Source organism: Netta rufina (assembly GCF_964035555.1).
Source record: "Netta rufina genome assembly, chromosome: 2".
NCBI classification, from domain to species: Eukaryota; Metazoa; Chordata; class Aves; order Anseriformes; family Anatidae; genus Netta; species Netta rufina.
The window spans coordinates 51,650,004-51,754,555 of NC_140124.1; the positions used below are offsets into that span (position 1 = coordinate 51,650,004).

Here is a 104,552-nt window from a genome sequence, read left to right on the forward strand (position 1 = left end):
CAATTTTACTGCATCAGGCGAATTTAAGGAAAAGGCAGGAAGCCCATGGCACCTTAATTCAGCTTACTGGCACCTCTGTGATACAGCTTTATTTAACAGCACGGACTATTTTCCCCTTGAAATAAGCACAAATTTTATCAGTCTATTTGACATTCCATCACCCAGGTACCTGTTCAGCAACAGATGAAGTGCAGCAAGGAAAACCTCCCTGCTCAGCCCCTGCGCCCAGCACCACAGCACTTCCACAGCAGAAGGACAATCAGCTCCAGGAGGAGAGTGGTGCTGCAGGGAGGATGAAGGAAGTCACTCAAGCTGCTGTGGGGAAAATGGTAGGGTGGGAGGTGCAGAGGTAGAGCAGGGAAGCAGCAAGTAGCAGCATCTGGTTGGTACTCTCTCCTTGCTGGCACAATAAAACTGAACCAGGCTTCACTGCAATAGCATCCACCAGTCAAGAGAAACAACTGCAAATAGAGGTTAATCATCTTTTCAGATTTATGATTAGTCCTGCTCATATCTAGGGGAGCTGTTCTTCTGAATTAAGAAAACCTGATTAGCCTATTAAAATGCGGATAAATTCTGGAAAGATCCAGTTTCCTCCTGCATCTCTCTCTGCATGGATACAGGACAATCACTTCCTGATGCTGGGTGGGCAGCTGGCTGTTCCCCTGCTCCCACCTTCAGTCCTGTGCCTGCCCCTGCCTCGGTGCCTACCCAGGACTGCTGCAGCAACGCGGAGCTGAAGGCGACGTGGCACTGTGCCAGGGCGACAAGGACTTGGGATGATCAATACCGATGATTCTTTCCCTCGCCAAAGGTCCTGAGCTGGACTGTTATGAGCTCTGCCATCAAAATGATTTCTCCTCCAGCTGCACCTCGAGCCCAGGTACCTGAGAGTTTTATAGAAGCACATTTTCTTGGCAAGCTAATTTTGTGAAGTGTTATGAGTCATGCTGAAATTGCTACCCAGCTGAAATCCCTGAATCTCTTAACCCAGATTGATTGATTTCCTTCCCGAGCCAACAAATAAATAAAAAACACAAGTAGGGAATGTCACACAGTGCCAGTCACAGCAGAAACCGAGCCCTCCCCATTCACTGTCTTCTTCAATGGCAGTAACACAAAGCACAAACCAGAGAGGGTCTGCCTAAATTTTTGGCTGTTACAACTGACACTTTTCCAGCTCAGGGCTGGGGCAATCTGTGAGCCCCTGAGGTGGTACATGCCAAAGCACAGCATCACAGGGCATTTTCAGCTGAGTTAACAGCCAGAGTAAGAGTAAAGGTTGGCATAGTTAATTGGTAACATTGCTGTGTCATCCCAGCAGCTACTTGAAATACTTACAAAATGACTAAGCCGCCCTGGCATTAACTAAAATTACTAATTAATTTATGAGGTAGTTGGGTAAAAAAGTGATAGCATGACCCCTGAAATGCTCTCTCCTACCCCACAAACAGAATGCCATTAACAGCAAATGTAAACACCAAGTTAGCGTAAAACTCAGTTTCATAGTATTTCTAGGTAAGGAACCAGAATTAGCCTATCTGGAAAAAAAAAAAATCATCACTACCCTGATTCAGTTTTTCAACTAATTAAAAAGAAATATCCTGAAAAATAACTGCTAGCCATAGGTGTAAAATAAAAACAGGTTTTGTAACAAACTTCCTAAAACCAGAGCGTAACTCTCAGTAAAATGTCCTTATTCATTTCACTTATTGTGCATGCAGATTATCCATTCTCCTATGCACAAAAATGTATTTTTATATGCAAGAGAAACAGTTTCACAAGAAGAATAGATACTGATGTGTAACATAAACAATGCTGAAAAAAAAAAAAAAAAGAAGAAGAAAGTTTTTTTACACAATGGGTATAAATATATTATCTGAAGTTGACAAGCATGACACCCCTCAGCTCATGGGCTATGGATAGTTTTCTTCAAGGGGAACTACTTCAAAGGAAGATTCCACCCTCAAAAGTCATTTGTGCTAGCTTCATGAAGTTACTACTTGAAAAAAAGCATCTCTATTCAACGTATATAGATTTATCACATAAGCAATGCCAGAAATTAGATGTCAGTGCAAAAACACAGAGCTGTGTAATATTTTGCGTGCAGACCAGCTTTTCTCAGAACAGCTGCAAGAAAGTCAGGATCCCATCTTTTTCTGTTTAAATAACCCTTTTGTTCTACAACTCAGGCTCGGTATGCAAGTCACTCTCTGACAAGCCAGGCTTGAAATCTTCATTATTCCCTTCGGCTAAAAGATACTAAAACTTTATTATAAGGTGTTTTGCGGTGGAGTGAAATAAATCGAGTTCAATCGTTTTGAAAGAATAGTGGGTATAAACCTAAAGAGCTTTTTATTTTACAGCAAAAAAGTGAGTGGGACGGTGCGCTCTCTGCTGAACGTTCACAATGATGACCTCAAAGCACGTGGATTTGTCTCAGACAGACACAGAGAAAAGCGGTAAGCTGACTGACAGTCATCCTGCTCTATGAATAAAACAAAATGCAAGTCATTACAACATGCTGGCACAGCCGACCCTCTCCAAAGAAAACACAACCACATGTCTTCCACAAATATCCCTATTTCTTCTCCACTGATACTTTCTCCTGTGTCTGTAATTTGAAATACTTCCTGGGATGCTGGAAATGAGCTGCAAGCATTTGTCCCACACAGAACAGTGCTGTATGAAAGAAGCCCAGCCTCGCCAGAGGACAGTGAGAAGACAGCCTGCTACCCCAGCCAAACAGCTGTGCTTGGGGTGCTCAGAAATCCTGCTTTATGGGGCAGGGCTGATGGCTTTGACAGTACGTTACTGGAGTGCCAGGTCCCAACTTGTCTTCTTGGGACCTGCAAGTATTAAGGGTATGTGTATTTTCCCCCACAAAAGATCCTGCTGATAGCGTAGGTCAGTTGGTGATGTTGGCTTTTTTCCCCAGCAGCAGCTCTGCGTGCGTTTTTAACTTCTACCAAGTCCTGCCTGTTCACTAGGTGCGTGAAGAGCCAGCCTGTAAAAAGAAAATCGGACGAGTCTGCCACAACTAAAACGCTGATGAATTTTTACTGAATGGCAAATATCCAGCCCAGGAACAGCCAGCGCAACACCCTCAGCCTAGGGCTCATCCTCAGCCCCCTCTCCATACTCAGACACGAGGAAGAGACAGGCTACTGTCACCCTTCCCCCTGGGACAAGCGACATGCAATAAGCACAGCCCCAAACCCTCCGGATGGGAAGCAGAGCTGGCACCTCGGTGACGTGATGACACTGCTTCACATGGCAGCAGAGGACGCAGGACACCTTGTGGGCTCGGAGGTGACCCTGAGCAAACAGGGTGGCACACGTAGCTTCCCACACACCAGCACCACCTCATGAGTTGCTGGAAAAAAAAAAAAATCAAACTAAACAGCTTGCCTTGCTCTCGAGCTCAGGGATAACACATGCAGATATGGAGTTGCTCTGTTCCTCTGAGGGCCAGGAAACAGGTGAGAATTTATAGCTGCAAAAAGAGTAATTTATAAGGCCGTACTGAGAGGACCACATTGCATGCACACAAAGAGGAGACAGTGAAGTTGTCCTCCTGCTCTTCCTTAAAGTAAGCAGGCATTTTCGACAAGAGATTGTACGGGGAAAAGTCAAGGCTTGGTTAAACGAATTTATTTTCTACCAGCTGTGCTCACAGATAGCTTCAGAGCATGGCACAGAATAAATTATGCAGTCGGTTTTGTTTTATTTTTTTTCCTTTTGACTGCGTGCCCAAAGTGACACAATTTGTTGACTTCTGACCAAGTGTTTTGGTAATGTACCTGGAATTGCAGCCATTCCAGACACTGGAATCACAATCACTTTAAAAACGGAGAGGGCAAAACCATACCGGCAGCCAGCACAGGAAGCTTCCTCTGCATCAGAGGGGGTCACCAACCTGTCCTTGTCATGAGAAAAAAATGTGCACGCTGTTTTCTCGGTTTCTACTGCTTCTCCTGTCCTGCCTCAAGTTGTTAGCTGCCCTTTTTTGGAAATGCTAAAAGGCAGATTTATTCCTTTCAACCCAAAACCAGTGGAGCGCCTGGTGTGGCTCTGTCTCCAGGCTTAAAAGACAACTGGGATTGGAGGGAGTGGGGGGAAGCTTAATAATACATCTCAGCCCAGACCTTCCTGTTTTACCCATACCTTTGGAGCCAGGGGCAGGCAGGTCTGAGGTGAGATATGATTGAGGCACCTCATTTTATGGCCGTCACAGCCCTGTTACCAACTTGAGAGGGGTTACTCCAGTGGACTGAATATGCAGGGAAATGCTCAGCTGAAACACTCCCATACAGGAAAATCAAGAACTTGTCCCTCTTGCCCAGTCTCCCTCCTCTTACCCAGCTTCCAGGGAGGGCTGCCCACCCCATTTCCCTCCCTCATCACCCCTCCGAGCAAGTGGTTAAATTCAGCAAGCATAGTGGGAACTCAAAAACAAGCAAACTGCTTACTTGCAGCAAATGACATGAGGATTTTTTTCAGGTGCCCTGAAATAATTTTGTAGCTTTTAGCTCTATGTTGTTTATTTTTGCGTCTGTTCCCTTCAAGTGCCAGATAAACTTATTAAAAATACGTGGTTTTGACCTCGAAATATTTAAAAATCTCTTATAAAACCAGGCACATCCTTTTGGGCAGAGAGATTCTCTAGGATCAGAAAGGCAAGCTTTAAGAGACAGCCGGGGCTGAAGGGCAGGAGGCATACCAAAACCTTTGCTTTTCTAAACACTGCTGAAACCCAAGCAAATAGTGCTTTCTGCTTCACTACTATCTGCAGGCACTGAAGAGCCGGCAAGGAACTCATCTTTTTGTTAAGCATGACCGCTGTGAAAATAGACTGGCTCTGCTCACCTCCCCTGCACTTCTCAGGCAGAAAGTTAAACAGAATTTAGGTATATTCTCTAATTTTTATGTTACACATACGTAGATGTTTCCTGTGACATAACAAGACAAACTGGTCAGGGGCAAAATGTGTTCCCACAGAGAATCCCTTTGCACTGTACGCTGTAAGCAAAGCTTTGAAGTGTGAGCTCTGAGTCTGCTCCCAGTTCTGTCTTTCTGCAGCCAGGGCATACGAATGTAAGGTGGGGAAAACGTGCTCGGTGAACTCTGTCTGCTAGTCAATAACTAACTTGTTCTCCTTACATTATCCTTAGGACAACTGTCTCCACGCCTGTATTTGCAGATCCGGAGAAAAGGCAATTTGCCGAGTTATAGGGCAGTCACGGGAGCAGAGACACTGCCTTCTGGAGTAAGAAAAGGAGGACAAGAGTAGAGACAAGTGGCCTACTTACAGGGACGAAGTCCTGACAATTCTCTGGCTTCCCATTAGTTAGGTCAGCTCCCTCTGTGGGAGGCTGACAGTAAGAAACCTCCAGGATCTTGAAGTCTGCCAAGGAGATCTGAGAGAACATGAAATTTAGGGAGAAACGGGGGCCAAAGGGAAACCATTTGACTCCCTGAATATGAGATTAACATCATGAAAAGGCTGAGGAGAACTTTCTCCTGTCCCTCCTTGCTTTTGTCTCACACATAGAGTACATTTGCTATATGGAAAAAAAGCATGTGAAAGGGAGGAAAAATTTTACACTCTCAGGATAATTTTAACAATGCATTAAAAATATACAGAAACGGAAAATGTTATTTTGATGTAATATATTTTGCTCTTTTTTTTACTCTTTCTAAGACCAGCTCTTCCAGCTCTTAAATAATCTTTCACGTTATTGTCTAAAGTCATAGTTTTTTGAGCAATGTAACTTAAAAGCTGATAAACAGCATTTCCCAGCAGCCTTGCAGTGGCAGACTCCAGCCCTGTAGCATCTCCAGCATCCTCCCTGGCGATCACAAAAATCTCAACAGTTTCTGGGTATCCCAGGGCACAAGCTGCCACAGGTTTCAGCTGTGAACGCGGCAGGAGCACCTCACTGGGCTGCCAAGAACTAGAACAAACATGCTCCTTCCTACCGAGCAAACCTCAAAGAAATTATCCAGCACAGCTTAGGAAGAACTGGGAGGCTCCATCTGAGATGCTTCTGAAATCTGGTCATTATCAGAATATGCCACACAAACAGTGTTTATAGTAATGGATTCTTGTCTTTGGGATAAAAAAGTATGAAATCTTGATGTCATGTAGCACAAACTTTGTACGTGAAAAGAGAATTTGGAGAGCAGAGGATAGGAAATTGATTTTCACTGTGGTTTTAACCTTGATCATATTTGTTTAAAGAACTGAAGAGCTCTCAGCAGTTTGACTGTTTTGAAGAGTTTCCAGCAGTTTTACTGGGTTTCGGTTTTGTTTTTCCTTTTTCTTTTTTTTGAGGAATAGTCATTTCTCTTTCCCCAAGCAAAATGACAGGAAGCATGAATCAAGACTGTTTAAAAAGTCGCATAACAACTTCCTTTGTCCTTATTGATAACGTTTTTGTTTTTGTGACCTGAGTGGATATTTCTGTGTGTGTGTTCACTGGGGGAAATCTTTTTCCAGTGACTAATCATTTTGATGCAATATTTTACATAAAGCCAACAGTTCATCTTCTGTGTCATTCCTTCTGGTGTCAATAGGCTTATGAGAGAAGGAAACTGAAACACACGTAGGAAGAATAAATTAAATTAATGTTTTACAGGAAATTAAATGGATGTTCTGATGCAGGCAATTTCCACAAAACACAACAGAGTATGGAGTGAATGTAGATAGAGATGGCCAAGGAAAAATTCCAAGGATCAGCTTTAGTCCTTTGACTCTCTTTCCAGGAAACACCAACATCCTTTCAGCCTGCTTCAGCCAGCAACAGGTCCCCAAGAAATCTGTTGTCATTTAGTAAAAATCAGAATGCAAACACCCCACCAAGTTTTATGTTTGGATACCACCTGAGCCTACATCACTCTGTTGTGATCCAGACCACCTGAAGCTTGTCACTGTCATTGCATCAAGGTTTAAGATTCCTTCATGTCAGAGGGTCCCCATACTAATGACCAAAGAGATCTCTGCTGTTTCTGTACCATCAGTTGCCCCCAAAAATATCTTTTCAACTGAAAGTTCTATTACAAAAGGATTAAAAAATGCTGTTGAAGTTAAAATAATGAAGGATTTGATTGTTGAACAACTGTTTCCAAGCATGCTGCTGAGAAAAAAACAACGAGAAAAGGACTTCATTTATTCAGAAGGTATTATAAACCATGGATTTCCTCAGGAATAAAGATGTATTAAATAGGCAGATTTTATGCTCCCAACTTGTATGTGAAAAAATCACTTGGTGAGCAGCAAAGCTAATGAAGCGCGGTTTCTAAAGATTTGCATGCCTTAAACACGACTGAACTTTACCACTAAAACAGTAACCCTCGTCTTCCTGACATCACTTACAACGTGCCCCTGGACCAAGGGGATGCAAATTATGATTTACATCAAGCCACATGCGTGATGATTTGTGAGGCCTGTACGTGATAACTGTTTTTCTGACTGGATGCTACCAGAAAATGGAGCGCTGCCTTGAAAAGTTGTCAGAGGTACTGGCAGAGAACTAGTGGGATCCTCGCAGGCTCTATTTCCTAGCACAACACTTAACTCGTTTTCAAAGCTCCAAGGACTAGACTGATGATTTTACAGAAATGTGGCAGAAGTCATTGTATTCAACAAATCTGAGGAGTACCCTAAGCACAAAGCTTATGTTTTGAGGTTACCTTTGCGTTTCATTGCACACAGTGAGAAGCGAAGAGGGAAAGCCTTCATTTGACAATCTGGTTTTGGCTGAGGAAAGCCAATTTCAGGACCTCTGCAACAGGTTTTCCACCTCCTTAACAAAACAAACAAACCTGCAGCAGAGATACACGATTTATATTTTATTCTGGGCCTTGCCAGAAACATCCTCTGACCTTGGAAGGGTAACTGAACCTCAACATGCGCTAATTTTAATATTTGTAACTCCCCAAACTTACTTGCTTGTGCCCCAGGTGTCTTGCATATCCTGTTACTGACTGCACAGTGTACTGCGTTTCCAGGCTAGTTGGGTTCAAGCACAAAGCAGAGGAACATAAATATTCAACAGGAAAGTCAGACATGAGTGAAAAGAATGAAAAGTCAGTCGTGACAGAAAAAGCTTTTTTTTTTTTTTTTTTGTGAGCATCAGTGATCTGATGAAACGGATGGTATTTGCTTGGAAGGTAATGCAAATGATCGTTCACACAATACAAAGTGTGTGTAGCCTATTTCAGTCAATCTTGCCTAGCTAAGAAAGATGGGTAGAAGAGATAAATGCCTCACACACCGTAACTGCTTGAACGCTAAATGCTAATATGAAGCGAACGCTAAATGCCTGCAGAGAAGCCATGGGGCCACAGGGGGCCACTCTACATCTCATTGCTGAATCATGCCCTGATTTCTTCCTCCTGACTTCACACCTTCTGCCATTTGACTCTTCAGGGTATGGGGTGCATGTCTTGTTATCTCAGCCACACAAAGACTTGGGTGGGCAGGCAATTCCTAAAACCTCCTGGCTGGCTGACCCTGCGCTACCTGTGTTAAACCTGCGTAAATCTACTTGAAGTCCAAATCTTCTCACCTTTTCATTAGAATACGTATTTTACCCAGTCAGCAAAAGCTCAGCTATCTGACTGTGAATACGGCAGTAATTCATGATTTTTTTTTGTATCTATACAAGTATGTTTGATGTTGTTTCTGCCTTAAAGGCTTTCTCTGTGAAATGTGTTGAACCAACAGTTTTTCTGTTAGTATATACATCTTGGTTCCTGTTTTACTGGAAATGTAGTATGCGTGACCTCATGGTTTTGTTTGCCATTAACATGTGCAGAGGTTTATCAGAAGGTAACTTCTTCAGGCAACACCAGTTTGACAGTTTCTAACCTACTATTAAAATGCAAGGAATGCTAAAAAGCTGTATTTTGTGAGTTTGGTAACTAGGTAGCCTGGTATAATTACATTTCATGGTATAGATTTGCTGTATCCCACCCCAAACGGGTCCCCTTGCAAGGCAACGGGCAGGAAGCTGCAGCATCACAAAGAGCTCATAGCCTGAGCTGCAATCAGAGGCAACAAGGAAGAGCTGTAAAACAATACGAAAAGAAAAGCAAGGGGGAGAAGTGTGACTGAAACAAAGATACAAGCTACCTTTGCATCTAAAGAAGTTATTTGGGATGTTTGACATTTCTTCGTCAGCCTCCTCTCCTCCTCCTCAAGGAAATAAATAACCAAACACACAAATTCTTGCCCGATACGAGTCCCCACTGTTCGCTGAGCACAGAAGACAAGGGGGAAGCTGGGAGCTGTGGAGGAGCTGGAAAGCAGAGGGCAGCCAGAGGGCTCTAGGAGAGAGGGCACGGGGCCACCGGGCAGCCAAAGGGCCACACGCACACAGCTGAGCAGCTGCGGCCACCGGGTGCTGGGTGGTGACACCCAGCACCTGAGAAATGCTAACTCAGAGCACACGTTTCCTTTCGCTATTTCCAGAATCGCTCATCTTGTCCCTTAACAAAAGAAAAAAGAAATCACAATTGCCCTTACAAGCAGATTTTATGGACTGAGGCAGCACACTCCTCCAGACCTGAGCACCACAAGAAACACCGCAGCATCGGATGCTCTCAAACACCTCTCAGTCACCTGATTTCATTCCAAAATTATTCATTACTTTCATTACAAATCTGAAAGCTCCTGCATGGGGGTAACTAGAGCATAATTACTGGATGATTATTATTTTTTTCCCTTTTCACCTTTTTTCAGTTCAGTCACCAGCCACTTCCTCGCTGGTCCTCTCCCCCTGGAAACTCCTCGCTGTTTCCAATGGGTTAATGAAGAACCTGTTTTGGTAATCAGTGGGCGCTCTGCTTGCTTAATCATGGCACAGATACTGTCAGCACCTCACTGCGGAGGTGTTTCTGGCAGGCTTCATGTTTGGCTTTGTAGCCTTCCTCCACAATGCGAGCCATCTCTTAATAAAGAAGCTGGTTTATTGACACTAACAACTGAGAGGGACTTTCCCTGGTATCTGTAATTAGAGCTTTGGTAAATGATTCTCCTGAAAAATGATAGGAAGAAGCTATTCTAGAAAGGATTAGCTCTCCTTTAGTGCTGGTAAGAAGCTAGAAACAAAGCCAGGTGTTGCAACACCACCAGATCAAGCTGTGCCCCACCAATCATTCTGAAAACCAGCTCTGTGCAGATCAGTTTCCTGAAACAGAGACGAGGAGGATGCTGAGAGCAGGCTCTGGAAAGCTGTCTGTCTGTCTGTCTGCTGGGGGGGCTTGGCAGCAGCTACCAACAGCAGGACTCAGGCCTGGGGCAGGCACACAAAGCTCCCCCTTTCCTCAGTCCCAAATCCCACTAACACAATCAGCGAGGGGACAACTGCCCTTGGCTTTGGGTACACGTTTCTACTTTTCAAAGCACACATCAGCCGTTCAAGTAGCAGATTCTCAACACCACCAGGCAGAACAACTGCTGCCCAAGGTGCACAGGGGATACTCTGCTCCCTGTGTCCTCACACCCTGAGCATTGCCTTCCATGTTTTTTGGCTCTGGGAAAACCTTTTACCTTTGAGAAGTGTCACAGCCTCCAGAGCTCCTCCTCCATTCCTGACTCTTCTTTCCAAGCAAGAACGATTTAGCTTTTTCCCAGCCATCCCCATTTGAATCAGCTTTATTTTATTTTATTTTATTTTATTTTATTTTATTTTATTTTATTTTATTTTATTTTATTTTATTTTATTTTTCATCCCCTCCCCACCATGCTGACACCTGCCTCAAGAACACAGGACAAGCCCATTCGTGCTCCCCATGGCTCTTCAGCCTCTACTGGACTGTGGTACATTTGTAGGCTTCCCCACAGGAAAACTGCCCCATCTAGGGTAAAACTACAGTAAGGCAGCAACAGTTGACAGCAGGGTCCAGCCTGAAAGTTTAAAGGATGTTGCCAACATTTGGGGTGCTAACCAGCCTTTAGTCAAGCATATCTGCCATGTTCCATGATTGTACAGTTGCATTATTTGTTTTAATACCATGCCTCCAAACAAATCTGACTGCTGGTAATGAACTTTTCAACCTCTGTTAACACAAAAAGCACTCATGTTCCTAATGCTGTCTGGGTAGTTACAAGGAAATTTGGAAGTAGGCTTTCCAAGGGAAAAAAGAAAAAAAAGAAAAAAAAAAAAAAAAAAAAAGCTGTACCCCATCTCTTTTAGAAGGCTGCTGAGCAAAGTGCTAAACTAACATGGTAAGGTCACCTGAAAACCACCTCTTAGCAGATATCAAATGGCTCTTAAAGAACAAAATAAATACTGAACGCTTTCAAGCACTGTTTATATTTCATATTTACTCTAACATAAAAGAGGAATAGTCAATAAGATATGAGAATACCTAGTCTGCACTCCCACAGAAAAGAACCAGAAAATATTAAAGAAAAAAGGAAAATTAAAAGCCATCGTGATACCTGGATAGTGTCTGGCATCGTAAGATTGAAGAAAAACACACAGCCGTGTAAAGGGGGCCTAACACCTGAAAACGATGTGTAACTAGGACCAACCATCAGGGGGATTCACACATTAGATCTTCAGTCTCCACCAAACTGATTCATGAGGACCCTTAACTGGAAGCAGAGACACAGCTGGAAGAGGAAGTTGCTGGTGTTCCCGACTACTCTCTTGTGGAGTAAATGCCTCTGAGAGGCTGAGCACCAACAATGCACCAAAACACGGTTTGCCTTTTCGTTGTAGCTTGCTCACAGAGTCTCATTCATCCATCCTGCTGCCTTCCTTTTATTTACTTCTCTTCCTCTGTAGTACAAGGTGCATCATGATGTTATTAAACCTTTCTGAATGGAAGAAAAAATACCTTTTCTAATTCGTTCTAGAAGAACAGCAGAGGAGTTGCATACACGGACCAAAGACGATTCTCTCCATCCACTCTGAAGCTGTGGCTCTTCACAAGCACATGACAGGCTTGATTTTGAAACTCCCTTTTGATGCAGCTCCACACCAGCCTCAACTTTGAAGTTCCCTTTCAGTAAAACTACTGCCTAAGTTTCCTCTTTAACTACTGTGAAGAAATATGAACATGTAAAGCCATCCTTTTATTCCAATACCATGGATGCACATAAAAGGGAATCTAGCTCTGCCTGCATGATTTATACTACCAATAGAAGCCTTTAACTAAGTTACAGTAACATTATTCAGTTGAATTTAGCTTGTTGTATAACAAATATACGTGAGCTATAAATTTCAAGAAACAAAAGATCTGTTGAGCTGCAGGCACTTTTACACCACCAGTGGGCTTAGGTGTGCTTTCAGCATTTTGCCTATTCCATGGCAATGTCAGTGGATCAGGCAGACTCGATGTGCCTACCGGTGCAGCTCCCTGATAAATGATGGGCTTTCCATCCACATCTCCACCCCTGTGGAGATGAAAATGTTCCTTTGGAACAACACAAAGCACTCCACTATTGAGCTGCTGACTGGAAGTTTTGTTAGTGAAGAGCACAGCCCTAGCTAGAGGCATGCCTGCCCTTCTCCAAGCCACTGTGGGCACAGCAGGACGAATGGTGCCCACTTTCCTCTGGAACGATGGCCTGCATTTAGCACCCACAGCCTGACTGTGGCTATGCTGGATCTAGAGAGCATGCCTGTAGGTTTTGTACTGGAGCAAAGGCTGTTTTTTACCTCAGCCCACATAATGCTTCCCACCTCCAGCTGAACCACACAGCAGAAAACTTGTAGCAATCACCTTTAGATACTGGGAAGAGAGACTCCTACCTGTATGTAGATCCATCACAGTATTCAGTAGTAGTTATAGTAGTACAGGAGTAGTTATAATGTCAAAGTGTTCAGCTGCAGCTCTAGTGGCCAACACCCACTTTCTCAGATGATCAACAAACTACATTTCCGTGAAAATGGGTTAGCACTGATGCTTGTATGGCTTTGTAGGTATCAGTGGGCTTGATAAACTTAATCAAAACCGCAGAGGCACAGACCTCAGCAGCGCTTCCACCCCTACTGGCATGGCACAGTAACAGGAATTGGGGTTAGATCATTACCACCAGTTTTTACTGACAGGCGTCGGGCCTAACACGAACATCCTGCCTGCGCAGCATTTTCTTCCCTTCATTTTTTCCCCCTCTCTCTACAACCCAGGAATACACTACCTCTTCCTCTATAAAAAGTCATGCCTTTGAAGGACAACATTAATATGACTTAATATGAGGTGTTAAGGCAAATAAGGCCATACATGAGAAAGGATTCCCCACATCTGTAAGACTCCCCCTTGGATTTCCTCCATCATAAAGAAAGAGCTCCGAATGTGCTTTTAATTCCTGGTTTCTAGTTGATGATTAAGCCTGGCACAATCTTTTTATTGTTTACTAAATGTCAAAGGGATACATTTACTTTCTCAGGATGTTCTGAACAGAAAAGCAGTCGGATATTCCTTGTCTGGACCCAGTTTCTGTTTCAAGATTTCTGTAACGCAGAATGCAAACACCCTCCTTCTGAGGGTCCTGCATCTCAATGCTCAGGAGTTATAGTCATGTGTACTGTATGCTCAAATTCACACTTCAGAGTTATTTGACTCTCTTACACATAAGCCTTTATCTTCTCATAATTTGAAATGCCTTGATCTTTCCTGACTCGGCATAATTTAGCTTTGTCCTGAAATGTTGCGATTCTCAGCATTATTTGAATCTTGCTCTGAGACCTAGAATTGCAAAAGCTAAAACCATTAAAATCCGCTATTTCAAGTCAGAAGCACAGACATTAATTCACACTAGCAGGAATGGAGTAGAGTTAATGTGAGCTCAAGCCTTCCAAAATCACTACATTTTGTATTTCATTTTGTAGTCAAACAAAGCCTAGCCAAATACAACTAACCACAATGCAAAAGCCTGAAATCGTTTTTAAATCTATTATGTTCTTTGCACTGAGCATCCAAGTCTGTTCAGCTTAGTGCCAACAGCAGCTCTCCTTAAATCCTAGGCTGCATTCACGGGATGAGCTGACAGTGACACCAAAGGAACCTCCTCCTTGCTGAAGTGTTTGATACCTGGCTGGTATTTTCACTAGCCAGGTCTGTTTTGCCAGCTTTACGAACTGTGCTGTAGCCCATGCTATTTTGGTTCTGTGATAGCTACAGGCAGCAGCTGAAGCAGATCCAAGCCTGTCATTTTCTAATCTCAGTCACCACATGCATCATGCTTCATCAGTGATGAAAAATAGAAATGTAACAGCCACCCATATCTTAGGATGGACACTGTCTTTGGCCATACAGTGTCCAGAAGACATTTTAATAAAGTCTTGTGTCTGTAGCTGTAATTCATTTCGTGTGCTGCAAACCAAGCTACGCACATACACTCAAGGCAGACCATGGAATTATCCTCAAAGACACCTGAAAGCACTTTGATTCTGGTAATAGATGGGTATAACATCAACAGTGTTTAGGGAAAGAGAGCTGTGCCCCATGGCATCGCTTCAGTGCTTCTCAGCAAGACAGACAAAACTGAATCCTCCTGCCCTGAGGATGAGAAGAAACAAGCAATTTTGTCCTCATACCTGGGGTAGAAACATATAACTTAGTAATGACAGCAGAGCGGAGAGAAAGGTGAGATGGAGGTGCTAGGAGGAGCGTTACAGGGGCTGGTGAAATTACTGGAATCCATGGGGGGTAAGCATCAAGGCTTGGAAGAAGTCTGAAGGGACTCCCAAATATCCCTAAGGAGCGGGTACTGCAACCACCAGTACTATTTAACACACTAAAAAAAATTCCTCTGTTTTTTAGGATGTCAGTCCCACAAAACAAGTATCTCTCAAACTATCTTTCAAGTCTCATTTGCTTCTTCGATGATTGAATCGCCACAGGGAAAAAATGCCCTTCATTTTTCTAAACGAGAAACCTACACGTCGTTCTCCACAAACTCCTCTTGAAAATGAGTATGTGCACTTGTATGTATATTTCAAAGCACAGTTGTATTAATTTGGGGGCACAATTTTGGTCTTCTTTCTGCCAATATGAAATTGTGCCGCCCAGAGTGATGTAAATTGGGTACCCCAATAACAAATTCGATTTGTATTGTCTCTCCCTTTCTCTAACATCAATTATCTTCTACAACACCACGGTGTCATTTGAAAAACACTAGAACAAATTATGCACAAGAACCAGTTTACAAGGAAAAAAATCAAGAGGATGTATGAAATATATATATATCTGATTACAAGGACTGTGTAAACTGGGACAAGGAAATCACTGTTCTCCTACAGCTTATAGAGCAGTGCTATTTGATGTTTCTTCCTCATCAACATACAGCAGGTTTTTCAGCTTTTTATTTTATTTATTTATTTACTTCTCCCCAAATGGTATCAGCTAACACTGGAATAAACCCGCTGGGTGTGAGTTTCAGTCAGTGTAAGATGACAAAGCCTTTCCAGGCTGCACTAGAAATTCACACCAGCTAAGAATCACTCCTGACATCCACAAAATGTGTGATGTTTGGCCCTTTTCTGAAAGGCATGCATAAAGCAATTGAAAAACACTTCCAAACAAGCCCAGCTACGTTTTACACTCATTTCTTCCTACAGTGATCATGTATAGTAAAATGCCATGCAGCCTTGGGCTTCACAATACAAGGGCTTCTATCAATTAATGCCCAGGGAAGGAGAGAAATTTGAAGGTAGGGAGAACAGACAAGCAGAAAAAATATAGACCAGGTAGTTAGTTTAAAATAAAGCACTTGGAAAGGGAATGTGATACACAAAAAAATGCTAATCAGAAAAATGTATTGAAAATTAAACCAATCAGACTGCAACATCCAACACAGTCCCACCTCTCAAAATCTCAAAAACATGCTACATAACAGGCTGTATTTCTCTTCTTTCAAAGACACCAATTTCATTTTTTATTGAAAAGAAAAGCTTTATTCTAATGAAAATAATAACTTTCATTATTTAATTCAAGATACAAACTGACTCGGACTTGTCTTCAATTCTAAGGACAACGCTATTATTTTGCATTAGTCTAAAAGAGCCCTCTAGTGCTCACCCAGTGAAGGCATAAAAAACTTTTAAATGACTGAAGAGCCTCCTTGCAAATTTCTACCTACCAGCTCCACCCAACTGCTGCAGCTAGCAGAAAGAAAGTAAATTTTGGACGCTGGGTGATACATCTGCATGAAGAAAGTTATTTTGGTTAATGGGGTTAAGCAGCATTTCAGCCAATCGTTTATACAAATAAATATGTATTAATGAGTATTAATATTGAGAGCCTTCAGCCTTCAAAATGGACTAATTCTCTCATTCAGTCACCACTGCTGATAGTCTGCAACGAGCGGGTAATGCTGCTAGCATCTCCAGAGTCATTTTTTCACTGGGGTCCCGTTCAGTTCACTTCATGAAGGGCCATCCCATTCCAGTTTGAAAAGGTAAAATCAGCTTAAGATTTGTTACTTATCCACATGTCCCACTCCCTCCGCTGGGCCAACAAATCTTCTGCCTGTGAAGATAAGCTATGGGGCACGGTGTGTCCCAGGACTATCAAGAGACTGCAGGTGTTACTGGTCATTCAGACACCCCAAAATACATCCAGCCTCCCACATGAGCTATGTCTCTCTCTTGTGGATCTCCTGTCTGAGTTACCAAGCATCTGAATCCCTCTGTTCTCACCTGCTGCTGCAGCCCCTGTCCATGGGCCAGCAAGATTTAGGAACTTTCCAGCTGAAAACCAACCACCTGTTAGATCAGGCCCGTAGTTTCTCTTATCACACAGCCACACGAGGACCAGTGCTTGCACAACGCAGAGGCCAGCATCCATGAGGAAGGAAAAAGGGCATAACCACCTCATTTGGTGGCACGCAGTCCCACAGGCTCCACCACCGCTGTCCTGACCTGCAATCACTTCTGTAGGACATTTGCTCTCAGCAAGAGAGGTAATTCTTCTTCTAAACCAAAGAGGGGGTGTGTTGTTTGTTTTTTCCTTTATGGAAGTAATGCAGTTAATACCAGTAAAAGTATCTTGACATTTTATTCCTGCTTCTTTCATAATTGATAATGGCTTCTTATACACATTGCAGTTACAATTGAAAAAGAACTGTATCGACACAATGAAATAAAACACATTCAATCCATCTGTAAAGACCAGTGTTACTTCTGTAACTACCTTTTGATTTTTTGAAAGCATGTGTAGAAGTTTCAAGAACAAAGTTTGATGGCAAAGACATCCCTTCTGCCAAGACTGATATGCTCGAGATGTGTCGGACTGCCACTCCAGCGTCCCTCAGACCCACAGCCTAGCGATACGCTGTGTACAAACAGAAATACTGCTAAAATAATGGGACTGGGAAGCATAACATCAGCCTTCGCCTCTTCAGACTCAGTCTTAGCTCTCACACATTTATTTGAAGGTTTCTTACTTCAGGGATTTGAGCAGATATTTTTGTGTTGCAGTTACTTTAAGTTCAAAAAGTGAGATATTTTTTTTTAATGGGGACTGAAAATGTCCATTCCCTGACCTCAGTTACCTGTACGTAAGGTTTACAAGAGCTGCTTTTAGCTTGCTAGCAGTAGCACAAGTTTCTTATCTAAATGTAAATGAAATTTATGTTTCCCATCAGTATCAATAAAATTATCAAGGGATAACAAGCAAAAGGAAAATACATAAACCCTGCAGTGATTTAAGTGTATGATATGACTCTGTTGAGGTCATTAACTGCAAGGTCAAAGCATATACAATTTTATGAGGAACAGCAGTACCAAAGAAGAAAACCTCGTTTTCCCAGAGGAAATTCAGTGCTTCTTTACTATTATTATATTTTCCCATCTAAATGAGTTCCATTCTCTGTGTCCTGTTATGATTTCTCTCTTCCTGTAACCTTTGATAGAAAATGAGAAAGCAGCATGAAAGAAAGCAGACTGACACGATAACAAATTAATTATGATGCTCCGACACAGGGGTTTCGATTTTTTTCTTATATTAATGATAATACAGATTCATTTCAAAGAACCCTACCAGCCCCACTTCACAGAGATTACAGAGGTGAGAAGAACAGTTTGTTAAAACAAGCAACGATTTCCAAGGTCAGCAAAGAACTGTGTATATGATTATTTGACAGATATATTTTCAAATATTTTTCATGACTCAAAATGATGTTTGACAGCTTCAAGTCCATTGTTACAAAACCAAGTCCATTGTTACAAAACCAAGGTTTTGTTTTCACCCTGACATAGCCAAATTCATTATCTTCATTAGTCTATCCCCTGAGAAAGGCATGATATTATGTATCCGATTTATTTGATATTCTCCACCCACTGCCCACCACCCCAAAAAAAGTCAAGCTAAGGATAAATACATGCCCAGCAGATCTCTGTTCAGAGGTGACAGCAGAGGGCAGCTCAAGTAAGCAAGCACATTTCCCTCGTCTGGAAAGGGAAGAAGTTCTGCAAACACGTTAAGGAGAACCGCAGTTCTGTAGTTACAATGGTTACAATACTCCTGCCCTTCTCTGTTAAAAGTACATTGAACAGAGATCATGGGTGAGATATAAATGCAGTATTTCAGACCAGGCAGTAATAGCAAACCAGCAGAAATCTGGCACCCAAGGACTTGGGCCTCCAGAGACAGATGGGGTGGACACCGCTAAGCAGTGGCTGCCCGCCTGGTCCAGCTGCCCGTACTCCTGCACAAACTGCCAGCAAATGGGGTTCTAATTCCTGACGTTATCATTGTCCTTTTACAAAAATACAAACCTTTGTGTCCATGGCTCCAAAGCACACATTTACCAACACTTGCATAATCAAAAAGAAAAAAAAAAGTGCTAAAATTCAAAATAATACATTAAAAAGCAAAAAGGTTTGTCTTATTAAAAAAAAAGAAAAAAAAAAAAGGAGGGGGGAGAGCAATAGGATTATAGGATTTGGGAACTTTTAATAGTATTCTCAATGTAAGTATTTGCTCAAAATTTAATAATAAATAGGGAAGGAAAAAAAATGTTCTGGAAAGTTGTCTAGTTCCACACTACTTCACTACGTACTTTAATATCTCTGGATATTTCTGGACTTATAATGATATATTGTACAAGCAGCAGGCTTAAACCTCCAAAAATAATGCAAGCGAACAAGCAGCTCGCTATTTCCTCAGGAGTTTCCCTAGCCGTTATGCTCTCAGGCTATCTGAGTTGAGCTGGAAGTAACAGCCTCACATCCCAAGCTCCTCTGTCAGAGGACCAAGGTGGAGAAGAAAGGACGGTGAAATGGCAGCAATGAGTCCATGCTCAGCTGGGCACCGAGAGGCAATAGCTCAGTGAATCCATAGACAGCAGTGAGCAGGATGAGGGCATTGCTTAGGGCCCCAAATCCCTGCAGCCAACCCAAGCTCACCGTCACACAGCTGCTCTCGGTCACGCTGTACCAGCCCAGCTTCTCCCTTCAACAAATGCTTGAATTGACTCCTGCACACCCTCCTGTACCAGTGGGATCTCGTGTGCTGACGGAAGGCAACCCTCAGAGCTCCGCTGATGCCCAGGCTGCAGCTCAGAGCAAAGCCGTACACACGTGTGTCTTCTGAGGACAAGGAGCCGGGAGATAAACCGAATGAGGGGACTGGGAGCTAATGAGCATGCAATCAGTGCTGAAGGGCACGCTGAGCAGTCTGTGGCTTTTTTTTTAATGCCTGCATTTTAGAGCATTTGCAAATTAACACACTCGGCAGGCTGGTGGGAATCTGAGTCATCTAAGGCGTAAAAATAAATGTATTCAGATGGCAAAACAACCAAGTCTAAGTTCCAGTTTTTAAGAGCCAAATTTCTAATGACAAAATAAAAGAAATCCCAATTCTAATATGTCCATTTTGACTCTGTCAAAAATGTAATGTTTTATTCAACAAATGAAACGTAGAGTTATTATTCAAACTACTTTACATTTGGTTTTAAACCCTCTAACTCAGCTAATCTTTGTGGATATTTCAAAGTCCTATCATTAAGACTGACTTTATATATAATGAAAAAGTGACATTTAATACCAGCTAAAAACAAGTTAGCAAAGGAATGAAAAGATTCAGTTTTGTTTTGTTCCTGACAAAAAACTTCTGATTTTTACTGCATTTTCCTTTGATGAGAAAGAAAACTCATTGATTCAAAAGTAATTACAACTGTGAGGAAAGAAAAAAATCACCACTGAACTGAAACTTAACTCACGCTGTGATTTATGATTTTAAATGTTTAGATGTGGTGCAATATCCCTCTAGGATCTTCCACTATGGTGCAACTGTGGGTTTCCCCGGGAAGAAGAGCCCCAGTTTGCCTCCGTCATCCCTCTGCTGCCTGTCCACCACATCTACTGACCTAACCTTACCTTGTCCCCAAAAGGGATGGTACCAACTTCTCACTTGTGCCATAATAGCGGCAGCAGATGGGCTGCAAGGTCTGGGAGATGCTCAGAGCTTAAACCACTCCAGCTGGACCACGTCTCTTATCCAGCTATTGCCCCTCATGCTAAACTCGAGCAGTAGCAAAGGGCAGGGGAGGCCAGGGAGCCAGGGACACCCCTTCTGGCAGCAGCACGGCCTCCGGCTGGCTTCAGTACCAAGGGGCACAGCCGAGGACAGCGATTCCCCTGGCTGCCCGGAGCTGAGGCAAGCAAGGAGAGGAGCTCCATCTAGCGAGAGCAGCAGGCACAGACCTGCTTGCTCGCTGGGAACCTCACCGAGTGTCCCAGTGCACTGGATGGACAAGCAGGCAGCTGTGAAACCCTCCTGGCTTGGGCTGGAGGTGATGGTTTCGGCATCCTTCGCTCTGAGGGGACCGCTCCGTGCTGCTCTTGTCCTTCCAGCTGCCTACGGGATCAACGTGCAGAACGGTCCCGCCAGGGCAGCAAAATTGCACGGAGAAACACGAGTTCTCTTCCCAGGTCCAGCACTACCTACTAACCAAAAGCAGTCACTGCATTCCTCTGCTTTCCTCCTCCCAGCCTCACCATACTGTACGCTGAAAGCATCTGGAAGCGTGTCGCTATTTGAAGGTACAACTTCATGTGGCACATTTGTCCCTTCACTCCTCTCCTCGTAAGCTACAACCGAGCATCAGTTGTTAAAATAACCTCTAAAACATCCCGAAACACTTGAGTTTTGCTGGACTTCTTCAAATGCATACGAAAATGTCAATAGACATAAACAGATAGACGCTTACATATTATAAACTATTTGCTAGAATAAAATGCAACATGCAAAGGAAACATGGGACGGTTCTCAGCTTTGCAAGGACAGAGCAAACAGAAAACAAGCATCAAGAAAAAAACACATTCAAAAAAAAAAAATATTTAGAAGTCCTAGTATATTGTGAGGATGAAACATTTCACATTCTGCCTTTTGGAAATAGGTGATTAAAGGTCTATGAACATACTCACATCAGCCCTGACACAAGAACGCGAGGCACAGGACCAGGTATCCCCCGAAGGGAGCAGAAACCAGTATCTAGCAGCACTTCCCAAAAAGCTGTTTCCAGCTGCTCTGAACTGTTTGAATTCATTTTCAAGACTGTTTTTCTGAGGTCAGGAGCAGAACCCACGCCAAAGAATGTGTTCTGTTTGGTTACTCAAAAGGGAGTATTTAGTTTGGGAAGCATCAGGAATGTTTAAGGGGACATATTTTCTAGCTTTTTGCAAGTTATTGCCTGGACAAATTCCAGGTTATTGGGCCTAAATTAGAGGAGAATGAAGTGATGTGTAACTATATAAAGGTTATAAAGATGTTTAATATTCATTATTGCACACCGGCTTTGAAAAGCAGTGTTCCTAGCCAGAACCACGTAGACTAGAGAGATTCCATATGTCCATCCAACTCGACCTATGCAGAAATTAATCGTAATTCCAGAGAAGGAAGAGACTGCCTCCTCCCTCCACCAACTGCATTCAAAATCTCCTCTTGCACAGCTTTTGCAGGATGGCCTTACTGTACGAGGCATCAGGGATGTCCACATGAGGAAGAGACTCTTGTGCTTCTTAGTGAATGTGGGAAGCTAGCCAAGGACACACATACCTGGGTGAACGACAAAGGTCTCTCACAGTTTACCGACACAGAAAAACATACCGTCAGCTACTGCAGAGAAGAATTTACAACACAAAATTCCGCTGCTCAATAGCTCCTGCCATGTGCAAGAAATTGAACAATCCGGGACAGCAAACTACTTCACATTCAACAAGAAAATTGAGGAATACCCAAAGCAGAAGCCAGAGCGGCACGCCAGGCATTCTGCACATCCTACCTTATTCCATGGGACCTTCTGTGGGAAGATACACCTTCAGTATCACGAAAATAACAACTTCAAAAAATATATATCTAACCAATTGAACTTAACGTCTTCGCTCTCCACGGATTTCCAGGAAAAAAGCACGTTTCCACTCCACCGTTTGCAGAAAGAACGCTTGTTTATGCAGAGGCACTCGTGCTACTGACGCAAGGCTTGCCAGATCCTGCAGCTGAAGATGCCGTCGCCTCTTCTTGCTGCCTGCCCCACGTACCACCACCACCGACGGCCACTGCTGCAGCACAGCAAGCAACCTGCTCCTGCCTTACGACGCCGCAGTTCATGGTTTGCTTCCTCTGAATGTAAATCTGTGCTGGATGCCACTCGCGAGCTACCCTGGCTGCCCAGCAGCCGTACGTGCTGCCCTGAGCATCTTTGTCCGGCAGCGTAAGGAGAGGGGAGCAGAGAGCTGGGCGTCACAGCCTCATCAATCACCCTACCAAAACTTCGCAGGGTTTGTTGGCCAGAGCCCTCAGGAAGATTAATTTGAATCGGCTTTTATGAAGCAATAATTAAACCATCAATAGAATTTAAAAGTGACCGTAAGGCGCTTTTGTTTAATTTCTTTCGAAGTTAGCTAAATAAACAAAAGCCACTGCCAAAGAAGAGGATCCATAACAGATTTGAATGAGATTTAACTAGCACGCCTTAGAAGTTAGCTCATATTAACATTTCAGACTGTCCATGCAGTTAGCTTGGAATATTTCTTCTGAATGTTCCTATGTATACAAGCCCAGAAACTGCTACTCATTTTTCCTGAGACACCAAAATGCAGAGAAGACAGAGGGCTGTGTTTAGCCCTGGGCAGGAAGGTGGCTGTGAAGAAGTGTGAAGTGTGAGCATGCCAAGCAAGTATTTTTGAAAGTTACTCACAAAAATGACAAAAATGGCTCTGTTGCTTAGCTCATTTTTCAACTGAATTACTTAACCAGATGGAAAGCCAAGATATGTGACCTTCTGTGCCAAGTAAGGTCACCCTCCTTTTTTTTTTTTCTTTTTTTTTTTTTCCTTTAATAGACTTTAAAAGTAGAAACTACTCTGAAAAGACAAGCAAAACTTTTGGTGAAAACTCAAGGTGAACACATTTTCTAAAGCGTGATTGCAAAGGCAATTAGACTCACAAAACAAAATTATTCTAACGGTGCTCAGATTTCTGGGGGAAAAACACATAGATGTATTTATACCACCCTGATACTATTGATCATTCTGATGCTGGAAGTACATGTCGCAGGCCAAATTCTTCTCTGGTAAGTCACCTCTTCAGCACACCAGAAAAAAAAAAATATATATATATATATATATATATATATATATGGCTACAGATTTTAAGGGAAAAAGAAATGACAGAGCTCAAGTCCTGCTCTAATGAGAACCATGGCATTTGTTTTTAAGATCTCATTTCTGCATTTCTGTAGTTTAACTCTGCTGTACTTTTCAGTGTCTGTACTCCCTCCCAGCAAGGCAGCTACACAGGCTCCAGCTGACAAACTGAACTGACATTTCCATCTCAGCAGTGATGCAGAAACTCTGCACAACTAAATCACTCAAGCTCCATCCTTCCCTTGCTGACTTTAATAGCAGGATATACCAGCTCCCAGGTTACTGTGGGCAAAAAAACCTTTCTCTGAGTACCTTCATTCAGAACTCATTTAAACCACTGGAAAGACCTCAGCAGGCTTTAGGACACAACAGATGTTATACACCATTTTAACTGAATTTAAGCAAATTTTTAATGTTAAGTATGTTTACTTTTTGAGACCAAAATAGGGAGTTTTACAAACAAGCAGATTTAATAAAACTGTAATTTTCTATAAAGTTTTAAAACCTGTTACAGAGATATCAGCTGTGTTACATTATTAGCTAAGCCTCCTGCACACATCTGTACAAACCTTGGGCTATGTGAATAGTCTGTCTTTATTCCAGTAGGCAAATTAGGCAACTACTCTCAGAGGTATTTATAGCATTGGGATTTGAGGACCTATTTCTGAGAGGTGACAGGCAACCGCTTCTTCCAGCGTAGCAGAACGCTCAGGTTACAGGGCTCATGTGTGATCAAGGATCTTGTAACCAACGCTGCAACCCACCTCCAAAAAGTCCAGTTCTCATCAATAATGAAAGCTGCTTTACACGGTGGCTGTAACTATCTCCTTAAAGCCTAACTGAGCATCCGAGAAGCCTTATCCCATTAAAGGTAGCAGCAAATGTAGAAAGTGTTTACTCGTGCTGACTTACAGCAGTTTAAATGCAGCAATGCACAAAGCCTCACCACTAGCAACCAGGGCACAGGTCTTTCACGAAACAAATGGTATAAATCAACTAAGAATAAATTAGAAAAAGGCAACAGATATATCTGTTTTTTAAGTATTTGTTCATTGTTTTATCTCCAAAGTGATTAAACTCTCAGAGAGAAATAGCCAGGATAATAATATCAAATTATATATTTTTGTTTGTTTGTTTGCTTGTTTTATATATATACATGTATATGATAGCAACCTCCTTCATTTGCTACATTTTAAATAGGAAAATAACTGTTTTCTTTTTTTTAATCAAAAGCAGGCAAAGGATTTTCCCATCAGCTTACCAGGAAAGTTAACCTCTGGACTAAAACCAAATAGAAAAATTCCATCAGGAAAGGGGAATAATTCATTAAGCTGCAAAGCCCACATTCAGCCGCAAGACCATGGTGAAATTCTTACGTAGCTTTCAATTTCGCAGAGCACTACGGACTAGCAGCTAGTATATAACAAAAACGTACCAACATATTTCAGAGAAACCCAACTGAATTCAAAGCACAGGCGTTATGCAAAGTATCATACTTTGCTCTCAACCTTCATCTGATTTTCATGTATTAATCTTCAATATCCAGAACAAATGCTTAAAAATAGTAAGAATGTGGTCTGTCCCACAAAGACGTCCATGCAGTTATGCACGACTTGCTCCAAAAAGCAGCAGAAAATTTCCCTGAATCACAGGATTTGCTGGAAGTTTGACAGTTACATTTTTTGTCAAAATTAAGCAGTTTCAATTTATTTCTAAAATAACTACGTGAGGAAGCTATGATGTTTATTTTGTATTTTCATACGCTGTAACACCTTCTTGAAAGCCGAAGCACTGTAGCAAATACCTGTAACAACAAAGATTCTGTATCCAGAAAAATGATGAAGTGTCATGTGAAACTATTTTTATAAAAGCCGGGAAGAGCAGTATCTGAAACCCTCCAAAAGCTTTTGAAAGATACGAACAAAACCAAGACCCATTTTATGAATTCTGAAATCCTTTAAAATTACTGGGAGCCACACATCTCTGTGCATACTGGACCATTCATAAGATTTACGAGAGACGGTTGCTCAGCATATGCCTAAAAAAAATCATCACCTTAACCAACACATGGAACAAACACCAGTTTTAAGGTTCTTTTGGCATTTCAAAGTCTTCCTTAAAATCTGCCTGCGATGTACCTAGAAGCACGGAGGGAGGACGCAGGAGACATCAGACCTGTGGACCATTTTACTCACTACCACCTCTTCGCCCTGACAACAGGGTACCAACAGCAGCAGTTGGTTGACTGCTGGCTTGTTGCTGAAATCCTGAAAAGCACAGACGACGCACATTCTGAAGTCACTTGCATAATAACATGCATAGACATGCACAAACATAGATGGGAATATTAGGAATTAGAAGTAGGTCACCTTACATAGAATACACGTATATACAACATCGGCTTGGTTTCCTGTCCAACAACTGTCACAGGTCACAACCTCTAACATCACGGAAGACAAAACTGGTGGTGTTTCACCTTCATGCATCAAGCACAGTGAGGCTGCTGCTCCATGGACAGCAAAACCACTCAGGGAGCTGGAAAAGGCATCATAAGCGTTTCTCTAGATAAACGTCCCTGTTAGTCCCGTGGGGCTGTAGACTTTGCTAAGTTTACTTTGCTCTTTATAGGAAAGATGTATATTTCCATTTTTCTTCCACTGTCTAGGCAGTGTGAACGGGAATTAATCAGCATTAATCAGCAGACCTGCAGCCTATCCCCAGTTCTGCTATTAAATGACAGTAAAATAATAAGCAATTACTAAGCAAAAGCAATAATATAGTCTCAATGAGACTCAAAGTGGGGAAAAAATAAGACTACCTGAGTACCTGAGCAGATATCCCAAATTTGGGGTCTTCAAGGTTGTTTTACTTAAGACTGACAAATAGGTGGAGAAATCCAGTATTCCATTAACAGCAATTTCTTTATTTACAGCAAATGTACATGGGGCAGAAGAGGACAGGATATTGGAAAAGGTGAGACAAAAATAAATAAATAAATAAATCAACTGTTCTTCCAAAAGAATTATGATCTTTTTGGTTAATCAGTCTACACAGTTTATATATATATAATCAAGAGATGAATATTAACTAGCTAGCCTGTGAAGTTTCTGAGAAACTTTGACCAACTACCCACAGATGTGTGTGGGTAGTGATGTGACGTTATTCCTGGAAGGTCTATTTGTAATGTCCACATTCTAGAAGTGGTATCACACATCCTCAGGCAATCAAGCTCTGCCTTCTCTGGCATCCTTGCAACAGTTTTGACTTGTACAGGGATTACAGGAACCAGAGTGTTTTGCAGAACAGTCTAATTTGGGGAATTACATTGAGTAATAGAGTGGTCTGATACTGCCTTAAAAATAAGCAAAATAACTAAAGTACTGATTTGCCTTTAAGTAACTGCATACTTTTGTGTTTGGATATTTTCACCAAGGACAAAGTCCAACTTTGTAGGAATTACTTAAAATGCATGTGTATACACAATTCCACTGAACATTTGAAGATCCTATAGCTTCCATTCACTAGGCATCATGTAGTGTTGCATTTTTCGAGTATGCTTCAGAATATTCCTGTTAAGTATTTTCTCCACAGTATACCTGCAAAACCCAGGCAGGGAGACCTTCACAAACTTGTCTTTGATGACACAGAAAGTGACTCTTGGATTCACACACACACAAGACTGAAAACTTGTCTTCTAGCTCCATACTCCAAAAGCCTTTCTACTATTCTTTTTCAAATATGAGAATTTAAGCAATAAGCAATACTTTGGTATAAAACAACTTAAATCTTGACCAAGTGTTTTCGAAAAGTCTTCAACGCAAGCAAACATACTGTTTCCAGTAGAAAGACTTCAGAATCTATTTCTGTTATGGCCATGAAATAAAGACTGAAATATGAAAAAGTCTTTCTCTTTAAAGAAGCAATAACATTTGCAAAGACTACAAGCTTCTCTTCTGCACAGAAAGCTAAAAAAGGCAGAGCAGCTGCTCAAGATCAGTGAGTTTAAATCAGTGTCTTCCTCCATGAAGAACAGATGAAGTCCTTGTAACAAAATTAGGGGGAACTTGAATTCTGCATGACTGTGGCCTTCCCAGTAAATATCCAGTCACCATCCCCTTAGCATCACAGTATTTCTAATCACTCCTACACCAGCGTCTTTGTTCCTTTATACCGTATTAAGGTACTGAATGCCCTTGAATTTCATTCAGGCATGTTGTGAGGGAAATCTTCCTTGTGTCAAAACATCAGGTGGACTCTTCACTTACCCACCTTAATTCCCGTAATCCAGATTGCTTTATCTGGTAATTACCAGGGTGCAGTCTTTATTTTAACTTCAGTGAAGGAAGACATTTTTATCAGTATGTCCACAGCTGCTAGGCAGGCATGATTAGTTTCACAGCTTTCAAACCTTTCCACATCATTTAAATGCACTATACAATGGCACTTTTCAAAATGATGGGCCTCAGCCAGCTAAATCCATTGGAGGAAGCAGGCGCAATTCAGTCCTCTCAGCCTAAATGTACTCCTCCTTTTACACTCCTTCTTAATCATCCCTGTGTATGGACGCCTCTTGGAACCATGTAATGAATGCATGTCAAAGCAAATCTACCATGCTCCAAACTTTAAATGAGAGGAATCAACTGAGATTTAGCTGGAAAAAAAAATATAAATGAAAAAGAAACATGGTGAAGAAGCATAGCCACAGAAGTCACAATGAAAGACTTTTTACCTTTGTACAACATTTAGCTTAGGGCTGCAGCTCAGCAGAGACTTCAGGATATTTACCTTAACTTTCCCCTTCAGATGACAAGTAGTTCTTTCAGCCTCACACTCCCAGTTAAGCCTTAAACCATCTTTCCTCTTCAAAACAAGAATACCGCTATCAAAAGTGGTACTTCAAATAAGCATTATCAATTTTTTTTTCCACTTAAAGCAGTATGGCAATGTTTAAGTAAGCTTTTGCCAAGCTATTTCTAATAACCAACATCTAAATGTCACATTTCTGTTATATAATATGTTGGCACATTTTTCCCTTCACAGCCTTCAGTAAGTTAAAATGTCTGTCTAGGTTCTTACACTGCAGATAGACTTTACCTAAATACCCCCTAAGATGCATTTACACAGAACAAGGTCAAACCAGGAACCTGCTTTACAAAGCTGTAAATCTCATGGCCCCTGCAGCTCTATACCAGCCTCCTCTAACTTTCCTTGGGGTCCTAGACCACGGTGGAGCCCACCTCACTTTAAGGGGATGCTAGACGCAGAAATCTGCAACGCCTTTGAGGTCCAGCCACCAGAGCGGAAAATATGAGCTTCCTATATTTAAGTTGTCTCTATTTCAGAATGTCATTACTGGAATTCTTTAAGACTTTTTTTTTTTAAAACTTTAAAAGTCCTTCTCATCTTGGCATTGCTATTTATGTGTGCGCATAAAATAGTTTCCTCAAAGCTTTTAGTTCTGTCATACCAGCATTTCCACGAAGAAGGCCATCAGTACCGAATGCTTACGGCTTTTAGCCACACAAAACACCATTGTGGTTTCTTGCCTCTACTAAAATCACGTGTTATATCTTTACTTCCAATTCTGCAAGTCCTGTTAAAGGGAATTATCAGTTAAAGTGTGTATCGTCCAATTTATAAATAAATCCTGTGCTAGAAGCCTGGCTTAAGCTGACAAAATCCACAAAATATGACACAAAAATTCACAAAATATTGAACAAATTCAGTATCCAGTGGCAGCCCTGCAAAGCCAGAATAACAGCACTGAACCAAACGGAGCCACCATGGCGTAAAGTCAGGGCTGGGAGCAGAACTTGGCCACCTGGTGTTTACTCACTTCACTAAACCTAAAGCCCTGGTCAAACAATGAATAACTATATAATCTAGGAGGAGAAATGCCTGGAAACCCCGGGCGCGGAGGTGAAATGAGGATAAATGTTTCGCTCCCGTGCTGGACTTTCTGGATTTTGTTAAGTCTAAGCCAGACCATCGATGCTACTTAGACATTTTACCGTGAATATTCTCGGTGTGAAATTCCGCTTATTTTAAAATAAGGCACGATTCCTAGAGAGGAATCTCCACAGAGGAGGAATTTTGAAGCCGCTGGGCTGTCACATGCAGATGCACACACGTTTATAGGAGGCAGGATTTCCTTCTCTAGACGGTCAATAGAGTTGTTACAGCTCCGGACTGTAAATCCTTAGAACTTTAAATATTTATCGATGAGCCCAGTTCACCTATTCGGCGATAAATCCGCCGAACAGCGGGGAGGTTTCTCCCAGCAGCAGCCTCCCCCTGCCCTGGCAGCTTGCGCACCTCAGGTGTGGCGAAGCACGCCCCACGCCCGGGGATGTGCCACGGGCTCTTCGCACCCCGGCAAAACCGCGACAACCCCGCGTTTAAACACAAGCTCCCGGGGCCGGGACGGGACCGTCCCTGAGGAGAAGCGACCCTGAGGGGACCGTGCCGGGGCCCTACCTTCACCGGGGGACTGGGGGGTGCGAGCCCGGCGGCGGCTCCGTCCTGCTCGGCGCCTCCCCTCGCCTCGCTTCGCCCTGCGCGCCCTCCCCGCGGGCGGGGAGCGGCGGGACCGGGGCGGGGGGAGCCCCCAGGGCCGGGCCGGGCCGGGCTGGGCCGTTCGGGGCGGCTGTGACAGCAGCGGCCGCCCGGAGCCCCCCGCTGCGGCCGCCCCGGGGCTGCGGGTCCCGTGTAATGAGGGGAGCGTGTGGGGATGGCGCGCTGCCTACTGCGTGCCTGGGGCTTCTGTAATTACGTGTTATCAGTAAATATCTATTTTGTTTTATTGTATTTTATTTTATTTTGTTTTGTTTTACTGAAGCGCCACCAGCTTTGACTGCACACCCTTAAAAACTTTTGAGCGTGGGAAGCGCTCTTCTGTCCTCGCAATGGTGGTGGGGGGGGTGTCCAGGCTTGCTCCCCACCCAGCCCCGGTTTTTTTGGGGGGCGAAGCGCACGACCGGCAGCGCTCCCTCCCGTGGGTTTTAATTACCGAGCCCACGCCGATCGCCGCAAGGCAAACAGCTGTAACGAGCTCATTTATTTATTTAATTATTTTATTTGTTTGTTTGTTTGTTTGTTTGTTTGTTTTTATTAACCCCCTTCCTCCCCACAAGCCGCTGCCTCCCTCTCTCCCCCTCCAACGGCCGCTTTCACCCCTTAACCGCCGCCCTAAGGCGATTAACACCCTCCCCTCCCCTCCCCTCCCTTCCCCTCCCTCCCTCCCCGTCCCGTCCCCTCAGCCGCCCGCCCGCCGCGCGCGCCCTGCCCTGACGTCACCGTCGGCGGCGCGGGCGCTGATTGGCCGCCGCCTTCCCGCTTCCTCCTGGCCGGCCGAGAGCCCGCCATTTTGAAAAGCTCGCCGCCGCCGCCGCCGCCTCCCCGCCGGCCCCCGGCACCGGCACCGGCCCCGGGGCTGCAGCCGGAGCTGAGGTGGGTCCGCGCCGCCGCCCCCGCCGGGGGAGGCCCCTCCGGTGCTGAGGGAGCGGCACCGAGGCTCCCGTCCCGCTGCGGGGCCGCCCCGCCGCCGGGCCGCCCGCCGCAGGGCTCCTGAGGCGCTCCCTGTGCCGCCGCCGCCGCGCCTCACGCTGAGGGGGGCACGAAGCGTTCGGCTTCCCTCAGCGCCCCCTGCCTGCCTGGGGAGGGGAGGGGAGGGCAGCCGGTGCCGGGTGTTGGCAGAGCACCGCCCCGAGTACCCCCAAATTGAGCTCTCGCCCCCAGGGAGATGCCTTTTCTCCGGGTGGGTTAACGCAGAGGGCTAGGCTTGCGTTGTTCTCTCGCTAATAAAGCTCGTGGTCTCGCTGCCACCTGCGAGCCTCCACCCGTCTGCCTGTTTTAGTTGTTGTTCCTTGAGTTTGACCTCTTGCAGGATACTGGCTTTAATTTTGAAAAAAAAAAAAAAAAAAAAAAAAAAAAAAAAAAGGTTATATTTTTCCTCAGGACCTCAAACGAGTGATGTATGATGTTCCAGAAGCGTGAACAGTGAATGAATTTGAAAGTTAGAGTCTTATAAACAGAAGAGGTGGGGTGTTGTCCTTTGTTAGGTAGGCGTTCTCTGTCACGAGGGAAATGGCACTCACTAGACTGAGGTATTTAACTTAAAACTTAAGCCACTTGAAGTGCTAGAAAAAGACTCCTGAATATGTTAAATGTGACACGTTAATTAGTTTCTGTTGTGGACTTGCATGTTAAAGCCAAAAAGCATCTCTGAGCCCAAAGTTGTCTCATAGCTATTTGAATTCTGAAAGCAGCATTTACTTTGCCAAATTGCTCGTAACTTTTTTTCTTTCACTTTTCCAATTTCTCATATAAATACCCAGCTTGCTGAATTTATCAGGGGAGTTGTATGCGTAGTTAACTATGACCAGAAATAACTGATAACATGGTGCACTAAAGTTGTGACGTCTTAAAATTTTACTGTTCTTTCTAGTACAGCGCCACTTGCTTTGAGTGGGTGTTTCTGAAAATTTCACCAAGCACGTTTGCAGACACGTGTGTGGAAAGAGCTGATAAACTTTTAAACTTCTTAACCAGGCTAGTTGCAGGATGGATGACAACTTCAGAAACTTATTCCATTGTGTATCTGCAGAATGGTCTAGTTTGTGTCTTAAAGTATGTAACCAGTCTCCGTAGAAGCACTGTGACATTAATTGTACTATACTTAAAAAAAAAAAAAAAAAGTGCTTTTTTTTTGTGTTTTTCATGTTTGTTTGTTTTTTTTACAGAAACATACACCATGTCTTCTGTTGCTTCATCCAAAGAAGATACAATGTCGTCTGAGAAAGCAGACGAGAAACAACCTGAAGCTGAAAACAAAGCTGAGGAAAGTGATGAAGATGAAGAGGAGGAAGAAGAGGAGGAAGAAGAAAAGGGTACTTGTTTTTTCCACTGAATAATTTGTGTTTTAAAAATGTTGAGCTTATTGAATGCAGTTGTGTGTGTTCTCAGCTAATGTTACTAGAAATATTAAAAGATTCTACAGTGCATCTTTCTCTCAGATCATAAATAATTTCCCAGTAGACTAAAACAGACAAACCTGGAAGCAACAACGCTGATATTCCTCAAGCAAGAATGAAGGAATTGCTGGCATCTTGGATTCACACACTAGTGTGTTGTTTTTTTTGTGGCTGGAAAAACTTTTAGGTGATTGTAAGGTGCAGCATCCTGTATCAAATTATTCACGAAAAAAAAAAATATCCAAGAAAGAATCCTTTTTCTGCCAGTAACACTTTTGGAATAATACAGATATTTTGCCTAACTGCTGTGAATTATTTTATTTGGTACCAAAGCTTATTTATAGTGGTGGGAGAATTCCGTGCAACTAATTTTACCAGTAAAAATTGTGGTATCGGAGTGACAAGGTGGGATTTGTGTTGCAGCATGTAATTGCGGAGGGTAGTCAAGGAATGCCAGCTGTGATGGAGGAACTACCATGCAATAACATTGGTGTGAAATCCCTAGGCAACTATTTTGCAAATGAAAGCATCCGTGTAAGCAGAGCTGCAGCACTGCATAGTGAAAAGCAAGTCACTGGTGGCCTTAGGTTCCTAAGGGAGCAGAGCTTCGTCTTCTGGAGAGGTAGCAGAAAAATTGTGCTGTTTGGGTGTACTGGGTCTGGCTGGAATGTTAACCTTCCCGGCAGCAGCCCATTCAGTGCCGTACTCTGTACTTGTAGCTGGAACAGCAGTGTTATCACACCAGTGTTGTGTCTACTGCTGAGCAGCAGTGGCACAGCATTGGGCCTTTCTCTAACCCTCCTAGGGGGTGGGCAAAAAGTGAGGAGAGAAACATCACTAGGGCAGCTGACCTAAACCAATCAAAGGGATATTCCATACCATGTGGTGTCACACTCAGCAATAAAAGGTGGAAACAGGAAGAAGAGGGGAGGGGTGGGCTCTCGTTGAGAAGACGTCGGTCCTCCTCTCGAACACCGGCTGCGTGCGTTGAGGCCTTGCTTCAAGGACGTGGTCAATCATCGCTCATTTGTGGGAAGTAGAGAGTAATTTCTTTCCTCTGCACTTCCATATAGCTTTCATTTATTTTGTTTGTTTGTTTTCCTCCCTTTTTCCCCTTTCCCTTTTATTTCCCCTTAGTTAAATTGTTTAGTTCATGGTAGTCTTTATTTAATTATTATAATTATTTCCCTTTAATTAAATTATCCTTATCTCAACCCGTGAGTTGTTCTTTGCTTTACTTCTCCCCCTCCTTATCTAAAGGAGGGGGAGTGAGAGAGCGGTTGTGGGGTTTAGCTGCCCAGCACGGTAAAACCACCACATTGGGGAACAACAGAGTAATTAAATTTTTACAAACAGCTCTTTCTTGTATATGCAAAAGTATGCTCTGCTATGTTGTCAGCAGGTAACTGTCCAGTTTTGATTATGTACATACACGTTATGAAGCTGCTTCTTGTTATGAAGGCTAGAACAGCACTATCTGCTAAAAATAGTGTGACAGGTGCTTTGAGGTCAAGTGTTTTAATATGAAATGTTTAGGTTTGTGAAGCCTTGGGGCTTTTGTCCTTGTTTGGTACTGCTAAAGTAGTGATATGCAATGTATAGATAAAACAATCTAAACATATTCATAGAATCATAGAACAGTTTGGGTTGAAAAGGACCTTAAAGATCATCTAGTTCTAACACCCCTCCAGTAGGAAGGGACACTTTCCAATAGAAGGATTGATCAGTACCAGAATCATTGTGAATAATATCCTTGTAGTAGTGGTGACACTAGTTTTGTGCTCTGCACAGTGTTAGCGCAGCACAGCTGTGTGGGGATTAGTACAGTCCCAATGTCCTTGTGGGAGGGCTGTTTTTGCTGCTGATATGATACTACTTTGTAGGTCCCTGTGCAGCAAGTGGGAAAAGGCTGCAGGCAAGATGGATTCCCCTTTTGCCTATCTGGTAGCATTGTTCTCCCACAAAGAGTGCAACTGTGCCTGTGGGGGCCAGGGGTGGTGCAAGGGGACTGGAGAGAGAGGGGAAAAAAAAAAAAAAAAAAAAAAAAAAAACAGCTTTATACCTAAGAAAGGTGATGAAAGGACAGAAGGCTAGGATTCTGAAAATGAATGGTGTTGTCATCTCCATCATGAGGTGCAGTTCTCTTTAGGAAATGTCTTCTCAGTGAGGTTAGGTTGGATGTAGGGTTGTAGTTAAGAACTAGAGACTGATATATGGATCTACAAAACCCCCTTGACCTTTTAGCCAAAGGTTTTAAAGTGTAATAGTACTTGGTTATATCATTATCTTTTTTTTGAGGGTTTGCCATTGCAATGATTCAGAGTTTTATTGCCTATCACTACAGTGGAATCTGGTCATGTCATGAAAAACACTGTGTTTAAGGAAACCGTATTTTGCAGAAAAGAGCCTTATTGTTGAAGGAAAAAGGGAGAAGAAGAAGGTAGACCGGTTGACCATGCAAGTGTCCTCATTACAAAAAGAACCTTTTACAATTACACCAGGTAAGTTTGACCTCTCACATAAGAATTGTGAGTATTGGGAATTATGACGGAACCTCTCAAATGATAAAACTGTTAATTTGTTGTAGATGAGACCTAACAATCATGATATGTTTTAAAATAGTAAGGCCATTATAGTTACATGAAAGCTACCTTTTATTCTCTAATATCCTCTTAAACCATGGGAGTTGCGTAATATTTAAACTTAACCTTGAATAGGTTCTTCAGTATCTAGCCACCACTAAAAACTACAGGAGCATCTAGAATAAAAAGAAATGCCAAGTCTGTGAACCGTGGTATAGGTAGTATCAAATAGGAAAGAGAAAAAATATCACTATTGTGGTGCCTATTTGATAGGAAAAGCCCTCTCTAATGTTTGACCTATTATGTCTGATGCTGTACTGAAATAACTTCATTTTTTAAAAAAAAAAATATAGCTGTTTGAAGTTGTAAATACATAAATAAGTATAAATGTGATGAATCACAACTGATTTTTAACTGTTTCAGGAAAAGGACAAAAACTTTGCGAAATTGAAAGGATACAATTCTTTTTGAGTAAAAAGAAGACAGATGAACTTCGGAACCTGCACAAACTCCTCTACAACAGGCCAGGCACTGTAAGAACTTGATATCAATCTTGTATATTTATTAGTTCTCATGCATTGTGAAAAGGTTTGTAGTAAAGTTTTTTTGTGTTTGCACACGTGGATTTGCTTCTTAAGTGTCATTTCTTACAAACTACTTAGAAAACAAATGTTACAGGAATAGTTAATCAAGCCCACAATTTCTCTAACTTCTGTGAACTACTCTCTAAAAATCCCGTGAAAAGATATACTGAATTATAAGCCTGTTTGAACGGAGATTTATTTTTTTTCCCCCTCTTTGGGTGCAGGGGAGTGGTTCCTTTACTAGGATGAGTTGGAAATAATTTGAGTCACATAGTAAAACTGCTGATGTGCAAATCATAGTCAAAGTATTCCATGTCTAGTTACTTTGTTCAACATAGCTTTCTCTTAGTACTACAGTTTCTTTTGTTTGATACCTGTTAGTGCTTTCCACTACATTGTTACCTACCTCATCATTTTCTCCTTTAACATGCACAAAGCAAGAGAAAGTAAAACCACATTAATATGTAAAGACTTTATAGTCATTTTTTCATTTATCTAAAATAAGATTCAACAAAATATTAGTTAAAAATTGATATGCTTGCATATATGTCTTAAAATTGAGACCTAAAAAAATCATAACAGCAAATCTTTCTTGGAGCCTTTTAAGTACCATTGATCTTGCCTTAAATTTCGGAGTAAGTATGACCCATTTTCTTTCCTAAAAGGAATGAAATGGACATAGGGAAATTAAGGCAATTAAACTTTACCATTTCAATACACTTACTGTATTTAGAGGAATTTATTTTTAAGCTGCTCTTATCTTTTGGAAACTTAAATAGCTAGCACAGAAATAAAGAACTGAGTAGTACAAGTGCATGCTAGTTATAGTGTCTTGGACCACTGCTGCAAATGCAATGCTTGTTTAAATGGCAAAGCAAAGATCCGTTATCTGAAGTATTCAGAAAAAAGAACAATATATATTCATTAAAAGCTATTTCTGTGGATTATGGTATTTATTCAGTGTGGCAATAAACAAAACAAGAGAACTTCTAGCTCAGTGCATGCAGAGGTTTGCAAATATTTGGATTGTTCTGCAGTGGAATTTAATTTTGGTTTGAAAGGTGGAATGACAGAACCAGGTAACTTTCTGATTTAACTAGCTTTATAGTGGAAGGTTTGAAACTGCATCCATTTATCCTTCTTGATACCATTAACACTTTTATACCTTCTTCCAGTGGTGGTACTGGGATACCATTACCTCAGAGTCCCTCTCTCCCACTTTAACTCGCAGGTCTGAGGCATGACTCATTGAAGGGACTATAAAGTTTATTGTTTTGCAACGAGCTACTAAGAAACTAACAACTCCATTATACTGTTTTATTGGTTACTAAATCAATTATTAATGTATAATGTAATCAACTGACAGACACATGACTATTAGCAGTTTCACAGTTATGTGCAAAATGATATAAATTGCTATTTAACACACTTAAATCTTATTAGCTAGACACAACTGCAATTGAAATACAGCTCTCACTGTTCCCTCCCAAACTGCATTTGGATGCAATTCCACCCCACCTTGCTCTGCCCTCTCACGTACAGTCTTATGGGCATTAGTGCTGGAGAACCCAACCAGTTGCTTAAAGAGGATTGCTCTAGAGTCCCTGTGGTCTCAGTCTTTAGGGCACCCTCGCTACATTCAGTAGGTGTCCACGTTCCTGCTACCCAAAGCGTGGGGTTTCTGATGCAGTCACCTGAGCAATTTCTGCCTTGTACACTACTGATATGGTTCCCTAGGTACAAGTGGCCCTGCAAAGTTCTGCTCTCCAGCAGGTCACCTAAACACCCCTTCAGTTGTCTGGTTCATTCTGATTACGCGTGGCTTATGTGTAACAAACCTATTTAAGGTAAACTGGTTTGCTTAACCTCAGTTGCTCTATCTACTTCATGCCACTGAAGTACAAGTACTTTTCTTAGCTTATACACAGTCCATATAGCATGAAAAATCCTGTTTTGTTGTTTTTGAGCTTACACAGCATCCTGCTGCCTTAGTTGCTTGGTTACAAATCATTGCCCTTGATGTATTCTTAGAACAATCTTCTGATTTCCTGCGAAGTTTTGATACACCTGCAGGATGTTTTGTTTGTGGATATCCAGTAGCATTGTCTGTTGAAGTGACTGAGATAGAACTCTGTCATGTCACAGTGTATATCTTCCACCTATTAATCATCACCTGTTTATCATGGAAAGTTTCTCTCTTAAATAACTGTATCTGTTCTGTTTCTCATTTTTCAGTAATGCTTGTTTTCTAACATAAAACGTGATAGGTTGCAACCTTGTGTTGAAAGCTTATGTTGTAACACAAAGTATGCCCCATCGCTCATTGACAAGAGTCAGTATTTTACGGACTATTTAATACTGTTTTTATTGCCTTCAATTATAGTTATAAGAATATTCCTAGTCCTAGAAAAATTCTCAAATGTTTTACTGTATTTCCATTAATTTTTGTGAAAGCAATGCCTCTGACCTAGAAGATGAGAATATATTTAGTTGCTTCAAAATATATTCCATTCGAATATATATCAGCACAGTTTCATCCAAAGCTATAATCAGAACAGTAGGAAGCTCAGAAAGATCTTTAAGGTCATGAAGATCAGGTGTTGTTTTGTATGCAAAATCTGTATGTGCTCTGGAAAGTAATTAACGCTTGCAATAAAACATACCGGTATCATCCCTTTGTTTTCTTAAGGTGCTGGGTAAAGATTATTTTCTTGGGAAAAGGAGCTTAGCTTTGGTAAAATTGTAAACTAATGGAGTAACACCAGAAACAAAACTTATAATCCAGTTGAAAGTGATTTCAAGTTATTCTTGATAATGTTAAAAAATCTCAGAAGAATAAGATCTGGGGATTCTTTTAAATTGCTTTTCTGTTTAGAGAAGATGGAGAAAAATCAAAGCACGTAATATAGTTTAGGATCTAAGTGGGAGTCATTTCCAACTGTAAGGGCTATTGCGATGAAGGTTCAGTCTTGTTCAGACTGAAGGTTTAATGGTCAACCTAGTAAATTGGGTGGTATGTAAATGTGAAAATTGGTCATGCTAGGGAAGAGGTTCAAATATATGATCACAATCCTATGATCACAATCCTATGTAAGACTAAAAAAGCAAATAAAGCAAATCTCTAGTAGGTCATATAGTAAAAGCCAAGCTCACTATTCTATGGCAAAATACATGGTATAAATCATGTGACAGGCCTCTAGTGATCATAGTTGTGCAAACGTAAATAATAATGCAGTGCATTCTAAACAAGCTCAAAATGGCAGGTGATTTTACCAGGTAAGTTATTAAAATGAATCAAGGCCTCTGGAACTTAACTGTTGTAGTTATCAGTCATAGGCTGTCATGAGGTAAACGAAAGCATAAACTGTATAAATAAATTTTTTTGAAAGCAGATATAAGCTTTCATCAACAGAAAGCTAAATGCTAGAACAGGTTTTTCTTGTATGAAAAGTTAACAAACATAATCGGATGACATCTTTTAAGGTACCCCTAAAGGAAAGTAATCTGTGTGTTCTGTTCTAGGTTGCTTCCCTAAAGAAGAATGTGGGTCAGTTCAGTGGGTTTCCATTTGAAAAAGGAAGTGACCAATACAAAAAAAAGGAGGAAATGTTAAAAAAGTAATGATCTCTATTGCTACTTAATATAGTCTGACTCATACTCTACATTCTTTCTATTTTCAAAATTTTGCTTCACAAAGTTTATGTTGCACTCCATTCATGGTGCAAACTTTCATCCCTTTCACCCCTCTGTGTCTCACAACCTGTCTTCTTCAAACTCTAAACCATTTCTGCTCGTTGTATATTAAAAGTATGGTATTATTCCTAGAACTGTTGTCAAATAAATGTAGTGATTTGTAGCAACTAACATAACAAATAGGTGGTTTTTTGTTTTGTTTATTTGTTTTTAAGTGTTTCCACTGCAAAAACACCTATTTCAAAAATACAACTTTTTCCTCACATAAGCACCTTCTCTATCAACAGAAGTGGCTGCAGCTTGGTTGTTACGGACTGAAAGGGTTTAAAAATGTAAGCCAGTATAGCCAGTCATAACAAATGGAAGAATTTCAGGTTGCAGACATAAGCCAGGCAGCAGCTTCCAGCAGTCAAATGTTGATCTATCATTTATGAAGTGATACTGAATCCTTTTTTTTCCCCTCTTACTCCTACCTCCAGATTTAGAAATGCGATGTTGAAAAGTATCTGTGAAGTTCTTGATTTGGAAAGATCAGGAGTTAACAGTGAACTGGTAACCAGGATCTTAAACTTCTTGATGCACCCAAAATCTTCAGGCAAGGTGAGATACAGATTGCTACACTTGTTTTTATAGCTCTATTCTAGTGAAAAATGCAGCTGTCTCCATTCTTGAAAGTGCGTAGTACTACTACTGCAGACATCCTAAATGTACCTGCTCAAGCTTGCTAAGGATCTTAAGGGTGAGAACTTTGATAGAAGATGCTTACATGTAGGAGCACTTGTCATACACTGTTAGCACTCAAAAGCATGTGTGAAGCTAATTAGGAACATCCATACCTAAAGCCCATAAGTGGCTTCTGCCTTGTGGGTGGATGGGACAGAATGGACATAATACATAATCAGGAAAGAAAAAAAAAAAAGTGTCAGAGCAAAGAAATAAAATGTGAAAACACAGGAAAATAAACAGATGTACCTGGGCACACCACATGTTGACAAGTGTGTGTAATCACACTCAAAATGGAATTTATTGCGGGGCTGGGAATATTTGCTTTATCTAGTATATTCTAATGCACTGCATTCAGCTGCCAAGACTACTAAACTATCAGTAATCTTCTTCAACCCTCAGTTTTCAGTCTAAAATCAATACTTAACTAGTCAGACTATTGCTCAGGAAATTAAATTTATTCCCAGCATACAGTGGTAACTAATAGGAACAAGTCAGCATATTGCCTTAGGCACGCTGGTACCGAGTGACGACAAAATGCGATTTTGTATGACCTGGAAAGTTGTCATCTAACTTGTTGCTAGAAGAAAAAGTTTGCCTTTGGGGGTAATGTAAAAGATTCCTTCTAAATTGTTCTTTCTTGTTTCCCTTCCCTAGTCCTTGACAGTGGAAGATTTGTTCCATTATGGGAGTAAAAGGGATGCTTAGTTTATAAGTGAACTTAAGTTTCATTTTACTCTGATTTACCCCTGTACTATGAATTTCTGCTTATGGTATAAAAGTAGCATGTACAACTGGTCTGTTTTTTTTTTTATGACAACGTAAAGACCTCTGTACTTAGCATTCTTTCACATGATTTGGAGGTATTTATACATTTCAAAACTCACTTTTGTATTCCTACTTGAATAACACATCCCTGTCTCTCAGCCATTGCCAAAGTCCAAAAAAACACCAAGTAAAGGTGGCAAAAAGGAGCGCAGTAGCACCGGAACAACAAGAAAAGCAAAACGCACCAAGTGTCCAGAGATCTTGTCAGATGAATCTAGCAGTGAGGAAGATGAAAAGAAGGAAAAGGATGAGTCTTCAGAGGAAAAAGAAAGTGAAGAGGAGGTAATGAGGATTTTTGTTGTTGTTTTTCAACATAGGGCTAAAAATACTTGTCTGCAATTTGTCACTGTGGTTGTTATCAATTGGTAATTCTTGGAACACCCAAGGTTGGGAGGTAAGTGATGTTTTACTGAATGAATGGCTTGAAAGTGAAACATTGAAAAGGGAACACATCTTCAGTTTTTGAGGGATTGTCATGATTTCTTTGTGCATTAAAATTGGAGAATCAATAAGGCAAAGGTTCTGATTTTTGTATATATATATATACACACTGTACAAACCATTTGCTCTATGTCGTTTAGGAGCAGTCAGGGTTTCAAGTGCAATTGAAACTTATTCTTAATTGTTAACTTAATTCTTACATCATTTTGTGAAGATTTTATTAATATGATTTTCATTTAAAAGAGAAAAAATTCTAGGATTTTTTGAGTGTGTGTCTATGTGTGTAGGGTTTGATTGGTTATCTAGGAGTTAACTTTGAACTTAGTAGATGTCCCTAAGCTACTCAGCTGCATTGTTTCCAGATCTGGGTTCCACATTTCCTCTGGATTGTGTCATAATTTCTCTTTTAAGAGTTCTGTGTCTTGGATCACAAAGGTAAAGGGAGCAACATAGTAAGCAGCCTTACAGAGATCCCTGCAGTCTCCAGAGTGTTCTCACCTCACTATTTGTAGTTCTTCTGTATTTTCTTTGAAATTTATTTTGGTTTTCCATAGAAGGAGAGAAATTAAATGAACTTTATATTTAAATTCAAGCTATCTTTCTATGTGCATTCCCTTTCAGTCCAGTACTTACAGAATAGGCACACGGAGAGCCAGTGTAAGTGTACAGATGCCACTGATTTGTCCTTGTGCCTGAAGCATGGTAAAAAGAAATGAGAAGGAACTACAGTCTCCATCTTATGCTATATTTTGATTTAGACAGTACTGCCTTTTTAGCTGTAATCAAAGCCCTGAAACAAACAGCAATTAGTCAACTAGTGTCAAAGAAAATTCTTTATGTAAGCTACAGAGCCTTTGGCTGTAAAGTGTGACCATTATTTACTTGGGTTGCATTCCCTCTACTGCAGTGCAAGTGTAACCCTAAGTAAATAGTCTGAGTTGTAGAAAATAGTAACAAAAGTCTTTTGTTAGAAAGCTGATGTATGTAACTTCAACTGTTGATGCAAACACTGTCATTTTGACAGGTGCTCATTTTAACTTTAAAGTTTGTTCAAGGAAATTCCTCACATCTCCGTAAAACAAACTTAATTTCTAAATTTCTTCCCCCAGAAATAGTAAGTCAAAGGAGGGCTGAAATGCTAAAAGTTAATTTTATATTTGTTCATCTCTTCAGCAGTACAGTCTTCCTGCTGTGAGGAAAGGAACGTGGCTTTCAGAGCCAGGAGTCTGCTTTTAGAAACTTTTTCAAGAACTCGAGTATTTAAGGAAAAAAAAGTAAACCCTATTGATCTAACTGGGTCTTCTTTGTCTTCTTTCAAAAGGTAGGAGTTAGATGTCTGCCAGGCAATAGCTGAGTGCACTGTAGTCTTTGGAAAATGAAGCTGATTTGCATGAAACAAAAGCTTAATTACTACAAAAAGACTGTTGTGTCAGATCAGTTTGGATATAGGAAATGGTGAAGTAGTAAATGTGTACCTTTGTACAACTTTGAGATGACAGCATTTTAAAAATGCTAGGTTTATGATATTCCTTCACATACTACAGGTTGAAGGATGCAGGTAAGATATCTGCTTTGTAACCCCATTTCTGTTGGAATCTGGGGCATGGAGTGGCTGGAATAGAGTTAAGAGCCTCTCTTGATTGCAGTTTGTTTTGTTTTTGTTTTTTTTTAAATCTTACCTGGAAGTAGAAAATGTCTGAAATACTTTTGTGTGCTGAGGGAGCATAATTTTGTAAAAGCTTAAATGTGAGTGCTGGTTTTAACCTTTGACTTTGTAGCTAGTGATAGAACTTCAACAGAAACTCAAAGTTAATGGGGTGATTACTGATTGTATTTCCTGAATTTCAACAACGAAGGTCTGAATTCTTTACTTAATCACTGTTGTGTAGTTATATAGTTGCAAGTGTGATTATAAGCAAGCAAGCTGATATAAATAGACATATTCTGGTTTATTGAATACTAGTTTCATGGGTTGTATCAGGTACTAATGGGAAAAGTGGTTGAAAGTTGTATGAAATAATCATAATTTTTTTAGGTGTGATAGTTTGCTCAGTTGACTACACTGCCATTTAAAATGTTAATTACTTATGAATTTAGTAACTTTAGTTGATTGGTTTTGTTTCATGATGTTCCTTCTCTTTACTCCTGCTCAAAGTCTTTTATTTGTTTCTGTGAGGAAAGTTTTCAGCCTTGTCAGAAATACTACGTAAAGATTTTTGTGTGTTAAGCACGCAGTTTTGTGCCAAAAATGCAATGCACTGATAATGTCTATATGTATAAAAACATCAGTATGTATTAATGTTCCCAATTTCCCCTGCTGGTAGTAACTTAATGCAGTAACTTTTTGAGTTTACTAATCACAATCACTGGTCAAATTAAGTATTAGCACATGTAGTTCTTCTCAACTAGTGCAAAAAGAATTAGTTGCATGTGGTCCTAGGGAGTGATAGGATCTAGAAATTAATTGAACACAATGTGCTGGTCTTTGTGTGTAAGAAGTTTTATAAGCTAGTTACAGCTAACTATGACTTTGAGCAACCTGATCTAGAGGAAGGTGTCCCCGCCTCTGTCAGAGGGGTTGGAGCTAGATGTTTGTTTTTTTTAAAGTTCTTTCCAACCCAAACCATTCTGTGCTAGTGAATTGCAAATGGTATGTTGTAGCACAACTAAATTACTGATATCATCAAAAAGTTCTAGCTGTTTGAGTCTGTGTAGAGGAATAACGTGAAGTTTAAAAAAATTTGAACATATTCCCTCTATGGTGTAGGGGTAGAAATTGCTAGTAAAATGTAGTAACTCAATCTGTTGATTTAGTTTGTATCAACAATGGAAATCATCCCTTCTGTTGAAAAGGGGAATGGATTGTTCAGTTAGAAACCACGATTTTAATCTTCCGTTTTCCTTCTTTATAGGCCCCTAGAAAAGCATCCAAAAGAGAGAAGTCTAAAAAGATGACTTCCAAACCCAAGAAAGCTGTGAAGGGTGCTAATGTCAAGAAGGCAGACAGCAGCACTACTAAAAAGAATCAGAACAGTTCTAGAAAAGGTAAATGCTTTAAATCTTTCCTGGTGTGTTGTCTTATAGCTTAACGGAGATGTTTATTAGAAGGCAGGTTTCTTTACCTGGTTATGAAGGAAAACGTAATCTGGTAAATAATGGACTTGCTGCTCGATGTGTCTTTCCTTGAAATGGTAATATTTTAAAAATGTTCTGGTTTGGCTATACCTTTATATAACTTATCTATGTGCATACATATTTTACTTGCCTAATCATTGAAAGTATCAACCTAGTTCTGTCTTCTGCTGGAAGAATATTAGTGAAATTCTGTTAGTGCCTCTATAGGGACTTTAATTTAATCTTATAATTGATGCTTTAGTATATATCCCGCTGCGTGTGCCTCTTACTCAGCAGCCCAATGTGGTTTTGGTAACATAGGTAGGGGTTGTATGTGCATCCTGTTGCTCTTAGTTTTCTCATCTCTGACAATGTACATAGAAGGTACACATGCAGTATACCATGTAGAGGATCCAGCAGTGTTATCAGGGACAGATGGGTTTCTTTCAAAGCAACTTGGCAGAAAAGGATCCTACAGGCACTGAGCTGAACCCTAGTGAGCAGTGTGCCCCTGTGACAAGGAAAGCCAACGACACTCTGGGCTGGTTCAGCAAATGTGTAGCCAGCAGGCTGAGGGAATTAGTGCAATTAATTATTGCCCTGTGTTGAGCACTTGTCAGCCTGCCCTGGGAGTGCTGTGCCCAGCTCTAGGCTCCCCTGTACAAGGCGGGTGCGGACAGCCTGGAGTGGAGGGAGGGCCAGCAAGGTGACAGGGCTGGAGCACACGCTGCAGAGGGATGCTGAGCAAGCTGGGCTCCTCCAGCCTTCAGAAGAGCTGGGTAAATGGGGACCGTGCTGCAGCCTGCGGCTGCTGAGTGGGAGAGGAAAGGCAAGGCAGGGCCAGGCTCTGATTGGAGGTGTGCAGTGAGAGGATGGGAGGCACAGGCATGAGCTGCCATCAGGGACGTTGCAGTTGTATGTTAGGAGAAGCAAAGCCTCACCATGAGGGTGTTCCCCCAGAAGAGGAGCCTGGAGCAGTTGTAGCATTGCCCTTTGCTGGAGGTGTTCTTGCAGGAAGCCAAGCAAGCCACTCCACTGCCCCCATTCCCAGAGGCAGCTTAAACCAGATCATCTCCAGAGGTTCCTCCCCAGCCTTAAATGCTCTGACCTCCTATGAGTAAGCAGCCGTGCCTCTGTCCCAGTCGTTCTGTGTTACTAATCCAGTACGTATCCGGATGCTGCTGACAGTTCACTTAATGCCAGCACCAGCGCACGTATGGTACAGAACACGCAGCAATTCAGACTGACTGCCCTGTTTGTCAGTGTGTTGACAGTCACAATTCCCAGTCATAGAGCTATGCTGAACTTCTTTCATAGCCTAATTTCTCAGCAGTTACCTAGCCTGTGCTGAACTCAGTTTTTGTTTGTCTGCCGGCAGTAATAATGTGATTCTGTGTCTGTGTACATTTCATTTTGCCATCACAAATATATGTAAAGCACATCTATAACATATAGCTGTTCATTACATAAAGTAAGCATCATTTCTTCTTTATTCCTACTCTGTTTCTGTTTTGAGTGTATGTTCACCCTACAAAAACTAAAATGTTAAGTACATCTTTCTGAATGCTCATTCAGTAGAAGTGTTGGCATCTGCTCTGATGATCTGTGCCTCCTCTGGGAGTAGAGGAACTGAGTGGAAGTTAGAGTCACTCAATCTCATTTTTTTTGTTTCTGGAAAGGATTGTAGGAGTCTTATCTGTACTTCCTCTTGGCATAGTTTTTCTGATGGCATGTTTATTTTTACAACATTACAAAATTACAAGACCTTAATGGGCAGCACTGCTGGGGAAAAATAAATCAAAACTCCTTTTTGAAGCAGATAAGTACTGTTAGGTACATAATGCCTCGTTATTATAAACTTCTTTCTAGTTTGATAGATGAGTGTAATTGGTCCCATACTTTCTAGACTTCTAGACTTCTAGAGTACATATTGATTTGTAAACTAGTAGTTCATGGACAGTGATGCAGAGTCCTAAATAAAGGTAATACTGACAGCACTAGCTTTGATTTTAAAGCAATGGTCTGGCAAGATAAGCATTTTGAGGAGATCATCTGCATCAGTTGTTTGGGAAAAGTTCTGGTGACTTCTGTTTTGGGAGAAGAAGGCAGGCAAATTTAAAATCTTGTATTACAACTCAAATTATTCTTCATATTTAGAAAGTGAGTCCGAGGATAGTTCAGATGATGAACCTTTAATTAAAAAGCTGAAGAAACCACCCACAGATGAAGAACTAAAGGAAACTGTCAAGAAATTGCTGGCCAATGCAAACTTGGAGGAGGTCACAATGAAACAAATTTGCAAGGAGGTAAGCAAATGATTTTGCAATCTTTTTTTTCTTTTAGATAGTGAGTTGTCTATAAACGAACTTTTATGATCTTTTTTAATCAATTGTGGCTTGTGCTCTGCATAATTTTTTTCTGAAACAGTGTGTTTGCATTGATTTATTTACTTACCAACAGCTACAGCAAGGTGATCCGTAATTTTAAGTTATGCAGCACTGATGCTCCACACAAGAATGGAAATCTCTAAATCAAAATGAGCTATGTGGAAAGTAGCAGTATTACCTCCAAAACTGCTGTGTACAAAACTGCAAGTGTTAGAGCTGTTGACATAGTGCAGCAGTTTTCTACTGTCAAAGGGGGAGGGCTGTGTCCTGCTCTGTGCACACTTTTCCTGCTCACCTTGCTCTTCCTCTATTCTCTTTGAGTCCATTCAGTGCTAACCTGCCACCAAAAGATGAATAGTTGTCAGCTGAGTTAGTGAATTCAATGGGTTCAGCAAAGGAGTCATTAAGCGTCAGAACAGGAGCCAGGAAGGAACGTGGATGGAAAAGGGAAGCGACCACCACGCAGACAATACCGTTAGTTTGGCACTTCTACAGTCATTTAACTCACATGTTTGTTTTCTTGGTACTTCCACAAAGTTATCTTAAGAAAACTAAACCAGCAGTTCATCTTAGGAGAAAGCTGTACATTTGTATCCTGTACAAACGTCTGTTCATGTCTACAGTCATTCCAGAATGTCTGAAACTTGTAGTGGAATAAAGTATTCTGCATTGATTGTCAGTATTGGCATCTAGTTGTTGTTTCTGTGGTATCTCTCCACACCCTAATCCTGGTGGTTAGCCAAAGAGTAGTTGTAATGTAGCACTTAAATATGTTGACTCTTATGTTAGTGACTTTGAGGATCACAATTTCACTTTTTTACCAAAAACAAATAAAACCTTTGGGTTTTGTTTTTTCCTATTATTATTTTTAGCTTCCAACCCTAATGCAGGAGGCATCTGTCTACTTAGACAGCATGTAAGACAAAACCTGGAAAATTCTTAATTTTCCTGACGTGGCAAGATAGGCATTCCCATTCGTTTATCTGTTGTGATAATAGAACCAATTTATTTGGTGACCAAACATAAAAAAAAAAAAAAAAATACATGCATTTAATTTTTGTGATGAAAATTAGAGCAGGAAAATCACTTACTATAATTAACAGAGGGAATTTTGACAGTTGTACTACTGTCAATTAAAACACCAATTTTTGCCCTAATTTCATTTAAGCTTCTTCTATTCATACAACACATTGAATTCAAGTAACTTGAGGTTGTATTTTTTTTATTCTTTTATTTTTAGGTGTACGAGAACTATCCTAGTTATGATTTATCTGACAGAAAAGACTTCATTAAAAAAACAGTCAAAGAGGTAAAGACCCTTATTGTTTAGAAAAGTTTCTATAGTTTTTTGCAGTCTGTTAAAAATTGGCATGGCATCCTTTTACACTGGTTTTAATAGCCTCCTGTATAGTATTGGAGGTACCCCAAACTTCAGTTTCTGATAAATGTGAATAGTTCCGGGGGGGGGGGCAGAGTGTTTTCCTGTATTCCTCTTCCTAAAATAACTGGTCCAGACCTTTTTTTTTTTTTTTTTTTGATAGCATTTCAGTACTACTTCATGAGTTTCTTTCATAAGCAGAACTAAAACTATAGTTACAGTATTTTTGATGACTTCTGACTGTCTGAAAGCTATGCATTTTCTTTTAATTGCAGCCTTGGCTGCAGGTTGCCGCACAAGTCATGCACTGACCATGTACGTTCATAGATAACTCAGGAGGTTGTATAAAGTCTGCAGATGAGAAAGCTCTGGCAATAAGAGAAAGCAAAAAGGATAAAGATAAATAGGTTTTCTTTGCATGTGCCTGTCTTCACATGCTTCTGAGAGCACAGTATGATGCTGCCTTTGAGTTTTTCTTTTTTCATGTGGCTTTATTTGCAGATGTTGAAATAATTCATGGCTGTCTAGAACATAGCTGTACCTGTGTGCTGTGCATACATATGTACGTCATTACCACCAAAAGGCATAAATAAGAGCAATCTGTCTGATGCAGGGATGTTCTTGTTTGGTTTTTGTGTTGTTTTTTTTTTTTTTTTGTGATAGCAAAAGTAGAGTATTTTCTTCATAGTCTGATGCTAAAGGAGAGGCTATATGTAATTGGTTTTAGAGAAAGGAGAAAACTAATACACTTCTCATTTCAGTTGATTTCATGATCTGGTTTGACTGTGGGAAATGGAAGATTCCTGATTTTATGTTCCCATGGATTTGAAGATCTGATAGGCACCAGCAAAAGGAAAGTGTCTTACCCTTGTGGTATTTAGTCAGAGCTGATTCTGCTGATCTAATACAAAGAGTGTTGATGTAAATCATGTTGTGTATCTTTTTTTTTTTTAAACTAAACATGCATTTGATGCAGTTTTTAGTTGAACATACTTAAGTTTTGTGCATGGCAATAAGCGTTCCCTTTTTATAGTTTTTGTACATTTTGAATTGCTTTGTATAATTAGATTCATTAGACATCATAGTTTAGTCTGCCTTACTAGCTTGCAGAAGATTTTAAGATGAAGATGAGAGCTGTTTATCTGTGGATATACATGCAGAGACTGGAATATCGCAGTATTGGTTATTAAAAACTATTTTGAATACATATCCATTCTGAAAATACCAAGAGTTAATCACATGTTAATGTCTTTTATATTCTGATACATTCTACAGATGCAGAGTTATTCTAAATCTGGATTACTGTCTTGCATGTGTAGGCACTGAGACAACTGTTAGAGCATGGTAACTAATTCGCATATAGATGTTATTTTTGTACTTTTAAAAGGCTTTCTGTTGTGTATATAAAGTTATTTCAGATTTCTTTTTGTGCAAATCAGTTTTTTAATCTTGTAATCTTGGAGGATTTATGACATGAAATGTCACTGTTCAGCAGTGAGGCTGTGATGAAAAGTGGGATACAGAAGTTTTGTGAAACTACAAATGAGTTGAGGTTTTACAGTGTTTTTCCCATCTTACCTTGTACAGAAATGAAACTGTAGTTTTATACTTAAGCTTTTCAGCATTTAACTTTGTACAAAGACTACAGGTACATTTGTTTCAATGGCTTGACATACTAAATAAAATCCCTCTAAAGTCTACAGGGAAATTTTCAAATTTCACTTTGTACAAAATCTTTTATTTTAGTGTCTTGATTTAATGGCCTAACGTCTCAGAAGTGGGTGTCCAGGACGTGCAGCTGGGAGGCTTGAGAGCTTTGGAAGCCCACAGTGGGGCTTCTGCACCAGGCATCGCTAAGTGTGTGGTTAAGCTCTGTTCCGTGTGCGAAAGCTCTTCTGAACCTGAGCCCTGGTGCCTCAACACGTGCAATGGTACTTTTAAGTCTGCAGTCTTGAACTTTGGCCCACAGCTTTTTGGATCAAGGTGAACTCTTTGCATAAGTTTCTGTTCTTTAGGTTTCTTTTCTCCATACACCATGTTGTTAATATGGAAAGTCCTACACTTAAAATTATGAACTACCAACAGACGCCAAAGTGTGGGCTGCCATTAACGCCACGAGCAAAGAATCCCTCTGACTACAGTATTGCTGGAAAGACAAAGCATATTTTTGAATTTTATTATTGTACAGTTGGGAAATAAAGGTTCATAAGTGATCTAAATTCTGAAAATGTTCAGCCAGTTAGATTGTTAATTATCATACACTTTGAATTTCTTTGCATATAATCATTTATAAGAAGGCTGAATGCAATGGGGGTTTTTTGTATTCAATAAATGTCTTTCACAAAAATGTAAATCAATTTTGATGATACAACATTTGCTTAAATGTATAGTAAAAAATTACACAAAGTTGTTGTCTCTATCTCATTTGGTAGAAATACTCAAGCCTGATTCAGCAGGCTTCTCTAAAGATATTTTTCCTGAAGTACGTGTCCTTGCAGCAAGTTATGATTTTATATCTTCTGTGATTTATTTTTTTCCTCTGAAATATTTCAGCATAAAGAAAACTTTGTAAATTTTAATTAAAAATGCCAGAAGTTTCTACTTCTACTAGAAGTCCTGCCTAAAAGTGGTAAGTTACTTTTGTCAAGTTGGATTTTCTACAAATAATTTACCTTCCTTGTGATTGTTATGTAAATACACCAGTCAGTTTTAATTATGTGGGTCAGGAAGTGTTTTTAAGGTGAATAACTTCCAAGTATAAACATTTCTTACAGTGTAAATTATAACAAAAACTTACAAAGGGATAGTGTACTTCTATTTATTGTATATGTGCATTACTTGCCATCCTGGAGTTGTGATGAAGGACTGGAAATTAACTTAGCAACCTTCAAAGGCTGTGTTTATATCTCTTAATTACAGCTAAGTGTAGCTCTCAGCTGAGAAGAAATGTCTGAGCTGTTTCTCTGCTAATTCGTTCCAGTCTGGCTGCAGCTGATAAAAGATTCCAGTTCTTTCTACAACAGCATGGAAGGCTGCAAGACAGTACTAAAAGGTACATAAAATGTCCTGGTTATCCTGATGCTGTTGGATTAAAAACACAGATGATCAGGGCTCTAGATGGTCTACAGAGATGCTGATTTTAAAAAACAGTTACTGGCTAATTGCATAAAATTTAACAGAGTACAGTGTTCAGGCATGTACCTTGCAGAAGTATAAGATCATATCCTGACCATGTGTGAGCTTGGCACTTCAAGTTCATGGGACCTGCAGAAGAAGGGGGATGGAGGCAATGAGGTGAGGAAAGGGAGGAGTAGAAATTTGCAGGGTGAGGGGAGAGAGATAGGGGTGTTGCATGTCTTCAGACAAACAGCTGAGTTGGAGTTATGGGGTGACCAACCCATGGGATACTGCTCAGTCATGTCTAACCAAGACTAACTTGGGAAGACAGCTGTAAGTGCTGTCCTATTTTCTCCAGATGCTGTAGACTAACAGCCTTCTTGGACATGAACAGGCTGTTCATGGTATCTGTGTTCTTTCTGCATTTTCCTGTTAACAAGATACATGACAAAACAAGATGTATGAATGCCTGTGTTTAGATTAGGCACTGCTAAGCAGGGCTTAAATAAGCTTTTTGGAGCCCAGTGCTTAATCTGGCCAAGTAATGCAGTCAGTGCAGGGATTGCAGGAAGGTTTATTAGATCTGTTGCTGTTTTGGAGAGAGGGTTCCTCATAACCACTCAGTCAGAACTAATTATTCCTCCTTTCAAATCAGTTGTGTGGTAAGTGTGTCGGTCATGGAATGGTTTCAGTTGGAAGGGACCTCTGGAGGTCATCTGATCCAACTCACCTGCTCAAGGTGACTTTAATCAAGTAGCTCCTACTGAGTCAGATTGAAAGCATTCCTGAAATGATTGCTTTTTTTTTTTTTACATTGTTATTTCTATTATTGTTATTTTGGTTCCCATCACTTAGGGAGGACAGTGGAAAAATCTGTAAGGTACCAGAACACTTTGTCTGAAAACTTGCAGTAAGAAACTTGTTTTTTAAAAAAAAAAAAAAAAAAAAAAAAACTCTTCTCTTGCTGAAGAATGTGAAGAAACATCTTGAGTGTTACTGAGTGTGTTGTTGTTCCTCTTCAGAGAAATATCTCCTTGCCTTTGAATTCAGAAATGATTATAAAAGTGAGTAGCTGAAAGCTGTATGTCAAGAAGTCTGTTCAGTTGGACCTTGACTTGCAGGAGAAAGGGGCAGACAGGAGCCTCGTAAGGATCAACAGAAGCAGATGCAGCATCTGGGACGTAATAATGCCTTGTAACAGTGTGGGTGGGGACAGACTGGTTTCTTTCTAAGCAACCTGGCAGAAAAGGACCTGAGCTGGGGCAAGTGGTTCTCAGAGGCACCGAGCTGAGCCCTAGTGAGCAGTGTGTCCCTGTAACAAGGAAAGCCAATGACACTCTGGGCTGGTTCAGCAAGTGTGTAGCCACAGGCTGAGGGAATTACTGCAATTAATTGTTGCCCCATGTTGAACACTTGTCAGCCTGCCCTAGAAGCAAAGCTGCACTGTGAGGGTGTTCCTCCAGAAGAGGGGCCTGGAGCAGTTGTGGAATTGCCCTTTGTTGGAGGTGTTCAGGCAGGAAGCCAAGCAAGCCACTCCACTGTCCCCGTTCTGAGAAGCAGCTTAAACCAGATCATCTCCAGAGGTTAGATCTCCCTTCTCACTATGATTCTATGAGAACAGATGAAATATTTCTCCTTTAATGAGAAATTTACTATTGGAGCAGCTTGCTAGTGCAAAAGTAATTAAGTGTTGCTCTGAAACATCCCAGTAGGTGTAGGGTGGCAAAGTAAAAGAGTAATAGGCTCATGCAGGTGCAGTTTTGCTGAAATTCAAGGGTGTTAGACAAAGCAATGAGCTTAATGTTCTTTGCCTAATTAAAGAAAAACAGTCTTTTGAAAACAAAGAAGAAAAATGCCCTCTTAGCTATTCATAAAACATTCATGGTAGTACTAGTACTTTTTATAGTAATAAAATATGCTGTCCTGGGGGAATCTTACCATCTCAAGCCCACACTTGGTAAAAATCTAGCACCTTACCTGTTCAGTGTGTAGGAGGATGGCAGCATTAACAGATTTGCCTCTCTTTTTCACCTGACATTGTTCATGGGACTGCAGGCAGTCCTAATCTCACTACTTATTTCACTCTCATTTCTGAGGTAGCTCAGCTGCCTAAACCTAACATGGAAAAAAAATCCCTTACACCAGCTATTTTATTTGAAGGGCAGTCATAGGAGGTGAAGGGGGAAGTGTGGTGAAATCTACTAATTATACTTAAATACTAGTGCTACTTTTAAAATTTTCTTATGTCTTAAAGATTGTCTTTCTTAGAATGAAGCTACCATTCTTCAAGACCAGTGTCATGCATAAAGAAAATAATTTCCTGGAGGGGACTCAGCATTAGGAGAAATAAACAGGTCATCAAGGTACGCGTTGAACTGCGAGGACAAAGCAGTGAACCTGCCATGCAGTAGTGCTTTCACTGTGTCAGAGCTACAGGTGTTACTGCTTGAAATAAGCTTTTAAAGAGGACAGGATTTTTTTGTCTCTTGTTTGTTTGAAGTCAGTTTTACCCCCAAACAAACATCTAACCCTGCCCCCCTTCAAGCAGAACAAGGTAGGTAACTGTTATCAGCATTTTTCACTGGGCAAACATTTCGGGGATGCCTTGTTTGTATTTTAAAGGTTTGTAATGCGTAGTCAGGCTTCCACAGCTGTATGTATGCTTCTAGTGATCTGAGCTAGTAGGAATGTTTCAGGACCGTGACTTCACAAAGCATTCATGCTAGTTATTCAATGAAAAGCAGTAAGTGTTTCTCTGGTGATTGTGTAGCTATTTTAATATCATAGTCACTGCTTCTGAACAGTTGTCCTTTTACCCTAAATTTTGGAATTATAAGGGAAATAATTTGATATGAGCTTAAGTACTTTGTAAAGTTTGGAGGCAAAAGATAGTATTTTGGTATTGTCCAAGTAACAGCAAAATTAGTAGTTAGAACTCAGCTGTAGCACAGGACTACTGAGGAATTGTTTAGCTGTAAGAATATGCTAATATGAAGTCTTAGAGCAATATCAAGTTTAACAAAAATGTAGGCTTAGCCACTAGTTAAATTTCAAGAAAGAAAACAAAACACATCACAAGTGCCCTGTGGATACTTTCCAGTTTTATTCTGCTGCCATAACATAGTCACACAGAAGAGTTGAAGTGTAACAGATCATGCTCTGCATTCAAATATTTTTGATAACATTTAAACAAACCTGCTCAAAAAAAATTCCCTTGTTCTTTATTTGCAGGGAATAAATTAATTAAACACAAAAGTAAAACACATACATGCTTGAAATAAAATTTGACATAGGAAATTAAAAAATTGGGGGGACATTAATTAAGAATGAAGCCTCAGAACCAGCCTGATGTTCTTATATATTTTAAATCACCATAAGCTAAAGTGGAACATATTTTATTTACTCCTCAAACTTAAGTGCAGTACAACTCTGTTTAAGTGCCTTGGCACAAAAATAATATACAAATAATTAATAGACTAGGCCATTGATAAATGCATCATTTCTTATTTTTTCTTAATGCTATAAGTGTGCAGCAGCTGAAGCCAAATGTGACAATATTTGTTCCTGTCCATCTCTATTTCCTAGAGTGTATCACTTATCTACCTACAGAGCCTGTAGGTAGATTTAAAACCCCAAGTACAAATTAACAGGATGGAAGCACATGCCTAAAATAAGCATGTTCATGCAAGCTTTCAACTGTAGAAATGGAAGCTGAGCTCAACTTTCCAGGCAGTTCGTTCTTAAATACACAGTGGGCTTATATGCTCTTATGGAGCTGACTGAAGTTTAGACCAAAGTCAGCTGTAAGCAGCCACTGAATTAATGTCTTGAGCTCATAGTAATAAGCTTTTTTTTTTTTTCCCTCACATTCACAAGCTCCACTCCTATTAATGTTTTTGCATGTAATAAACTGGGAACTCAAACATATACAGCTCTCAGTCTTCCCTAGGTGCGCTGTAAGTGGGCTTGTAATATGTGAAATTAACAAAGTGCAAATGATTACCAAAAGCAAAATCTGACATTTGATTATCTTTCATCCTCAAAGGATTTTGTCTTGCTTCTTATAGCCTTTAAATTACAATTTAATACTTGGAAATACTTTTTAAACTGTACATATTAGCCTTTATGTAGAGAAAAAATTATGAACAGTTACACTTTCCCTATTAATCCATATAATTCAGCTTTAAGAAGCAGAACAGAATATATATCTGAAAAACATCTAGTTATATAAACATCTTCACCTTGTAAATTAAAGATTAAATAAAGATATTTAACAATATCCTTGCTACTCTAAAAACAAATTTTAGGTATTTAAAAAGAATTGCATTTATTCAGTAGGATTTTTCTTATGGTTGCTTTTGTCTTTTTCAATGATAGTTTTATGAAAATAAGCACTGTAACATAAAAAAAAAAAGCTTTGTGTCACTCTTACATGAAGAGATTAAAAAATGAAAAAGCCTATGCTTGAGAATGAGGGAAGGAGAAGAATAAGTGCTTACTGGCCTTCCAGAAACATGAGCTCTGCAGTAAAGTTACATGGAAGGCATAATGGAACAGAACTAAGAGTTGTTGGTATTTTTTTTTTCCATTACTACCATTTTAGTGGAACAGTAATACAATAGATATTCCGGTTGTGCCTGTCCTACTTCTATTAAAAAATACTTTGTCTTCCCCATCTCATGGAAAAGCTATTAGATAGATGCTTAGCCCTTACTGAATAACTCCCACAAGTTGCTTTTAATAATACTTTAACAACAAAAGAAAAAAAAATCAAGTCAAAGTGCAAGCCACCTGGTTTCAGCCCTTCATAAAGTGTTAATATTTTCCCTCATTCATCTTAACTTATTTTTTAAATATAAAAGCTGAATGAGCCATTAGGAACTTAGAGTCCTTCTTTACTCCTTGCTGTACACTCATGTCGGTAGACATCCTCTACTCAGCCCAAGTGAATTTGGAGTTTTGTTTTCAAAATTATTATAGAAATATAATATTTTTAAGATGTCCTATTTCTAAATGATCAGAAGCACTAAGGAAATCTAAACTTACCCTATTGTAACAAGGATTTCTCTGAGTAAAACAGGGAGAATATTTAAAAGAAGTTTTTAAAATTATGTAAAAGTTTATTTTTCCTTTCAAGTTTTTATAAGGTATAATAACCTTACTATGATTGCACTGTAAACTGTTCCAGCAGTCTGATTTAAACAAACTTGATATTCCAAAGCCTAAGTGTTGGAGGCTAAGAAACTGAAAAAACACTGTAGAAGAGGTTATTGATTACAAGTGGAAAGAATGATAGTTGAGTTCATTCCTACAGTAATTCTAGAATTTGTCTAGGTTATTCAGGTTTTGGGGAGCAAGTTTGAACTCCTCTGAGCATAATTCACCTGAGAAGCACAGTTAGTGGAAAACTCGTATTCTCGTTACTAACTGCCAGCATTTTTAATGCTGTATGTTAACTTAGTCTTGTTTTAATCTGACCTTCTGAAATGAAGATCTGCAATAGCGTGACTTGAGCCACACAGAAAAGGACTCACAACAGAAGTTCTGTTAGTTAAGCTGTGGCCAGGGACTCCAATGTCACTCTTGCTAGTAATATCTTAGCTGGAAAGAAAAAACAACCCCAACAATAAGTATTGTTAGGGCTTGGAAAGGGGAAGCAACAACAAAATAGGAAAAGGAAGATGAAGATTTTATCTTCAGGTACCATATGCTATTAAAGTACCATTTAGAAAAAAGACAGCAAATAGGAAACTTGAAGATAGTTTTATCCACAGAAAACAATTTAAGATATATCTGTAACCACAAAATTTCAGTACTTAAAATGCTGCTATTTTGCTCGCTTCTCGAACCCCACTCAAGTAAGCTCCTGTAACGGTCTGAGGAAAGTGCCTGTTCGTGGCCTGTATTAAAAAAAGACAAAGTGACTTGTTTCTAAAACTATTAAAACAGCTAGAATTTCAGTTTCTAAGATCAGTTATGTTTTCCTTAAGCAAATGCCGACATTTTAAAATGGTATGGAAAACTTGAGTGAAAGTATTTAAGAGGAAAGACATGATTTTTGGCAGCATCAAGATCTGCAAGCAAGTCAGTCTGTTTTACTGTCTGTACTTCAGCGAGACATGTAACTGCTGGTTCAATATAGAAGGCACCTGTGCCATCAGCAGCGTGCATTTGTTACATTACCCGCAAATACAGTAACAGCAAGATAATTTGACTAAAAATACAAGTGGAGCATGTTGTCTTGTCATTTTGTTACAGTTATGCAGTTTGCTCCCAACCTCAGATACTTGGCAAGCTTCCTGTTCCCAATAATAGGAATTAAAGAGGGGTCTGTGTCAAAATCAAGAAACATCAGCGTATTTGTGTAATAGAATATTTATATGCTACCTCTAAATTAATAAGCGTTGGCTAACAAAAGATGATCTTTCATAAATAGTTCCCCAATAACCTTAAACAAAGATACTTACCTCACCAGCAAAAAAAACTTTTCCTTGTATGTCTTCAGCTATAATGTCATAAGCTTCACCGCTGCCTCCTGTTCTTACGAAGCTGTATGCCATCTGGAGCCATGGATCTTTGCTCCATCGAGTAACAAAAAACTTTACTGGGTCTGGAACCTCCTGTGTAATCAAGGTAAAGCTTATGTGCTACACAAAAGAGCTCCTATTTGGATAGCTTTCCATAATCTTTAGAGAATGGCAGTATTATTACAACACAGATTGGATTAAATTCCAGAATTAAATTCTAGGCTTCCTTTGGTGACTACTGGCATATTTTTTTTTTACTAGACATGTCTGATGGCTGAAACATTACTGTTGCACTGTTTTGAATGCAACAAATCTGGATATTATATCTAGAACTACACAGAAAAATCCCGTTAACATAATGCATAGTCTTGCAAACATGTAAAATACCAGTATCAACATCATTCAGTATGTTTGTGTGTATAACATAAGCACTTTACATCTTAGTAAGGCACAATGCTTTGCAAGTTCTAGCTTGTTAAATCTCAAAATATAATCTCCATTTTGTGGATTATTTTATTCCAATGGAGAAATAACATGTCTAAAATCAGAAAGTGAGCTAGTTTGAAAGCAAGGCCCAGGGAGAAAACAGAAAACTAAGTCCATAGTTGAGCCTTGAGAGTAATACCATCTATTCTTTGTCACACTACAGCATGTAATTTCCACACCATTCTACCAAAAAGAGCCTGAACAACTGTACGAGGGCTCGGTTAACTACAGCTGTGTCTTACTCTTAAGGAGTTTGTGATAAGTAGACAAAAGTACCTCTGATTGTCTCCTGCACAACATTTGGTATCAAAAACAGACTATTCTGTTCAGGTAGCACCCAAAATACTAGAGTGCAAGCAATCAAAACAAGAGCTGGCCAAACAGCTACATATGGCAAGTTGAATGGACATCCCAGAATTGGTACACCCCTAGAAGCCACCTCATCTTTGCAAATCCTGCAGCACTGTGGACAGATGGCTGAAATTCACAACTGCTATAAACCACGGGAACAAAGAGGAGAGAATTGTCCTTCTGGGCTAGTGCCAAAACCCAAGACCTGTTTGCTGCCTGTATGTAAAATAGCAGGTATGTGGACTTGCGTTGCCATGATTCTAGTAACTGTAAAGCTGTCACCAAAAGTTTGTTTAGCAGGTAAAGGAAAGCTTTTGGATGCCAAAAATCTTTCCAGGATTGTTAGTCCAAGCATTCCCTGAGACCTAACTGCTCAGAGTAATTTAACTGCAAGATATTACAGTCCATTAAATAGAGTGCAAATAACATTACTAAGTAATAACCTTCTTGCCCCAGATTTATCAGACTTTTCCTATTAGTGCTTATCCTGATGATGAGCTGGTGGGGAAGTAAGGGAATTTTTACTCTATTTCTTTACAGTCAAGCTAGAGGGCCCTTGACTGATCATCTTGCTTGTACCTCCACCCCCAGGTATCTCAGGACAGGCTGTTTCTTATTAAAAGACTAACCTTCCCCCACACAGACACCTGCATCTAATTTCAGTGGCTTTTTATGCTGGAGGAAAAAAAAAAAAAAAAGAATTATTATGCTTAGAGCTTTTATGATGTATTAGAAGCAGGGATAACCAACAAAAAGTTTGGAAAAAAAATTACAATTTAGGAGTGTATTACCTTCCTGAAGTACTGATTTATTTTAATTGTCATTTCTAAAAGCACTTTGAAGGCAAGTTCATTTCTGGTGTTCTATTCAATACGTTTTTTCCTTGGGACGGATCTAAGAAATCTCAATATGTATTTTTTTAGACAAGAGACCAACTGTTGTTTTTACCATATCTCAAAGGATGCATATGTCCTCAAACACACAGAAAAAGAAAAAATCAAACAGGGAAACTTTGGTACTTTAAACATCAGGTAACACAATCAAAAGCTTTGTCTGTTGGCAAGTTAATTCATGGTTTTTAAGAGAAGAGGCTTCTCTTACCTGCTCCTTAAACAGCTCTCGAAGTACAGTCATACACTGCTGCAATACTTGTTTATCATCTAAATTCTTAATGGTTGTCACAGCATCTCCAGTGACCACTGACATTAAAATGCTTTGTTTGCCCTAGAAACAAAACATTAACATATTGCATCACTTCAAAATTACTAGTTTAGGTACCTGGAGTGCTGCATCCAGGTGTGGGGCCCCCAGCACAAGGAGGATGTGGGGCTGTTAGAGGGGGTCCAGAGGAGGGCCACAAAGATGCTCACAGGGCTGGAGCACCTCTCCTGTGAAGAAAGGCTGAGAGAGCTGGGGATGTGCAGCTCTCAGAAGAGAAGGCTCTGGGAAGACCTCACTGCAGCTTTTCAATAAAGGGGGTTTATAAAAATGATGGTCAGTGACTTTTTGCTTGATAATTTTGTAGATAATGATAGGACAAGGGGGGGGTGGAGGGCTAAAACTGAAAGAGGAAATATGTAGATTAGAAATTAGGAGGAAGTTCTTCACTCAGAGGGTGGTGAGGCACTGGCACAGGCTGCCCAGAGAGGTTGTGGATGCCCCATCCCTGGAGGTGTTCAAGGCCAGGCTGGATGGGGCCTTGGGCAGCCTGGGCTGGTGGGAGGTGTCCCTGCCCGTGGCAGGAGGGTTGGAACTGGGTGGACTTTAAGGTCCCTTCCAACCCAAGCAATTCTGTGATTCAAGGCTAAGTCCTTAGCATCTGATTCTGGCCAAAGAAAGGAAAGCTCAGTTCTCCTGATGCTTCTTTTCATTTCAAGAAGTTTGCTATGATTCAGTAATTTCAAAGATCAAGTAGTGACTATAGAATACCACAGGCTGTCAAATCTATTAAATTCCCCCTCTTATCTATAAGGCAATTCTTCTGTTACTAAACTTGATAGCTATCAGAGAATAGTTATCTATTCTATTAGCTGTAGATAGCACACTGAACCTCAAGTAGACTCACGTAGAATGAGCTCCTAAGTATTATGGAGAAAACTTCTTTACAGAAAGCCATATACAGGTATTGATATTGTAATAACAGAGTGCAACCTTCACAGGAGAGTTCTTTTTTTGGTTAAGTCATGGGATTACAGAGTGACTTTTAACTGATGCCAAGTAATAAGCAGCACTTGTTAAAGCATGAAAAATTGTGTGTAGGGTGCCTGCTTGGAACTGTCAGGGAAGGGAAACAATGTCAATACACTGGTTTGGATCATTTTTGAAATCGATTAATTTGGCCTTGCATAGCTCAGTTTCATGCAAAACCTATTCTTTGTTTTGTGCTGCTTCACACAGCCATTCAGGCCACTGCAAGCCAGTAGCTATTAGTAAACTGGCATCGACTTTTTTAGGTTTAAGTAAGGAAACAAATGTCCTAAACTGGAAGTGACTGGCAGACTTTCCCATATTTGTTCATCTGCAGTTAGGTGTTACACACTTGTTTTCAGGATAGCTTTACACTAAAAACATTAAATTTACTTGTATATTATTTTGTAGACAAATCTGGGAAAATGCTGCCATTTATTACAAAGTATAAATCAACTTTTTCTTGCTAAGAAGTGATTACACTTCTTTTAAGAGTAGCAGAAAAAAAAAAGTGAAGCTTTCAATTTTCAGTAACTATTGTACCAAGATTACAAACTGTATTTCTAAAGGGACAACAGAAAATACAGATGGTGTATGATACCTCTGGATCCATGTCATAGAAGACGCTAAAAAGTCCACGTTGGCTGGAATTGGGTGGAACGTGGCCAAAAAAATCAGCTCCTTGAATTTTACTGTCCCAAAATCTATAAGGAAACTGCAAGGCAATCTAGAGAGAAAGAAAGAGAGAGGGAATCGAATAATTTCATACTACAGAACTCAAAACTGGTCTAACTCTTTTGCCCTTTTCCACTCAATTAGAGGCATACAGTTCTGTAAGGGGGTCTCAACAAAGACTGTATGGGCCTGTTCACCCAGGGGAACAAGGTGGGAAATAAAACTGAAGTCCCAGAAATTGAAAACAAAATCAAGTTCACAATTTAATTCACTATGGAAAACGCTCAAATTCGGCAGAGTTTTTACAAACTTAATGCAGAACTCAGAATTACCCACAATGGATGGAGATCATTGAATCTTGCCTTTAGATTTCCACACTGCTATTGTCTGGTTTCTGGTATTACTTCTGTTACTATTTTGTTCTAACCACAGACCTTACAAGGGATCTTTTCATGAGCAATTGTCTTTTTGCACTGGGAAAATGTAGATTTTACACTGGTCAAATACACAGCTTTCAGTATTCATCTGAAGTAGTTCATATATTTGTTAGGTCAAAAGGAATGGGAATAAGAAAATATTATGAGAGTTTGGGAATATCTAAGATCAATGTAAGGCTTGCATAAAAAGTTTAAGCTGTGAAGTGATTCTGCAATTTCTTTTCAATTTCAAACAATTTCTTTTAAAAAACAGATTTGAGTTGGGAATGCTATGAAATACATTTGATCCTTGCTAGCATTTTTCTCTTCTGAGCATTTTAACAATGTACAGCGTGCAGGTTAAAAAAGAAATGAATACAACTATTTCCACTAAGTTTCTCAAATAGTAGAGAAATAGAGAAAAGAAGCAGCTCTACAAAATGTTTCTTTCCATGCTTCCTTTCCCTGTCCCACCCCCTCCAAAACTGCATGTAACAGATGCGTCACCGAAGATTTTTGGCTAGAGAATACAAGTAAAACCAAATGTCTAGGTGAACTCTTAGAAATGCACAGCAAAAGCAACAGGGCCAAAGAAGCCAATGTTTCTGTGAAAAGAAGCTGAAACATACTCCAAATTTCCTTACCTTCTCAATGACTCCTGCTCCCAAACTGTTAATAGCTTTAATTTTTTTTTCTGACAGTGGAGGATTAAACTGAATGGCATTTTTCTGAAGAAGGGCCAGTGGTACGGTCACTAATACCTGAGAGAAATAATTACAGTCACAATAGCAGCAAAAGCTGAACACTGCACTTAAGCCTAATGGCATCCTCTTAACTGTCTTGGATTTTTCATGTAAGATGCAGCATAATACTCACCAGACGTCTCAAGATTAGTGTCTGATCTTACTGAGCGTTACATTCAGGTGAGAACAGGTCCCTCAGTTCACTCACTGGCTTTTAAGCTGCAATCTGCTGAATTGCTTGTATCACTGGCTAACCATGCTGCTAATTTTAATACCTCCTGTAAATTATAGTCATTGACTATCAGATTAAAAGAACTGTCTTTTTGAAAAGAGGAAAGATGTGTTTTTGTTGTGTTTTTGTTTTTTTTTTTTCCCCCTTCAGAGATTCCCACTCTTTAAATTTTGTTCAGCGACACAAGTGATGACAATCCAATTTTGATCACACTTAGGTATCGTTTTTAAAATGCCTAAAATATAAATTATGCAGCACAAAACAGATGGGGACACAGGAAATAAGGGTGACTGAGAAACATGGGTTGTTGAGTCCAGCATCCCAAAGGGAAAAGTTTCATGGGGTAGACTTACATGTCAAGTGGGGTAAAGCTGAGTAGGGAATGGAACCAAAAAAAAACAAAAAAACACCTGCCATCCTAACTGTCACTTCAGAGACCAGATAAAAATCTATGTGATTCACATTTTTATAGTGCTAACTTTATAGACCTTAGCTCTTTAAATCAACTAGTACTCAAAACTCAAGCATGTGGAATGAAAAATATATTCTGGAACACGCAAATACAGGTCTTTGGAATATACGGGTGAGTTTTCATCTCTGAGAGAGTAGAAATTGGACTAGAGCGTCTTCTGAGGGAAAGGGAGGGGAAAAAAAAGTACAGGTCCTGTGGTCAATACTGCTCTTGTGTTCTCCAAAATCCGTAAACTTGAAGCATATTGGTTACCTTTTGGGTTCTCCACACTGTTCCTTCTGCAGTAGTGACCTGTACTTCTTCACCCGAATAATCAATGCTCTGTACCTATTGAAAGGCAAGTGCAAAAACATTATACTACAAAATCTATATGTGCAATATAAAGTCAGACAAGAATAGCTAATATAGCACCAGTCTGCAAACTAGTTAAGTACAAATATCCACAGAAATATTGAAAGAAAGGAAAAAAAGCTTCTATGTAGCTGAAAAAGAAAAATCATGATTCTAACATACCAGCTTATCACATTATGTTTAAGTACAGATGGTCCTCAGAGAGGCTTTCCAGAAATAGTATAAAGTGTTCCTTACTAGAGAGTTCATTACAGTATTCTTTAAAAATTCAAGTTAGTTAAAGTGATTTTTTATTACTGTATACCTTTGACACTGCATTCATCAAATACTATGATTCAATTTATATAAAATTATTAGACTGCACTCCATTTAGACTACATTTAGACTGTAGAAATACAGCTGTGTTTTCAGTATCAGAGATTTAATATAAGTAGTATTACTTGATGCTAATGGCAACATCAATAATTTAGTTTCTGATCAGTCAGAAACTTAACTTGTCCTCTCTTTTCTTAAAGCTAAGCTGGAATAACTGCAGCTGCAGATTTACCTGGTCGAAAAGAATATAAAAGATATGATCACAGAATCACAGAATCACAAAATTTATAGGTTGGAAGAGACCTCAAGATCATCGAGTCCAACCTCTGACCTAACGCTAGCAGTCCCCACTAAACCATATCCCTAAGCTCTACATCTAATGATGTGGTGTGTCAAAGTAAAGCAAGGCAAGTACTACATTAACATTTTCCACACTTACTGGGAAATTCAACCGGATGTCCAGTCCTTCTGCCAGTGTATCAATCACTGTAGAATACCCCACAGTTAGAAGAGTGTGATCTCCAGCAAACTGGGCAAAAAATTCGTTATGGTCCCACGAGCGTGCAGATACCTGTGGGCAGAAAATAACTAGCTGTCGCTACTGGTGAGGTGACATGGGTACTAGCAGAAGTTACACAGCTTAGAAGAAGCCACCCTAATTCCCTTCACAACCCGGGGAGGGGGGAGGAAAGTACAGCACAATAATATATTGCAGTGCTGACAAAAATAAACGGCTTATTTTCCTGAAAACTCTAAATGGCATGTAAATTGCTGGATTAAGAAAAGTAATGATATGAGTTGGTCACTAGCACATAATTTATAGTTCTGCTTAGGACAGGGAAAAAAAAAAAAAAAGAAGTGGTACAGAAATTCAGGTGGATAGTAGTTGATTTATTTCAGTTTTCTCTCTCCAGCAAAGCAGCCAGATTTTACAGCCCTAAGACTTCCAATAAAAATTGAAATACTTCCTACCATGAGAGGGAAATGAGATATTAAAAGATCTCAATATATTTTTTCTCTAACTTTGCAGATTTTTCCACGATATCTTTCACTGACAATAGTGATATTTGCACTAAGCAATCACTACTTGGCAGTTAAAAACCTGAAGCAATTCTCCTCAAACTGCTGTTGAAATGCCAATTCCTAACACTGCAATTGCATTTACCTCATATTTTGATTTTCAAATCAACAAGAAGATAAGTTTTAGCATCTGTCTTATTTCCCCTGGGTGCTAATGAATTTGAAAAGCTTGACAGATCAAAATATTCTCCATTGATTGTCCTGGTATAACACTGTCTTGCAGATTTTTGTTATTTCTTATATGCTTCTCAGTTCCGATCAGATTTGTGCATCTGCACACATCAATCAGCTCTCCCACTACCAGCATAAGTTTGACCCTAAACATCTCTAACCCAAGCAACAGGATTGAGTAAATAACACACTGCAAACATCATCATACTTTGATATTTCCTGAACCTGCTTGGTTAACTCTGAAGTCGCGAGGAAAGCCAAGTATCACATAGGCAACAGAATACCTAGGAGTGGTGAACTGGGGCCACCGTCATGGTGTTGGAACACTTCAGAAGTTAAATGCTTTTATTCTCAAGATACCTAGCAAGGTAGAGAAATACCTCAGTTTTTAAACACAACTGAGAAGCAGAAGTCACACACAACATCTGAGGCCGAGTAACTCTCTTGTGAATTCTACCACCCAGATTCTCAGCAAAATGCCCTGATTCCACTGCACCAGCTACTCACAACTTCTAAAGTTAAAGAGGATATCGCTGCAAGCACCTCGTGAACTCCCTTTAGATTACTTAAGGAGGTGCTGGAATTTGTGTCACGATGCTTTTAAAGAACGGGTTAGGGATATAGGAATAGTTTAGGGCTAGCTGATTCTTCCTTGGGGCCACAGATGAATCAGATAGCTTGTCAATGTCACTTGCAACGCTATTTTCTATAGAGCTCAACCATGTCAAAAAACAGCTGTCAAAACTCACCTGAGAGAGATTGCTGCCACAGGCGTACTCCAAGTTACTGAGATGGAACTGTAGTACTTTTTCTTCCAGCTCACTGAACTGGATACCAGACTCCTGAATGAAGGCTTTATAGATCTCCTGTATTTTCTCTGTAAAAGAACGTGTTTAAAATAAGAATATATCATGATTCATCAGAAGTCCTACTGCATTTCAGTATGCTATTCTCTGGATCACATGATTTTCAAGTTTACTACTAGTTTGGACTAAGATCTTTTTCATCTCCCCCAGAAAAAGAAACACAAGATCCTTCTGGTGATAAAATGTAGCTCTGTTGCTTAAACATAGGTTTCCCTACTAAAATCTTTCAAAAAGGAAACATCCATAATTTCAGGAAAAAAGGAAAAAAAAAAAAAAGGTTTAAAAGATTTGTTTTTTAAAGGGCAACAGCATAGTCGGGATAGTCAATTGAGACAGTAGAGAAATTAATTGTTTAGTTATCAATGTACAGTTGAAGATATTTCAAGGAAAAGAGCACTTCAATATAACAGAGAATCCTTGCAAATAAATAATTTTTTTTAAGTTAAGGAGATGAGAAATTTGATCCAGAGTTCACTGAAGACCACGGGAATTATTAATTCTGCCTTACTGAGCCCACAGTGAAAAGATTTGGGATGCAATCATTTCCAAGCAAGTTTTATTTGTTGTTGAATATACTTGCATGCTGTAAGTGGGAGGCATTACCAACAGAGATGGGGACATTCTTGGCAGTAAAAAGCTTTGATCAGGCTCTTTTTTAGACAGATTAGTCATGATGAATAAAACTAATGGCTAGCTATATCCTGCTTTGGTAAGAAACAAGTCTTTTGAACTGCTATTGCCATTAGTTTTCTGTATACAAAAAAAAAAAAAAAAAAAAAAAAACCTACATCTTGAAAACAAGATATTACATTAAAAGTAATACAGAATTCTAAAAGCCTTCAAATTAGGCTTCCTTAAAAGTTACACGTGACATTTTAGTCTCTGTGTATATGGTAGTCAGTCAATTTCCCTTCGTCCTCCTGAGAGTCACATTATCACTGCTGTATTTAAGGTCAGATGTGCAGCCACACACTTTTTAAAAAGGCCAATGTAAAAGAAAATTTAATACAAAACTCTGAATTCTGATGGTTATGAGCACAGCCAACATCTTCACTTTTAAATACATCTCCCACTTACCACCAAGAGGAACATCTTGATGTTGGGTTTTATCTTTTCTCCACTCAGAGACAACATCTAGGATGGCATTGAAATGAAAGTCCATACGTTTATCAATAGTGGGATCTGTTATCCTTCCACCTTCCTGGATCAAGTCACATTTCTCCCCTAGTTTGTGCATTTTAATGCCAAGCTTAAGAAAAAGACATTTTATTGCTTTTTAAATATGGAAAAACTACAGTGCCTAGCCTGCTCAAAGTTATTTAAAGAAAAGTGAATCCCTCAGATTTAAGCGATGTCACTCAAAAAGCATCCATGACTTTAAATAATTAGTCAGATTAACTCAGACTCTCATCCTCCTAGCACTGAAATACCAACAGCCCTTCTATCCCTTAATTGTCAACAAACCATGTCTCCCCACTCCTCCATCCTTTTCTATATCGTGGATTCTCTGAAACCTAGTCTCCAACTTCCCCATCAAGTCAAGGGCTAGAACAGAGTTGTTGGGTCTGTTCTCAGCCACGATGAACCAGTTTCCTTCATTTTTACCTTGCCTTATCTTCTTTTTGCCATTGAAATCAGTTCTTTTCCACAGCTTTCTGGTAACTTATCCCCCAACAGTTCCCTACGACTCAGGAATCAACAGGATGCATCTCGCCAGATATTGCCCATTTTGTTAGCAAACAAGCAAAGAAAGAAACGATTTTGAATTAAACCTAGTATCTTGCTCTGCTTGTCCAGCTTGTATCAAACACCCAACAGACCTAAGTCAGAGAACAGACTGTATGTTCCACAGTCGGTCTGGAGAAAATAGCACTAGAATAGCTCTAATTTCTTCCTAGGGCCTTGTTAACTTGAACTGCACCCCAGGGTTTTTTTGCATACCCTCACATATCTCCAAGGCTGTTGCTCACCAATGCAGATCAAGATAGAGCTGGACTTTGGATCAAAAATGACATCAAAGACCACATGGGAATGGGCACCCAACGTGCATTTAGAAGTCATTGCACCTCATCTCATAACTAAAATGTGACTTAAAACCAAAAAATACATTTTTGTTCTTCATGACACCGTAGAGCACTACGCTGTTAGAACAACACGGGCTGGATGTGCATGTCTTCCTGAACGAACTCCAGATTCAAGCTCCACTTGGGGAAATCCTGCTTTCTACTCAAACAATCAAGCTGCATTGCTTTTGCAGCAGTAGCTAGTAAACTTATTAAGCGTTATTTGTGCAGAATCAAACTAGAAATAACAGAGGCCAAGCCAAGGCAAGTCTATCATGGACATAGGTATTGCAGCAGCACAGCAACAGCCTCCCACAGTAAAGCCCTTCTCAGCTCCAAGGATTTGCCTGTACTAGAATCAGCGGGCTGCCAGGAGCCTTTTTACATTTTTATCTCCAGACAAGGGCAAAAATGTGGTTACTTCTGTTTCTGAAGCTGAAGCCACCCTAGCTAGCTTTACATAAGGTGCCTGAGATCGTTCATTACACAGCCCTTGTCTGTCCCCAGCTGTCACTAAAGATAGGATACCAACGTGGAGTTTACTTAAAATGCAGAAGAGCATTTTAATCATGTCATGAAAAAGGACTCCCACCCTTACCCACCCACCTACGCCTGGCTTTTAACAACACTTTTGCACTAACGATAATGCATGGCCACGGTAGGGAACCCACTTGCTCACACATTAGTGCCATGGGGTTGTTGACACATCCGTTGACGATTTGGGCGCCTCTTCCAACAGTGACTCCCGTGAACGTCTTATCATCCCACACTCGGCCACCAATTCTGTCCTTAGCTTCTAAGACAATGACCTGTGACAGAACGCAGTTTAGGAAATTGCGAGGCATGATTATAATAAACATATCTGCTCAACTGCAGAGCAAGGCGGAAAACAAAGCAAAACTGGACAATCAAACTAAAATCCATCAACACTAACAATCTTAACACTATTTTTGTTTCTTGATATAGCTCATTTATGCATTTAAATTTTAATGTAAAGGTTATTCTTTAGGATATATATACACACATAAAATAACTGATACTTTTAAAAGCAACCGTAGTTTAAAAAAAACAACAAAAAAAAACTTTTTTTAAAAAGGTAAAGACATATTTGGAAAATCTAAAAATTGGAGTTCAAGGTTTGCTAGAGACTTTTAAATACAATTATCTGACTACAGTGTCCACCTTAGGACCTCTATAAACCTTTTGGAGAAGTTTATTCCTGTGGTATTCCAAGAATACTTTATTGTCATATTTCTGTCATTTACACATACTTTCTTCAGCATCCACCACTTATCATAGTCAGACACAGGATACTGGACTGAATGGATATTTTATCTGACTGAATATGTTTATTATTATTTACTTTTATTATATTTTTGTCTTTAGATAAGTCTTTAATAAAAAAAAAAAAAAAAAAAAATCAATCTGTCCAGAACAGCAGAAAGCAATAGGAAAAAATAAAGACAATGTAAAAAAATAATTACAATATATTTCATATATTAAAAAAAATGTCCTGCCAGTTGATAATTACATATTTTACTGCAGGAGGGCTTTCCACAGGACTTGATGGACAATAAGGCTGCACTGCAATTTGCTCTTCAACAACCAATGAATGAGATAATGGCGCAATAGGATCTGGGGTTTCGCTTTAAAAAAAAAGTTTAGGAAAGTAACGTGCTCATTCATTTCCTTAAACATCAGTCCTGCAAACATTTCATGTGCAAAGAGCCCCACAGATTTTCATAAGAACACTCTAACGTGTTAAATTATGTCAACATGTAAATATTGTGGGATCACACTGCTAATGATAAATAGGAGGGAAAAGGGAGATGCACATTTTTAAATTTAAAAAAAAAAAATAGGTACATTAAATTGCACAAAGGAGAGAAAATGTCCTCTCTTTTAAACATCCATCATCAACAGTTTTATTATTTGGACATGAATATCCCTGTCTTCCCTATCCTCCCAACTCAAGTCTGTGCAAAATATTCAGTACTTGCTTTACTGGATTTTAGATAAAAGTAAATGCTGTCTTAAACAGCAGTTTTACTCAGTAAAACCCCAGATTTCACAAATTAATTAGAATGCCCTATACTTAGATGTTTATAACAAGAATATTGTTATGCTATTATATTTTCAAACATTTTCAAAGCAGAAGTCTGATTTTTTCAAGTAATGTACTCTCAACTTTCTTACCTTAATTCCAAAGTTGTGCAGTTGTCGGGCTGCTGCTAATCCTGCTGCACCAGCCCCAACAATAATGACAGATTTCTAAAAAATAGTAAAATACTTAAATAAATATAAATAGTCAGAGCTAAAATAGAAGTGATCATTGCACACAATTCTTGCTAAATTTTAAATACCCACAGATTTCAGAATTTAAGTGGTCTTGTCCTCTAATGTAATCATTTAGAAACGATACTGCATTTAATATACAGAAAAGGCCAATTGTAGCTTTGAAAAAAAGTTAAAGTTTTTAGGCACTTTAAATTCAGATGTCTTGATTTCTTTTAACTGGAACAGCTGAAGTTATCAGGCAACTAACATGCTTTGTAACAATTTTAATCACAAATTGGCTTGACCAATAAAAACTATTTTATAAATTGTGACCACACAGAAATATGCTTTCCATATGTAAATCAACTTACTATTTCTAGGAGGTAATCCATTACAGAACACGTTCATTCTACAAGTTTCTGTGTGCTGTCATACAGATTGCTACTCGTAAGGATGTACCCTTTAATCATAGCTCTTGCAACCAAAGGAAAGTCCTGTTATATTCTATGGAATATAATATGGAAGCTGTGGTGTGCTACAGCATTAAGCCACAAGAAGAACCAAGGCATATTGAATGTTGTTCCCACAGTTCCCATCCATCTAAAAAGCACAAATCCACAGGACTGGACTTCGTAGATGTCTGGGTGAATACAAACCTTGCTGGAAGACTCCAGTGTTTGTAATTTCCATAAGCATTGAAGGTGGATGAGGAAGGACCATGTGAAAAACATGCAATGTGTTTGCTTTTAGATGCAATTATGACTTAAATGGCAAATAATGAGGAAATAGAAACAAACAACAACAACAACAAAAAAGTATACCATGTACTTTTACAGCATTAATAACACAGGGATTTTTACAGCTACTTACATTGTGGTATTCTTTAGGAAGAAGATACTGGTCAGGACTGACTGATAAAATCCCTGTATTAATTAGTCCTTTCCTCGTCATAAAATAAAGTATCCTCTCCATTTCCTGTACACAGCGAATACGCACAAGCCCCCGTACAATGATATGATGGATACATTTTTGAGGAGTAAGAGCCTCCTGTAAAAACAAAAGACACAAAAAAAAGGAGATGTTGATAGTCAAATATATTTAATATTTTCACATTGGCAGCGTATTTAAACTGTAGACCAGATGTTAAGGTTAATCGTGACTCAGAGAGGTTTCTGAGAGCATTTTCAAAGCAAGTTTTATGGAAGTTTCTTGCTAGCCAGCTGTACAGACGAAGGTAACAATTTATCTCTTCCAACCTTCCTGGAGATAGAAAGCTAGACTGACACAGAATAAAAGCATGAGTCTAAAAGAAACTCTTGCAAACTCGACAGTATGCTCTATTAATACAGCAGTGGCCTTGAAATCCATCACAGACTGCAAAATGAATCTACCTGGTGGCAATGGTCAGTGGCATTCTAGTAAAATTCACACCGAAATAGAATTCAAAATAAAAAAATAGATCAGTATCCTAAAGCTTCATATTAATCAGGATATCAGTATCTGAAAGCTTCAGTATGTGAAATTCTAGCTGGCTTTTGAGTTCATTTATATTGAATATGACAGATGCAACTCGACTGAAGTAGCACTGTAGTGTTAACATAAATGAAAAGACAATCATGCCCTTGTCAAATGTTCATACAAAAAAAAAAATCTCCAAAACCTCCAAAAACACCTCAACACCTCCAAAACATTGTTTAGAAATATCCAAGCGTCCCTTTAAAAGCTAATAGCTGGGCAGACTTGAAAGTTTTAATGCTTATAACATTTTTATATGTGCTGCAAAATAAGCTAGGCATTAAAACTGGAGGGGAAAATAAATTAAAAAAATACATAAATAATAAAAAAGGAAAAAAAAGTCTTAGAAATATTTTCCAAAAGGACAGGAACAGGTTTTCTGGTGTACAGGATATATCTAAGAAGAGAGTCTAATCCCTTTGCTCTCTTCCCCTCAAAATCTCCACATCCCATAGCAGTAGCCATTATTTGTAAGCAAACAAATTAACTTCTAGCATGTCTTACCTTGCAGTTTGTGTACCACAGAGCCAAAATCAGGTTTCTCAAGGCCAAATACATGGTCGGGTCTCGTGAATATTCTGGGAACTCATAGAGCTCATCCAGTTCCATGACATCCGGCCTCACACAAAGTGCTTTCCCACATTCATTGGGCTGGTAAAAAGGCTGGAAATATTTGTTCATTCCTGCAACTGAGTAAAGACACATGGAGAAAAAAGAAAGAAAAAAAAATGTCATATTCCATTGTATCTTTTTATCCTTTTCCCTTTACGAGCAGCGAAGCATCCCAACCTCTAGCCACTTTTGGAATGATTTCATTCGTATCACTCTCCCCTCTTACCCTCCAGGCTGTGTGGTGCTAATTATTGTCCTGGTACCTGATGTGTCTTGGACCTGTCAGAGCTTAAGTTTTGCTAGAGAGAAACACTGTGTGCCCTCAGATGCCGTGACAGGTCCAACATGGAACAGGATCTGAATTCAAGTCCAAGGTCTAGCACCACTGTACCCCTGAACCACTTTCATCTTCAGCTCCCAACACCACCCAGAGTGAAGAGTAACTACAAGTAATCCTCCTCCATGTGCAGCAATGGTAGCTCTGCGTAATGAAGTTGTTTTTCTGTTTGTTAAGCAGATAAGCATCCATTCAATAGAGGAGTGGATTTATTTTCAGCACCTAAGGACAGCAAAGCCTGCTAGGATGAGACAGAAACTGAACTTTCCTCAAAGCACTCCCTCTGAGCTAGCATTGAAGTGCATCATATGGATGAGTATGGGAATTCTGCGCTACCTTTTTCCGTGCTGGGCCTATTTTGCAGATCAGCACACCCAGGCTATCAGTCTCAGAGATGTTATTAGCAAAACAGTTAACCTAAGCTGAATCCAAGTGCCTTAAGAAACCCAATCCTTTTCTCCAAACCCCAAAGATCGCCAATATCAAAACTAGCAGAATCACATTTTGTTTTTATAAATCTTCGTTTCCTTAAGAAAGCAAATGATTGCTAAGTACCCACATACTAATTTCCCATTTGTATTAAAAAAAATAACAGGTAGTAATCCAAAAGCCTACGAGATCTGTGATTACACCTTAAATAAACGCCATGAGAAATGTGTTACCTTTATCTTACACACGAATAAATTGCAACAAAGAAGTACAGAGGCAGTCACACAGAGAGGGTGTATTAGTGCTGAGAACAGAACCGGTGTTCCTGAGTCAGGAGCACTGTGTGCCTTATAAACTCGGTTATAAGACAAAATTCATCACACCTATTTAAGCAACAGAGCCCTGCAGATGGCTCTTACCAGTCAAATTAGGCACGCTCTTTAGGTGCTCTAACTTCACAAGGTTGGATTCACCAGGTAAACGATTAGTGCTGGTACAGGATGGACTCATGCCCACGCAGTCTGGATAATATGCAGCTAGAAAGGGAGCTGCCACACTGTCTTTCAGCAAAGGAGGGAGTATGAGCATGGAGTACCACCAATGGTCTGAAACTTCAGCCACTCTCTGGCCAAGCGGAGAAGTGAAGGAAAGAGGGGAGAAGAGAACACGTCAGTACTTTGAAAACGTTGGAAAATGAACCAATTCCCCCCTCCCTCCAAAACTGAGACCAAAAAGCACTAGAAGTACCAATCTCAGAATGGCAAGTCAAAAAGACATTTTCTCTCCCTCTTTCCCCTTCCTCAGCCTGACACAGAAAACCTGCAGTCTGAACATCTTCCTCAGAAACAGAGCTGAACCTTCACAAACTCCACGCCCATGTGGAAAGCAAACAGATGAGACGTACCATGATGATAACCTAATCAGGCCCTTAATAAAACATTTACAGTCGCTTATGCATCCAGAAATCTGAACTTAGAAAAGTCTAAACTGTTCAATTTTATTTAGATTCTGCAATCCCCATCCAAGACCTTCTAAAACCCTAACAAATGCTAACGATTCAGCCTTGTTTACAAAGCAAACATGCATTAAGGAAACAAAACCACCAAGCTCCTCCAAGAGTCAACAATAATCTTGGACAGGTGTCCTGAGCCAGAGGTACCTCAGAGACACTTGCCAATGACAGCTTATTGAACATCAGATCATCCTCGATCTGAAATGTGGGGTTACACGGTCATAAAGTCATTGCAACACCAACACACATCAGGTTTTGTGTGGTGGGCGAGAGGAGAGAGAAAACATGGTTTGGTGTTCTTTTGCAGCTTTCAAAAAGAGGAGACTAGTCTGACTAAAGATAGAAAGCACCTGGAAGACAGGGAAATTTGGGGGTGGGGATTATTTGTTTGAAAGCTGGCAACTGAATGCTGTTGTTTTGCCTGATCAAAAGAGAGGATTAGGAGAAAACTTTGAACCACTTTGAACCAAAGACACCAAGAACCACCTGAAATCTAACTGGTAGCGAGGGAAGAGAGGAAAAAGATGAGAAAGTGGAAAGCCCGAGGCTCTGTTGCAAATAGTGTTCGACAGTTTCCTGAGCAAAATGCATAAATGCTACTAAAATTGGCCAAAGGACAAAGAAAAGACATATGCCATGCTTTAGGGTTGGTTTTATATTCTAGAATAAATGAGGAGGAACAACCACTACTCACCAAGTCCTCAGGCATGGAACACTGGTCTGAGCCCTCCGTCTGAAAGAAAAGTCAATTGAGTCAGAGCTATTCTTAGGCCGTGCAACAAAAATTCAATATAAAACAAAGCAATTTGGCTGTGGCACAGTTCCTTAAACATAAAAACCAAACCAAAGAATTCATTAGTGTTAGCTTTCTGTAGCACAGGCGCTTGTATTAGTAAAAATAAATACTAGAGAAATGTATAGTTAAAAACACAACACACCATGAAACCAAAACACGCTAGAAAATGTTTCTCATTTGTTAAATAAAATAGTCTCTACTGACCAGACGTTATATAGGTCTTATTCCATGAAATGGAGTGGAACACTGAAACAAACAAATTGGGGAGGGAAAGGAGGGAATTTATAGAGAAATTCTGGGAAGATTCCACATTTTTCAGAGAGAAAATCTTCCAGTCTAGACTATGAAAACAAAGTTCTCTCATTTATTTTAAGAATATCACAAAGTTCCAAGATGAAATGCCAATCCTTTCACATGGTCAGTGTTTTCGTGTTATGTTTTTAGCTATAACAATTCTATGGCACTGTAAGGACTCTCAAATTTCAGGAGTTACCTTCAGGCCAAAACTGAATATTCTCCATTTAAAGCCGCACGACAAACTTGCTAAAAATTAATAAAAGCTCATTGAGCTTTTCAAATGTTTTCCTCAATAGTGAAGTATGGCCAAACAAAACAAAACAAAACACATATTTTGGTGTATGTCTATTTTATACATGCTGATAGTCTTTTAGTAGCTTTAGAATGAGTGATTTTACAGTTGACTGCAGACAGAAAGTATTTCAGATGCTTCTTTCTTGATATTTTCACTCAGGAAACAAAAAAAAGCCAAACAGCTTGTAGGCTTTTAAGCCATGCGGCTCTCCAGGCCATCGGACACTTGTTTCGAAATTAGAAACATTAAGCAGCAAAACAAGAAGTAATTTATGTCTGCAAACAAGAAAAATGTACTTGTTAGTTTCAGAATGAGCAAAAGTCTTCTATGCTACCTTGGTGGAATTGTTTAGTTTCATACCACATCTGTATGTTTTTGCTATTTGTGGTGTCAGCTGGATTTCCTTTGTCAGCTGACGCCATTTACCACATTCTGGCTTCGTGCACTGCACCTACAAGTCGAAAAACAAACATGTTTTCACTCGTTACTGACTGATTACAGATAAGGTTAATGAAGCATAACTAGCTGATCAGAAAGAAGGTAGACATGAGGAAATTGTTAAACACAATTGTTAAATTCATTCTCCTGTAACGCTCAGGACATCAGTAAGACGTTTGGTATATGTAAACATAAATCTTGGGTCAATCTCCTATAAGACTTTATTTCACTACAGAACCTAACTCCAAAATTGATTCAATACCCAGTTACGCTACTTTCTTCAGTGGGCTTTCCAGGTGTTGCTGCAAAAACAGATCATTTACTATTTCAAAAATAATAATATTTTTTTTAAAAAAAAAACTTCCTTCTATTCCCGTATCTCCTCTTCTCCCTTTACCAGGGAAATTATCATGAGCTTTTCCCAAGCCCTCTGATACTAGAAAGCCCATCTGAAAACTCAGCTGACATACTGCTTGATCATACAATATCAGAAAGTCTTTCAGGGCAAGAAATCAGGAGAAGATAGAAAAGAAGGGGCAAGGGGAGCTCACTTAGGCATCAGAACAAAACCGCATACCTTCTCAGGCTACCACCACACTGAAATACACCCTCTTACATAAATCACTCTCTGTCTTACCCAGTAAGGAAGCTGTTGATCAGCCATGAAGGCTTTTGGACTGGGCTCGCTTTTACCATTACTTGTCCAAATCCTTTTCCAGGCAGTATATTTCTCATAACCATCTTTATGGCTAAGAAGAAAGAGAAAAGAAAATAGCAAGCAGTCGGAAAACTGAATGATCTATTTCGTTTTAGGCAACAGTGGTTATTTTAAAATTAAACATTTTATATAAGGACAGAGAAATAAGGCTGCAGAGCTCTGTATTTTCCTATTAAATGCAGAGGAAGTCATGGCTTTTATGATAGCAATAAAGAGCATCCTGACCGCTATGTCCTCTTGATAATGAGCAGACTTCCTGGAATCTGAAGTCTGAAGAGAGCTACAGGTACTGCTGAGCACACAAGTACCCGAGAGCCTCAGTAGAGATGGACTCGACTCCCACACAAATGGAAAGGAGCTTGGAGCCTGAAGTGTTCTCTGAGACTCCAGACACTGAACTGCAAGCATGAAAGCCACTCGCTGATTGTGGTCATACACAGAGGCAAGTTCTCCTGAATTCACATTGTAGAGTGAATCTGCTAACTAAGAGAAAATGGATGTACTTAAAGCTCTTCTCATCTTTTAAAATTCTCTGCTGTCATTTTAAAAGGGAGGAAAGGTTCAGAATAACTGTCCCTACAAAACACCTTGCACAAAATAACTGGTTTTGTTCCTGCTACATATTCATGTAGATGATTAGTCCATACAACAACTGCAGTTTTACCACCAACAGCTAAGTGTAACTTCCGATCAAGCAAGCACAGAGGACAAGACTTGGTATTATACATATGTATATTAGGTTTCAGCACTTGTATCATCTGTCAAAATTTAGTAAGAACTGAAAAGGCACAACCTTAATTGGCCAGTCTACCTTCGGTAATAGTGGTCAAAGCATTCATTGCAGAAGTGTTCCCCACAGGAAAGATGATACCATCTCGATGTATAACCATTTTTAGCACATCTGTAAAACAAGAGACATAGAAATAGCTTTATGAAACATTTCAGAAAAAAAAAAAAAAATCTCTTGACAATAGCACATTCTAGAATGTGAACAATATCTTCAGGACAAGCCAGGCCATTATGTTCCATTCATGAAGGCTGACTTGCACGAGGCACTACAGCCACATTAATAACAATAACGAGAAGATCATTTCAATTGTCTCAGACATTTCCAGTTTCCAAACTAAGCAGCACCAGATGCAAAGGAGGCAAAGCATACACAATACACAGTTTTACAGTTGGTCTGGCTTCCAGCAACTTCCCTCCAACAATGGTCCACTGAGCCTTTCTTTAGTAGCCTTTAAGCAGATGGTTCCTGGACACGAAATAGAGTTGCTTTTACACTATGTACAGCAACACACAAAGCATTTTCCAAGTGTCCTTCTCTGCAGGAACTTTACCCTTCTTTTGCCTTTATATTTTTTATTTCATTCTAATCTTAGTGCAGGGGTGAGAGGAAGTCATTTCAATGAGCGTTTTTCATGTATGGGTAATCGATCGATTCATAAGTGATTACATCTAGTCCCCAGAACAGCTGACAGAACTATACATGCAAATCTGAACGCAAAACAGATGTTGCCTGATTTTTTAACGTGACCAAGTTGGCTGCAATTTTAACCCAACGAGAGAAAACCCTGAGGAATCCGTTACACATTCTGGGCATGTATTCCTGATACACTCTTGGAAAGAAATATCCATTACCAAAGATTATATTAATTATGCAAAGCGATCACTCTTCACTTAGAAAACTCTCATTAAACTCAATGAAATAATTCAAACTCATGAGGTAAAAAACAGTGGCCTAAGCTACTAACTGAAATAGCTAGAAATGAAATGATCTCATGTCAAATAAATGATACTGAAAGCACATATTCTAGGGGAAAGATATATATCTACCACAACATTAAAATAACACTTCAGAAACATGACTATGCGATATCTGTTGTTTCCTAAATAAAAAACAAATCACCAACACAGATTTCTCAGGTGTCTGAATTATTTTACATCATTGAAGAATAAATAAAACAAGGAAAGTTTGCCCCAATTAGCTAGGGAGGGGATGATGCCATGTAATTACAGTCTGCCTACCGCATAACGAGATCTAATATCTTTCTCATTGCAGATACTGAATGCACAGTACTGACAAGATGCATCTCCGGGGTAAGAATGCAAAAGGACTGTCCAAAAGTCATGAACAACTTGAGAACAAAGAGTTCAAATAAGCACGATTGTCTCCCAAGACCTAAAACGCGAAGCTGAGACTCTCACTTCAGACTGCAAAAACATTCCAAGAAATTTCTGCATTTGTCGGTTTCTGCAGTAAATGATGGTTTCATTTTCCATCTCGAAAGCACGTTTAGCTTCCTCAGGCTACCCTTGCATGCTCTCAGTTTCACAGAAGCAAGGTGTGTTCCAGAAGACACCCTTAATAGCATCAGTAAGCTTATTCTAAGCTAAAGACACGCTGTATCAGATTTAGTAACTTGTGCAGAAGAAACGTATCCACAAAAGGATAACTGTGGCACTTCCCTGGCATCTTAAGTCTCATCTTACTACCATTCAATTCTCTCTCTCTCCATTTAGAAATGAAGGGATTTTTCAGAATGCAGTTAAAATTCCAAATTTCAACTGCAACTTTAGAGAAGTCTATGAAAAAACAAATTAAAAAGGAACAAACCTTTCAGCTGCACTGGCAAAGCAAACGGGACATGTTGCGGTGCATCCAGCTTTTTCACACTTCCTATATTTCTTCTCTGACGCGTCGTCGTCATCATCTGCTGCCTCAGCCGCTTTCTTCTTCACCTAATAAAGAATAGCTGAAATCTGACCAGAAACGACACGGTTGCGTTTTACACACAGTGGTGTTCAGATAGCTTTGCAGGTTGTGGCATAGCATCGAAAGTTTAAAATGATACAGACAAAACTTTCTGAATCCATTGTGAAATAGCTGCAGCATGAAACAGCTGTCAAAGTAGGTCAGTTTTTCTACCAAAAAAAAAAAAAAAAAAAAAAAGAGTAAGGATGGAAATATCATTTAAAGCTAAAAATGCCTTGCCCTAGCTTAACTGATGCCACTAAAGAAATTATAAGCAAAGATTCCAGTTTAAATCATAGTTTAAGCTCCATCACATGTTAATGAGTAAGGCCTCAGGCGTTCCTTCTATTTCTCCTTCAGAAAAATCTCTTCTTCATATACTTATTGATATTAATTAGTGGCAATCTTCTCTGCACATCAAATAAAATATTAGGGCCGTGGGGGGGATGACTCCAGATACAAAGCTGTATACCCTATTCCTCTTCTAGGCCTCAAAGGTACTGCATATTGTGTTGTTTTAGGTCTTAGTCTCGATTGGCAGACAGCCTTGTTTGGCTGCACAGAAAACTCTGATTGTATTTTTAACATATCAAGAATTTACTAGTTACAGCGAGCATTCCTCTTTTCTGAATACTCTTCATAAATAAGGAGCTTTGACTATTTCTTCACAGAGTTAACAAATTCTCCCTCTCCCTGGATAAATACTCTGAGATGATCCACAGTAAAGCATTCTTTCTTTATAAATATAAACAGGGAAAAAATTAAAATAAAATAAAATAAAATAAAATAAAATAAAATAAAATAAAATAAAATAAAATAAAATAAAATAAAATAAAATAAAATAAAATAAAATAAAATAAAATAAAATAAAATAAAATAAAATGTACCAAACCATGTGTTTTTAAATAGTTATAAATACCTGTCTTCCAGAACTCCTCAGAGGAAGGTTGTCTGGAGACTGGTCTGAAGAACATGTCTTTTTCTTTGTTCGTACCCTTCCAGTTGACATTGTACTATTAGACCTGGGGGGAAAATTAAATAAATAAATAAATAAAGCAACAGTTAAGGAAAAATTAAAATTAAATTGATTAAACTTGCAGAGCTGTCTAATCACCACTCTTAGAATGCTACTTCAGTCAGAGTTACCTAGACAGAAATCTGTTTAGCTCGGCTATCAATTCAGGGGAGAAAGGAGAACGAGGCACTATGAGGAAAGGAACAACGATCTTATTTTAAACTAAATTCAGAGTTAAGATTAGATCCTGGAGTACATCCTGACCGGCTATTCCAGATCAGCATACCCTGGATTTCAATAATCTGATTTGTGTTTGCTTTACGTCAAGATCTGGACTGGAATTAGGGTTGGCAAAGTGAATAGACATCAGTCCATAATGCAAGCTTTGAAATACCAGTCTCCACAATGCTCTTCCTACTAACTACTGATTTATCGGTGGCAAGAGATTTGCACTGCAAAGCACTTTTCCAAACAGCCTGATCAAGAGATGTTTAATGCCAAGTGAAATACCATTTCCTAGACTCTCCTGTCTCACACCCTCCTGTAAAAAGGCATCAGAATGCAAAGCCTAAACAGCTGCATTTGCATGGCAATTTTAGGCAACTGGAATATCACAAACTTAGTTATTAAACATACTTTGGGAGAAAAAAAAAGAAGTTTAACACCACGAGATAGATCTATACTTGTCTTTAACTACATTGGTGGGAAAAGGAAGACCATAGTTCATCATGCAAGCTGGAAAGCATGTAGTGTGAGAAAGCATGCCAGAGATATGAAAGCACATTTAAAATGGCATTATCAAAGGCGTTCTTTTTGCAGGGGATAAAATAAAATAAGGAGAGCCTGGAGGAAGAATTAAATCTAAATGCACTCCACCACACAGAAAGGAAATGGAAATAAAACCCTTGTACTACAGCACTGAGTCACGAAGGTTATCTTGTTGCAGTAGGGACTAGTTTGCAATTTTTATTTTTTTAATATTTCTGGAATTTCTCAATTCTCCCTGTTGTTCCAGGCCGCATCCTCCTCGTTCAAGCTGGGATGTGCTAGCAGTAGCTACATTCACGAATTTTGCCGGAAGTAAAGGTAGCAGGAGGAGAGAACGAGCACCTTTACGAAGTTTCAAATGAAGCTGACATAAATCAAGTAAGTCGCTGCTTTATTCTGCCCTCAAGACAGAGGGAATTGATTTGGGTGCAGAAGGGAAGGGAAGATTCACACAATATATGTGAGAAGGGAAATGAGTTTGGACAAGCCAATACAAAAATTAATATTTTTTTTCCTATTAAATATATACATATATATATGTGTGTGTATATATATATATGATTAGAGGGGAAAAAAAGGCAATGTTTACTCCCCCACAAAGCCAACAATGTTCCACCACAGCTTCCCCCACTGCACGGGGGTGGATGAGGATGGAAGGAGAGACAGGAGAGCCAACTGCTGGCATTTGCATGACATTTCCCCAAAGCACCGCGTAAAGCCCCGGGAAACGGTGCCTGTTCTCCTCTGGGGCTGTCCCTCTGGGTCCGGGGCACAACAGTATGGCTTTGTATCACCTTCGTGTATCCTCCTGGTGGTGGACACTAACTAACCTTCCCTAAATACTGTTGCCCTTCGGGCAGAGGCTCTGTCCTCTCCGCTGGCCCTGGCTGGTCTGCAGGTGGTCACAGGAGAGGCGTGAGGATCCCAGGAGGCACACCGGTGCTGTTTCCTTGCATTTGTGACGGTGGGAGGGGAAAAAAAATGAGAGAAACGAGGCAGTTATGGCTCGCTCAGAAGTTCTCTGAGGATGTTGAAGGCTCAGGCAGGCCTCGGGTTTGGCAGGGCGGAGGCTGGCGGTAAGGGAGCCCGAATATATCTGCGCTGTCAGTGCTGCCCAGGGACGAGGAGGTGGGCAGGAGGCGACCGGCTAGCTGCAGGAAGGCCATTGTTATCCAGCTGCGTGTCACTTCATCCCCAATTCCCCTCCAGAGACCCCACCGGCCTCACCCCACAACCCCCGGCTCCTTGGAGAGGGAGCAAACAGCGCGCACCTCACGGAGCTCGGGGGCTCTGCGCCCTGTGAGCGGGGTCTTGCTGGCTCTGCGCCCTATAAATGTGGTCTTGCTGGGTCTGAACCCTATAAACGTGGTCTTACTGGCTGTGTGCCCTATAAATATGGTGTTACCGGCCGAGGAAACGCGCCCCATGACAGGGGAGAGGGGGACACACGGCGTGCCCCTCGCGGCAACATTTCGCCCTGCCTCGCCTATAGGGGAAAGCCCCGCAGGGAGTTGACAGCAAGTTTGGCTTGGGGGGAGGAAAAAATAATAATAATAAAAAGGAAAGAGCAGAGAAATAAATTAAATAAAAGACAGGAAGAGAGAGGGGAACGGGAGCGAGGGGCCGCGCACACCTCCACACAGCTCGGGGCGCCGGCCCCAGCCCCGACCCCAGCCCCCGGCCCCGGCCCCTGCCAGGCGCTCACCTCAGCGGCCGGAGCCCACATCCACGCGTGTCCGCGCCGCCTCCTGCTACAGCTGAGGGGAGAGGGAAGGGGAAGGGGAGAGGGAGAGGAAGAGGGAGGAAGAGAGAGGGAGAGGGAGGGATGGAGGGGGGCGAGGAGGTGAGGCGGGGGCGCGCTGCACCTGCCCCGCCGCCCGAGGGGGGAGAGGGGGCACTCACTCACCGCTGCGGCCGTCCCCAGCGCCATCCTCCGCCCTCTCCTCCTCCTCCTCCTCCTCCTCCTCCTCCTCCCTCTCCTCCTCCTCCTCCTCTTCCGCTCAGCACAGCGAGAGGGAGGCGCCAGCACGGCTCGGTGCGGCCCGGCCCCGCCACAGCCCCCGGTCCCCAGCCGGGAGAGGAGCGGGAGGGATGGGGCTGGAGACCCTTTTGGGGGGGCACTGCAGGCAGCGCAGCGCTCTGGCAAAATAGAGCAGGGCTCGTGTGTTGTGCCGGCTGACCCTGGTTTCTCTCCTTCTCCCACAGCCGCTGGAAATGGACGGCGCTGCTGGCGTGCCCGCCGAGCTGCAGGGCGGCCGTGCCCAGGCGGACAGGGTGCTGACGGCGCAGGACTGGCTGCACAAGTGGGAAACGGGAGCGGCCGCCTTCCACAAGGAGCACGGGCACCCGTACGGCACCGCCGCCCCCCGCCCCGGGCAACGGGGAGAGGGGCCCGGCCAACAAAACCCCCGAAAGCTGCAGGGGTTGCGTAGGGAAACGTGGGGAAACAGGCGCTGCCGGGACGTTAAAATAGCCCCGTGACATCCACTTGTTAAAAAATGGCAGCAAAAAAGAAAAAAAAAATTGCATTTAGAGATACTGTGTTTTAGGTTGGATGTTTTAGGTTGGATGTTAGGAAGAACTTCTTTACCGAAAGGGTTGTTAGACATTGGAACAGGCTGCCCAGGGAAGTGGTGGAGTCACCATCCCTGGAAGTCTTTAAAAGGCGTTTAGATGTAGAGCTTAGGGATATGGTTTAGTGGGGACTGTTAGTGTTAGGTCAGAGGTTGGACTCAATGATCTTGAGGTCTCTTCCAACCTAGAAATTCTGTGATTCTGTGATATTCCACCTTAAATCACGTTTTAAAGTTTAGGCGACCTGGCTAAAAGCCATAAGTTCTCTGCTGCAAAGGCTCCGTGCTGCTGTCATGAAAACGGGGCCTAAAGCAGCGCTGGGGCAATTATTGTGCCCTGGGAGAAAACCCAATTATTCTCCTACAGGAGAAAACCCAATTATAAGGTCTTGTAACCAACAAAACTTACACTTCAGGCGTGTATTGATGATTGATCCAGGGGCTTAATCATCGTTCTGTTTAAGCTGCCTGCTGTGGCCCGCTTAGAAGTGGGTAAGTTGGGTTTGTTTACCCGAGAGGGCGAGCAAACAGAAACCAGGACAAATTTGCTCAACAGAAATGAAGTTTACTTTCCGAGAAAATGGAAGGTGAATGTTCACAGCTCTAGCTTTTACTTCTAATAGCATTCCTAACTGGCTGTGTATCCCATCGTGGAGTTTGCGTGTTACCTTGTAGCGCCTGGCTCTTGGTGGGCCAATGCAAAGTGAAAAATGTCTGTTCTTCTGCAGGCTGCTGAAGAAGTACCTGGACATGCTCTTAAGCGGCAGGAGTGGACTGAGGATATTTTTCCCACTTTGTGGTAAAGCAGTAGACATGAAAAGGTATGAAACGGCACAGGTTACAACAGCAAAAATCTCAGTGATGTGGGGAGGGAGGGAGGGAGAGGGGGAATTCCCAGCCCTACAACAGCTGGCGGCAGACTGGAGGCTTGCTCCGTTTCATTTGCTGGCACTTGGTTTAGTGGTGTAAATGGGATGGCTGAGGAATAACCTGAGCATCCCTCTGACTGCCCTGAGTTCAGCCTGGGGAATGCCGGATTTGTGACAGACAGAGTGGCAGAAGCTGTGCCCTAACGGCTGCCTCATTTTTTGGCGATGCCAGCTTAAATGGCTCCCAGTGAGCCTGGCTGTGCCAGAACACGTGCTCATGGGACCATGCGGCATGTCACACCTGGGAGTTTAGGTGATTTGGGCTAAATACAACTTCTTTTTTACATTTCTTTTTGTTACTTTTACTAGTTGTTGGCTGGGTTATAATTTATTATTAGGGACTGCGTAAGCCTGTGCTGCTCCCTGGGGGTAAGGGACATGAGCCAAACCCACCCCAACTGATCTGCACCCCCAGTTAGCCCCAGTGACCACAACTGGTCATGGTGATGGGTTCCTAAGCTGACCACAGGCCCCGAGGCATGCCACTGCCTCAGTGAGGACCCTCACCCTGCTGCCTTGTCACACTGAGCAACACTGCCAGGGCAGTCTTCCTTTCCACTGCGCTCATAGAAAGTAATGATTAAGCAATGGGATATAAATAAATCTGGTGAGTCCCCATCATCCCCTTAAACTCTGATTGTGCAGGGGTGGTGTTCAATAACGTGAAAACTCCAGAAAGAGGAGACACACCAGTGCATCCTAGAACCAGGCTTGAGCAAGCACTTCTCTAGCAAATACATATTGAGGTGCACGTACAGTAACGGCCTGAGCTGTGGGCCTCAGTAAACCTGGGACCTCTCTGCTGCATGCAGGCTGGCTGACCTGGGACACAGCATCGTCGGCGTGGACATCAGCGAGCAAGCACTGAAGGAGTTTTTTGCAGACCAGGGCCTGCCTTATTGCGAGGAGCCAGTCCCAGGGATTGCGGGAGCAAAGAAGTTGCAGGTATGTTTCCTGCGTTGCCAAATGGTCTGGTGTGGTCAGCCACGCAATGCAGGCATAACCGAACAAACAAGTCCTTCTGCTTTTATGCCACTGTCTTGCTGGTAATTGTTCATTTCTCCTAATGAGGTCTGAAAAGAAACACTGGGTTGTAGTTTTGCACTGAGAAGTTCTTGTTTTGAGCTTATTACTTTGTCTTTCTTTTCACATAACTTTGGAAGGCCTGAATATGAAGTTTAGAGGATAGCATATTTCAAAATTGGACAGTCACATGCCTTGATAGATCAGAACCTCTATGGAAGGGATCAGGAGGTGTACCTTGGTTTAAAAAAAATATATATTATTATCTTCATGACACTTAAGTGTATATTTAAAGATGTAGTTTGCTGATGAATATCGTTTCTCTTTCTTTTCATCCTAGAGTACCTCTGGAAACATTTGTCTGTACTGCTGCAGTATTTATGATTTGTCCAGGTAGGAGTCCACAGTGTGTTCTACAATTTTCTATAATCAAATATGTTCATACTGTCAAATTATTTTATTTGAACCAGATCCTCTCCAGAAAACTCTTATTAACTTGTGTGAAAAATGTGAATAGCCAATATCCAACAAAAATTACCCCTGCTGTTGACCATTAGGTAAAGATGGTAACTAAATATCTTTAAATAGGCTTGTCTAAGCTGTCATCTGAAAGTTATAGTAAACCATGTTTGCTTTTGCAGTAAAAACAAATTGCATTCAATATTATTGATTGATTCTACAAGGCAAAATCCTAGCACAATCCCTTACTCAGAGTAGCTTAGTGAAAGTGAAGAGAATATACCAGAGGTGTCGTCTTAGACAGCTTTTCCCATAATTAAGTACTAAATATATTTTTTCCCCAAATTATTTGATTAACGTATTCATGAGTAAGCTGTACCCATTGGTTATGTGCCCCATGCTTTACTTATACTTTTCTCAGTGGGCTTAGAGTACTTAACATCCCTCCAGTTTATGTCCCTTTTAAAATATTGTCAATCAGTGACTGCACGTGCCTTTAAAAACATGGCTCAACTTATTAATATCTTCTTAAGGATTTTAGTGCTAAAATGTCCTTATTTCTTATTCGCCCTTTGTCAGTTACAAGACACAATGGAAAATGCAAAATATTTCGGCACAGTCCACACTACTGTCTCCAGAAAAATATTTCAGCCCACTGTTCTCTGTGGCCTCAAAGTCACTTCTCAGATCTTGGGGTGGCTTTGCACCTGACTTCCTGCTCAGCTGTCAGCTGGTGGGGAATTTTGCAGAGATTACACAGAGTTGTACAGAGACTCTCATGGCCTCTAGCATAGAAGACTCTGCCTTGGACAGTAATGCCTCTGGTTTATTTGTCCCCAGAAGACGTTCACAATAGGCGTGTGTAAGTCTGTCCTGAAATGTCCCCAGACCTACATCAGTGCTGGGGTAGCTGGAGATTGGAGAGCATGCAAGAAAGTGATACTTCTGGTTTTGAAATGTATCTTGAAGGAAGCTGAAGATGCCCAGTGTCCTCTACTGTAGTTCCTTCCTCTTGTATTTCTTACTCTGACACAATTTACCCTAGAGTTTAAGGTTTTGGTGAGGTTATGTGTGTTCATACAAACAACTGTCAGTAACAATTTGTTCCCTGGCTGTTCAATTAGGAGGAGGAGGTCAAGTCTTGATCTTTATGTGGATGGGCTTTTCAGGGAGTCAACATGTACAGGAATAATAGGTCGCTCAGGACACAAGAACACAGTGCTTGCTTTATGGTCCCCTTTGTATTCATTACTGGAGACCAAAGTCCTCTAGAGAATAGAGTGCTGCGAAGACTTCTGCTGTTGCAGCCGTTTGGTTCAGAGTGTGGATATAAGGAGTCTTGCAAAAATGAACACCTTGGAATGGATGGGCGGTATATGAAAGCAACTTTGTAGATGCTGCCTGGTTTCCTCCTCACCTTTCCCCTGTGATGTAGCTTCTTGCTGTGTTGAGTCCTGTAAGCCCCTCTAGCTGCGAGCTGACAAGCTGCCGAGGGACTGCTCGAGCTTCTCGTCTGCAGTTTTTGAAAATTTTTGTTCTAAGTTCGGTAGCAGGTAGCATGGTAAAATCTCTAACTTCTATCGTAATACGGTGGAATGATACTACGAAGTAAACCAAAAATAGGTAATTAGTGAAAACTTCAGTTGCTGTTAATGGGCCCAGTAGATAGGTTTGTCACTCGCAAAACAAACTGGCAGGTACGTGTTCTGGATGCGTGGTTCTGTACTGGGTGCTGCTCTGACAAAAGCACAAACCTCATTCCCTGCAGCAGTCAGCAGATACCTGTGACTACAAAAATGCACACACAGTTCTAGTTTCTATGTACAGACCATTTGATTAATTACCCAGTAATTATGGAAATTAAACTTATTTCTCTCTTGCCGAGGCTGGCCTGCAAACAAATCCTTTTGATCTCCTCGCCTGGCATTCATTAGGGGAAAACTCAGATCTGCTTGTGACCTTTGTCAGAATGAGACATTTCAAAGGCTCTTGCTGGTTAAAGAGTAACAGGAATTACTGCTTTTTGTGGGGACTCTGGGAGGTGTGTTAAACAGTTACGTTACACAATCATCTTACGTCCTAATACAATTATAGCTACCAGACTATAAATAAAAATTGCTTTAACCGAAACTACTAAACGTGTGCAGGGATAGCAATTCGCAACGTTATTACCAAAAAGAAGTAGGATTTCTGTGGATGTGTGAATTGCTGTTTTAGATGCTAATTTCTATTAATCGTAGTAGTATCTAGACTGCCATCTCTCATGCTGCATGTCGTATAAACTTATAGCAGGAGATAAAGTGAGGCTGAAGATCTGAGAGGACTGCTTCCTAATAGCTTAGCTTCATCCTGATGGAATCAGGACGAAAGGAAGCCGTGTACCTTTCTTCCATTTTCTCCTGGCTTGGTTCTTCTCGTAAGCAAATGGGATGTAGAGGCAGGCAGGGAGCACCCAGATGTTCAGGAGCTCCTGAGATCTGGGTGCCAGAGAAAGGCTGCAGTGTGGGGCTGCCCACGGCCTGCAATGTCTGTAGTCCCTGGTGAAATCCATGGGGAGCAAAGTACCTGAAATGCCTGTGTGGAGCCACCGCCACCGTTCCAGTTAGACCAGATGGGAGGTGGAAAGAAAAAAGAGGTGCAAAAAAACTGCAGGGGTTTTCCTGAGGTCTTGCAGCAGACTCGTCTATGCAGAGAGAACAGCCTGCAAGTGTCAGAAAATGAAGTTTGTCACCTGCCCCCTCATCCCCACTGCCTGTTTAGCTGTCTCTTTAAAACCCTCCTTTCTTATAAGAGACTGCTTATTTAAATTAGGTGCTTGGTCTTGGCAAGCTTTGAGAGGAGTCAGGAATCTGCAGCGTTATCGTGTCTGATCGCAGCAGAGCGGGAAGTACAGGCTCAGCTTCTAGGTTAGACGCCAGAAACTCAGCGATGCCATTGCAAAGAAACGAGCAGCAGGGCAGGGAGAAGTGAAGACAGAGGTGATGCAATTGGACTCAGACACTCTCCCAGTAGGCAGAAAGGTATTGCAGACTTTTTTTTTTTTTCCCTCAGTAAGTAAACGTATTTCAGACTTCCTTTAAAATTATGCAATTTACTTTATTATTACTTTGCTCTCTAATTTCCTGGTTTAATAATTACCAGAAACAAGGCTTTTCCTGCCTGTAAACATCCTCATCTCTAGTGTCACCCTGACTGCTCTTAACACCCATGAATAAAAGCATTTTCCAATAGTCTGGGCTGCTTGCAGGCTTTAGGTAGTCAGTGAAGCCGTCTGCCAGAATATTCAGGAGCAAAAATGATGTCTGTCACAGTGTTAGACTGAGGCAAGTACCACAGTAACTTCGCTTTTCTAAGATTAAACAAATTGCAAACTGAGGCTAACTGTCCTGAGCACGTGGCTGGGGATTGGGGTGTTTAAAATTACTGGGTGTGCTGCGCTCAGCAATCCTAAAGCAGTGAGGTGCCTTCCTTACCCTGTGTTTGAAATCATGTGTGGGTCCTAGAAGGAAACCATGAGTTAACGATGTCCCAAATGTATGTCGGTGCTGCCTCAGGGGTCACGGCACGTTGTGACTGCAAAAACACCAGACTTGTATCCCGAAAGTGTTTAAAAAGTGTTTCTTCCCCCTGCCTTGTCTCAGCACACCCTGGCAATGGGGAAATGCCAAGCAATTCCAGCACCCCGTGCTATCTACCATGGCAGGACCACACCAGAGGGCTTCTTGCGACCCAGCTCATAATGTTCTGGGTTGTGAGAAGGCTGGATCCTAACAACAAATCGGGTCTGCACAGCCAGCTGGAGACTGCTGCCGACTGCTCAGAAGTATCTGAGTAAGGATGAAGGTGCCTTATCAGTATTTTTAAGCTTTTTTCCCTCATCTTTCTGTAGTGCAATTGTTGGCAAGTTTGATGGGGTTTGGGACAGAGGAGCTCTAGTGGCTGTGAACCCATGCGACAGACCACGGTTAGTAAATTCGCTTAGCAGTTACTCTTTCCTCTAATGTATCCAGTGACACAATTTTGTTACCTTCTGCCACCTGTGGAGAAGCCCTCTTTCACTGAGCAGAGTAACCTAAACAAGCTTTTTTTCTGCCCTAAGCATCAGCCACAGCTGCAGAGCACGGTGCTCTAGATTTGTGAGCTTCCTTCAGGAAGCGGCCCTGCCTCTTGGTGGGAAAATATGTGGTTTGTTGCAACCCAGAAGCAGCAGAGCTGCAAGTCTCATCTGAATGTTATTATTTCCTTTTCACCCCATCTGCGTCTCTTCCCTCTCTTCATCTTCCCCTCACTTCTCTTTACTCCAATTTTTCATTCTTGCCTGCAGCAAACCCAAACGTAGTTCGACCCTGCTCCCAGGATTTTTGAATCAGATACTTGAATCCAAATAATTTCATTCTGAATTCAAATAATTTCATAAATTGGTCCTGTGTTCTGTACTGCGTTCTAGACTGTGATGGATGAATACGGTGTTGGTTTTGAGAAGAACATGGGAAATAAGAAATGCTTTTTTATCAAAGTGTCCTGAAACCTTTCTTTGAGATGTTTCATGAATTTCATGCTCGTGTATCTCTGCTGAGTTTCTGTGCGGGTCAGTTTGACTTGTCTCCACTCAGGACTACATGTTACTTTCTTTGGTGAATATTTTGAATGCTGTGCTTCAATGCTTGTGCAGTTCCAAAATAATAAAGTATCACTATCTCCTTTTAGCTATGCCAGTCTGATGATCTCCCTAATGGAGAAAAATTCTTCTTATCTCCTCGTTACTGTTTTATATGATCCAAACAAACACGAAGGTGAGAACCTTGCACTGTTCATGTTTTGGTTTTGCATTAACAAGAATTGTGTAAAGATGTATTAGATATGTAGTAGGATCTTCCTCAGCTTTTTTAACAAACATGGTCTGCAAACATGGCCTGCATATGCCTGGAAGAGGTGAAATTCTGTACGGCCATGAAGTGTTTTTCCTTATTATAACTTTTATTACATGCCAAAGTTTAGTTTTTATTATATTATTGTTATCATTTTAATCACAAATTCACAAAAGATAGATTTCTTGCTGCTTTTGATCTCTCCAGCATAATTACCCTTCAGGGAGAAGGTCTTGTTGTCATTAGCCACAATAGCCTAATTCACTGCTCTCCCTCTCACTATTCAGCTTTTAGCTTTAATTATGCCGTTGCACTATAAAGGGATTATTGGCCCGATTCACACACGGCAGCAAGAGTGGTTGTATCCATGGTGTGTTTGTGACCTTCCCTCTTCTGACAACGTGGCTGCCTTGGCTGCAGCCTGGAGGTACTGCAGCAGCAGCAGCACCTGAAGCTGCCAGGGGGTCCACCAGGGTGCCTCCAGTTCCCCTACGTGGTGTTTCTGGTTCCTGCAGGTGGTGCTGCTCACAGGGGCTGCGGCTGGCTCTGGCTCTCCTGTTGCAGTACAAAAGTTTGTCTCCTCTCTGATTAGCTTCACCGTTTCCTTTCCAGGCCCACCGTTCTATGTTCCTGAATCTGAAGTTAAAAGCTTGTTTGGTAAGTCATGTTTCAGCTCACCCCCAGGATGTTTTCCAAAACACAAAAATGGGTTTGTGTGCTTCTGTCTCTGCAGCGAGTGACCAAGTCATGTGTTTGCTACTTAGATAAGAGATGGAGTCATGGAAAAACAATGAGGGAAATAAAAATCACGTTGCCACAAGGTTTTTGCTGTTAACACAAATTCCCACATTTTCAAAAAAATACAAGGAAAACCCTAGATGCAGTCGCTGTCTCTTTTCTCCCCATGACTTCTTTTCATTCCCCCAGGATTCAGACTGCACACTGTGGTCTCATGGCTTCAGTCTTTCTCGTATTTGACAGTTTCATCTTTCTCTGCACCTCATCACCATCTACCCTGGTTTTAATGCAAGGCCTTTGCATATTAGTTCTAAAGCTTCTGCTATATTTTTGTAGCCCAAGAAGAAAAGTAAAATGTCCTGCTGTAGAAATGCTAGATGTGCAACTCAAATCCATTAACATATATATATATATCAGAGTTGTGTCAGGGAATTTTCAGTATTGCTCATGATATGCTTTGCTATTGCACTTCTTTTAATCTTACATCTTTATAAGACCTCTGCAGTGTCCGTACACAGTGAGTCATTGGCAAGGACAGTTTTATTGGTCTCTTTTGCAATGGGATAAGTTTTCCTCAGTGCATTTGTGTCACACAGTTAGGGACATCTGTACATAAGGTTTTGTCTTCTGCCAGTTTGTTTTCTTCACTGACTTACCATTCAGTAATTTGTTACTCTTTCCTCCTTTTCAGGCAACCACTGTGAAATTAAGCTTCTTGAAAAAGTCAGTGACTTCTCAGAAAGACACAGGCGATGGGGACTGGATTATTTTCTGGAGGTTCTGTATATACTAAAGCTTGTAGCTTGATTAAAATCCATTAAAACAACTTACCTCCCATCTAGCTTTCATTTTTATCTCACTTTTTAAAATGAGACATGTTTCGGGACACTCTTAAAGCAGGCTTCAGTGTACAGAAAAATGTCTGAGAGACATCTTCAGTTTGATTTTGCTTTCAAAGGCAACTCTCCTACATAACTGACTTTAGTACCTTAAGATGTGCATAGCTTTTCTTTAACTTCACACACAAGCAATTGTTTTTTGAGCATTTCTTTTGCAGCAATTCAAATAATTAGGATTAAAAAATAAATAAATGAGGTTCCTTCTCTGTGGCTGCCAGTAGCTGCTGCCTGTGTGTAGCTCTGCAGGTCCTCCTCGGAGGCTCGTGGCCCTGGAGTAATGGCAGCTGCTGTTCAAACGCCGCTCACCTTGCACCACCAAGGGCAGCTGGGCAAGAGAGGCGGGCAGCTGGCACGTTTTGCTGCTCTCTGTCCCCGTTACGATTACAGGTTGTGAGACGAGCTGGCAACGAGCAGGCAGGAAGTCTTGGCAGCAGCCGCCATGGGGGAACAGTAATTGAGTAGCGAAGAGAGGAGGGAAGTAAATGGCTGACAATGAAGGAGAGAGTCCAGGAAGAAAATGTTCCTGCAGTTGCTTGCAAGCATGGTGCTGCTTCTTCCAGAGCGCAGCGACCAGCAGGCAAACTGGCAGGGGGCTGCAGGGCGAGAGGAGTCAGAGAAAGCCTGTGGGGCTTCTGCGTGGTTAGCTGAACACAAACCCTTCTTTGCAGGTCTTTGATCATTGTCATAGGGGTAATATTGCAATTTTTTAAATTACAGAACTGGGGGCTCTGAAAGCTCTTTGCCCTGGCCTTGGTGGCTTACTAAAAAAAAAAAAAAAAAAAAAAAAAAAAAAAAAAAAAGGAAATGTATGATTGCAATGTAGTATGTTGCCATTTATTAAGACTAGAACAAGAGGAAAAGCTACGTGCGTTTTTAATGTTGCAGTCCTTGAGCTGCAAGTGGGTCTGATGATTTCAGCACAGCTGTCCCCAACCTACCGCCTCTCCCCCAGCCCACAGCTCTCGATATTGCTCACAGCCACTGGGAGCTGCTTCAGCACCAGGTCACCAGAGAAGAAAGAGATGACAACGAACCTTACAGTGCTACCTTCTCGTAGCCTGTGGGCCGGCGTAAGTTGGGAGCTGCTGGCTTTGGACATTTTCACTTCAGCGCAGTTCGGCAGCTACCAGGTTAAAGCATCTCCTCTCTTTCTGTCCAGATTTTTTTCTCCAGGTGTGAGAGCTGTTAAAACTGATCTCAGGTTTGGGGAGGCGTTGCAGCTGTCCCAGGTGCTCAATGATGCTGACCCTGGGGTCCTGCACAGGGCTCCAGGAACAAGGGCTTGGCCGTGCTGATGGGGTGTCCTGGTAAAAGAGCCCACACTGCCCGTGCTGTGTGTGGGTGTGAGAGGGAAAAGTGGCTGCCAGCACTTTTATATTAAAATAAAATTTAAAAAATAAAGTAAAATAAAGTAAAGTAAAATAAAGTAAAATAAATAAATATTTCCCTCACATTTTCAAAGGCTTCCCAGAACAGCAAGGGGAATCGCATGCAGCAGCAACTGCTTCCTTGCCCTGACAGAGGCACGAATGGCACCAGCAACCCTGAGGTAACTCAGTAGCTGGACGCACAGATGAATCTGACGCATGTTTTAGGTGTATAATTTGATTTTATTGTGCTTTTAACAGAGACATTTTGTATGGAACGGGAACCCTGTGACAGGCACAGAAACACTCCCTCCCAAAACTGGGGCTCCCCGGCGATCCTTAAAACACCTCGGCGCGGCGGGAGGGGAGGCTGAGGGCTGGGGGCTGGGGGCTGGGGGCTGGGGGCTGGTGCCGGTGCCCGCCATCACCTCAGGGAGCAGCCGGGGGAGGCGTGGAGGCGGCGGGGCCGCGTCCCTCCGCCGCCCGCCCGCAGGGGGCGGCCGCCCGGCCCCACAGCCCCGGCATGGCGGCGGCGGCGGGGGAGGCGGGCGAGGCGGAGCTGGGCCTGCTGGAGTGCCGGGTGTGCTTCGAGCCCTACGGCCCCGGCGGGCAGCGGCGGCCCCGCAACCTGCCCTGCGGCCACGTCCTCTGCCGGGGCTGCCTGGGCGCCCTGGGCGGCCGGGGCCGGCTGGAGTGCCCGTTCTGCCGGCGGGTCTGCGTGCCCGCCGACACCAGCGACTGCCTGCCGCTGCTGCAGCTGCTCGAGGTGCTGGGCCCGGCTTGTGGCATCCTCCCGGCTGCGGGCAGCGGGGCCCCGGCGCTGCGGCTGGCCCTGGGCGGCTGGGGAGCTCTGGTCAACCCCACGGGGGTGGCGGCGTGCCCCAAGTCCGGGCGCTTGGCGGTGGCCCACGACGGCAAGAAGAGGATCCACGTCTATGGGCACAGCGGGTCCTGCCTGCAGCGCTTCGGGGAGCGCGGCGAGGCGGGCTGCGACGTCAAGTACCCGCTGGACGTGGCCGTCACGGCCGATGGGCACGTGGTGGTCAGTGACGGCGGGGACCGGGCGGTGAAGGCTTTCGACTGGGAGGGACGTGGGGTGCTGGCGGTGCGAGAGGGCTTCTGCCTGCCCTGGGGCTTGGACGCCACCCCGGAGAGTGACGTGATCCTGGCGGACGCCGAGGCAGGGGTGCTGTACCGCCTGACGGCCGACTTCGGGAAGGGCGAGCTGAAGAAGTGCCAGGTGCTGCGGGCCAAGTTAAGCAGCCCCAGGGCGGTGGCGGTCTGCCGGAGCTCGGGGGCGGTGGTGGTGGTGGAGCACCTGAAGGCCAGGGGGCCCAAGGGCAGCAGCACCCGGATAAAGATATTCAGCGCGGACATGGATCTGGTGGGACAGATGGATAGCTTTGGCCTCAACCTCTTCTTCCCCTCCAAAATATACACCACGGCTGTGGCCTTCGACAAAGAGGGCCGCATCGTAGTGACAGATGTCTGTAGCCAGGCCGTGATCTGCTTAGGGAAGCCTGGGGAGTTTCCCATCTTCAAACCTCTAATTAGCCATGGGCTCTCATACCCCATAGGACTGACTTACACGGCAGACAATTCCCTCGTGGTGTTAGACAGCGGTGATCACACGGTAAAAATATATAGCTCCACCTGAATGGGCCTAGGTTTATACGTCTCTATCTGCTTTTGGCCACAAAGCAAGCAAAGTCCTGGTCTTATAGGTGTGTAGGGAGGGGGTATTTTGTGGGCTTGACTTGAAGTGAAGTTACCCTCTTTAACCAGCACGCTCTGCTTCCAGCGTAACTCGCATCAGATCCCTTGCCTACCCACAGGAGACAACCTGCCCGCTGCAGGCCAGTCAACAGTGAATCAACCAAACGATTTGGCATTGAAAAACTATTCCGTGCCTTGACAACCAAATATTCATACTACTTTTTGCGAAGTAATAGCAGCATCTGGAATGGAGTAATCCAGGACTTGCAGCTGGGAGAGAGAAGGATGCATCTTTTGGTTACCGTCATCAGCATCTTGTCTTCATTATTCTTCGTTAAGCGTGAGAGTGACAGAATGGTTTCTGTAGGATTTCTGCATGAGAAAGGAGACTGACTGGATGAACTGGTGGAGAAATGGCAGATTCGGCTCAGGGTCATTTGATCCAGCCAAGGTGAATTGCAATAGAGGAGCTATCAGCAATTAGTGAGTTACAGGACGTGGATTGGCGCTCAAAACTTTTTTTTTTTTTTCTCCATATTGGGGAAATGCACTTCTGGATGCACTTTTCTTCATATTAGTTTATTACCGCCTTTATTAGAGTTGTGCAGAAGCAGCTGCATTTCCTGTATAATGCATGAGCCTGTGTCTTCATCTAGAGGTAGCCATGTGCATGGGCAGCTTTCCCCAGCAGCCTCTCTGAGTATTGGTGTTTAGACCACAGGTACTTCTGCATATACAAATTTAAATTGGCTGTGTCACTAACACAGGTACTCTTGGGAGATTTCCAACACTACCTGCATCGGTCTCGTAATGAATTTAGTACTTCTGCACCGATCTTCAAGATTCAGTCAAAAATTGAAATGGTGTTGAGGAGTAATAACAGGGAAAGGGGAATGTGAGACTTGCTTTTCCAGAGCTTCCAAAGGAGGTATTCTTGATAGCGAATACACTGCAGGTTTAGGTCATTTTATATTATCCTGAAAGCAGTTTCACTGTGGACATGAGTTCTGTTGCCTTATTGCACCATGGAAATTGAGTTATAAGGGAATTACTTTGAGAAGGATTTAACGCACCCACTAGAAGCCACTGCTGCATTTTTAGGCATTTCTGCTCCTAAAGGAATTGTTTAGGTGGTTCAGCACTAAAAGGAGGTTAGATATAAATGTAAATGCTTTATGAGGTAGAAACAAGTAGATCAAAATTGCATAAAACTTTTTGGTCATGTATGTAGTGACTGAAAGCATGCGTATTAACTAAAGACACTTGAAATTCACAGGTAGTCTTTCTATTTTGATCTGGCTTTTGGTCTGGCTTCCTGGGCAGCTAGTAACTGCATGTATTGCTGTACCAGGGATATTCCAAATATTTCAAACTGAAGCATTTTTAGCCCTCTAATTCAGACAATGTATTAATCCGTCTCATGTTACCATTTATAAAACAGAGCAAACAAAACTATTACAGCTATATTGCAGCTATTTGTAAAGGCTGATTGAACAGTGACCTGCCAATAAAGTGTGATTTGCTTACTCCTATGCTGGGCAATTTATTGAAAGTTTCTAACTCCTTTTTATCACAGTTTTCTCTGTTACAGTTCAATTTCTCTGTTGTAGTTGCTGTATAGGTGGTTTCTTTTGTTTCCTTTGGAGATATCCTGCCGAAGTTGTAGGGTGATTTGTTGCTGTTGGAAAATACATGGGCCTGCACAGCTGGTCTAGTGCCAAGCCACGCAGCAAGTGTCTTTGGTGGGACCAGAAATATCTCTCGGATATTTTGCAGTAGGAGGTATCCTGCCCTGCCTAGGAGCCCTCCTGAGGGCTCAAGAAGGAAATTTACTGAGAGAAGCAGCCCCCTGGCTTATATATGCCTTTCTAGGTGCCAAGACAGCTGTCTTCGAGGGATATAAAAACAATTGGATAACACTTCCTTTGGGGAACCTCTGTGTTTCAAAATGCGTGTAATACCGTGTATGTTTTATTCATACATCATTATTAGTTTATCACAATAGCAGTTGTGGGACCCGGACGCTTCCTCTGTGAGCTCTCATCTCCTCAAACCTTCCTCTGCACCAGGAGCTTGTTTTTCCTGCTGATCTCATGGGTGGGCAAGTTTCCTAGTGCCTGCTACCATGTAGGAAGCTTACTAGCAGCTGAAATGCTGACTTTTGAGTATTTGACTCATGTTGTTTTAATATACACAAAATCTCTCATTTGTTGCCTGCTCTTCTCCTGTCTGCTTTGATATATAGCTAGAAGTCACTTGTTGTTTGGGTTTTGCTTTATTCTACCTGCTAGGGCAAACCAGCTTTCCTCTACCTAGTTTGCCCCGTACCATGTCCTGCATTCTCTGATTTACTGACTGCAAGCAAATGCATTTTTTATTTTTATTTTTTTTATTTTTGGTGAATGATGCTGTTTTCTTTTTGCTGTAAGGCTTGGTATTCGGCATTGTTCAGCACTGCATCAAAGAAACCACTGAATTCTGTTTTAATTCACTTGATTTGGGCATGCAAATTAAGAAGCTTTAAAAAAAAAATACATTAAAATTATGTTAAAAGCCTTGAGTTTTTCAGGGAAAACCTGAAATCTTTCTTTAATCACACAAGAGGATTTAAGAGAGAGATCCACCAATACGCATATAAGAAACTAAGAAGTCTTTTTTTTTTCTTGCACTTACCTCTTACTTTTTTTTTCATACTCTTGCCTCTTACGTTATGCATTTATGCACATTTCCCCATAGCTAATTTAGATACCTGTTGCCTTCAGGGTGATAACTTAATGCCGTCTGCTTTTCAAAGACCTACGGAACACACATTGCATCTGTCTGTCTGGTAATTGGTTGGAATTTAGTCAAATATTTTAACTGAACAAAAACTTGGGTTCTGGGGGAAGGATGGAAAAGGATGAGGGGCTCCTGCCTGAACAGATATAATTAGGCAGATGATGATTTTGGGGTTCTACTGGGTGTATTGAAAATGGGGATAGCGAGATGTGTTCTTTCCCTCGAAAAAGAGCGCTGGGATTTTCACCTATAATATGGGATTGTGTCTCGCTGCTTTACTGATAATCATCATCGCTGCTTTTTAATAAAAGAATCTAAGACCTAAGCTTTGCATAATCCCCTGCACCACATATTTTAATATTATGGATTGCAAATAAATGTAACAGACAGTATTCCCCTGCTATAGGTTGGTATGACTGCTGCACACACACACTGCAATTTCTGTTTGGTTTATTTTTAAGCTCTGATCTCAGATTGCTTTCGTTGCATATAAATATACTTGGGTGTGTTTACAGTGTTTAGCAAGGTGTCAGAGGAGTTTCACAGATGTGAATCAAAACTGTGTCCTGTAACATAACTTTTGTTTCATTTTGGTTTTGCACAAAATATTTTCTCTTAAAGAATATAATTATTCTGCTTGGTGAATTAAAAGAAGAAAGAAAGAGGGAAAAAAAAAGTATAAAAAGTATAATTTACTTTTGGCCTTTGGCTATGAGTTCCCTCAAGCCACATTGCTGTGCACATCAGTTTGATGTTTATATTTTCATGACATGCAGCCGTAACATCCCTGTAGCATTTTTTAATGTGGACTTATTTCAGGTGAAGAGGAGAGCCCCTGTAAAGTCAAGCCCCAAAACCACCAAGAGTTTTATAGAGCAGTGTCCATCAAAGTGGCGACCTGAAATACAGGAAGCCTCTCCTTCCTAGAAGGGTTGAGAGAGATAAAAAAAAAACAACTTTTCTCCATGTGACTGTGCTGGAAAAAAAAAATAAAATAAAGGTTAAGGGAAATATAGGAAGGCAAGTTATTTTTCTGTAGAGTGCAACGCCACCATAACCCATGTTCCATCTTAGAAAATTATTTTCGGTGTGTTGAAGATGCAGAGTTATGGAAGATGGAGCATTATGGAAGAAAAAAACACATTTTCTCAAGTTCCAAGCTGGTTGGGTCTGTGCAGCACCAACCCCCTTCTTCTGAGAGGTGCTGCCAGTTCTGGAGTCACTCATCTGGTCCCTCTCTGTCTAGCTAAGTCAGTGCTGTCCAGCTTAATTAACACTGGAGGAAGGCGTACCTGGGCTGTGTTCCTCCATCAAAGTGGGCATTGGCCATGCTTCACATCCATATTACATTTTCAACTTGATTATCTCAACTAAATGTGCTAATAATAACAGATTTGTATGTGATTCTGTCACACAAATATGCAGGTTTTCTCTGGAGTGTTTCCCTAATATAACCAGCCCGTGATTTTCCTGGACATCTTCAAAGCTATTGAACACAGGAGAGGTTTTTGGTGAGCAGACGATGCATTGCATGGATGCCTTCTTTCCAGTCCAACGCTTTCCAAGAGATTTAGAGATATTTTTGAACTTGGCTTTCCAACATCTCTGTGAGGCAAACACAATACAAATGCTCTGGCCCTGCAGTTGCAGACAAGAGAGCTGAGAATCAAGGGAAGCCTTTGGCAGATGAGAGACTAAATCTCAGACTTCCCATTACAAGGTTGGTGCCTTAATAAAGGAGGGAGAGTCTGTATTTAATTATCCTCTTGTCGGGGAGCTGCCTTCCCGATCTTGTAACAAGTTTTGACATTTTACTGATGGTCTCATTGTTACTAATTCCTTTGTTGTTTCCTACACATGATGGAAATTCATACTTTTCAAAAATACAATGTATTCCTAGATAATTGCTTCCAGCGTGCTCCACGAGGCTGCGTGGTTACAGAGCTTGGATGTGCTCTGTAGGAAGGTGTCCTGCTGTGAAGCCCCATGGCAGTGATCGAGTGACTTCCTTTGGAGGACAGAAAGGAGGAGAAGAGATTAACTCCGAAAATGAGAAAAAAATTAATGAAAGGTGTCCGTGGCTTAAGCAGAAGGCAAACACCCCCCAAATCAGAGCACACCCATAGTTCCAGCTAAGGGAATGCATTCTTAAGGCATGAAGCATTTCAGGCTGGAAAATGGACAGGAAGATAAGGGCAGTCACCTCTTGATTAGCATTGAACTCTGGCTGGGGGAAAACCTACTTCTGAACAGATTTCACAGCCAGAATTATGCGCTTTTCAGATGGTAATAGTTAAGAGAGCAGTCTATCACTCTAAACACAGGAAAAATCTGTGGGAAATGAAGATGTGGAGCAAATTGAGCATTTTAGAGAAGTATACTCCCTATAATCAAATAAATACGTAACATTTTTGTGAAGACCCTTCTTAATGTAGGCAATTTTCGTTCCTTCTTCACAGGTGAGCACTATATGGAGCCGTGTGTTAAGGTAAGAACAAATTCTGGTTTTATGCAATATGTTGGTTTTTAAATCATGAAAATACTTCTAGTCAGGAGACTCTGTGAAGCATTTTTAATACTCTACACCGATATGCTTTGTAATTAACAAACCGTAGACAATATTAAACAGGATATAGGTCTAGAGAGGTAAAACTATAACTTGGAAAATGAAGCAATTTATTTTGAGAAATCTGTAAAGATGTTAAAATATACATGTGTCCTTTATCAGAACTTTAGTTAAAATTTATAATAGAAAGAAATAGTGAAAGGATTGTCATACCTACGTAATCACAAAAGGTATTTACTGGTATTTGTTCTGAATGTAAATAGATAAAAGACAAAATACACATGAAACTTTTACTGCTCACCTAGCATGATTTCCCAAATAATGGGGACTATGGAATTTAACCAGTATTTGCCAGAGTTTAGTAACTAGTGACCTGTGGTGAAAGGAAGAAACAAGGACCGCTTGTCTTGTACTATCACAGACTGAGAACTTAAAGTGAGAAGGAATATGATGTCATTAAAGATATGCTTTATAAGAAATCTGTCAAAAAAGTTAGATGGAAGTATTAAAAATTTAAAATAGCCTTCTTAGAAAACTGTGTGACTGTCTCCTTTGGGTGTCAAAGCCCTTAATTAGGTAGGAAACAGGGCTCTTCAGTGAGCTCTGCATCAGTTTCCACTCATCTTACAGCACGATGTTATGGAGCCTAAAGTATTTCAAATATGTATGTTATTCTTTTTCTGTTCTTATTACTCCTTACAGTGACTTGTTTGAGTTGAGGCTCGATCTGTCATAAATAGTTTATATGTGCAGTGATGAGTACTTCAAATGGAATTGTCCATATAAATAAACGATGCAGGACTGGGCTTGAAGTCAGGGAGATTTGGGCTAGTGCAGAGGTTTGCCCTGGAGAAGTCTTTGCAGCAGACTTTATTATGACAACTTCTGGGAACACTGGTTTGTTGGTGTTTTTTTTTTTTTACATGCTGAAAGCCCTGTGCATGTTTAGAATATGTTATAACTAATTATGACATTCTTTCAACATCAGAAATCCTTTGCAAAGCAAAGCTAACATAATGGCTTAGCTTTTCGTGCTCATTTCTGTGTAAGACACCGAAGCCTTGGCTGGTTCCTAACAGTCCAGCTGACTACGGGGATTGGTGCAGCACCTCCCTTTCGGGACGTGGGGTTGCTCAGTAACCTGACAGACCTGGGACAAGGCTTACTCTGAGCTGTCAGCAGTGGAGAGCTTGCACCTGGACTGCTCTTGCCAGTCTTAAAGAGGAGGTTATTGGCAATTGCCAACAGTTTGAGAAGTTGCCCTGTTTCCCTGTGGTGGAGACCACACGGTCGGTTCCACCTTCAAGAAGACTATGGGAAAGGACTTCCAAGGTTGCAGGGCAGTTAGACACTTCTTTCACATTCTTTCACAAAAATAAATTACATTCTTTCACAAAAATAAATTAATTAATTAAAAATTGAGGTTGCCCCAGGCTCACAATTAGAACATGTGCTCTATTTAACTCTCTCTCTCTCTTTTTTGGTGGTGATCATAAAGCTGCTCAGTATTTGGATAATATCATAATTAAAGTGAAGCCAATATTACTCTTCCCATGTTTCTCCCATATTGCAATTGCTGAGATAAAAAATTAAAACACCCATTTAGAAAAAATGTAAACTGAAGGCAGGAGAAGATTTTCTCTTTCTTGCATCTCTTTCACTGCAGAAATAAAAGCCATGCGGCTGAATTATTTTCAGCCATACGTATCGAGCGATAGACAATCACTCTTTCATTTGTGCTGTACTTGAGTCTCAAGTCTTTTTCTTGATGAGAAGTCTTTTTTATTTTCTGAAATTCAACCACGTTTTTCCTATGTCTGACTTTTGCATAGACCTCGCCCATTCTCCACGGTTCAATGTTTAGTCCCTTGAAATGTCTCCCAGAACCATATTTCTCCTTAGCTGCTGTTTAGTCAAGCTGTGTGGTCGATACATGTGCTCACGCCACTTTGACTTCAGAAGAAGGATTAATCCACCCAGAGGTTCAGTCCGTGTTTTGTTTTATTTGTGTTTCTTTCCTAAAACAGCCTTTCATCTTTACTGTCAGACTGAAGGGAGGAAACCTCGGATCACAATGTGAATGGTGGGAAAGGATGTAAGTCATTCAGGCAACGTGTTCTGGAGACAGGCAGGCAAGTTTTATTAAAGGATGCACGAGGGTGAAGGACTTTACAGTTAAATTGTGTGCAGACCAACAGCTTTAGGAACACTTCTACCCCAGGTCCTCCTGTGCAGCTTTATTTGTGATAACGATTATGGGAAAAACTCAATTAGAAGTCAACAAATTGCAGGTCACTGGCTTTTTGGGGTTGTCTGTGATAGCAGCAGTCTGGTCCCAGTGACCCAGAGGTCTTCCCTCTAGTGGATTATGTAGGCAAGTCCCGTATATTGTCAGAGTTTCCCTGTCAAATGCTGGTGGAGACAGAACACGAGAAACCTGGAAACCTGTGTTGGCAGCCTGTGCCTCTAAATCTATCTCCTTGAAAAAATGCACACCCAGTGGTTGCACTGTTTGGCAGTCTTCAGAGGGCATGATTTTATTTTTCTTTCTTGATTATTGTGTGATTGTATTTGCTATGTTTTCTGCAGTCTGGGGAGAACTGGCTGGAGAGACTGATTGGGTGTTTTGCTTTTTAAATAAAAGACCTCTCTGTCTTCTTATGCACTTCAAGAGCACCTTCAGCACTTGTTTCTGCCTTACACAGGAACTGTTAAACTTAATGGGAATCTTCCTGTTGATTTCAGTCGGCAGCAGAAGGAGCCAAAATCCGTCCTTCTTTTTGAACAAACACAGTGCCACCCACCTCCTCTCCCAAGGCTTTGACTCACTCAGCTTCCTTACGTGCAGACCTCCCAATGCTCCCTGTTCTCCTCTCTAATCCCTTCCAAGCAATAGCTTCTTTTCTTCTCTGCACTTTAGAGAGATGCACACGTTTGGCCAGAGCATGTATTTGCAGGCATCGTGAAAAAATAATTGCGTAAGGAGAAATTTTGGCTTGGCCAGCAC

General features: G+C 41.1%; 4 protein-coding genes across 5 annotated transcripts; 3 read left to right on the top strand and 1 right to left on the bottom strand.

The window, feature by feature from the left end:
• The first annotated feature begins 30,961 nt into the window (after positions 1-30,961).
• On the top strand, positions 30,962-50,697 carry DEK (DEK proto-oncogene). The gene is made up of 11 exons (XM_084282326.1): positions 30,962-31,060; positions 32,353-32,499; positions 34,983-35,084; positions 35,589-35,698; positions 39,272-39,366; positions 39,922-40,042; positions 41,093-41,275; positions 44,347-44,479; positions 46,706-46,854; positions 48,176-48,244; positions 49,075-50,697. The coding sequence occupies exons 2-11, from the start codon at positions 32,364-32,366 to the stop codon at positions 49,084-49,086; spliced, it is 1,110 nt and encodes a 369-aa protein (XP_084138452.1). The 5' UTR covers positions 30,962-31,060; positions 32,353-32,363; the 3' UTR covers positions 49,087-50,697.
• Positions 50,698-54,514: 3,817 nt separating this feature from the next.
• On the bottom strand, positions 54,515-83,569 carry KDM1B (lysine demethylase 1B). 2 transcript variants are annotated; one of them, XM_084306724.1, is made up of 22 exons: positions 83,536-83,569; positions 83,335-83,386; positions 80,766-80,868; positions 79,709-79,833; positions 77,903-77,992; positions 77,011-77,122; positions 76,270-76,386; positions 75,242-75,280; positions 73,955-74,159; positions 72,662-72,846; positions 71,513-71,689; positions 70,562-70,636; positions 69,037-69,174; positions 67,380-67,551; positions 66,186-66,313; positions 64,625-64,756; positions 63,772-63,846; positions 62,717-62,833; positions 61,583-61,708; positions 59,896-60,018; positions 57,898-58,050; positions 54,515-57,330 (listed from the first exon to the last, which is right to left on the bottom strand). In XM_084306724.1, exons 3-22 carry the CDS (start codon positions 80,853-80,855, stop codon positions 57,247-57,249), a joined length of 2,463 nt encoding a protein of 820 aa, XP_084162850.1. In that variant the 5' UTR covers positions 80,856-80,868; positions 83,335-83,386; positions 83,536-83,569; the 3' UTR covers positions 54,515-57,246. The 2 variants fall into 2 exon arrangements, with proteins under 2 accessions (XP_084162850.1, XP_084162851.1); XM_084306725.1 differs by lacking the exon at positions 83,335-83,386 and having other exon boundaries at positions 83,536-83,551.
• A 64-nt stretch (positions 83,570-83,633) lies between these two features.
• Positions 83,634-93,050, top strand: TPMT (thiopurine S-methyltransferase). Its single transcript, XM_084283097.1, has 9 exons — positions 83,634-83,664; positions 83,835-83,977; positions 84,931-85,023; positions 85,944-86,076; positions 86,495-86,547; positions 90,503-90,577; positions 91,321-91,406; positions 92,094-92,138; positions 92,911-93,050. The coding sequence occupies exons 2-9, from the start codon at positions 83,844-83,846 to the stop codon at positions 93,024-93,026; spliced, it is 735 nt and encodes a 244-aa protein (XP_084139223.1). The 5' UTR covers positions 83,634-83,664; positions 83,835-83,843; the 3' UTR covers positions 93,027-93,050.
• A 1,958-nt stretch (positions 93,051-95,008) lies between these two features.
• Positions 95,009-97,733, top strand: NHLRC1 (NHL repeat containing E3 ubiquitin protein ligase 1; the record flags this gene model as incomplete). Its single annotated transcript, XM_084281617.1, has 1 exon — positions 95,009-97,733. The coding sequence occupies one exon, from the start codon at positions 95,009-95,011 to the stop codon at positions 96,140-96,142; it is 1,134 nt and encodes a 377-aa protein (XP_084137743.1). The 3' UTR covers positions 96,143-97,733.
• Positions 97,734-104,552: the final 6,819 nt, after the last annotated feature.

Bases quoted from the DNA above. Each gene is read 5' to 3' on its own strand.
- DEK (XM_084282326.1), top strand. From the start codon at position 32,364: ATGTCTTCTGTTGCTTCATCCAAAGAAGATACAATGTCGTCTGAGAAA. The intron at 32,500-34,982 runs GTACTTGTTTTT...CGTATTTTGCAG, and splicing joins AGAGGAGGAAGAAGAAAAGG to AAAAGAGCCTTATTGTTGAA. The intron at 39,367-39,921 runs GTAATGATCTCT...TCCTACCTCCAG, and splicing joins AAGGAGGAAATGTTAAAAAA to ATTTAGAAATGCGATGTTGA.
- KDM1B (XM_084306724.1), bottom strand. From the start codon at position 80,855: ATGTCAACTGGAAGGGTACGAACAAAGAAAAAGACATGTTCTTCAGAC. The intron at 77,993-79,708 runs GTTTGTTCCTTT...CTTGTTTTACAG, and splicing joins TTTGCCAGTGCAGCTGAAAG to ATGTGCTAAAAATGGTTATA. The intron at 62,834-63,771 runs GTAACCAATATG...TATTTCTCTCAG, and splicing joins CAGTGTGGAGAACCCAAAAG to GTATTAGTGACCGTACCACT.
- TPMT (XM_084283097.1), top strand. From the start codon at position 83,844: ATGGACGGCGCTGCTGGCGTGCCCGCCGAGCTGCAGGGCGGCCGTGCC. The intron at 85,024-85,943 runs GTATGAAACGGC...TGCTGCATGCAG, and splicing joins AAAGCAGTAGACATGAAAAG to GCTGGCTGACCTGGGACACA. The intron at 86,548-90,502 runs GTAGGAGTCCAC...ATCTTTCTGTAG, and splicing joins AGTATTTATGATTTGTCCAG to TGCAATTGTTGGCAAGTTTG.